Source organism: Adiantum capillus-veneris, chromosome 20 (genome assembly GCF_014529385.1).
Source record: "Adiantum capillus-veneris isolate H3 chromosome 20, ASM1452938v2, whole genome shotgun sequence".
Lineage (NCBI taxonomy): Eukaryota > Viridiplantae > Streptophyta > Polypodiopsida > Polypodiales > Pteridaceae > Adiantum > Adiantum capillus-veneris.
In genome coordinates this window covers 132,672,481-132,816,659 of record NC_140950.1, presented here as the reverse complement: position 1 = coordinate 132,816,659, position 144,179 = coordinate 132,672,481, and the positions used below count along the sequence as shown (strand labels likewise).

The window sequence follows — 144,179 nt, the reverse complement described above, 5'->3', positions numbered from 1 at the left end:
CGTGACCTTGGCAAGTTTCTCTATGCTGGCTATCCATCCTCTGAGCTTGCCTCACGTGACACTTTTTTTATAATCATACTTATGTCATGCCTAGGAGAAATGGGTATGGTATTATTTCTCCGGTTCACTCGCCAACCTTGGAGAGTCTGGAATGGCCTAAGCCAGATAGTGCCTTGATTGCAGCAACCAAAATGAGAATTGAGGTAGATGTGCAAGTAGCAATGCTATAATGGAATTGGCCTATTAACTTGAGAGTAGCGGAAATTAATGAGAATACTTTTAAGAAATTAGTTTGTGAGCATAGCGGGTGAACATAGTTATATATAACAACATAAATATAGCAATTAGTTAACTTGGCATGAACAATACTTTTGCAAGAGAGAGAATTTAGAGAATATGACAACAGTCGAGGACCGGATTTATGTGGAGCCAGCCCCCCCTCCAATAGGCATTTGTATTATGATTTCTCCCATTAAGAGAGACTTGTTACAATACAATCTTTGTATTCCTTATGACCTAGGTGATGCAATGAAGATGGAAAGCTTCATGCATCACAAGCATAACATAAACTTTGAAGAAAGCTTTAACTATCCCAAGCTTAGTCCCAAGACCTTAAACACCTTCAAAGGTGGAGAGAGCTAGCAAGGAATAAGGGTAGGGAAGAGGAAGAAGAAACATTTCATAGGAGAAAGAATTAGTTCCTCACTTATGATAACTCTTCTTGCTAGCATACATAATAGCATAGTAATGAAGATGGAGAAGATGGAAAGCTTAAGCATTGAAGCATGCTCTTGGTTGGATTTGCACTCCAAAGCCAAGAGTGTTGGTGTAGGCTCTCAACCTCTACTTGCTTGGAGAAGAAGAGGGGCTCTTACACTTTGCACAATGCAGAATGACAGTGTGCAGGAGAGTATACCCCCTAGTTTGGTTTGGTCGACCCGCCTTGTAGCTCATGCTTGAATCTCATTGGACCCCTCTAGGCCTAGCCAATCACAAGCAAGAGGCATTACGAGTAATAAGGGTAGTTTTGGAACAAGTGTCCCCCTTTCCCCTTTGAGAGAGAGGACTTGATAAATGCAAATACAATTAGTTAAATCTCCTAAATTATGATGGGACCCCTTGGGTGGCCAACCAAATAGGCTTCAGGCACACCATGAGGGCAACATGAGGAGGAACTTGACAAGTGTCCCTTATGCTTTCTTTGTACCAAGTATGCCTTGTGTGAGTGTGTGGGTGTTCTCGCTCATCCCCCCTCATGTAGGGCTCGTCCCCTCCTTGTAGGGATTGGTTGACACCTCAAGCCCCTCAAGCTTAGGCCCAGTTCCCTTAAGCACTTTAAGTTTGGGTTGGGTTCTCACCTCCAATACAGCCCTAGAATCTCAAGCATGTCAAGCACCTCAAGCATCTCAATAACCTGAGTCATCAAGAACCTCAAGCAACTCAAGCACCTTAAGCTTGGGCCGGGTTCCCACCTCAAGCACCTCACGCTTGGGTCGGGTTCCCACCTCAAGCTCAGCCCTAGCTTACCTAACATCAAAGGATTTTTACACTAACTATTGGAGGTCTTCAATGAAGCTAACCCTAAGGTCTTATGCTCCATTGGTTAGCCTTGCTCTTTGATAGACCATCTCTCATTTTGTCCCCTTTATCATTGGCCCCGTGTTGAGATAGATCTATAAGCACATGTCTATATCTTAACCCTTGTTCCCATTTATTGTCCCACATTAAATGATCAATTTAATATGAGAAAATCATTTGGGTTCATTAGATATTAGATTTTATGACATTACCTCTCTCTTCAAATCATAGTCATCCTTGACTATGAGGTAGAAGAGATAAAGCCTTAGTCATTAGTCAATCTTACTTAGCGGGTAGAGGATCTCTTTTTACCCTACGACATCTTTCTAAGATGGATGACTAATCCATTTGGTGCTTGGAAGACATAGCTACCACATCTTTAGTCCATTTCATTCTCCCAAAGTAGAGTGAAAAATTCTACTTGGTGTTTGAGAGACGTCATCATCACAAACATGAGTCAAAGCATGCATACTATTTAAATTTGTGCACAATTAAAAAGATAACTAGTCTTATAAGACAAAGACATGGGTCATTTAAAAGAAATTTGTACATTTGCTTACTCTAATGTAGCATGGTAAGCATTGACAAGGTTCATACTATCCTTAAGCTGTATTCATTGCATCCTTCTAGCATCTTCAAAAGGATAATTTTTGAACTTAATAAGATACCGTCAGATAATCTTACCATGTCGTATTACCTTGTCTTCATGCCGATGGATAGCTTCGGGTTGTAGCACCTCTTCTTTGTCTTCAACTTTGGGAGGGTCTTCAATAATTGGTTCACTTGGTGGCTCTCCTTTGTAGGGCTTAAGTAGGCTCACATGAAAAGCATTGTGTATGAGCCAATGGTTGGGCAACTTGAGTTGGTAGTCCATCTCATTAATAGGTTTCAAATTTTGAAAAGGACCATAGTATCTTTTTGCTAGCTTAACATAATACTTTTGATGGCCCGTAGGATTTTGCCCGTGGTTTGCCTCAATCAAGCTTTAGGAAACTTAAGCAAGACCCAATAATTTTCTTTGAATGTTAAGGCCTTTTTGTGCTTGTCAGCAGAAGATTTTTGCCTTTGTTGAGATATGGATATAGCCTCCTTAATCTTTTGAAAAGATTCTGTAGGTCACGACTATACTCATCGGCGGTAAAGATCTTTCCATGTACTTTGAGTATCAAGGGACTTTTAGGTCTTCCCTCGATGATCTTAAAAGGTGCTTTTCCCATAGAAATATGTACAGTAGTATTGTAGGCATACTCTACAAGAGGTAAGTACTTTTCCCATCGTGAGCGTCGACCTACTTCGATAATATAAGTCTTCAGTAGATCGAGTATCGTAAGATTGGCTATCTCACTTTGGCCATCCGTTTGTGGATGATAGGTCGAAGAGAGATTCAATCTTATTCCTAGATTTTCAAAGAGACCTTTCTAGAAATTACTAGTCATTCTAGGATCTCTATCTGACATGATGGATGTTGGTAATCCATGGTGTTTGAAAATCTGTGATATGAAGAGAGTTTCCAATTGGTGTGCCTTAATAGTCTTTTTGACAGGAATAAAGTGTGCTTGCTTGCTAAACTGTCAACTATTGTCCATATTCCCGTATTCCCATGGATAGACTTGGGCAATCCAAAGATGAAATCCATGGATATACTCTCCCATGGTGAATTTGGGATAGGCAGGCTAGAGTAATCCAGGTTGCTTCCCTCTATCATATTTGGTCTTTTGGCATACTACACATTTTGAAACATACTCTCATTAGGAGAAAGGTGGACTCACTTTTGGGCCATGTAAGAAGTTCCACGTCGGCTTAGAGAGAGAAAATAAAAATGTTAAATTGTTGTATGTGATACTTCTTTACGCCAAGAAAAACCAAAATGACATTCTTTGGTAGGTAGCCGCCGTCTTTATCATTCTTATCCTTTGTTCTCTTATCAGGAATCCATCTAACCGTATGACTAATGATTTGAAATGAAAACTTACAAGCGTTCCCTCCAGAAACATAAGCCACACGAACTCTATCGACTCTAAACATGAGAATATGGTCTTCCCTCCCAAAACCTGAGATATTTTATGAGTTTCGAGTGTCTGTCTTTTTCTCTATCAACTCTAGGAATGGAGAACGCTTCTTTTTCTGATGAAAACACCAATTTTAACTTGCAATCCTCAGCCCCTTCATCTTTAACACTTACCCAAAGAAAGAACACACATCATCTTCATGCTGATGTATTGCAAGAGTATGCACTGTTGTAGAAATGTAGGAGGGAGTCTTTCTTATCTCAACGGGAGAAAGAACTTAGAAGGACAAACAAGGAACATCTTTTGGATTTGTGGACCGATAGGTCTATTTATCCAAAGGATCCTACGACAAATGCGCCACCTCCCTTTGCTAATATCACTAACCTCTTACATTTCACAGGCGATGGCAAGGATGGGCTATTGGGATACATCGAACATTTGGAAATGAGAGGATTGAATGTGGAAAGGCAAAGAAACTTCCTGGCGATGGAGAACATGCAGTTGAAGAAACTTAATGAACCATGCTCTCAAAAGATTTCATTAAACAAAGAGACAATCCAAGGTCTTGAGAAGAAGATCACAAGTTTGCGAGAGAAAGACGTCGTGCTGGGTAGTCGGAAAAGAAAACAAGATTTGTGCAACATTGAGAACATGAAGATTGGTAGTGGTGATCTGAAAGAACGAATACGAGCTTTAAGGTAACTCGTAGTTTGTTTCTGCTTTTGTATCTTCAATGTGCTTCACTAGTAAATGGATACACCTTCCTATACATGATCATAATGCATTGTCCTTTTTTGGTAGGTCTTTACTGCATCCAAACTCGAACAATGCAGGCTTCAATGTCGGAGTGCATTACAGTCGTCGAGTTCCAAAAGAAGTAGTTGAAGAGATGATAACTCAAAAAAAAAATTGTAAGTTGAAAGGGAGGTCCTTACCTCCTTCATGAACAAGAATGGAAGTGCAAGCAATACTTGATGAGAGTGGCATCTCGCAGATGGGATACAGGGCACTCTTCAAAGCATTAGCTAAAAAGTCTCAAAATAAACTACAGAGAGAATCTTTGCTGCCAAAGCCATCACATGTAAAGGCTGCTTGCCGGTACGTATACGATGAGGTGTTTGAGAAACTTGGGTCACCATTCCATATTGAAGCAACGTTCTTAGGCAAGGGTGGCAGAGAGGTACAGTTTAACGAGCACAATAACCTCTTTTTATGCACTCTGTCGAATAATTGAAAAGGTGGTTCATTTGTACATATGTTTTGCATGGACATTAAAGCTAGATAGTGAGTCGAAAAGAGTGATCGAAGCATTAGAGGGAGTGCTCTCAGACATTGGTTTGCATGGAGGCAATGTCAAAATCAAAGAGGATCCTAAGATGTCTCAAAGTCGTTACAAGGTACCTAGGAAAGCATTGATAGGCGGCGTGAAGGTGGACTTATAGACGACGAATTCATAGAGTAAGGCAGAAGGAGCTTCTTAAGAGTTTAGAAATTACACGGTCTTTACAACACATCCGCAAAGAGAAGAAACAGATGGCTTGGGAAAATTCAAATGCGGGGGAGCACCATGCGAGGTGGCGATAGTCACGAGTCAAGAGCGGGAGAAGATGGACCTGAACCGGTCATTTTTATCCTCTTGGATGCACCTCCTTCTTCCTCACTTTGTACCTCTTTGATGTGTAAGCTCTGTAGACAAGCTTGTTCCTCTGTTGATGGCAGCATCCCCATGGGCATCAGGCGTCTTCTTTCCCTCAAAAAGAGCTGCTTGTTGTATGGATCTAAGTTCTCCAGGTCTTCAACCCCTGCAGCCAGAGCCTGACCTGTGTAGGACATGAAATAGGGGGCTCTGAGTGCTTGGCACCCATACCCGATGCCAAAGACGCATAGAGAAAACTGTTTCTCAATAAGAATTAGTCTTTCTGCATTTAGTGGGAGGGGGTGCCCACCACACAATCTTGTAATAACTTTCATTGAAAACAGTGGGAACTTTGCATTGTCCTCGGAGTATTCCTTGTGGTATATTATGATCTACAAAAAATAGTAAAGAATTTATGGGCCGTAAGTGAGATGAGTACAATTGCTAAGTACTTGAATTGTTTCTACAAACCTTTTTGTGTCTGAGACGCCCGATGTAGTGAGACAACACCGCATCCTTGCCTTGTACTCCAATGACAAGCCCTTGTCATGACCCTCCCACTCTTCTAAGGAAACTATCGTCATATAGTAGTACCTTTCAACAAAAAGATTGATCATGATATTTTATCACTGGGCCATCTCCAATACCATACGAATGCCTTTAAAAAAATTACCATATGATTCTCGTCCATTTCCAGCGTCGACCTTCCCCACAAGTGAATAGACTGACTATTCATTACCTGAGCTCTGGGTGCCACGGGCCTACCCATGTTTTCCAAGACGAGTTGTTTTGTTGTCAATTGAAACTGCTCATCTGTTGGCAAATTGGCCTCTTGGAACTTTGCTTCATTGAATGTATCTTTGATCAGTTGTGCCACCCTGAAATAAACTGTGAGTCGTGGACAGCTATGTCAGCAATAAGATGTTGCTCCACTCCATCATCATCCACAAATCCCATGTCTGCCTCACAAAAATTTGCAATTGCAGCTAGGCAGTACTCCTCTTGTATATTCAGCTCATGCATGATATCTGTGAGCAGAACGTGTGGGTGTCGCCCGCCATAGCAAAGCTGGGGGAGCGCAATTCAAAGGCAAAGTCACTTCCTTATTTGAGCTTTCTTGCTTGCACCCTATTACTGCATCTGCAAGAGAAGCAAGAGTTAAGCCCGCATCAAATGTTTCATTTAATACCTCTACCCGCTCTTCTTCTGGGTCAAACTGCACCTCCACATCCTCTACCTCTTCCTCCGGCGCCAATGGACAACTACCGAACGTTGTTGACTGGGAAGTCTCTGACTCACCAAAAACTGTCTGCAAGTATAAGTAACAGACAAATCCGTGGTAGAATTTCACTAAGCGACACTTTTTGAAGTGCTTCATACACATGTCTTGTACAAGCAATGCATTGGAGGGACGCTTTTCTAAACTGTGATTCAGTCTCCTTGAAGCACTCTTGTCAGGGTCAAGGTCGGTTGGGTGCACAATCTCATGCCATCAACTTTCATGGAATTGTCACAAATGACTGCCTCATACTGCTACAAATGGGTTTGTAGGTACTCAAATAAGAAAACTATAATCCTCTATATAGAAAAATCTGTATTAAACATTCCTGATAGTTCTGGTGCACGGTGATGAGCAGGGGCATTGTATAATAACGTGAATAGTTTTTCTTCACATGTATCCTCGTCCACAACGTCTGTCTCCAAGACTATGATCCCCATGACTGAAAGAAAAAGCAAGCCAAAACTACTATTCAAAATTGGTCTGTATTTGGTGTCATAATCAAGTGAATATTGAGCCTCGAGTATCCCTCAAGGTCTCTATAATAGGTGACGTCACTTGAGTCAGAACCACGCGAATAGGGGCCCAAATAATCTCCGAAGGGCCCTATTCGCTTGGTTCTGACCCAAGTTGAATTTTCGTTGTACCCACAACATTTGTCTCCAGGACTATGATCCCCATGACTAAAATAAAAAGCAAGCCAAAACTACTATTCAAAATTGGTCTATATTTGGTGTCATAACCAAGCGAATATTGAGCTTGGAGTATCCCTCAAGGTCTCTATTCGCTTGGTTCTATCCCGTGCGCTAATGTCATAATAAGTGATGTCACTTGAGTCAGAACCAGGCGAATAGGGCCCCCAAGAATCTCCAAAGGGCCCTATTCGCTTGGTTCTGACCCAAGTTGAATTTCCGTTGTACCCACAACATCTGTCTCCAGGACTATGATCCCCATCACTAAAAGAAAAAGCAAGCCAAAACTACTATTCAAAATTGGTCTATACTTGGTGTCATAACCAAGCAAATATTGAGCCTAGAGTATCCCTCAAGGTCTCTATTCGCTTGGTTCTATCCCGTGCGCTAATGTCATAATAAGTGATGTCACTTGAGTCAAAACCAGGTGAATAGGGGCCCCAAGAATCTCCGAAGGGCCCTATTCGCTTGGTTCAAGTTGAATTTTCATTGTACCCACATTCATTCGGAACAGGTGTATTAGAACAGAGCATTTAATGTTATCAGTAATAGATATATAGGCCTACTCACTCACTATGCCCAAACATAGCATTGAATAACAACTTAGGCACGATTACAAAAGGAGTAATTACTCAAACCATGTGGTGCCAGACTACTAATCTTACCCTAACGACCACTCTTTGGCCCTTGGAGTGTTGTTTCCATTGTGCTCTAACCCCGTAACGCAGTGGCTTCGGTGCACACACGTTAACAGCACACAGGAAGGGGGGGGGGGGGGGGGAGAGAGAGAGAGAGAGAGAGAGAGAGAGAGAGAGAGAGAGGGGAGGGAGAGGGAGAAAGAACCTGTCTCTGCAATATCCAATGGCTGCAAGTTGGATGGTCACATCGCAGGTCGCTGAGAGCAAGAACCAGAAGGTGGCCAGGAGGAAGAGGAACAAAAGGTGAAGGCAAGGGCGATGGTGATGCGGCAGCAAAGGACTCAAACCAGTGGAGGTCGCTCAATGCAGGATCACGAGAGGTGGCCAAGGGAAAGAGCGCAGAAAAGGAAAAGGCAACGACGATCTTCTTGTTCTACTTGGAGATGGAGATGGCGGGGCGATCGATGTCTGACTCTAAACGAAGGATCACAAGAGGTGACCAAGGGGAAGAGCGCAAAAAAGGCAAAGGCAATGGTGATCTGTTTGTTCTACTTGGAGATAGAGATGGCAAATGCAAGGGCGATCGGTGTCTGACTCTAAACGGTCACTCAAAAACGGCACATGGGTTGTGCTCACAAGGACAACTAGTAATAAATGGGCTTAGATTCCCATGCAGTACGATCTACCAACCACAATCTTGGGTGTAATCATGTGCATAAGTGCATTCTAAGTTTAGAGGCAGTACCCCCGCCAAACATTTTAACTATATATACCCTCGCCCCAGATGAGCGCTCTTCTGCCTCTTTTCACATCCTCTACTGCCCATCATTTTAACTCTACCCCCGTCGATGCTACGCGGTAAGCAAACCATCTCTTTTGTGCTCCCAACCCTTTTTGCGCATCTCCTCTTACTCTCTAGTGCTCCTCCTTTTTGTGCATCCTCCTCTTACTCCTGTTCTGCAGTGCTTTAGTGACGCAGAACTCTACACACATTGAAGAGGTATGCTACTACACTTTTGTGCACTTGTATTTTGTGTAGTCAATACCAAGCGAATAAGGGAAGGTAAACCCTATTTGTTGCACTTGTTCGCTTGGTATTGACCATCGTCTTTATTAATGATGTTTGCTATTACACTTTTTTGAGGTCATACCAAGCGAATAAGGGAAGGCAAACTCTGTTTGATGCACCTGTTTGCTTGTTTACTGACCTCGGAAAATATAAATGATGTTTGCTATTACACTTTTCTGAGGTCAGTACTAAGCAAATTAGGGAAGGTAAACCCTATTTGTTGCACTTGTTTTTTTTTTTTTTTGCCAAATATGCGTTTTGAATTTATAAGGGAGAACCAAAATTACAAAACACCCATGGAGGGGGATGAGAGTTAGAAAACACTAGGGACAGGCCCAAAGGCCAAGTTTCAGACTTTACAAAAAGTGGTCTACTAATTTTCAGGGGATACAACTGGCAATAAACAGTAAGAAGTTAATCCTTTTTCTTCACAGCCAGTCTATCTCTTCCTAAAACTTGTTGGCAAAGTTCAGGGCTTCCTCATATTTACTAGCTAGCTCAAGCACTTCATCCTTCATCTCCTGTACCCAATTATAGATAACATCTAGAGAGCCATTCTCGGCGAGCAATCCCTGCAGGTCTTCAGCCCTTCTTGCATCCAAAGAGTCTTTGAGGATTGAAACTCTGTGCGTGTAGATACTCATTTATTCCAGCTTGAGGTTAGCATCCTGCATAGAGCATCTAGTAAATAAGATCTTCAAACTAAGAGCTTGAAAATTGGGAACAAAAAGGAAAGAATTTTTGAGCTTCCAAATAATCCATATGAATTCTTCCCTAAACCTATTCCAAAAGGCAGAGAGGAGGCCACGTGAGTCCCCTAAGAGTAGTTACTTCCACCCTAATTGGTGGCCCAGGAGGTGGAAAGGATGGGGGTTTTGGTTTGGCAGTTGAGGAAAAGGTGTGGAATATCTTCCACTGCTCTTCCGCACATGAGGCAGGCAGAATTACCAACAACTTACCTCGAGGATTGACTCCCGTGTTGACAGCATCCATTCCTGGGCTTTGTAGGTGGAGAACGCTGAGGGTACCATTGGGGGAGGACCAAGGGGGGACCTCATGAGGAGGGCCCGAATGTGGTCCTGCTGGCGCTGTAGGAGTGTCCCTTGAAAAGGCATCACCACTTTTCCAAGCTTTCTGTAGTTGCTCTGCGAAACCTTGAGGGAGGTTCTGAAAAAGATGTTGGTTAAATAGACTAGACGGACATGCTTGAAAAGCAGGGCCTAGGTTCCGGGTGATGAGTGGTCTGTGAGGCGGTGGGTTGGAGTACCACCATGCGTTTTCATGAGAGGTAGACGTGGGAGGGAGAAGCAGTGGTACCACCCCCCTAGATTAGGGGAGGTGATGGGAGGGCATGACATGACAGTTAGGTCAGCATGGACTCATCTTGAGTTCACTGGAGCTCTTGTTTGTCTACTTCACATTTGTATTTTGTTGCACCTGTTCGCTTGGTACTAACCTCAAAAAATATAAATGATGTTTGCTATTACACTTTTCTGAGGTCGGTACCAAGCGAATAAGGGAAGGCAAACTCTGCTCGATGCACCTGTTTGCTTGATACTGACCTCAGAAAATATAAATGTTGCACATGTTCGCTTGGTACTGACCTCAGAAAATATAAATGATGTTTGCTATTACACTTTTCTGAGGTCAGTACCAAGCGAATAAGGGAAGGAAAACTCTGCTCGATGCACCTATTCGCTTGATACTGACCTCAAAAAATATAAATGATGTTTGCTATTACGCTTTTTCAAGGTCAGTACCAAGCAAATAAGGGAAGGCAAACTCTGTTCGATGCACCTGTTGCTTGGTCTGACCTTAGAAAATATAAATGATGTTTACTATTACCCTTTTATGAGGTTAGTACCAAGAAAATAGGGGAAGACAAACTCTGTTCGATGCACCTGTTCTCTTGGTACTGACCTCAGAAAATATAAATGATGTTTGCTATTACACTTTTCTGAGGTCAGTACCAAGCGAATAAGGGAAGGCAAACTCTGTTTGATGCACCTGTTCGCTTGGTACTGACCTCAGAAAATATAAATGATGTTTGCTATTACACTTTTATGAGGTCAGTTTCAAGTGAATAAGGGAAGGCAACCTCTGTTCGCTGCACCTGTTCGCTTGGTACTGACCTCAGAAAATATAAATGATGTTTGCTATTACACTTTTCTGAGATCAGTACCAAGCAAATAAGGGAAGGAAAACTCTGTTCGATGCACCTGTTCGCTTGGTATTGACCTTTTCTGGAATCTTAAGTCCCTTGTACTGACAAATGACATGTCATTTTTTGTTAAGCTATTTGTAGAGATGCCCCGTGCAAAGGCCACGCCTAGAAGGGCAACAGGTGACTCTTTGAATGCTCAAGCAAGAAGACGCCGATATGAGGCACACAGAGGTGTATTGCAAGAGCCGCGAAGGATCGAACATGTGCAACCGGCTATTCCACGTCTTCCTTTCCAGCGAGTAGTGCGAGAGATTTGCAAGCAGTGGAGAGTCCGCATGCGATGGGCCAGCAATGCACTTCTTTGCCTACAAGAAATTGCAGAAGACTACCTCGTTGAATTCTTCAACAATGGATATATATTGGTTGCCCATGCACACCGCGTTACTATCATGCCACAGGATTTTGACACTCTTCAGAGGCTGCACTTCTGCTACAATGGGCTGCTTCAGCCAATACCTATCCGGGATATGAGAACAATGGATATTCTTAACATCCCCCCTCTCCTCCTCGTGCACGACAAACAGAACCTTCTAGGGCTGAATTAAACAACATAAGGACATGATCACGATCGAGAGAAATGAGACAGATGGGCAGGTTGAGCCAGCCACAGGGGGCCATGAGCAAGCCAAGGTGGACCCCGAGGCAGTCATGGCAGAAACAGAGACAGCTATGGAGGAGCCAGCTAGACCCCAAAATGAGCAAGGCATGGAGGATTTGGAGCCAGTAAGGGAGGATAACAAAGGGGCATGAGAAAGCCATGGTGGAACCTGAGGCGGTCATTGAAGAAACTTCTAGGGCTGGATTAAACAGAAGAAGGACACGATCACGGATCGAGAGGAATGACGCAGATGGACAGGCTGATGAGGGGCATGAGCAAGCCAGGGTGGACCCTGAAGCATTAATGGAGGAACTAATATTGAAGGAAAATGAGCAAGGCATGGAGGATCTGGAGCATGTGCCTGTAAGGGAAGATCTTGTGTCTGTTAGGGAGGACCCTGTGCCTGTTAGGGAGGAGCCTGAGGCAGCCACAGATAAAGCTCAAGAAAGGCAAGGGAAAGGCTATGCTTCACAAGGGCCATCCAACGAGGAGCCTTTATCAGATGAGTCAATTATTTTAGAGCAAATCAACGAAGAGAATGAAGAGGAGTTGCAAGTTTTGATCATCACAACGCCTCTACATGCACAGATACTGCTACCTGGAAGGTTAAAGGAAGCCTGCATTTCAACCTTGATTAACAAGACTTCCTGTGCATGTGCAGTTTCACCAACTCCAACGCAACGGATGGGGTCATCAACATTGCTTTGTGGTACTTCTCAAGCTCTTTATAAGTCATGGTTGGTTTATTAAATGGCTCACTGCCAAGACATGGGTCAATACCAAGCGAGTCAATGGCTCCACTTTTAAGGTCAATCCTATTGAAGTAGGTAGAGCCTTGTAGCTTATCAAACAGATCTTCTACCCGAGGCACGGGAAATCTGTTTTTGATCGTGATATGGTTTAGTGTACCATCTTTCTTTTGCACTAAAAGGACTGGAGAACAAAAGGGAGATGAACTAGGCCTCACCATCCCTTTGTCTACTAATTCTTGTACTTGCCTCATGATCTCCTCTTGTTGAGCTTGTGAGACTTGATAAGGAGGCTTGTTAGGCGGTGAGGTTCCTAAAAGGACTAAATGCGATGGTCATCATCCGCTCATTTTGTTGGTAAGTCCATAGGGATATCATCGATGAACACATCTTGGAATCCTTTTAGAAAATTAGACAAGTCTAACTTTCTTGATTCCTACCGTTTACATTTGATGAAACATTAGGATCTTTTAGTGATTCTTTGACAAAAATCATGTACACAAAAACTGAGCCCTTCATTGACTTATCAAAAGAAGGAGGATTTACAAGTGGAATAGTGCAACCACGCTCCCTAGCATCTATATACATGTTCTTTCCCCTGTAGCTGAAGTAGATTCTCCTTTCAAGGAACTTCATATTGACAACCATGCAATCAAACCATGGCACCCCTAGGATAGCATCCTCATGTCGGAGAGGAGAGATGAAAAATTCTTCTTTGTTGACATAGATTTGGACATGAAGCCTCAACTTCCCAATCAAGGGAGTAACGGAGGCTTGTTGTCCCTTGAAAGCTGTGTCATCCATTACAATGTCTCCCATCTCAAAAGCTTGAATGCCGAGCTTGGTGGCCAACTCCATTGATATGAAGTTGTGAGTAGAGCCAGGATCAAACAAGATGAAGGCATCATGCTCTCTTACCTTTTCCCAAGCATAGGAAAGTGATGATACTTTGCAATGAACATCCTCTTTTGGAGCTTCGATGGTGGAAGCCCTAGGAGTCTCATTGTGAGCATTCTTTTTGGGGCAAGAACGATAGCCATGTCCTTGCTCCCCACACTTGAAGCAATTATGGTCCTTGCGAAAAGCTTCAAGCTCTTTAGGAGAGAGTTAGTTTTTGGCTTTGTAAACTCCCTTCTCCTTGGACCGCTTGTTGTTGTTGTTGTTGATGGAAGTGCCTTGGGAAGAATTTTGAGCATTGGTTTTTCCCTTTGCATCATTTTTATCTTTGTTTTCTATGGGCTTGACATTTCATCTAGCCCCTTGATGGAAATTGATGCGTGAAGCAACCATAGTGTGATGGATTACTTCGCTAATAGAACCACGCCGTTGAGAGTTGATGTATTTGGCCATCTCTTCAGGTAATCTCGCACAAAATTACTACCATTGTTTGGCAAAATCTATCTTTTGAAAGACAGTAGCCTTGATATGTAAATCCCAAAACTTGTCCACATACTTGTGGATAGACTCAAGAGAGAGAAGCTTCAAGCTGCACCATTTGGTAAGCACTTTGTCCTTCGCATCGCTTGCAAGGAATTGCTTCTTGATGGAAACTCATAGAGTTTTCCATGTCTTTGGGGCTTTGCCTTTGCTACGAAGGCTAGCCCACCATTGACAAGTTGATTTTTGAAAGTGCATAGATACATGGCGTAGCTTGGAGGACTCCGTGAATCCCTCGTCCCCAAAGGCCGCATCAAATTTTTGGATGAAGGCCAACACTTGGTCGGTAGCACCAAAGGTGCCATCATAGGTGAGAAAAGAGATACTCTTTCCTCCCTCCTTGAACTTCTTTAGCCTTTGGGACCTTCGCCATGCAGGGTATGATTTGCGATGTCCTCCTCTCCTGTGTTTTCTAGGAGAATAGCCATAGCTTTCATCGAAAGATGAGGAAGGTGAAGAATAAGGAGAAGAGGGTGACCTCTTTCTAGCCTTTTTCTTCCTTTGTTTCCTCTCTTCTCTTTTGGAATGATGAGAAGAGGGACCGTGTGTTGATCTTTTCCTCTTGGGAAGAGTGGGCATTCATCTAGACAGCCATCTTCGTGGAGCCACATGTTCAGAGGAACTTAAAGTTGCATTGGTTTCTTGCTCTTTGGATTCCTCCTCTCGAGTGGTAGAGAGTCTTCTTTTGGGGGTCTCTTCAAGAGGCCTCCTAAGCTCTCTCTCCTCTTGGAGAGGAAAGGAAATTCCATAAGCACGAAGTTGTTGAGTAACTTCTGCTTTCAAATCAGAGTTGCCCATAGCTTGTTTCAACCTAGTAACGAGATAATTGACAAACATGGGGGCATCATCATTAGCACCTTCATGTGAAAAATCAAAGCTATCAATGTTCAGTCTACTCTCTTGATTATTGTCAGCCATGTTAACAAAATTTATGTATGTACTTAGTGTATGCTTTGGCAATTCAAAACCTTATTTTCCACTCCTCTTATCCTTTGAAAATTGGATCTTAAGTATCTACACCCACGGCTCGAAGTAGTTAATTATAGAGAGTAGTGGAGTAGGTCTAACATAGTAGAGTTGCCGAGGGCTAGCTCCTTTAGGACTTCTTATGGCTCAATAATGGTAAAGCCGTAGGCAAGTCTAAAAAGACTCCATTATTAAGTCCAAATCTCCCAAGGTGTGCACCATATCCCACATAGTGGCCTCAACAAAATCGATAATAGATCCCAGTTCCACTTAGCCTAATAATTAACAACATCAACCATTTATACGCTACTTAAGGACCTCTCTTCTTGAGCAAGAAAAGAGAAACCAAATGCTCTGATACCATGACGTAATGGAATTGGCCCATTAACTTGAGGATAGCGGAAATTAATGAGAATACTTTTAAGAAATTACTTTGTGAGCATAGCAGGTGAACATAGTTGAAGATAACAACATAAAACATAATTAACTTGGCATAAAAAATACTTTTGCAAGAGAGAATTTAGAGAGTATGACAACAATTGAGGACCGGATTTATGTGGAGCTTGTCCCCCCTCCAATAGGCATTTGTATTATGATTTCTCCCATTAAGAGAGACTTGTGACAATACAATCTTTGTGTTCCTTGTGACCTAGGTGATACAATGAAGATGCAAAGCTTCATGCATCACAAGCATAACATAAACTTTGAAGAAAGATTTAACTATCTCAAGCCTCAGTCCCAAAACCTCAAACACCTTCAAAGGTGGAGAGAGCTAGCAGGGAATGAGGATAGGGAAGAGGAAGAAGAAACATTTCATAGGAGAAAGAATTAGTTCCTCACTTATCATAACTCTTCTTGATAGCATACATAATAGCATAGTAATGAAGATGGAGAAGATGGAAAGCTTAAGTATTGAAGCATGCTCTTGGTTGGATTTGCACTCCAAAGCCAAGAGTGTTGGTGTAGGCTCTCAAGCTCTACTTGCTTGGAGAAGGAGAGGGAGCTCTTACACTTTGCCAATGCAGAATGACAGTGTGTGGGAGAGTATACCCCCTAGCTTGGTTTGATCGACCCGCCTTGTAGCTCATTCTTGAAGCTCATTGGACCCCTCTAGGCCTAGCTAGCCAATCACAAGCAAGAGGTATTACAAGCAACAAGGGTAGTTTTGGAACAAGTGTCCCCCTTTCCCCTTTGAGAGAGAGGACTTGATAAATGAAAATACAATTAGTTAAATCTCCTAAATTATGATTGGACCCCTTGGGTGGCCAACCAAATAGGCTTCGTGCACACCATGAGGGCAACATGAGGAGGAACTTGACAAGTGTCCCTTATGCTTTCTTTGTACCAAGTATGCCTTGTTTGAGTGTGTGGGTGTTCTCTCTCATCCCCCCTCATGTAGGAATCACCCCCTCCTTATAGGGATTGGATCTTTGACTTTTGACACCTCAAGCTCCTCATGCTTAGGCCCAATTCCCACTACAAGCTTGGCCCTTAAGAACTTTAAGCTTGGGCTGGGTTCTCACCTCAAGTACAACCCTAGAATCTCAAGCATGTCAAGCACCTCAAGCATCTCAATCATCAAGCACCTCGATCATCTCAAGCACCTCAGTCATCAAGTACCTCAAGCACCTTAAGCTTGGGTCGAGTTCCCACCTCAAGCTTGGGTCAGGTTCCCACCTCAAGCTCAGCCTTAGCTTACCTAAGGTCAAAGGAATTTTACACTAACTATTGGAGGTCTTCAATGAAGCTAACCTAAGGTCTTATGCTCCATTGATTAGCCTTACTCTTTGATAGACCATCTCTCATTTGTCCCCTTTACCCTTGTTCCCGTTTATTCTCCCACATTAAATATTCAATGTAATATGAGAAAACCATTTGGGTTGGTTAGATATTAGATTTTATGACATTACCTCTCTCTTCAAATAATAGTCGTCCTTGACCATGAGGTAGAAGAGATAAATCCTTAGTCATTAGACAATCTTACTTAGCGGGTAGAGGATCCCTTTTTACCCTACGACATCTTTCCAAGATGGATGACTAATCCATTTGGTGCTTGGGAGACATAGTTGCCGCAAGCATGTGTGCTCTTTAGTCCATTTCATTCTCCCAAAGTAGAGTGACAAATTCTACTTGGTGTTTGAGAGACGTCGTCATCACAAACATGAGTCGAAGCATGCATACTATTTAAATTTGTGCACAATTGAAAAGAGAACTAGTCTTATAAGACAAAAACATGGGTCATTTAAAAGAAATTTGTACATTTGCTTACTCTAATGTAGCATGGTAAGCATTGACAAGGTTCATACTATTCTTAAGCTGTATTCCTTGCATCCATCTAGCATCTTCAAAAGGATAAATTTTTATCTTAATAAGATACGGTCGGATAATCTTACCATGTTGTAGTACCTTGTCTTCATGCCGAAGGATAGCTTCGAGTTGTAGCACCTCTTCTTGGTCTTCAACTTTGGGAGGGTCTTCAATAATTGGTTCACTTGGTGGATCGCCTTTGAAAAGCATTGTGTATGAGCCAATGGTTGGGCAACTTGAGTTGGTAGGCCATCTCATTGATAGGTTTCAAAATTTGGAAAGGACCATAGTAGATACAGTCGGATAATCTTACCATGTTGTAGTACCTTGTCTTCATGCCGAAGGATAGCTTCGAGTTGTAGCACCTCTTCTTGGTCTTCAACTTTGGGAGGGTCTTCAATAATTGGTTCACTTGGTGGCTCTCCTTTGAAAAGAATTGTGTATGAGCCAATGGTTGGGCAACTTGAGTTGGTAGGCCATCTCATTGATAGGTTTCAAAATTTGGAAAGGACCATAGTATCTTTTGGCTAGCTTAACATAACACAAGCAACACCTCCAGGTAATATTTCAAGTTTTAAGAGAGAATAAACTTTATGTTAATCGAAAGAAAAGTGAATTTTTCTTGCAAGAGGTTCAGTATTTAGGTCACATTATCTCTCAAGATGGCATCCAAATGGATCCATCAAAGTTAGAGGTAATAAAAGGATGGCCTAAACCAAGGAATCTTCATGAACTAAGAAGCTTTATAGATATGTGTGCATACTATAGACGCTTCATAGAAAAGTTCTCATAAATTGCGAGACCATTACATGATCTAACAAAGAAAAACGTTAGGTATACATGGTCTACTAAGGAGAAAAATGCTTTCGAAAAGCTTAAAGAAAAGCTTATCTCTCAACCTGTGCTTACACTATCGAATCTATCAAAACCATTTGAGGTCCAATGTGATGCTTGTGGTGATTGCCTTGGAGCTGTTTTGCTACAAGAAGGGCACGCCATAGGCTATGAGAGTCGAAGGCTCAACCCTGTTGAGCAAGCTCTAGGCATATACGAAAAGGAACTCCTTGCAGTTCTACATGCCTTAGACTCATGGAAGCACTATTTATTGGGGACTCCTTTTATTCTGCGAACGGATCACCAAAGTCTTAAGTACTTCATGACGCAGACCAAGCTCTCCGACAAACAAATGAGGTGGGAAAATTTCCTTTCGCAATTTCGTTTTCATATTGTTCACATTGCTGGCAAGCATAATCAAGTAGCTGATGCACTCTCAAGACGGCCGAGAGTGAATGCGGTTTCCATAGCAACTCACAATGATCTATCTTCAATGATAGATGAGTACGCTATTGATCCCGATTTTAGAGATGTGATTTCAGCCCTTGCATTAGAGAAGAAAGAAGAACCATTTACTTTACAAGATGGTTATCTTCTCTATGGCAATAGACTATGCGTTACTAACTCACTACGTGAGAAAGTAATGTATGAATCTCATGCTCCACCGTATGTGGGGCATAGAGGGATTCAGTCTACCTTAAAGGGAATTGAAACATATTTCTATTGACCTACCATGAAAGTGAACATACAAGAGTATGTTTCTAAATGTGTGGTATGCCAAAAGACAAAATTTGATAGAGGGGAGCAACTTGGATTGCTTCAACCCTTGCCAATCCCTAATTCACCATGGGAGAGCCTATCCATGGATTTTATCTTTGGATTGCCTAAGTCTATCCATGGGAATACGGGAATATGGACGATAGTAGACAAGTTCAGTAAACAAGCTCATTTTATACCTGTCAAAAAGACTATCAAAGCCCATCAAATGGCAACCCTCTTCATTTCACAAATTTTCAAGTACCATGGCTTGCCAATGTCCATAGTGTCGGATAGAGATCCTAGAATGACCAGTAATTTCTGGAAGGGTCTCTTTGAGAATTTAGGAACAAGGCTAAACTTCTCTTCGGCCTATCATCCACAAACGGATGGCCAAAGTGAAATAGCTAACCTAACAATTCTCGATCTACTAAAAGCCTATGTAACGGAAGTAGATCAAAGATCCCAATGGGAGAAGTACTTACCCTTAGTGGAGTATGCTTACAATAACACTGTACATACTTCCACGGGAAAAGCACCTTTCGAGGTAATTGAGGGGAGATCAAAAAGTCCCTTGCTACTTAAGGTACATGGGAAGATCTTCGCTGCAGATGAGTATAGCCGAGACCTACAAGAATCTTTTCAAAAGATTAAGGATTCTATCTCCATCTCACTACAAAGGCAAAAGGCTGCTGCTGACAAGCACAGAAGAGCCCAAACCTTTAAAGAAAATGATTGGGTCTTATTAAAGTTTCCCAAGGCTCGATTAAGGCACACAACGGGCAAGAATCCTACGGGACACCAAAAGTACTATGCTAAACTAGCAAAAAGGTACTATGGTCCCTTCCAGATTCTTAGCTCAATCAATGAGATGGCCTATCAACTCAAGTTTCCCAATCATTGTCTCATACACAATGCTTTCCATGTGAGCCTATTAAAGCCTTACAAAGGAGAGCCACCTCAAGAACCAACTATTGAAGACCCACCGGAGATCGAGGACCAAGAAGAGGTGCTGCAGCCCGAGTCCATTCTCCGACATGAAGACAAGGTAATAAGAGGCGGTAAGACTATCTGACGATATCTTATTAAGTTTAAGAATTATCCTTTTGAAGATGCTAGATGGATGCAAGGCATACAATTAAAGGATAACCTAAACCTTTTCAATGCTTACAATGCTTCCCAAGAGTAAGCAAATGTACAAAATGTTAAAAATGAACAAAGTTTTTTTTGTCTTATAAGACTCTCTTTTTCTTTATTGTGCACAAAAATGAAGTAGTATGCATGCTTAGATCAAGTTTGTGGAGACGACGTCTCCCAAACACCAAGTAGAGCTTGTCACTCTACTATGGAAGACTAATAGGACTAATGTGCAAACATGCTTGCGGCAGCCTCAAGCTCTCAAGCGCCAAATGGACTAGTCATCCATTGTGGAATGATGTTGTAGGGTAACATAGGGATCCTCTACCCGCTAAGAAAAGGACTCATGAATATGCTTTATCTTCTCTACACCATAGTCAAGGACGACTATGATTTCAAGAGAGAGGTAATGTCATAATAATCAATATCTAATTATCCTAAATGATTTTCTCATGTTAAATTGATCATTTAATATGGGAAAGTGCCAGGGGAGAAAAAGCTAGAATATTGGTTAAGCTAGCAGACCGGCCACAGTAGGGATTCAAAGGAGGGAAAATAGGGATCCAAAGGGGGGGGGCATCTGCAAAAGAGCCATGTGCAACAATGGGCTAAAAAGACCCTAAGGTTCAACCCATTAAGACTTCCAAAATGCTAAGGTTCCAAAATTCAAAGGTTGTGTCCAAAGGTCAACCCTAGGGGAAATTGGATGCTTTGTGTGTGACCAAAAAGTCTTTTCAAATCCCTACATAGGAGGGGGCGAGCCTTGGGAGTAGGGGATGAGAGAGAAAGTCACACACACACACACACACAGGCTCCCTTTACACAAAGGGAATTAGGGACACATGTTAGCTCCCTAGCCCAGATGCCCACAAGGTGTGCCCAATTCCTATTGGATGGCCTTGGAGGTGGACCAATGAGAATTAGGCTAGAGTAAATCTAGTTTAATTAATTTAAAAACACTTAATAAAAGAACAAATGAGAATTAAGTCTCCTAGAAGACTATTGGACAGTCTCCCAAGGGGTCCAATGAGCATTCAGGAAGGGGTCCAATGAGAGTTTAATTGAATTATTAATTAACCTAAAGCTCTCACAAAAGGGGAAAGGGGGACACATGTCAGAAGGCTATCACTTATGCTGCTTAATAGTCATTGGCTCGACTTGGGGAGGGCCAATGAGGGTTGAGGAAGAGCAAATAGCAAGAGGGCTCGCCCAAGAGAGAGAGGGGGCTGATTTTTGCAAGGCATTATCACACACACACTCACACAATCTCATGTGTGAAGTAAAGAAGACTATCTCTTCCCAAGCTTTAATGGAGAGCTCATCACCTACTCCAAGCTTGTGAGATAGAAGCCTACATCGACACACTCTTGGCATGTGGATGCAAATCCAACCAAGAGCCAAGCTTCAATGCATGCTCATCTCCTCTACCAAGCTAATTACTAAGCTAAGCTATGCTAATATGAGTGATTATGCGAGGAGATGTACATCTTTCTCGTAAGATACTCCTTCTTCCTCTCAATCTACTCTCATACCCTGCTAGCTCTCACCATCTTTTGAAGGTATGTGAGGTCTTGGGTCTGAGACCGGGGATAATTTAAGTTGTGTTTGCTAAGTGTTGTGCTTAGTGCATGAAGCTTTCATCTTCATTGCACTAGCTAGTCTTGAAGGAACACAAAAAATTGTATTGTACAATGTCTCTCTTGATGGGAGAAACCATAATACAAAGCCTTTTGGAGGGGGGGACCGGCTCCATGCAAATCTGGTCCTCAATTGTTGTCAATAGCTTAATTTCTCTCTCTTTTGAAAGTATTGTTCATGCTATCTAACTAGGTGTTATGCTTTTTGTTGCTCTCTCCACCCAAGCACTCTTGTAATTCTCATTAGGAATCTATTCTAATGAAATGCCCACTATGTTCATAATAATTTCCGCTACACATAAGTTACTAGGCCATTAAATGTTACGTGCCCCTATATATTAAGTCATTCTGCAGTAGATTTCTTTTCATTTATCTTAGCATGCACATTTGCTTGATAACGTCGCCTCTTATATCTCTTACTCTTCTTGTCTAATTTTTTATTACGGCCGGTCTCTAGTGAAGAGTCACTAGATGAATCGCTACTTATGTCTTCTGCTCCCTTGGATAGATTATCATCTACGGTACCACTGGGCCTTGAATGGTTTGTCCCCACATTTGCACTAAGATTTAACTCAGACTCTTCGTCCTCAGAGTCAATTCAATTGATGATTCTGACTCCGAATCGTGTGAGCTATAATCTTGTGAGACGCTATTGGTTCCAATGTCAGTCAAGCCTTCATCTTGTAGGTCAAAGAAGCTATATGCATTGCTTCTATCATATTTAAAGGCACGAGTGGTGGCATTTCATCCCCCTCGGGTGTTACCCAGGTCGTCCCCCTATTTCCCCAAATGTCTATGGTTGCTACTAGGTGGACCCAATCTACATTGTCAAACTCAGGCATCCCAAGTAGAACATCCATATAAAGAGAATCTTCCCCAACATTAGTGTCCACTTTACATGTGTAACAATACTGCAATGGGGCTGAGTGAACTGTGGTGTCATATCTATAATCAATTATAAACCTATTTCCTAGAGGATGTGCTCGACCAGTTACAAGATCCACTCGAATGACAAAATCTTGGAACTGCAAGTAGACATGGTTTTTAGACTAGTCATACACCATTTTGATTCCCTCATGAAAGGACGTCCTAAGATCATCTTAGATGTCATAGTGTGCTTGGAGAAATCCATAACAATGAAGGTATTTCTTGTTCTGTGTCTAGAGACCTTGATCTTGAGATCTTCTAGCATCCCAATAGGTTTAACAATAGAGTCATAATGCTAACCCCAGCACCACCATCAAGGATTCCCTTCACAGTCAATCCCTTGGTAGTGATTGATATGGTTTCATTGGATTCATCGCCCTCAAAGTATTGTCCCAACTTGTTAACAGGTATTTCTACAACAGGGTTCTCATCTACGTTGGGTTGTGGATCTAAGTGTTCCTCCTCTATTGGCATCTCCTTTTCAACACAAAAAGGTATGACCACCCTCTAATTTCACCAAATCATGTCAAAACATTTTTAGTGGCATCCTACATATGCAAGGAATGCACCACAACACAAAGAAGTGGAGATTTGGTGTTCCATTTTTGTGTCAAAGTATTGGCCCCTCTACCTTAGTAAGGATACTTGACTAAGAAGCCGTGCATTAATATCATTTCTCCTTGCCATCTCAATTGAAGAAGGCAATTCTTTGCTCTGGCCACCCTTCAATTGCCCAAGTATTTATTTGGAATTGCAAGGGCATATTTGGAAGCTTCATCTAGCTATCGAGGAGGATTCTTCTCCCTTTAGTGGAATGTGAAGGAAGACAATGTTGTAGTAACTCACGAGTCACCCCTCTAACCCTAGTGGGTCCATTGGGTTCTTGGGAGTGTTTCTTTTATTGGTAAATCAATTGCACTCTCGATACGTTCTATGGAATTGATGGAAGTCACTAGTGCCCTTTGCAAGGTAGTGAGCTTGAACTAAGATAATTGGTGGGAGAGAGGTGTAAAGTTATGGCATGATTGGATCAATTGCTTTACCTTGGATACCAAAGCGTGGGCAAGGTGGGTCATGCACTGAGTGTGAATGGCATATCTTGTGGCGGTGTGTTAACCAGAGAAAACAACACAAGACAAGTGTAGCCTATGAGAGTGACTTGAAACAGACCAACCTTACAAAAGGCCGCCGAAGTAGCTAAAGGCCGCTAAATTCTTATATATGTAGCGGCTAGCCCCTCTCTCTATCTCTCTCTCTCCATTTCCTCTCAATTCCCCTGTTACTTTCGCTTCATTCCTCTGTTTCATAAATCCTCTCTCTCTTCCGCAGCTCCTTCCTTCACGTAGCGAATATCAGTCTTGCTTGCACTCGCCGCACAAATTTACCAAAACATTTGATCATTTCTGCTTCGTCTTTCCAGGCAGGCATCGGGGCCACACGCCGTGGTGGCCTTTGTGGGCTGTCATTTGCTTCCACGGTCCACCTGTGGTGCTTTCTCGACACTATTGAAGGGAAGGTAGAGTACGCGAGATTAAGAGAGAGAGAGAGAGAGAGAGAGAGAGAGAGAACTGTTGAAGGTTGTCGGAGGCGGATTGTACTGTTGGGTGCTGCAGGACCGCGCCTTGTCGTCATTGGGCGCGTACCCACATACGCGCGCGCGTTCTCGTCATTCGGCGAGAGTACCCAACAACTTACGCTGCCTTCTTCTCTTTCTTTGTGCAAGCTTCCTCTGATGATCCCTTTGCCCCCTTTTCTTCTGGCTATCTGCTGCGCATCCCCATCCCACACGTGAACTAAGCAAAGTCTGCTATGGACAGGTTTTCTGACCTTCTTTCTTGAGGGTCAGATCTCTCCTTCCTCCCGCGCTACATACACACACGCACACCCCCCAACGCACTGCTCGCACTCCTATGTATTTTGGCCTTTTAGGATCTTCGTGTTCAGCTTTTGTCCACCGCAGCTATGGAGTTCGTAGTCATTGGAGCTCCACATTTGAAGGTTCCTCCTTCGTATCCAGATAATGTTTTCGTACTTTAGGCGTCCTCTGTTCTTCGAGCTCTATGCACAGTATGTCTCGCCTTTCTGCAGAGAATAGCAGCCTCACGACACTCGGTAACCCCGAAGGTGGCGTGTCTTTTGAGGAGGACATGAGCTTGGATGGAAGGAGCCCAACAAGTCCTGCAAGTCCTCACATGTCTTCTGCACAATCTCACGGTGGTGATAAATTGGGATCCAATGTTCAAGCAGGAATGCCCACTATGCAAAATGCAGACATTAGTGATGGAGATCCTGCAACACAGAGTGCAAACCAGGTACTACATGATTCTGCATTGATGTCTTCTGATGGTAATTGCATTGTGTATGAGAACCCCAGTTCTGCTGAAGAGCCTTCCGCGAATGGTGGATCTGAATTTGGATTTAAAGAGGAGGAAGTCCCTCACACCAACGGAGATCTTGAGGACAAGGTTCCTCGATCTCCTGCAGCACGACACAGCAAGCCAATCCCACCTGGCAAAGAAGGTAGTGTTACCCAGGTGTCCTCCCACTCTGCTAAATTGAACCCAAAGAAGAAGCCTGCTTTGTCACCCAGATTGCAGACAAAACCCAAGGAATTGGAGAAGGACAAGCTGCCATCACCAAGACCAGTAGGGAACAAGCCAAAAGAGGCAGGAAAAGAGCGAATCGCCTCTCCTCGAGTGCCATCTCCAACTGTTTCTGCAATGAAGGCTAAAGATATTGACAAAGGAAAAGTAGAATCATTAAATTTGCCAGCCCCTAAGGAAGCTGAGAAGGAGAAGATCTCTTCCAAAACATCCCAAGAGCTTGAAAGAGAGAGGAGCAAAGCTCAGGATTCAGTTAAGGTAAAGGAAAAACCTAAGTCACTGTCGCTGGCAGGTCATAGCAAGCGCCCTTCTTCCTTAACCGTGAAGCCCCTGGAAATCCCCTCTGCTACAGAGAATGCAAAACTCGCAGCTTCTTTCAAGGACAGAGAGAAGGCCTCCCCTAACAGTCCAACAAGTCCTAACAGGTCAAATGCCAAAGGGACCTTTACCAGCCCCCTTAGACCTCTCCGAATTACACCTCCCCCTTCATCGGAGAAGGCCCCTATATCCACAAATAAAATCTCACCTAGACATCCGAATTCACGCCTCATGGGTCCTGAATCCCCTGTCTCAGCGAGTAAGATTGCGGAAAGGCAATTGTCATCTGAAAAGGTTATTTTTGATCAGGAGAAAGTCTCTGCAGATGGTGAGAAAATGAACCAGAAAGTGAAGTCTCTTCTCCCAAAGAGAAAGCCTGGTCTGGGAAGTAGGAAGTTTGGTGACAATGAGAGTGTTGCTTCAAGTGAGCAAGCAAACCTCTTGAGCCGAGAAAACCCCAATTTGGGTCCTTTTCTTCTCAAGCTTGCCAGACAAGCCATTATGTCAGGTGACAATCCTCAAAAGGCTCTTGATTATGCAAGCAGAGCGGCCAAGTCATATGAGAGTGCCGCTGATGGGAAGCCTAGCCTAGACCTTGTCATGAGCTTGCACATCCTTGCGGCCACTCATTGCACAATGGGCCAATTTGAGGAGGCCATACCTGTGCTGCAACACTCTATAGAAGTCACAGACATTGACACGGGAGGGCAAGAACATGCTCTTGCTGCTTTTGCTGGGAACATGCAACTTGGTGACACTTATTCATTACTTGGGAGGGGTGATGATGCTCTTGCTGCCTACCATGTGGGACTGGAGGTTCAAAAAAAGGCACTTGGAGAATTGGATCCCCGTGTTGGAGAGACATGCCGGTACTTGGCAGAAGCTCACACCCAGGTACGGTTTCAAAGTCTTCCCTTAAGATGGTCTTAATGCCTAAATATATATTATCTTTGCACAGGGTTCATATGGGTGCTCCACTCACATGAAGCTGAATTGTGTACCTTTTTTGTCTCTAGCTTAATCTTGCTTTAATCTACTATATAGGCCATGCAATTTGATAAAGCAGAGGAACTTTGCCAGCATGCGCTGAACATACACAAAGAGCATAGTGCTCCAGCCTCTATTGAAGAAGCCACGGATAGGAGGCTCATGGGGTTGATCAGCAATGGGAAAGGTGGACATGAAGCGGCTTTGGAGCATCTTGTGCTTGCAAGCATGGCATTGATTGCAAATGGCAAGGATGTCGATGTAGCGGCTGTGGACACCAGCATTGGAGATACCTATGTCTCCTTGGGCAGATTTGATGAGGCCGTTTTCTCATATCAGAAGGCGCTCACAGTTTTCAAAGCTTCTAAAGGAGAGAACCATGTCACAGTGGCGTCAGTGTATGTAAGCTTGGCAGAGCTTTACTTGAAAACAGGAAAATTTCGCGAATGTAAAACATACTGTGACAGTGCCTTGAGAATCTTCAGCAAGCAAGGTGTCGGTACTCTAGATGAGATTGCAAGTGGCTTAACAGAGCTTGCTGTGGTGTATGAAGCCTTGAATGAACAAGAACAGGCCCTCTTGTTACTGAAGAAAGCGCTTGGCCTTCTAAATACTGCCCCAGGTCAACAAAGTTCTGTTGCTGGCGTTGAGGCGCAGATAGGAGTTTTGAGCTATATGTGTGGAAATTACGCAGATGCACGGAGCTCATTAGGTAAAGCTGTGTCGAAGCTGAGGGGAAGTGCAGAGAAAACGTCGGCATTGTTTGGTATCGTGTTGAACCAGATGGGTCTTTGTTGTTTGCATCTCTCTGAGATCAGAATGGCTGCTCAGCTGTTTGAAGAATCAAGGAGTGTTTTGGAAACTGCATGTGGACCTCATCATCCTGACACACTTACCGTCTGTAGTAATTTGGCAGGAGCATATGATGCCTTGGGCAGGTACTTAAAGTTGTATATGTGTCGGTACTCAAATTTGTATGTGTCTTGGCTTCTTCACCTTTTTCTTTTCATTATTTAAGAAGCTGAGCTACTGATTTGCTAGTAAGCTACATGTTGACATGATGTGTGCAACATTGATTGCAGACTGGATGACGCTATTGGTGCTCTTCAATATGTGGTGGAGGTACGGGAGGAGGAGCTAGGGACGGCGAACTCCGATGTGGAAGATGAAAGAAGTAGGTTGGCTGAGCTGTTGAGAGAAGCTGGCCGCCTCCGTGCCAGGAGGCTTAACAACACTCTCAGCTTACTGATGCACCCGAAGTCGAAACAATCCATGGTGGCTATACCTGGACAGAATGTAGCTTCAGTGTCCGTCTCTGTGAAAGGATAACGTGACAGGCGGTTTAACAGAAAGTGAACAGCTGCTGGAGATGGATTGGGACACCCAAGCCTTGAAGAACGGAAGGGACATGGAACATGGCAGGGCATTACCATAACCAGAAAATGTGTTGTCCACATTTTCTCGACTCTTAGATTTCACTCTGTACATTGGTTTCCTTGCACTGCCTTTGCATACTTATACATGCATGTTTGTCATGCGACATAGTTTTTCATCAAAGTTTCAAAGAAGGGACCCTTCACTTTATGTGCTACATTGCTCTGACAATGATTATGTATTTTACATCACAGCACATGGTTCAGGGTACCTTCTTTGATGGAATAATTGACATTTTCCCATCCACTGACATCGAAGTTGTACATGTTTTTTGTTGATGATTGTTTACTGTTATCCACATTGAATTTTATTTGAAAAAAGCGTTTGGTTGATTGGTCTTCACAAGTGCCGTAGTGCTGCTATGGTTTTGAGTTCGTGTGGATCCCAACCTCCAGGCGAAACCTGAGTTGGTTCTGGTTTAATGGTTTAAAGGACATGTGAATGATATAGTCTCGTGAATTCACATGGCACACTGAAGTGCAAGTGTTTCCTTCAAGAGTTTACTCCAGTGTAGTAAGAATAGAGCAACATTTGACAGTATTGTGCTTGATCATCCATACATGGCTCTCTTATGCTACAGCCTACAATGGCTACACAACTTTTAGCATGTTTGTTGGAAAGCACCACCTAAGCTAGAGTATGCACTCATATTTGTGGCATTGACCAAAACAGAGCAGCAAACGCAAGAAGGGTGGATCTTGATATGGGATCTTTAGTATTCCAATCAGGTCAAACCGTTTTAGAAGCAGAACAAATGGGTACCACCAAACCTTGGCTATGGGCTACGTGATTTTCAAAATCCCATGCACATCATTAAGGTTGGAGGATGGCCTTACCATTTATTGAGGATGTGATAAAACCTATGGCAGACTTACCAATAGACAAAAGTTGCATTCTAATGCAGGGATCAAGAAGCCATTAAACAAACATTGTGCTAGGGATGTTGAGGGAGGTACTTAATTCAAAAATCCTTCAACCAAGGCAACTACCAAGCAAACAACAATATACACAGAAAAACAAGGAAAGCAACTCCCATTTGCCACATAACCTAAATTTAATCCACAAACTAGACAAAAGCACACATGCTTGTGCACCCACTAGGCAATTTTCAGTTCAAATAAACAATTGCAGACAAAAAAAGAGAATCGCTGCAAATCCATGAAGATATGGAACCCAAAATAGGTTTTTATTTATGATGATGGGTCATTAGAGGAGTGATCAAGACAGACACTTTGGTCCAAGGCATTATAACTATTCAACCGGCTACACAAAGTAAGACACTTATGCATTCTCTAGATCTTGCAAACACATATGGCATGTAAACACAAGCTATGTCACAAGATTTAACATTTTTTCTCAATTGCACTAGAGAGATGTGGCTCTTGAGTAGTCTAATGGTGCAATTGATGAAGTGCTTACTCACCTGCACATGTGGATGTCCATTGCTTGCAAGCACCCCCTTATGTATGAACTAGAGGGGCTAAGACTTGAATTGGAGGCACCATAGACCAAGCCCAATTCAATGTTTTCTAATGTAGAAAATACTTCAATCCAAACTTTGAGAAAGGATTTGTTGGGCAAGGTTTTGGCTATACGAGAGCCAAGGCGTGCTCTTGAGTTGGATCGATGATTTGTGCGAGTTTGTGGTGTTGATTTTTTGTGACAAAGAGGAGTGTACGGCTGGTTGCTATTGCTTTTCATCCTCTTGGGACTGATTTGGTAATGTTTGTGGCATGTATGAGAAAAAAGGGATCAAAAGAATATGTGTATCATCGAGCATATTGTCACTAATACAAAACAAAGGTTGAGTCTTAGTTTGGAGGATGCTTGGCCTACAAGATAGAATTACTTGGGAGGGATGCTCTCTTAGGTGTGAAGGGGAGGATGAATACTTCTAGCAAGTCTATGAGCTCTTGTAATCAAGCTATATGGAAGGCATGAAATGAATTTGTCTTCCAAGGGGCGCTATGATCAAAGGACTCTCCAACTCTTAGATCTCCTCATTTCTTAGTTGAAGCATGCCCACTTATGATGGGTATATATCCAAGTCTTCCTTTAAGAGGACATTAGCTTGTAGCATACAAAGGGTCATTGGAGCCTGGGTCCTAAACCATCCTCATGGTGATACAATTAATTTGTTACACTCAATACAACTTTATTCTTTTGCATTTTAAAAAAAAAGCTATTCACTTCACATTGGGCTCGATCTCTATCAATAGTAGAGCTAAGAGATAGATATTGATATTAGCAGTAGTTTCTTCACTTATTAATTATTTACATTGCTCCCCAATTTTCAACGTAATAGATGGCAAGGATGAGAAGAAATCACTGCCAAGCTAGTGAATTGGCATTAGCATTAGGAAGGGAATGGGGTCTAAGGGGACCTCTTTATTTGCCATGGGATTAAAAAGGAGATTATGGAAGGGGCAAATGGGTGGATGCCATGTGGACTGAAATGGTGGGTATGGCAGGGCCTAAAAGTAAGTGGTCAAACTTGTACTCTTTTATGAAATACAAAGAGAAAATCTCTTATAAATTCAAAAAATAAACTTTTCTCTAAATAGTTCAGTAAAAACCAATCCTTTCTCTCTCTAGTGGCTGTCAGTTTCTCCCCCTCTCTCTCCTAAAAAGGGGTCCCTCCAAAAACGTGTTCATCATTTCCTCCCTCTCTCTCTACTGTACCATCTCTCACTTCTCTTCACTTCACCTTGCAAGAGTTGCTTCTCTTTCCTTCCTTTCAGTTTTCCCTCCCAAAAGCTCTGCACAGAAGAAGTTTGAACCCTTTCTCTCCTCAAGCTTATTGCATTCTCCTCAAGCTTGCTGGATTCTCTTCAAGTTGAAGTTCTCCATTTCTCCATGAGCCTCACTAAACACCTCTACCTAAAGCTGAAGATCTACAGCATATCTTTCTGCTAGATCATCCCTCTTTCTTTCCTCAACAGGTTTTCTGCTCCTTTTCCATTGTGCTCTCTAGAGAGGATCTACTTTCCTCTCAAGCTTTGCAACATTATCTTCCCTATTAAGCCAACAAGCAGGTGGAGTAGTATAGGAGTAAGTGCATTAGGAAGAGGATGGGCTCTAGGAGGGCCTCTTTATTTGCCTATGGAGGTGATTAATATTATGACGAATAAGTGAATGCCATGTGTGCAAGAATGGTGGGTGTGTAAGAGAGGTGTAAGAGTGGTCAAAGGATGCACTTTTTCCTTCCAAAAAAGGAGTGGATAATTTTATGATTTTTGGTCCTCCATAACTCTTGCATACAATCTCCGATTTGAGTGAAGATTATAGATTTGTAATCTACATGCCGAGCTCTTTCCATAGATATGTTACATGATATGGTTTTGCCCACTAGATTTTAAATTTCATTTTGGGAAAAATTTTTGAATTCAAATAAACTAGCCGTTTTGCCTATTTGAATTCAAAAGCTGTCCTTTGATTTCTTTCTTAATACTAGAGCTTTGACTCCCTTAAAGTGCCAAATAAAGAGGCCTTCCTAGACCCCATTCTCTTCATAATGGGCATCCTTTGTCTTTGTGTACCATCAAGAATGTTGCTCTATACAACTGAGACCATGGATGTGCAATGTCTAATCATAAGTGTTTGTCTGCAGGTTGTGTCACTATTCCCCATGGCATCATCAGGTACTCGACGACCTAGGAGTTTCATTGACTCCATTTTATGCAGCAATAATGTACAAGACGGTAGTGGATGTTGGGTGATGATGGAGTTCAAACGATTGATGTGGGTGACAATGCAGCCCAGCTCAAGAGGTGCACACAAGGTCTCAAGAGACACATGTGTTCTCGAGCACACCATTGGAAGGAAAGGATCATGGAGTTCAAGCAAACCCATGACGGCAAGCGTCTTGCAAAGGTGCAACATGTGTATGTTGCTTCATAACTGAAGCTAGAGACAACAGTGGTTCCATGTCGAGGTTTCCTGCAAACTGTAATTTCACTCCTCTGTCAAGTTTTTAGATTGTATATTTTGTGTTTCTACTGTATATATTGCTTTGATGTCTATAAGGCTTTCATTGCTTGTTCATGTTCAAATGTATTCCCATCCGATTTTGTAGTGTGGGAGCCAATAGAGTCCTTCACAAGAACTTTTGAGGCCATCCACGTTGACCTTGGCAAGCTGCTCTATGCTGGTTATCCATCCGTGGAGCTTGTCTCATGGGACATTTTTTTAAAATAACCATACTTACGTAACGCCTAGGCAAACTGGGTATGGTAATCTTTCTCCAGTTCATCCACCAACCTTGCAAAGTATGGAATGGCCTAAGCCTAATAGTGCCTTGATCACAACAACCAAAAGGAGAATCGAGGCAGATGTGCATTCAACAATGAAGTGCACCTATGGTTCCCATAAAGCTTCCCTAACTTGGTTTATGTCCCTTCATGTGTTCGTGTTTATCTTTCAACTGCAGAGTGTTCACATGACACCAACAATGTGGACTTGCAAAGGGGGAAGTGTGATCAACGGTTTCCTTGCAGTTGGATGGGAGACTAAGGTGGTCGCTAGGGAGATACAATCAAGTGCTCTGTAGTTGTTGAGAATGTGGCATGCAGATACCATATTGTGAAGCAAATCTTGTCAATTGTCTTTCCCTACAGAAGATGGAAGCTGACGAAGGGAGAATGGGAGGCACTAGACTCTGATGTTGCTCCTAGAGAATCAATTGATCTGCAAATATGCCTCCATGACAATGCAGTGCACGACATCTCGGTGAATAACGACTGGAATCTCAGTCACCTTCGCGAGTATCTTAATCTTAGATATACCTTGCCTAATCAATATTTATTTGTAATCAATGAAAATGTTGTTCGTTCCAGAAAAGAGAAGAGCTTTCTGTGTGAAAACATTGGTTTTCCACGATGTATTAATCTAAAAGCTTGTAACCGAAGCGATTTCGCTCCCATTAATACATATGGCGGTTTGAATTTGTTTTTCATTTTTAATTTGTTCAAGATTTTGTTTGAAATATGCAAGTTTTCTAGTTTGGAGCGTGAATACTTTCAATGTTAGTGTCTTTCAGTGCTTGTCGCGTGATTTTGTTAATAATTATAGTTTTAAATTAATTTGACGTTAATTTTAAGTGATTTTAAAAAGTAACATTGAGTATAAAAGTGACTTTCTAGGTTTTAAACTTCATTTCTCACATTCACAAAACACAAGCTTTCAACTCTCTTCCCATCTTCTTCGCGAATAGACCCATGGCAACATCTTCTGATGCACTTCTCACACAACTATAGAAGACATGAACTAGTCAGTGTGTTTGAGGGGACGATCGACATGCATGCCATTTCTAACCTTAGAGGGATTCCAAAGCTTTCTTGACTACATGATGGAGCACTTGGAAGAATATGCAATAGTCTTTGAGGGATCCAACATGGAGTGGTTGCCAGTAGATTTTCTCAAACACCTCTATGCGACCGAAAAAAACTTTCGTTATCGCTTGTTGAGGTTTATAAAAGGTCTTACTGAGCGGGACTACATGACAGAGGATGAGGATGACCTCATAGACTTGGGCATGGGGTGCATAGGCACCCAATTCATCTCTTGGGACATGGTTCTAGTCTTTCTTGTGATTGAGAACATGGAGAAGGGAAAATCAAAGGAAAAGGCCAACCACGAACCTCCTGTAACCATTGTGGAGGAATCAAATGAATCTATTGAAGAGGTTGATGAGCAGGTTGAAGCATTTATGGCACTCGTCCTCCTGCAAGATCTCAGTTCCACTAGGGAGGAAGATCGGATGATAGAGGGAGACGAGGTGTTGGAGGAAGTTCCTGACCTCCAAATTCTCACTTTGCATGCAATGGTGGTGGATAGTCGTCACTTCTTGTTACTTGATGACATTGCAAAGACACTAGGACTCAAAGATGAGTCGCTCTCAGTGCTCGCTATCTATGCGGGCATGAAAGATCTCAGTGGAAAGCAAGAGAAGGTCAACTTTCAAATTGACTTTGAAGAGCAAGGTCTCCCACCAAGCCTCTCATTCCTCCCTAGTGAGAATGAACAGAATTTGGTACAAACTGTGGCAAATACACTTATGGAAATCAAATCATGTGCCTCAAGTTATGAAAGCATTTCGGAAAGCGCTTTTCTTCCACACAAACCACTGATCATTATGGATGGAGAAAATCGCTCTAGCATCGACCTTACAAGGAAAACTCTTGAAGAGATGGATGAGGAAACTGAGGTAACCACTTATTAACTTTATCGATAGTCTATTGTATCCTATAGCAAGTGTTGAAGTTGTTTAAATGTTTTGCAGACCGCATACAATGTTAATAAGTTTACAATGCGTACTGGAGATTCGTGCAACGTTCCTATGGGTAGAGATAGCTCCCTGTGGCTCTACCTTGGCCATCTGGGCCATCCGTTCTTTGAATTGCACACGCAGAGTTCTCCAAGCATGGTTCTGCGGAGCTGCTCAAGTGCAAGGCATTAAGTGTCATCCTTGCTGAAGATTCCCTTACCCTTAATGCTCACAAGTGTATCTTGGTGGACCGAGAGGCGGCATTGTATGTCTTTATAGGAAAGCACCCTGGTTTACTCCTCTCCCATTGTGCCTTAAGCTTAGGTTAAGGGGTGACAAACCCAGAGGATATTGTCAAAACCTTTGGTGTCAAGTCTGTCATTCGCCCTATACCAAAAGATGTAATTTACAAGAAAACCAACTAGCCATGATGTAATATCCAGAGCAATATACAATAATTTTATCTTTTGTAAATTTTTTGTCACTTCCTGTACTTTCTTTTTCTATTACACATATTGGCCAATAAATCTTTTTCTTCAACGCGTTCACACCTCCTCGGCCATCCAAGCACTCATATGACGTGGGACCCCTACCGATGAATATTTTGCGAAATGGAGCCGTTTGGGATGCATACGGAGGCCGTGGGACCACCAAAATGCAAGCAGATGACCAGCGACGCCGAACGGTCCCAAAAAATGCTCAATGCACGACGGTGCGCATGGGTCAAAACTAGCCCATGTGCGCATGGGCCAGTTTTGACCCATGCGCGTCGTGGTGTACCGGGCATTTTTTGGGCCCGTTCGGCGTCGCTGGTCATCGGTATGCATTTTATGGGTCAAAACTGGCCTGTTGGAATTAGGGTTGTAGTGAAACCTACACAGCTTGGAGAAGATGAAGGAAGCTCAAGGCACACAATAGAGAGTGTGTTACTTAGTGTGCAATGGAAAGATAGATAGCCCTAGAGTGATGGGCGTATATACAATGCACGGGGGAAAAAACCTTCTAAAGAGGGAAAAAATGTCCCGGCGGTCCTAGTGTGTTCACACACATCACTACCACATGTATATGGTAACAAATCCCCCCTAGAGTGATGCGGTGAACGAGAGCTGGTACATGAGTAAAGGGAAGTGCCATGCCCTGAGGACATGATCGGTCCACAAAGGGGAGTAAGCCGAAAGCTTTGCGGAAAGCTTCGAGCTTCTCACGAGACAATGCCTTGTGAAAAGATCTGCAAGCTTGTCCTGTGTTGGCACATAATCCAAGCCGATATCTCCTGTTGAGAGCCTCTCCCTGACATAGTGGTAATGCACCTCAATGTGCTTTGTGCAAGCATGAAAAACTGGGTTCCTCGCAACTGCCAATGCGCCTTGACTATCAGTGTAGATAGTATTTGCAGTGTCCTGTCCAACACCCAAATCATCCATAAAGGCGTCTGAGCCATACACACTCAACCATAGCTATGAAGACTGCCTTGTACTCAGCCTCACAACTAGAAGTGGCCACAGTAGATTGCTTCTTGCTCAACCATGATATAGATGAACTGTCAAGCATGAAACAAAGACCACTTGTGGACACTTGCGTGTCAAAACAACCAGCCCAATCTGAGTCCAAAAAAGCATGTAAGCCTGGCAGCAATGATCCCCCCTTAGATAAAACAAGCCAAGATGTAAAGTGCCACTAAGATAGCGAAAAATCCTCTTGACAGCCTTCCAATGCTTAGACCCTGGGCTATGCATAAATCTGCTAACCTCTGAGACTGCAAACTGAATATCCGGCCTCGTGTTGCATCATAAATGAGGCATCCAACAGTAGATTGGTAAAGAGTGACATCGGCAGGATCACCAGCATCATGAAGACTCAATTTCAAACCTGTTTCCATGGGAGTGGCAATAGGTTTGCAATCCTCAAGTCCAAACTTACATAACAATGTCTCTATGTAACTTTTCTGACACAAGGCAATACCACCATCACACTGCTTAAACTGTATACCCAAGTAATGATGCAACGACCCCAAATCTTTCATCTTGAAAGTAGCATTCAAATCAGCCTTAAATTCAATAATATGTCTCGCATTTGGTCCAGTGATCAGCAAATCATCAACATAAAGAACCACAATGAGAAGTACATCACCTTCACGCTTTACATACAATGTGCTTTCTGTTGGACTGTTACGAAAGCCTTGTTTGACCAAATGAGTGTCAACTTTCTCATACCAAGCACGAGGAGATTGCTTCAACCCATACAAATCCTTCTTACATATGCACACTTTGTCCTCTTGTCCTTTCTTGACAAAACCGCGAGGCTGCGTTACATACACTTCCTCAAACATGTTACCATTCAAGAAAGCAGTAACAATGTCTGATTGATGTACATCCCAACCAAAATGAACTGCCAATGCACATAGCAAACACACAGTAGTCATAAGACAAGTGGGAGCAAAAGTTTCTTCATAATCTATGCCTTTTTGTTGTGCATATCCCTTTGCAACAAGTCGAGCCTTATGGCGATCGATCTCACCATTCGGCTTGCGTTTCAACTTGTAAACCCACTTCATACCAATGGCCTTTTTGCTAGGAGGCAAATCACATAAAGTCCATGTGTCATTTTCTATAAGTGCATCATATTCATATTGCATGGCAAGCATCCAATTTTTTGAATTTTGTGCTTCAACAAAAGACAGAGGTTCCTCAACATCATGTAAGCTAGACACAGCCAAAGAATAACAATCTGATGAATAAGATGCATGGCTAGAGTCTGAACGAGTACGACTACACAAAGGTGCATCCAATCTATTGTTATGCAACGTATGCACCAGCCATTTTGGCATACGTCTAGCCTGCTCATTTTTAGGCCTTTCCTCATCAAGTACATTTGCACAGTAATAGACTGATCTGTAACATTTTTTGAAACCCCCATAGGCTGTACATTTGCCTCATTGGAATTTACATTCGTATTTCCACCACTGAAAAGAGGCAGCAAAGTGTCATAAATGTCCTGTGAGCTTACATTACTGTCTCTAGTACATGACAACAAGGCCTAAACGGAGTCTTCCACAAACACTACATCCCGTGAAACTAGAATACGCTTTGTTTGCGGATGATACAACCTGTAACCTTTTCTTTCAGCACTATAACCAACAAAAATACATTTGACAGCCTTATCATCCAATTTTTTGTGTTGTGTTTGTGGCACCGAAGCATATGCCAAACAACCAAAAACATGAATGTGCTCAATAGAAGGCTTTCTATCATGCCATGCCTCATATGGAGTAATAGACTTCAAAGATTTCGTAGGACACTTGTTTAGTACATAAGTGGCAACATGATGGCCTCAAGCCAAAAAGAATGCAGCAAAGCTTGACTTTTGACCATACATCGTTCCATTTTCATAAGTGACCTGTTTTTCCTCTCGGCAACACCATTTTGTTGAGGTGTATAAGGCATTGTACATTGGTGTTTTATCCTAGGACTAGCCAGAAATGTATTAAATTCATGAGACATATACTCCCCCCCTCAATCGGAACGGAGGGTGCCCATAGTACATTTTGAGACATTTTTAGCCATAGCCAGAAATTGTTTGAAGCACATAAAAACTTTGGACTTCGCTTTAAGAGGAAATACCCGTGCATGCCTGGAGTAATCATCAATGAAAGTCACAAAGTAAAGGTAATTGCCCAAGGACGGAGTTTGCATGGGCCCACAAACATCACTATGCACAAGCTACAACCTACATGTGGCCCTAACTCAACCATCCTTTGGAAACTTAGAACACTGCATTTTACCTCGAATACACCTTTCACAAACATGTTTGACAGGTGCTTTAAGAGGCGGCAAAGAAGCAACCATATCAGATTTCTGCAAACGGAGCAAATTGGCAAAATCCAGATGACCAAAACGTGCATGACAAAGTTTTACATCTGAAATAGTCCTTGAATCTGCGACTGCATTTGCAAAATTTTTTCCACACTTGTTATACAAAGTGAGCTTATACAGCCCACGGCACAAAAGCCCAGATGCAACAATTTTATCACCAAAACTGAGATCATGAACTATACATTTGTCATTCACAAATTTGACTACAAGTCCAAGCCTAGTAAGTGCAAATATAGACAAAAGATTCTTCTTGATCCCAGGTACAGAAAGTGCATCAACAAGTGTGAAATAACTTCCATTTGCAGCAGTAAGCACAATCTTTCCAACTCCCTGAACCGGATAAGAGGCATTGTTGGCACAAGTGACTGAATTCCCATGAGGGACAGACTCAAGAGAGGTGAACAGTTCACAATGTGAGGTAATGTGCTTTGCAGCACCACTGTTGAAATACCACACATGTGAATCTGCAACAACTGACATGCATGCATCATGGACAGCAGGATTGTAAGTACACTCTGCACTAAAAGACCATTCTGCATCAACATCAGCATCACAGTCTCCTTTCACAGAAGACTCAACAATGGCTACATTTGTAGTGGAACCAGCATTTGCAGTGGAACCACACTCTTTCTTATTAGCCTCTTTGGCCTTCAACTTAGGACACTGCGTGATCAAGTGATCATTAGATTTACAATAATGGCAACGTATCTTCTTTTTGCCCTTATCACCAGAATTGCCAGACGAAGTGCTGCCAGCAGAAGCATTAGGAACATAAGTTTTTCCACTTGCAACAGAACCATAAGCAGTGGTTGCATTGTTGTTACCGCCCTTCCTTTGAGAAGCAATAAAAGCCTGTTCAACTGCACGCTACCTAGTCCTGTTTTTTTTGGAAAGTGACTCTTGCAACATGTGCATAATGTATCAAACTTGACAACTTCAAGATTTCCTTGGGTCATAAGTCTCCAAGTACTAGCAAAAGTCTGGTAAGGCATCAAGAACAGTCTGCACAAGGGAATTGTCTGAAATGACTTCACTTGTAGTTATAAGTTGCTCATTGATATCCTAGTCACCAGCAAGGAAAGTGTCCATATCATCTTCCTCATGCATAATCTTCGATTCCAGCTCTTTACGTAGCAAAGCAATTTTCACCTCATTGCGACTTGCATAAAGACCAGCCAAAATATTCCAAGCTTGTTTTGCAGATTTTGTTGAACGAATGTGAGGAACAATGGTGCACTTCACAAACAACACAATCAATGCATGAGCCTGCGCATCCTTTACATCCCAACGAGATTGTTCTGCCGTAGGAAAAACAACTCTAATAGCAGCAATCCTTGCTGAAAAACCTGCCACATCCTCAACATCGCCTACATCCTCAGAACCAGGACGTACATCAATGCCCTGCACAATATTCCAAACGTCCTTTGACACAAGAACATGTTGCATGATGTAAGCCCACATAGGATAATTGTTCCCATCCAATTTGTCCTCAGCAGCAAGCATCTTGAACACATTTGTGTTATTGTCAGCCATGGTAAATGTTACACCTGATGTGAAAACTGCATGAAAAGAGAAGAAACGAAGCGAGAACAACACGTGCTATATAGCACAAACCGTAGAAGATCGTAAGGCACCTATTATGCAAAAAATGGCACTAACAAAAACTCTGCACAAAATGACAAAATAGCATGTGCAGTACTGTTTGTAGTGGAAATGAAGGCCGAAATGAGCCCGAGTCAGAAATCTGAGCAGTCTGAACTCTATGAGCATACCTGAAATTATTGTCGACATGCAAACGCTTGCCAAAGCTCACTGAAATCGGAGAAAATGAGCAAGCGTATACTGGAGTTGCTGGCGACCAAGCCCGGGAGGGCGCAACCTGCTCTGATACCAATTTTTGGAATTAGGGTTGCAGAGAAACGTACACAGCTTGGAGAAGACGAAGGAAGCTCAAGGCACACAATAGAGAGTGTGTTACTTAGTGTGCAATGGAAAGATAGATAGCCCTAGAGTGATGGGAGTATATACAATGCGCGAGGGAAAAAATCTCCTAAAGAGGGAAAAAATGCCCCGACGGTCCTAGTGTGTTCACACACATCACTACCACATGTATATGGTAACATGGCCCATGCACGCATAGGCCAATTTTGACCCATGCACGCTGTGACGCACCAGAGATTTTTTGGGGCCGTTCGGCGTCGTCGGTCATTGGTGTGCATTTTGGTGGTCCCACGATCTCCGTACGCACCCGAAATGGCTCCGTTCTGCAAAATATTCACGGTAGGTATCCCACGTCATACGGGTGCTTGGATGGTCGAGGAGGTGAAATCTAACAACTTGATCAATTCAAATACTTCAACAACAAAAAGTACAAAATTAACTATTAGAGTTACACCGAATGGTAGAAAATCGACTCGTTCATATTATATCAAAAGATTACAACTCTCATAAACAGAGGTTACATGGGGAAACTAATTCTTATGGAGGCACCCTTCATTCCTCACATTGAGCACTAGAGCTAGATTTGTATTTTTTTAGAGTAACTTGCTTTGCATGCACCATACCAGATATGCCATCTTGGAACAACTGTACCAAAATGTCCTCGGCAGCATCCTGTAAAGCCAATAGAGCCGCACGTTGGATACGTGTAACAAAATATGAGTATTGTCCATTATTTCGCTTACCACCCGAGAGAAAGCTGCCTTTGGTATTATTGGCTCGGTGCTCTTTTTGATATTTTCAGATCTCACGTAGAGCAATTGTGCCAGGCTTCCATCGCCGTTTCTTCTGTGTTGTTGGCGGTGGTGGAGGAGCCGCTTGTCTGGCCCATTGAGGAGGATCAGTTTTGTACTTTTTCCTCCTCTCTTCTTGGGCTTGTTGCTCTTCAAGTGTGAGCTTGTCCTTTTTCTTTTTCGCACATTGTTTGGCTCTCTGAGGAATTTTTGAAGGTCTGGAGCTCCCAACCTTTGCTTGTTGGGTGGCCAGAGCTCTATCCTCTTCCGCTCTTTTCTCTACATCTGCTCGTGCTTGTAAACTAGCCAAGTGGGCTCTCTGAGCCTCGACTCTCTGCCTTTCTTCTTGCTCTCTCTCTTCCTTCTTTGTTCTTCATGCAATCTCTGTGTTTTTCTATCTGCTACCTCTTTCTTTTCTAACTCTCTCATTCTCTTCCTCCTTTTGGCATCTATTGCTATTGAAACAGGATCACCTGGTATTACTTTGATCACCCTTTGTTTGATCCGCGGGGGAATTTTTGCGACGTAGTTGCGGTTGCTTGAGCTTCAGGTGCAATCCTTGCTTGAGCTTAAGGTGTTGCCGTTGCTTGATCTCCAGTTGTTGCCGTTGCTTGAGCTCCAGATCCTGTTTCTTGTGTTGGTCAGTTAAGAGCTACAAATGGTCGAGCTCTGGCAGAGGTGTGCGGTTTGCATGCTGTAGGGGCTGGAGATCACCAAAAATCTGCAGCATGGTGTTATGATCCTCTGTAGTCGAAGTTAGGGGGAGCGGTTGGGTGTTTGGAGCTGGTTCTTGTGGTTGAGGATGTGGATTTGAAGCGGTGGATTTTATATGAGGTGCTGGTAGCGGATTTTTCAGTGTTGTCAATGGCAGTGGTGTCATGTTGTGCGTGGTGGTGTGCTCTTGTGTATCGTCCATTTTGTGCAAAATATGAGCATGTACGTTTGGCCTTGAGAGGATCTTCTAAAATGTGCATACAAGAAATGAACTTTAAGTTATGAGTTTTGACTTATATAGTACTTAAACTTTTTTTAAAAATTAAAAACTCAATAAAATCACTCAAAATTAAAAAAGACTCCAAAATAGACGAAACTTGACCCATGGGACTAATAATTGTCACATTTACAAATCACTTTGTATGACAATGCATGTTTACAATAGAAATGGTTAGTGTCAAAAGAAAATTAAATTTTCACCCAACGCCTACCATCACGCCGTCTTGTCTCCAACCAGCATCGGAATCGATATTTTGCACTCGAAGCATGACATGATTGTGATCGTCTCAAGTTAACCACTTTTTCTATTCTACATTTCAAACTTCTATGTACTCTTGTCTTCTTTCTCTCTCTCCCTGCTAAAATTGTGTAGAACCAATTGAACATCTCGTGAAGGACATTGCTCTTTGTTCTTCCACCTCCATGTCGTGTATTTTTAGAATACACTGCTTTTGCTTGATAGTGTGAGTGCTCCATTCCTTGGCTGCTCCAAATGCCTAATGAACCATAAGTGTCGAGAAAAATTGCACTATGTGCAAAAAGAATGTGCTGAAAAAAAAACAAAATTTAGTTTCGCATACATATGTATTTTGATTGAAAATATCAAATGTTCAACACACCATGTAATGTGTTATGTGTGTCTCCCCCCAACATCCACCATTTGTGTTGTAAAACTATTGATTACAAACTTTAGGGTGGATATCTCATCATCGATTAGATTTGCCTTTTTGAGAAGACGAAAAATATCATCAATAGATTGCCACACACGAGCACGCTTAATTCTTAGGGCTACTTCATTACCTTTGTAGGTGGTAATGTCACACACCTTTTTCCACAACTGAAACTCATTAGGACTTTGGGAGTCTGAATAGTTTGCAAGCAAATGTGTAGCTTTACTACCACCGATACATACTTTATTACGGCGATCTTGTGTACTTCTAGACGCCTTTTTCCACAACTGAAACTCATTAGGACTTTAAGATTCTGAATAGTTTGAAAGCAAATGTCTATCTTTACTACCACCCATACATACTTTATTAGGGCGATCTTGTGTACTTCCAGATGCCTTCTTGTCCTTTGATAGCTCAACTGCACCCCCATGTAGACCAACGCTCGATAGAATAGATAATTGTTCTCGTATACACTCTTCTCTTCTTTCTACAGGCTCCATATTCCAAGCGTAATTAATGTGGAGCATAAGCAACTTGTCAAGAATTCGTAGAAGGACATGAAGGGTGCACGCATACACATTTATCAGTGGTATTGAAAAAATAGGATCCCAATTTGGATCATCCATGTTTCGAATAGGGGGTACTTGCTGGTCACAACTGAGGATACCTTGAAACCATTGTTGTAGTGCTTTACCCACTGCTTGTGTAGTGGGTACACCTTTTGCAGAGTTGATTCTAACTTTGCCTCCCTTACCCTCACCACCTTTCGACTTGCTGGCCTTTGCACTCTTGCCCTCAGTTCCCATTGAGACTTTATTGTGGCAACAATAAAATGCATGGAAAGAGGGTCATTGCACCTTGCTTGTACCCTAACATACACTTGAGTGTTTTCAAATCTCCTATCAAATGCCACTCAACTTGGAACGTTCCAAGACCTGAAACATGCAACCTCTGTCCTTCTTGTTGTTGTCAAATGACATCAACGATTGCGGTGTGATTGAAATACCATTTTAGAGTCTTATTGTCTCATGTGGGAGATGAAAAGCTGCCAGCCACCAAATATTTTTCTCTGACTGAACACCTAAACAAGTGTTTCCCTTCTCATTGGAATTTAGCTCCACATCGACACCCACCAAGGCCCTGCTCATCAACGTAACACTTACCCTTTCGAGCCGTTGACCTTTAACAACTTGGCACTCATCAAGCTTCATAACAAATATCATTTTCCCATCACACTCTTCTTGTATCAACCCATAAAATCTTATCATTGACTCTTGGAGCTTCAACAACTCAACATACACATTGTTGAACTCGTTGTAGCCGAAGAATTTGTTGTCTTCTAATGGCATGTCATCCTCTACATACTGAAATCCTCCCAACAAGCTTGCAACATCATTATTGGCGCACTTTTTTGCAACACTGACACTGTAAGGCATTGGCAAAAATCGAAACAAACCTTTTGTCTGATGACTGAGTGTGATACTTTTATACAAAGCTTCATAGGCCTTGAAACTTATTCCTGCAGTGTCACACACCTCCATCATCTCTTGAGGCGACACAATTCTCTTTAGCTCACTGAAATACTTCTGCCGCAAAGCATTAGCAATGCCAGTGTTGGATGGATCATCTAATAGCTCAACCAACTCCTTTGGCTTGATGATATTTTGCAACAGAGCACGTCCGGTTGTTTGAGCATCGGGATCGATTTTCATCATCATTCGACCAAGTTTCTGCATATTGAATTACCATTACACCAACCTACAGAACATGTAGGAAATCAAATCTTGCATTAGTATTCTTACCGAGTTTGATGGACACGTTTCTTTCAAGCTCCACCACTTGAGGATAGCAAGGACATCGCTTGTCTATTGCGCTTACGAATGTGGAATGTGTGTGAGATGATCGATTCGTCGACGCATATTCCGTGAAGTGTGTTGTAGTTGAACATAATTGTTTAGTCAACGCTCTTGCTCTTTTTTTTTGGGTAATTTTTCATTGAGATTCGCCATCTCATCGTTCAGTTGCTTCATCTTCTTGTTGGCTTCCTCTCTAACTTGCTGTAGATCTTTCACAAACTTCTCTTGTAGTGATGAATAGGCATCCAAGAGATGTTTACTTGCTTCCCTTTCATTGACAAAAGTTGAATACAATCTCCAGTAATAGCCAAACAGTCCGTCTCTTCCATTTCCAATAAAACGCAAACGCTCAGTGACATTACGAAAGGGTAGTGGTGCATTAGTCGTTGGATCACCTGGGTAAATATGGCCATCAATCTATAAGTTGATTGCCTTGCACCCAATGCTTCGTAGCTGATCTGCAGCATTGGGATTCAATGTGCCAAGTCGCACAGTAGCGTACTCCTGCTCCAAATCAGAGTTTAATCGATATCATTTTGGCCTATTAGTTGTTGGGGTATAGCCATCTGTGCCTTGCCCGGCCGCCCAGAGTCTGGGCGCCCACTGACTTGTATACCTTATACATAGCATAAGTGTATAGGGGGCTGCTCACTCTTTGGAGTCTCCCCACCCATATCTGTGTTGTGTGTCTCCTTCTCTCTCACACACTCTCCGTCTGTGGTGCTCCCCGATCCCCTTCAATTGGTATCAGAGCTATGGTGACCGCGGAGAGCACGACGGCTTTGAGAGCTTCGAGACGATAGCTCGCTCGCTCTCGACGGTGGAGTTCGATCGTGGAGTTTCACGGAGAGAGATTTTAGCTTGAGGAGCATTGTCTTTGGAGCTTACGATCTTGGTGTGGTCCAGCTTGGTCGAGGAGGCGGTTGCGGCTTCCTTGGTGAGAGGAGCTTTTGAGCTCAGTGGAGCTCGTTAGAGAAGTGCTTGGCGGAGGAGAGCTTGACATTCGAGTGCTTGGATGCTGTTGTGGCAGAGCTCTTGCGTTGGAGCTTGCATTGAGAGGACATTTCATCACGCAGAGTGGAGCAGGAGCAGGTTCAAGACTGTGTGCAGCTCATTTTTGCCATTTTCGGGCTCTAAAACGCAGTTTTTTTGCGTAGCTCCGTCATACAGAGTCAGATCTACATGATCCAGGAGTCTAGGTCAGGGTTTTGGCACGCTCTGGACGCGATGGTGATGTCTATTTGCTGAAATTATGCTTTGAATTACAGCAGGTACAGCAGCAGATTTATTTGTGCACTTTCGGGTCCCAAAAACACTGTTTTTGGTATATCTCACACACACGGAGTATTTTCTGCAGCAACCAGCAAATTCATAGGTGTACACAGGTTTTTGGATATGCATTTGTCCAAAGAGCCACTCATGCGAGAGTGAGCTATGTTGCCATGGTCTTGGCGGTTTATGTATGCCATATATGGATTTGTGTATTTGTTTATGGCTGAGATTATTTGAGATTCGGCTCAATTTATAGAAGAAACTCTGTTGGATTTTATCCAGGTTCTCGCCATAGCTTCTACGTATCCGTAGGTTTCTCTTTGACAGTTTAGTGGTTGAGTTTACTCCCACTTTGACAGGTGATTTTCAGTCATCATTTGGTTGGAGTTTGGAGTCACTTGTGTATGCCCTTGTGTGTCGTATTTCGTATTGCGCATAGCGAAAGATCTTGCAAGGTTTTGCGAAATGTTGCTATAGTTATCTGCAGACATTTGGTCATCGATTGAAAGGTATTTTGGCAGCAATCATCACTCACATGTATGTCATTTGAGGTGCCGTTGAGTGGTACTCCGGCAAGAGTGGGTATACTCATATGTATGACTTTGTGAGGTGATTCCGGTTGAGTTTATTCCCGGATTGGCCATTGTGGTATATATTATTGTCTCTTTGAGGTTTACTGTTGAGATTTTGCTCCAGTTACAAAGGAGACTCTGCCAAAATTTTGTCAGATATTTATGCGCGATTAAGTCATATTGACTTGTGATTTTGTGCAAGGTTTTGCACGGTTATTGGTGCAACTTTGCATCAGATTTTGAGTCATATTTTGCAGACTTTTGTTGATGCGATTCGAGCCAGTTTATGGCTGATTTGGTTGACATTTGCTACTCATTGTTTTGGTTGCTCTTTTGCGAGCATTATGGCTGATTTTTCATTTGACTTCCAGCGTTATGGTCTGACACAGTTTGATGGTGCAGATTTTGTTGCTTGGAAGGAGCATATGCTTGTTGCATTGGCGGATTTGGGGCAGGATAAACCCTTGTGTGGTTTATCGGCGAATCCCAAGTCTATGCGTGATGATGATTGGCAGGATCTTGATGAGTTAGCAATGTCTACGATTTGTTTGCATCTGGTTGAGTCTGTTGACTGGCAGGTCTCGAGGGAGACTACAACTCATGCTTTATGGCAGAGTTTACATGCTATGTACGCGACATCCATGTCTACAGGGAAGTCTAGTCCCACTTCTATGTCCATGGGAGAGATTGATCCCACACGCAAGTCTGGACGGCATAGAGACTTGACATGTTGGCATTGTGGACATAGAGGGCACATTAGGCGTCGATGTTTCAGGCGTTTGAGACAACGGAGGCGACAAATGCGTGATGCAGATTTGGGCATGACAGATGCTAGTGAGATCAGTACGGTGGTTACTGAGTATGCTTGTGATGGCGATGTCACATTTACATCTAGCTTGTCTTCAGACAATCTTATGTCTATGGATTGCATATCGGATTGCACATTTTCTTCACATTGGTTACTAGATTCAGATGCTACATTCCATGTCACGTCGCATCGTGAGTGGTTTAGCACGTTTTCTAGTGGGAGACTTGGTTGTGTGCACATGGCTGATGGTGTTGTGTATGACATTGAGGGTGCAGGAGACGTATGTTTGTCCTTGCCCAGTGGTATGAGATTTACCCTGCGTCATGTGCGTTATGTGCCAGATCTGAGACGGGATTTGATCTCAATCAGACAGTTACGGGATAGTGGATGTCGGGTATCGCTGCTTGAGCGATCTTTTGCGTTGCATTTGGGTTCGCTAGTGATTGCGAGAGGTGCCAGGAGTGGTACAGGTTACCCATTGCATGTGGATCACGTGAGAGACGGTGTTGTCTCTGTGATCATGCAGTCAGGTAGACAGAGAGAGAAGGCGAGTCTCTTTTTCTTGTGGGTTGCAGGATGCTTTGCATGGAGTGCAGAGTAGTGAGCTCGTTGTGCACACAGTTGGGGCACGACTTGAGCAGTCACACAGAGAGGTGACAGAGTCAGACATGCATGCTTTGCTAGTGACTGAGCAAAGCAGAGAGTCAGTTGTGCGAGATACTTCTATGCAGGATAGACAGGTAGAGCGGTCTTGCTCTAGTGAGTCACGACAGGAGGACGTTGTGCAAGAGTCTATGCATACGGAGTTAGAGCATGAGAGCTCTAGTGAGTCACAGCAGATTGAGTGGTCATGTTTGCAGTGGATGATTGCAGAGGAGACTGAGATGTCAGCGATTATGCAGTCATTCCTTTCTATGCTCGACAGTGAGCATGGGGATATAGTTGTGCAGGATATGTCTTCCAGCAGACATCTAGAGCAGTTGGTTTGCTCTGAGGTTGCACGACAGGTTGATGCGTCTTTTGTGGACAGTCAGGAGATGCATGTGGCTGACACGCCTTGTCAGTCAGAGATGCCTATTGCCAGGGATATATATGTTGATGCATGCTCCGTAGAGCTAGCAGGGCACGCTAGCATTGCATCGGCATTCGGTGGTCTCATGTATGAGATGCTGATCTTGAGACCGGATATCGCAGCTACACTGGGAGCATTTGCAGTTGGGGTTGTCAGTCGTTTATTGACTGATGATGGCATAGTGCACGAGGGAGATATGCAGGTATTGCGTACATACTTGCAGTACGTGTGCGGTACGTCTGGTGGTGTATGGACTTACACGGGAGCAGGACAGCCGGATGCACACGATCACAGCCAGCCAGTGGGCATCGGTTGAGAGCGGTTTTCTCTCACCTTTTGTAGTCTTTAGACTAGGTTCCCTTGCTTAAAGGCACAATCGCCTTTAAGTGGGAGGTTGTTGGGGTATAGGCGTCTGTGCCTTGCCCGGCCGCCCAGAGTCTGGGCGCCCACTGACTTGTATAGCTTATACATAGCATAAGTGTATAGGGGACTGCTCACTCTTTGGAGTCTCCCCACCCATATCTGTGTTGTGTGTCTCCTTCTCTCTCTCACACTCTCCGTCTGTGGTGCTCCCCGATCCCCTTCCTTAGTAATGTCTTATAGTGAAGGGCAATTGAATGACATGTTTGTTAGCTAATCAAGAAAAACAAAGAGAGAATGTGTAATGGTGACTGCTGCAGGAAAAGCTGGCTATGGAGGAAAAAAGTGGAAGGTACTCAGAGATAGTAGAAAAGAATTATGTTGTGGAGGGAAGAAAGAGAGGGAGTGTAGCTCAATCTCCTTTGAATTCAAAATGTTGTTCATGAGAGCTTTAGAGAGAGAAATGTAGCTCCACACAGAGGTAATAGAGTTCTCCATTGCTCTCACCTGAAGCTGGAGTGGGAGAAGCATGAGAGAGAGAGAGAGAGAGAGAGAGAGAGAGAGAGAGAGAGAGAAAGACATAAAGGAAGAGAGTGGGAGAGAGAGTAGATCTGCAACCTTGGAGGATCTGCCTTTTCTGTCAGATGTAAGTAGCATAGAATGTCCTCTTGGTGATTGGGAGGTGATAGTGACAAGAGAGAAAAGGGGGGGAAAGAGAAAGAGTTGGCTCACGTTTTAGAGAGAGAATGCAGTGAAAGAATATGGAAAATATTCTTTTTGACAGGGGGAGCTGAAAAGTGCTTCTTTTAATGAGAACTAAGTGAGAGAGAGTGTTTTATATGTTAGAGAGATGGGAAAAAGACATTTTAAAATTCGGTTACTCACTTTTGTGTTAAAATAGCCTATTTTCAAAATACAAAATATACAAATGGTATTTTTTTTAATCTCAACATAGACCTTTTTGCCCTCTCTTTTAAGCTTGGTCAAACTTGGCTTAAGCTTAAAGCATTTCCTTAAACTGCCAAATAAAGAGACCCTCCTATACCCCTTTCCCTTCCTAATGGGCTCGATGTTCATCTATATTAGAACTAAAAGGATTCAAATGATCCTAATTGGTAAAAACACACCCTTAGAGACCATGGGACTGACCCAATCAATTAACTATAGTTGTTGGTAGCCACCCTTGGTGGTGATAATAGATGCCTAATATGGGTGATGTTAGTCTTTAGTAGTTAGTTTCTTCACTTATTATTGTTTTACATTACTAACCATGATTTACAAACTAAAAGGGTGAGCGTATAAGGTTAACTTTGAGTTTTGCACGTGGCCCCATAGAAAGAACCTTTGGATTATTATGTAATATGTCATAAAAACTCATGAATCGGTAGCCTTTTGATGCTATATATATATATATATATATATATATATATATATATATATGGCCACCATTTTATTTTTATTTTTTTTTGGGGGGGGGGGGGGGCGCACTTAGAGTCTACTATTGTGTTGAGGTCTATTCAAAGTATTAGCCTCATCATTGAGGATGTACGATATTGTTTGCTAGTCTCACAATGCTAAGGTAACCCCCACACGGAGGGGGGTAATCGTAAAAGAGGGAGGGATGGGAATGATGTGACCTACTTTGTGTCATGCACAAGTGCGAGTGGGTGGGGGTGAGGGGTGAGACCTTTGTCTTGCAACTACACCTCTTTGAGGTGCAGTTAGTGGGGTGCCCCCCCCCCGTGACGGCAGTTCTTGCCCCGTTTGTGGGCACCCTGACATTTTATCAATTTTCCTAATGTTTGGCCATGGGAATATGAGTCTTGTGGCCCTTTTGTATGTATGATAAAATAAAGGACACCACATTCACCTAGACTTGGGGTGCACACATGCATATTTTATGTATCCTTGTAACCCAAGAGATACTCAAATCCGGAAAAAAAAAATCTATGGGCAAAGGATTCTCAATATGAATAGATATGACAAAGGAATTGCATGCAAGTCGCAAGTTTTAAAAAAAAAATATCCTACACATACATAGAATACAAAATATGTGAAATTGGACACAAAAGGGGACAATCACTAGTATTCCTTGAAGAAGCCATCGATGTGGTACCAATAACCACATCTCAATTGCAAATCCATTGTATGTGAATATATGGATCTTCTTGATGCAAAAGTTGGGACTTATGGAAATTACTAGCCATAGCCCCTAGGTGCTTCTCAAAACTATTCAAACTTTAACGACCACCTTGGCTTGCCTCTTTGTAGTTATCATCTACATGCAAATTATTCGGAAATGTTATGAGGGTTTGGAAATGATTGATGTACAACCTAAAAAATCAATGCATCACCAACCCTCTCCTGGTTATGCTCTAACTTGGTGATTTCTTTGGCATCTCAACTTTCTTAAGGTAGGGTTTTAATTTGCTATCCACCATCAACCCTGATACTTCCACTAGCTAGGGACTTTCATTGGGGAATTCCTTTGTGATGATGTACTGACCTTCGTGTCTAGGAGCTAAATTTGTCTCCCATCTACTAGTAGCCCAAGTGGTGATCACATTGCAAAAAAACGCGCACGTCTCCAATCCCCTATCTTTTGGGCTTTTGGTTGAACTTCTACCTTCAAGATTACAGTCTTGAGATCATTTTCAAACATTGTTATTAGACCCATTTGAAGCAAGTATAATATCCAGCTTTATATGCCTCTCTTCCCACCAACAATAGCATGGTCGTGCGTGTGAAGTATAAAGGCTACACTAGTGTAGTTCGGGCATGCTTTTGCATGCACAAGAACTTCAACAGAGCCAACGCTCGGACATACACTAACTATCAGATTTGAATAGGGTTTTTGCAAACCTCTGCTGATGCTTTGGTCTCAGATTTGAATAGGGTTTTTGCAAACCCCTGCTCATGCTTTGGTCTCCATGAAACATCTCTTGCTAATTTTTTTAATGTTGCAAGAAGCTATGCCAAAAAGACTTCAAATACTCGAGCTTTTGGAGGGAAGTTATCAATCTCTTGGCCCTTATAAGAAAGATTTCTGGATAGCTTCAACCTACGCGAGATCCACTTTGATTGGACAATGTTTTGTGCCATGTGGCACTTACAAGTGTAGAGCCCTTGAATTATAAATGCAACAATTATGAAACAACACCTTGACTAACCTTGCAAAGTACAGTTAAGACACCTTTTTCATGGTTCTTGCATCAGCCAAGGGTGTTATTCTAAACCAAGCGTCACAATGCAATAAGCAAAGCATAGAGATCATCTTCTAGTCCACAAAATTTGATTCAAATTAGGCAAAGCAACTGTACACTTAAGTGTCTATCACGAGGGAGGAAGAGAATGTTTTTGGACGTGAGCAAAAGCACTCAAGAAAAACTGCTTTTAAGAGGGCTCTAGCTCTGCAAAAGAACTGCTTTTAAAGTTAAGCCCACAAATCTATTAAGTTAAAAAAAAACATATCACAAAATAGAACTATAAAGACTCTGGGTTTTCGATTTAGTCAAAATAATCGTCAAAAAAATAATGCCCACCAGACCATACAAGAAAAACAGGTTCCTAAAAAATTGGGAATAGCCTACATCTCTCCTCTTTCCACAGAGACCTTGACGTGCATATTAGCTTTAGTTCTAGTTCCATTGTATGCTTTGGCGAATGCCCCGATATATCAAACCTAAGGACCTACCAATTAAAGTTACAAGAAGAAAAGAAATTCCCTCTCCCAACTTTGTGACTACAGTTCTTAATAAAGGCCCACAAATGTCAGAAAACTCCAAGTATAAACTGAAGTAATACCTCCTGCAAACAACAAGAGCGAGGAGAGTTCTATTAACATGCTGACTTCCATCTACCTTTCAAGTAGTATTTCAAACAGATTTTGCTCTTACCAGCCTGTCAATGCTCGCAGCGCTCGAGCTCTCCTCGCAAACAACTTGTATCGTTCAATTTCTATTGTTGACTCCTGGCTTTCTTGCTCCCTACTATCATCGACTCGCAATTTTGACTTGTGTCTTTTATTCTTAGCAGAGTTTTTGTGGACAGTTTTCAAGATCCACAAATCGTATCGATCTTCAAACATAGCAGTGACAGACTGAAAATTATCGTTCAACCAACCATTAAGAGCAACCTGTAGAAAAACAAGCTTGGTTCTCTCTCTCTCTCTCTCTCTCTCTCTCTCTCTCTCTCTCTCTGCCACCTGCTCCCCTCCCCTCCCCTGCCCCCCTCTCTCTCTCTCTCTCTCTCTCTCTCTCTCTCTCTCTCTCTCTCTCTCTCTCTCTCTGCCACCTGCTCCCCTCCCCTGCCCCCCTCTCTCTCTCTCTCTCTGCCCCCTGCTCCCCTCCCCTGCCCCCCGCGCTCCCCTCCCCCTGCCCTGCTGCCCCTCGCGCTCCCCTCCCCTGCCCCTCGCACTCCCCACACCTCCTCCCGGCTGCCCCTCTGCCGCCTGCACGCTGCCACGCTGGTCCTCTGCTGCGCCCTGCTCCCCCCCCTCCTCTGCCGGGCCTCCCCTCGCGCTGCATTAGCAACCCCGCCCCCCTCCCCCTCGCTCCGCCTGCGCAGCCCTGCCATTAGCTGCTCCCCCGCTGCCCGCGTAAAGTACCCCCCTCTCTCTCTATATACCTTCTACGCGTAGGATGCCCTCCCCCCCCCCCCCCCCCCCCCCCCCTCTTTTTTAACCGTAGCATGTCCGCCCCCTTCTCCTACGCATAGGAAGTCGGTTTTTTTTTTTTTTTTGGACCCCGCCCCTGCCCCCGCCCCCACCACTTTTTAACTTTCGGGCACCATAGGTCATTATGGCCTTTTGAGGACTTTAGTATGACATTTCATTTCATTTCTACCCCCCTCCCCCTCCCTCTCCTTCACTTTTGTTTTCGAGGCGCGCGCGCACACACACAATTGAACATATTGAGGGCACCGGGCCACACCACCTCGCGCTCCGCCGCTCGTAGCGATCGCCACCAGTGTGGGTGCACACGTACATCCAGTGCCGCACCCGCTGCTAGAGTGGGTGCACACACGCATCTAACCCCCTTGCGGACGGCGATCAAACATGAGGAAGACAAACGAAAAAGCCGACCCCCTAGAGGATGCCATTCGAAAATGCAAAGAGGAAATGACAGAGACCATCACCAAGATGAACCGCAACCTCTAGGGCACAATAAAAATTCTCGAAGGACGTGTGCTGATCCAAGAGAGCAAGATAAGCACGCTGAAAGACCGAGTGACGACCCAAGAGGAAGAGATCACGTCACTCAAGAAAGAACTTGCCGAAGCCCGATCAAGAAACACACTGGAAGAGAGCGAACTGCAACCCTCAGTAATTGAAGAAATCAACACGATCAAGGAACAAGTACGGGCCATCAAAGAGGGAGAAGAACAGCACAAAGAAATGACGACTTCTTGGGTGGATGTTCTTACCAAAACCCAACAGAAGGCAGACGAAGCCGAGAAATGGATCAAGGTGGCCAAGAAAGGAAAAGACAAGGAGATAACGCCCACGTCCACACCCAACAACATCATTAACCAGACACTAGAGGAGGAGCAGAGGAGAAGGGTGCGCGCTTTACATGTGAGAATTTGCGGTCTTAAAGACAAAGGCAATGTGGATGAAGAAGTAAAAGAACTCACAGCCTTGATGGGAATCCATGAGCCGACACACACAAGGGCATGGAGAGTGGGCAACATAAAGAAAAATGGAGGCAGTGGAGAAACCTCAAAAGAAAGAGCACTCATCCTCTGTTTTCCCTCCATGGAAGCAAAGAAGTCATTCTTGAAGAAAAGACCACTCTTAAAGAGACTGGCATCTTTCTTGGGGACGATCTCACCCTCTCGCACATCGCTCATATGCAGGAAGTAATGCCGGAGATTAGAGCGGCAAGGGGAAAAGGCAAGATCGCTTTTTACCGAGACGGAAAAGTGGTAATACTTGAGCGACGCTCCACATGACGCTGCGAGACTTATGGGACCACACTCAAAGTAGCTGCCTGGAACTGCAATGGATCTATGCGTCTTGATGTGGGTGCTTTTGAGGATAGCTTTACTGGAAGAGACATCATCTTCTACTCTGAGACACACCAGGCCCCTAGGCAATCCATGCCTCACATCAATGGACATAGGTGGGAGACAGCCTACAGACAGGAGACACGCTCAGAGCACAGAGGGCAGGGCTCGGGAGGAGTGGCAGTGTTATTTAGAGAGGATCTGCAACCACTGATACATATAGCCCACGGGGACGAGCAGGCTAGGTTCACGTGGGTGAGACTGAAAGCAAAGACAGACAGATACCTCTATCTAGCTATTTGTTACTTTCCCCCGAGTACATCGGTGTATGCACCACCCAAAGGACAATCCCCTTTCTCTATTTTGGATGATGACATATGGGAGTTCTCTAGGGACGGTGACATTATCATCCTCGGGGACTTCAATGCTAGGACTGCCCATCACCAGGCAGTGTTTTATGATACTTCAGAGGAGATGCTAAGAGAGATACATGTGGCAGAGACGGGCCTTTCCAGACTATCACACGATATGGAATATACTGAGTATGGGCGACACCTGATAGACATGGGCATTGCACATGAATTGGCCATCTTGAACAGCCTACAGAGATTTCCTGCTGCGAGAGGCTTTACATGCTTCCCACACAGACATGGAGCCAGCACGGTGGACTATGTCATGGCACAACCGAATCTCATCTCTAGTATCGAGGATCTCACAGTTGGGCCCAGACCGGTCGAGGTGGCGGTGGATCATGCTCTGGTGTCAATGACCATCTCCTTCCATTTCAGTGCAGCACACAGGCCACGAGTAGCAGTCCCTACTCGCTACACATTCACAAGGGAGACAGACTCTCTATACATGGACGGAATCTACAGACGCCTATGCATTGAGGACCCGGGGCGACCTCTGGAGGAGCTAACTACTATACTGACACAAACATTACATGAGGCAGCAGCTGAAGCATATCCACACACCCAACCTGAGCAGAGCCGCCGATTTGGGAGCATGCCTCAGAACAGCTGGTACGATGAGGAGTGCCGCCAGACTAGAGCCAAACTTCAGAGGGAGGTGCTGTTGGGGGACGTCACTCACAGACAATCACAGATGGACTTCCGACGCCTGGTGCGGCTGAAGAAGAGGGCTTTTTTGGCTAGACTCGAGCAGGATCTATATCAGCTATTCTTGAGTCAAGACTCGCGTGAGGCGTGGCGGCTCTTTCATGAGCCCCCCCCCCCCCCCCCCCCCCCCCCCCCCCCCCCCCCCCCCCCTCCCTCCCTGCTATTTCCTCCACAGAGACCTGGGGTCAGTACGCATCATCTTTGTACACAGTACCTGGACAGCCGCCCCTCCCCAACCCCCCCGACCCATGCCCACATACATGTGTCTTTTTCACTGCTGAGATGGTGAAGAAAGCCATTGATAGGATGAAGACTGGGAGAGCATATGATCATGAGGGCCTAGTAGCTGAGCATTTCATGCATGCCAAAGACCTACTAGCAGAGCTTCTAGCAGTTATGTTTAACCGTGCCATGTGTGAGGGCCTACCGGACACTTGGAGCCAATCTACAATCGTACCTATCTTCAAATCAGGAGACCCCATGGAGCCTGGGAATTATCGCACTATTATGATTGGACACACACTGGCACGGTTGTATGCATCCATTCTTGAGCAACAGCTGAGTAGATGGGCAGAGAGGGAAGGAATACGTGCAACTGGGCAGGCAGGATTCAGGAGAGGCTTCTCTACTCTTGACCATATCCTAACACTCAGGGCCATCATCGAGGAAGGCAGATCTCATGGGAGACGGATCTATTGTAGCTTTGTGGACTTCCGCAAAGCTTTCGACACGGTACCCAAAGCTAGACTGATGCGCAGATTACAGGAAATCGGAGTACCCACATAACTCATTTGGGGGATCATGGCATTGTACAGATCAGTAGTAGGCATGTACGCACCCCGGAGGGACTTTCTACACAGGTTCACTCCACTATTGGGGTGAAGCAGGGCTGCCCGCTCTCTCCCACTCTTTTCGGTATGTATGTGGATGAGATTTCTGACTACATTGACAGCGATGGGGATAAAGGTGCTCAGTTGGCAGGGACATGGATTCCACTTTTGTTATATGCTGATGACATAGTGTTGATCTCCAAATCCCCAGAGGGAATGCAACGTCAATTGGATGCTCTGCATACGTTTGCCCACGAAAGTGGTTTGTCTGTCAACCTGGGTAAAACCAAGGTTATGGTGTTTAATACCACCACACAGTGGATCAGGAGGTCAGCACCTACACTCACATACGGCCAGGAGACTGTGGAGTACACAGACGCTTACACTTACCTTGGAGTGGTTTTTAGCGGACCTACATTCTCACTCAGAAGAGTAGCAGAAACCAGACTTACTAGAGCCCACACAACATTGGGTAGATTAGAGAGGATGTGTTCGTAGGTTCAGTTTCAGGAGCCCCGGACGAAGCTTTGGCTCTTTGACACCTTGGTGGCTTCAGCATTGCTCTATGGAACCGAGATATGGGGACCTTCACTGGATCACCACGGGAGGACGGGTCGCTCAAACGGATGGGGGAACATGGAGAAACCTCTCGTCTCTATGATCTCGCGGCTCATTAGAGCCAAGGCATCAGTACCACGGGCCATTATCCGAGCAGAGCTAGCGGCCCCCCCACTTGTGGTGGAGGCGCTCACCAGATCAGTCTCCTTCATAAACCGCACATGAGCACTTCCTAGAGACAGATGTGCTCGCATAGCACTTGAAGCCTCTCGACAGTTAGCCATACAAGGAGATACAACATGCTGGTATGGGGAGATGACATCATGGTTTCAGGCACATGGGTTCAGCATAGACCGGTTGCCACCATTCCATTACTCATTGGATGCACCATCTCTCACCCTTACACAGTCAGAGATCACCAAGCTCATACGCCAAGACCTAACCCAGCTAGACACCAGAAGGACACGGATACAACCAACACAGGAATTGGGCACGAAGATGGCTTTTTACAAAGACCACCTTCTCCAGCTTACGGAAGATGGTTTTGTGGCGAGACCCAGATACATGGATACCCACTTGTCTCATGGGATACGATGTGCTATTGGCCAGTTACGCACATCTTCTCACTAGTTGCGGATTGAGACGGGGAGATACAGCGGAGTACCAGCAGAGGACAGGACATGCCCCTTGTGTAACATGGAACCTGAGACAGAGCTACACTATGCATGTCGCTGCCCCGTCTACTACGAGATACGAGGCCGCTTCCATTGCTTGTTCAGAGAAAGTTTTGGACCACTCTCAAGAGCCATGGATACGAAGATCAGAGATGTCTGGGTTTGTTCTTGCTCGAGCTGCGCAGATACAGAGATAGCCTGATGAATGGCAAGGCTAGCCAGTCTCAAAGACGGATCACAGACTTCTTCAGAGCAGACACGGGACAGCCGCAAGAGCCACTCCCACAACAGAGCTCCCCCTCGTCTCATACCAGAGGCACACTGATTGACCGAGCGATTGAACTGGGGAAATCCAGGCGCCCGCGACTGCGAAGAACTACACAGCATCAACGGAGGCTACGACAGAAAATTCGGAGCACGCTGGCCAAGCATGCACGACGCCCGGTCAGACTACTAACCATGGAGGAAATTGATGAGATTCGCCAACGACCGATGCTAGATCTCTTGTGATTCAGCTATCCCAATAAGCCGCCCATTTTTTGCTTGGTTCACATCGATCAACTTAGGACCCCATAGTATATATCTCTGTTTTGTACTGTTGTTAGGTTATTTTGTTACTCTGACTTTGTATCAGATCCACCACTTTGTAACTTTCGGGTCTCATAGGTCATTATGGCCTTTTGAAGACGTTAATATAGCATTTCATTTCTCTCTCTCTCTCTCTCTCTCTCTCTCTCTCTCTCTCTCTCTCTCTCTCTCTCTCTCTCTCTCTCTCTCTCTCCACGCTGCTCCTGCACCCTGCCTGTGCTCGCGTGCTGCCTGCTGCGCTCCTCCTGCGCGCTGCCCTGAACCCCACCTGTGCTCGCACGCTGCCCTTGATCCCCACCTGTGCTCGCACGCTGGGATCAGCCCCGCCTGCACTGCCCTGCGTGCTGCTTTAACAACCCCCCCCCCCCCCCAAAAGGACCGACATGCCGAAGAACACCGTGAAGGAGGAGATAACCAAACCACCGGAGATGACCAAACCAGATAATGCCTACATCGCAGACACCCTCAACGTCCTCGTCAACCGGCTTTAAAAGCTTGAGAAAAAGGTCAAAGGATTGACCAAGGAGAAGGAAGCATGGAAGAAGGAGAAGGAGAAGAGAGAGAAGGAGAAAGAAGAATGGAAGAAAGAAAAGGAAGAGCTTAAGGATCATATCAACCTCCTCCGTGCCTCTATCACATCCCTCATCCCCGAAGAAGGAGAGATCAAAGCGGAAGCCAAGGAAGCCCTCAAGGAGGAAATCGCCAAAGCTCTCACGGCAAGCATCGATGACAAATTGGAGGCCACTAAGGATGGATTGAAGTAGTCAAGAAGAATATCAAAAAGGAAGCAAAAGTGGAAACCCAAATAGATGAGGCACTCATCATACACAACCATTGAGGAAGAGAAGATGCAACAAGCCCGCCCCTCAATGTACGAGTGACTGGCATCAAAGAAAAGGAGGGGTCCACACCCGAGGGCGATGGGAAAGCCCTATCATGAAGCTTGGGTACAAAGAAGAGGAGGAGCTACCCTTCTCCAAAGCTTGGAGAGCCGGCAAAGACCCACTGAAAAGAGCCCTCATCCTCCAATTCACCTCCGAGGAGTCTCGGACATCCTTCATCCCAAAGAGGGTTATGCTATCATTGTCACAAAAAGAGCCACATAAAGAAAGACTCTCGAAAGTGGAAACTGGAGAAAGGTAAAGACAAGAAGCAATAAGAAGGCAAGACTAAAGAAAGCAGTGTGAAGATTGAAGAGATCGACAACGTTTCTGTTGAAGATTCTGATGAAGATATTAAGGTTCTTTAGTGGTAGCACATTGTTCAAAGTCTGGAACTTTGTATTTGCTACACGTACCCAATATTAAAAACCATGTAATCAATGTAACCAAGAAGCCAAGTGTTTATGTGTGGCATCACCGGTTAAGACATATGTCTCAAAAGAGAATGACAATCTTGTCTCGTTCTAGTTATGTTCTTGGCTTTAATTTCTCAAACTTCTCAACTTGTGATCATTATCTTTATGCTAAACAAACACAGTCACCATGCATAAGAGGCAGCACTCGAAAAAGTGAGCTATTAGAGTTAGTGCATAGTGATGTATGTGGGCCTATGCCTAACATATCCATGGGGGGTTCATTGTACTTTGTTACATTCATAGATGACTACTCAAGGAAAGTGTGGGTATATCCTCTCAAGAAGAAGGATGAAGTCCTTTCAAAATTTCAGAATTTTCTGGCATTAGTGGAGAATCAGTCTGGCAAGAAAGTCAAGTGCTTAAGGTCAGGCAATGGTGGTGAGTATGTCAGATGATGGTGGTCGAGATGGGATATCGATTATGGGATCTTGAAGCTAAAAGGATTGTTCACAACAATGATGTATACTTCAATGAAGAGACAATGCATAAGAAGCCTATGCATACATTGGAGGTCATGAGAGTTATCTTCCAAGAAGATGGGGTTGTTTACACTAGGGCTAGAATACCTAATGTTGGACAAAAAAAGCCAAAAATGCTCCTGTAGAACAAGAAGTTGCTGAGGGACAACAGGCTCAACCAGTTATTAGTATGTCACGTGCACATGGCTCTGTGTGCCACATGGACATGCTTCATCGACTTCCAGAGCCAGTTTTCCACCTATCCGTAGATAGGAGTATCTAGAATCCTAGGAGGATTAGTCCCGGCAATTTTGTGAGCCTGTTCGCAGGACCTGCATGTCCAGATGAGTCCATTAGATTAGGCTTTCCAGTTTTGGAACCCTCTTGCATAAATGGTTTGTACATGCGTTTTGACACATGTTATTACACTACCGTGGGCATCTAGCATGATGTGCATATAGTTTTAGGTTAGAGGAATCCAATGAGCCGTTCCCCGTGTTGATCGGATTTGCGGGTGGACAGATGTGCGGCGATTTCACCCAGATACTGAGCTCTCGTCAAACTTATTTATAAAATATTTTTATGATTTTATCACAGAGGTTTTGCCCTACCTCAACCCAAAGGAGTTTATAACATGCAAAAGTGTCCTATAAAGAGAGACCTAGAGCTAGCGCTCTCTCCAGATTGCAATAGCACCCATCTCTCTAGTGTTTTGCTCAGATCAGCCATAGCATTTTCTACAACAGATGAGCTAGCGTTTTCGCGTCCCATCAGCTAGTGTTTTCAAATTTCAGCCCTAGCGCATGCTACACCTGCAGATCAGCCCTAGCGTTTTCAGATTCAACTTTCCCTCGCCGGAACTGGCTCGGGTTTGCAGTTGCTAGCCTCTCCGATGCTATCCGGTACTTCGGCAGCCCATCGAGCCTCTCCTCGGCCATTCCCTCGCCGGCGTCGAGTGGTCCTATCCATCATCAGCATCGTTGAGATCTGCGTTTTCAGCTCTTCATTCCTCTCACATCGAGAGCGTAAATCAGCCCCAAGATCTACCCCTTGGTCATCTGGAATTCCACATCGAGAAGGATCCAAAGATGCATCAAATCGGCCCCGGAGGTGCCTCGTCTCGAGTTACCGCGGCGACATTCTCCATTCGACTCAGTAGAGTCTGCACTTAAGGTATTGCATGTGTGTACATTGCATTTACGCAATTTAAAGCAAATACCACATTGGCAACGGTGTGGGGGCCCTTGAAAGGGTTGGTTGGGTCCTATCGGGTCTCTCTCTCTCTCTCTCTCTCTCTCTCTCTCTCTCTCTCTCTCTCTCTCTCTCTCTCTCTCTCTCTCCACACATCTCTACTACATTCCCTCTCTTCAAGAAAAGTAAAAGGAACCACCATTCAAGCTAAAAGCAATCACTAGCGCAAGGAAAAGAAGTGAAAGATTTGTGGAAGTGTAAAACCTAGATTTGCACCATTTCAATTCCGCTGCACCTGACATTGGTATCAAAGCTTTGAAGATTTTGCACTAATCCGCTCATCCCCAAAAAAAAAAAAATGCTCTCGAGTCTCTTGTGTTTTTGGTTGTGTTGGCAACCCTACGGTGTATACTCCTTTCTCTCTTGGAACAACAGGCCTACCATTACACAGAGGCCCGTGCGCCTTGAGCGTCGAAAAATAGCAACCAATTGTATATCAGGTGTTGCATGAGGGATGCGCCGATGACGGGGAAGATAGTCTCCTAACAATTAGTCTGCGACTTTCCTTGAACCAAGAGCACTATTCCTTGCATGGTCGAGACTCGTAGTGGTATGGAGACCTCCATCAATCAAGAAGGCGAGCATGTTCCACCTATTGATCCTCCCATGATTCCTCCCCCTACCCCTCCATCCTTGCCACCAAATCCCATGGATTTCATAATGCGGATGATGATCGAATGATGATGCGGCAAGACGAAGCGTGACAACAAGAGCATGTGGACACAGAGGAGACACGTTGGACAGAGGGAATGAGGAAACATACCCAGCACGCAACCAACACGCTCAGGTGTAAGGTGCAACGGAAGTGAATGTTGAACTTTGCTCAAGATGAGTGCTCCGAACTGTGCTCAAGGATTCCTTTTACTTACGGAAGGGAGAGCCTTCCGTTCTTTAGTGAGAGAGTGCAATGGACACAAACAAGTGGTGAGCACTATGAATGAAGGTGCTGAGAGAGAGAGAGAGAGAGAGAGAGAGAGAGAGAGAAGAGAATACGACACCAGAATGTTGTCAAACCCTCCTCCGAAGGCCCCACTCTCTATGGCGAGAGCGGTCTACTATTGATTGCACAAATCTCTACAATGCTTGGACTTGCCGACGATGTCGACGACGATGAGGACGACGATGGAACAGGTTGAAATCTGAAAACGCTAATGGCTGAAATCTGCAAATCTTTATCTATTAAATTCTGACTCTATGTCGATGACGATGTCGATGACAATGACGACGCGCTGAAAACACAGATGCTGAAATCTGCATTTTCTGGGCTCAAACTGCAAACTTCGCTGGATCTGACCATGCGGCGAGAATCTACTGCGGGAAGGTGAGATCTGCGAGGTTCGGGGGTTCTACTGCGGTACTGACTGCTGAAAACTGAAAACACTGAGTCTAGGGCTGATTCCCTTGCGAAGATCTACAAAAACGCTGAGGTGTCTTGCAGATGCAAAAACGCTAGGGCTAACAATCTTCTGCTGCGGTGGAAACATGCTAATTGTTGTAGAATCTGCTAACGCTAGTGGATCTGCTGTCTGCTGTGCAAAAACACCAGGGCTGGTCTACGGTGCAAAAACGCCAATGTTGATGTTGTGTTGCAAAAACGCTAGGCCTTGCTTGGGAACGCTTGGGGGGGGGGGGGGGGGGGGGGGGGGGGGGGGGGGTCTTGCTGCCTCTTCTGCCCGAAAGTGCTAGCGCTAGGTTTTCTTATATACAAACTTAGTAAATTTGCCCTACCTAGTTCCCAACAAAAGTCGCTTAAAATAATAAGTGAAAAATGTCAAAAATAGGGAAAATAGGTCTATGCACTGTGAAAATGATCCTGATGGGGTTCTGATGGAAATCTCATGATCATGCTGTGAGCAACCAGAGGATATGCATCTACTCTAACTGCTTGGACATGCACGGTCTGCAAATAGACTCACAAAAGTGTCATATCACTTCCTATTCTAGGCTGACTTGACTGAACTGACCCCTTGTCATGCTGTAGCTTGTCCACGGACACATAGGGTTGGATGTGTCGCGTGACATCCCCTCCTTTTCAAACTGTATGGCGTCGAGGGAGATCGCCAACGGCATCTGGATGAATCCTGGAAAGACTCTTCGCCGGCCCACTCTGATGCATGGGTCATGCGATACTTGAACTTCATAAAGGTCTGCAACACTTGCTTCTCTGGGCCGCGCCAAAAGCGACACAAAGTCATCTGTGGCTCCTTCAATGCTTAAACTTTGTCGATAGTCATGCGTCTACCTTCTTCAAGAATCTCCGAGAATGAAAATTCCCGAAACCACTTCCAACACAAAAACATGAACATACCCATTCCACGTAAAGTGACTGGAAAAATTCTAGTCTTCTTTGAAGACTGTGCATGCAATGTAGATGAACATATAGACGGAGTGTCAAACCGTTCATCAAACACACGCAAACAATAGGATCGAATCTTGACTTTTTGATCTAAATTAATTAACTGTGGCAAATCACACTAGAAATGCCGATGCTTAATGCTCAATCCTTCTTGTGCTCTTTCAGATACTGTGTCATGCCAAGGAAGAGACATGGAATGTGAATTCCGTTAATGCAAACATTTCATCTTTTCTTGAGTAATCCGCATACATCCGTGCTCATTCACGAGCGAATCGTGTTCATCGTACAATATGTCATGCCTATAAAAAGGGATCACATAAGGACAGTGACTAAAATACAGGAAAGCATCACGAATGAAACACTCGAACAATGTGTGCTGACTAATCATTCGAACACATAATACTTCCTGTGGGGGTTCTTTGGACCTAGGCTCGAGAGCCAAGATCGGTTCTTCATGATTGATCGAATCTTTCTCTAGGGATTCTGTGGTCCTCGACTCGAGAGCCAAGATCGGGTCTTCGTGATTGATCGAATCTGCAATGAGGTTAGCTTTACTAGAAAAAGTATCAACTAAACCATCATCCTTGTGAACAATCACATCATCTTCCTACAAATCATCATGCTTGTGAGAAATCACATCTTAATCATGCTTATCATTATCATGCAAATGATGTGTGTCTGGCTTTGGAAAAGAAGAGACTGAGAGAGTCTCCTGCTCATGATTTTGGCCAACCTACACAGGTGTGAGCATACTCTTGAGACCTTTTGTTGTGCATCAGGCGCACTGATCAACTGGAGAAAGATTGTGGCTTTCTCGGTTGGTAGTGCTCTTACGCCTGATTGGATGCCAAGTGAGGATTTCAGGTGGATACCCCCAGGGACTGCAGTTCGTTACTTAGGTTGTCAGGTTGGCTTGAACTCGTCTCCCGAGCAGCAGATTGCTGTTTCCCTCCTCCTGTCCACCAGGAGGAAGTTGTTACATTGGAGCTCCGCACGACTTTCTCTGGCAGGTAGAGTTGTAGTCGCCAACCAAGTGTTGTTGGCTATTATATGGTACATCACTTATTGTTGGATCTTCTCAAGTTCTTGCATCAGCCAAGTAGAGAGGCTGATTAAGAACTTCCTTTCGTCAGGACGTGACACTCAGATAGCCCGGGCCAAAGTGGCATGGCAGGTCATCATCCTTCCTTGTTCTCAGGGAGAGTTAGGGATCATACACCCTGTCATAAAATATAATATCTAACCAACCCAAATGATTTTCTCATATTAAACTGATTATTTAATGTGCGAGAATACATGGGAATAAGGGTTAGAATATAGACATGTGTTTATGGATCTATCTCAACACGGGGCCAAGGTTAAAAGGGGTCCAAATGAGGGATGGTATGTTGAAGAGCAATGCTACCTAATGGAGCTTAAAGACCGTAGCATTAGCTTCATTAAAGACCTCCAAAAGTTAGTATTCAAAAGTCCTTTGACCTTAGGCAAGCTAGGGCTGACCTTGAGGTGGGAATCTTACCCAAGTATGAGGTGCTTGTTGGCTTGCTAAGTGTTAGTGAGAACCTTACCCAAAAGCTTGAGCTGTTTCTCACATGCTTAAATGACTAAAAAGTTCTTGAAGTATTCAATTCAAAGATAACTCTCAAGAGGCATGAACGTCTCCATGCTTGACTAAACTAAGTCCTTGAAGTATTCCATTCAACCAAATGACTTAATAAACATAAAAGATACATGTTCAAATGATCCTCCATATGTGGCCCTCATGATGTGTTTGAATGCTATTGGATAGGTTTTAAAGGGGTCCAATGAGAAGTTAGATACATAAAAATAAATAATTAAGTTCATTCTCTCAAAGAGAAAAAAGAGAACGCGTGTCCAAATGAAATAATAAAATAATACGAGAGAAGAAGAAGAAGAAGAAGAAGAGAGTTTTAACGTCGTAGGAAACTATCCCAAGAGACCTTAAATATCTAGCCTACGAGGAGTTAAACGAGAGAGAGAGAGAGAGAGAGAGAGAGAGAGAGAGAGAGAGAGAGAGAGAGATCTGGACCAAGCATGAGAGGGGAGGTATACTCTCCCACCCACACATACATTCTCTCATTTTGTGGAGTGCAAAGTGCAAGAGCTCCATCTCCTTCTCCAAGCTTGTTGATAAGTGGAGAGCCTACACCAACAATCTTGGCTATGAAATGCAAATCCAACCAAGAACCATGCTTCAATGCTTAAGCTTGCTATCTTCTTCATCTTCATTATTATGCTATTATGCTATGCTAAGCAAGAAGAGTGATGATAAGTGAGGAACTATTTCTTTCTCATATGGATGATTCTTCTTCCTCTTCCCTACCCTCATTCCTCGCTAGCTCTCTCCACCTTCAAAGGTGTTTGAGGCCTTGAGACTGAGGCTTGGGATAGTTAATGTTTTTTGCAAATTTTATGTTAAGCTCGTGATGCTTGAAGCTTTCCATCTTCATAGCATCACCAAGGTCACAAGGAACACAAAGATTGTATTGTAACAAGACTCTCTTGATGGGAGAATCTATAATAAAAACGCCTTTTGGAGGGAGGACCGGCTCCAAGTAAATCCAATCCTCAACTACTATCATGTTCTCTAATACTCTCTCTCTTGCAAAAGTATTGTTCATGCCCAAGCTAATTACGTACTATGTTTATGTTGCTACCATCAATTAAGTTCACCCTTCATGTCGTCAAAGTAATCTCACAAAAATGCTCACTCTAATCCTCTTAATTCCGCTATTCTCAAAGTTCATAGGCCATTTCCATTACATTGGTATCAAAGCATTTGATTTCTCTTTTCTTGCTTAAGAAGAGAGGTTCTTAAGTAGCCTACTAATGGTTGATTTTGTTAATTATATTAGGGTAAGTGGGACTGGGATCTATTATCGGTTTTGTTGAGCCCACTATGTGGGATATGGTGCACACCTCGAGAGCTTTGGTCTTAATAATGAGGTCTTTTTAAACTTGCCTACGGCTTAACCATTATTGAGCCATAAGAAGTCCGAAAGGAGCTATCCCTCGGCAATTCTGCTATGTTAAACCCACCTCACTACCCTCTATAATTAACCAATTCGAGCCCGTGGATGTAGATACTTATGTGCTTATTTTCAAAGGCTAAGAGGAGTAGCAACTAAGGCTTTGAGTTGCCAAAGAATACACTAAGTAAACACATAAGTATAATTAGCATGGCTAACAATAACCAAGAGAGTAGAATGAACATTAATAACTTTGATTTTACACATGAAGGTGCTAATGATGATGTCCCCATGTTTATCAATTATCTTGTTACTAGGTTGCATCAAGCTATGGGCAACCCTACTTTGCAAGCCGAAGTTACTCAACAACTTCGTGCTTATGGGATCTCCCTTCCTCTCCAAGAGGAGAGAGAGCTTAGGAGCAGGGCTTGGGAAAAGATAGATTCGCTTTATTCAAAGCCTGTTCAAAATGAAAAATCGCTGGCTCAAATTTGGACAAGAAGGTTCTCAAACCGGTTTAAATTATACAATTTTTAGTTCTAATATGAGATTTGTAATGTTATAATGTGATTTTCGCTCTCAAATTTAATGTTAACTTGCTCATATGCGTATGAAAAGGTTCCCAAGCTGGGTCCACAAAAAATGTTTCCCGAGCCCTGCTTAGGAGGCCTCTCGATGAGAACCCCAAAAGAAGACTCTCTCCCATACAAGAGGAGGAATCCAAAGAACAAGAAAGTAATGAATCCCTAAGTTCCTCTGAAGATGTGGCTCCACGAAGACGGCGGTCTAAACGATCGCCGACTCCTCCCAAGAGGAAACGGTCAACACACAGTCCTTCTCCTCGTCACTCCGAAAGGGAAGAGAGGAAACAAAGGAAGAAAAAATCAAGAAAGAGGTCACCCTCTTCTCCTTCTTCTTCACCTTCCTCCTCTCCCGACGAAAGCTATGGCTATTCTCCTAGAGAATACAAGAGGGGAGGACATCGCAAATCATACCCTGCATGGTGAAGATCACAAAATCTCAAGAAGTTCAAAGGAGAAGGAAAGTGTATCTCTTTTCTCACCTATGATGACACCTTTGGTGCCACCGACAAAGTATTGACCTTCATCCAACAATTTGATGCGGCCTTCGGAGACGAGGGCTTCACGGAGTCCTTCAAGCTACGCCATGTAGCTATGCACTTCCAAAAATCGGCTTGTCAACGGTGGGCTAGCCTTCGTGGCAACGGTGAAGCCCCAAAGACATGGAAAACTCTACGAGTTTCCATCATGAAGCAATTCCTTGCAAGCGATGCAAAGAACAAAGTACTTACCGAATGGCGCAGTTTGAAGCTTCTCTCACATGGGTCTATTCACAAATATGTGGACAAGTTTTGGGATTTACATCTCAAGGCTACTGTCTTTCAAAAGATAGACTTCGCCGAGAAAAGCAACAATTTTGTGCGGGATTACCTGAAGAAATGGCCGAGTATGTCAACTCCCAACGGTCTAGTTCCATCAACGAAGTAATCCACCACACCATGGTTGCTTCCCACATCAATTTCCAACAAGGGGCTAGACGGAACGTCAAACCCATGGAAAACAAAGACAAAAATGATGCAAAGGGAAAAACCAATGCCCAAAATTCTTCCCAAGGCACTTCCTACAACAACAACAATAGGTCCAAGGAGAAGGGAGTTTACAAAGGCAAAAACAAACTCTCTCGTGAAGAGCTTGAAGCTTTTTGCAAGGACCATAAGTGTTTTAAGTGTGGGGAGCAAAGACATGGCTATCGTTCTTGCCCCAAGAAAAATGCTCGCAATGACACTCCTAGGGCTTCCACCATCGAAGCTCCAAAAGAGGATGCTCATTGCAAAGGATCGTCACTCTCCTATGCTTGGGGAAAGGTAAGGGAGCATGATGCCTTCATCTTGTTTGACCTTAGCTCTACTCACAACTTCATATCAACAGAGTTGGCCACCAAGTTGGGCATTCAAGCTTTCAAGATGGGAGATATTGTAACGGCTGACACAGCTTGCAAGGGACAGCAAGCCTCTGTTACTCCCTTGATTGGGAAGTTGAGGCTTCATGTCCAAAGCTATGTCGACAAAGAAGACTTTTTCATCTCTCCTCTCCAACATGAGGATGCTATCCTAGGGGCACCATGGTTTGATAGCATGGCTGCCAACATGAAGTTCCCTAAAAGGAGAATCTTCTTCACTTACAGGGGAAAGAACATGTATATAGATGCTAATGAGTCTGGTCATACTATACCACTTGTAAATTCACCAGCTTTTGATAAGTCAATGAAAAGCTCGATTTCTGCGTACATGATTTTTGTCAAAGAATCCAATAATTACACTAATGGCTTACCAAATGAAAATAGTAGGAATCAAGAAGAGTTAGACTTGTCTAACTTTCTAAAAGGATTCCAAGATGTGTTCATCGATGATATCCCTATGGACTTACCTCCAAAACAAGGGGATGATGACCATCGAATTGAGCTTCTATCAGGAAGCTACCGCGTAACAAGCCTCCTTATCGAGTTTCCCAAGCTCAACAAGAGGAGATTATGAGGCAAGTACAAGAATTGGTAGACAAAGGGATGGTGAGGCCTAGCTCCTCTCCCTTCTGTTCTCCAGTCTTTTTAGTGCAAAAGAAAGATGGTACATACCACATGTGTGTGGACTATCGCGCACTAAACCATATCACTATCAAAAACAGATTTCCCGTACCTCGGATAGAAGATCTATTTGATAAGCTACAAGACTCTACCTACTTCAGTAGAATTGACCTTAAAAGTGGCTATCACCAAAGGATAGTGGAGGAAGATATCCTAAAGACCGCATTTCATACAACGTTTGGTCTTTATGAATATCTAGTCATGCCTTTTGGCTTGACCAATGCACCTGCCACATTCAATCGTTTGATGGAGAAAATATTTAGACCCTACCACAAGTTCACTAGAGTGTTCTTTAATGATATCATCATCTACTCCAAGTCCTTGGAGAAACACAAGCAACATCTCCAAGTGATTTTTCAAGCATTGAGGGAGAACAAGCTTTTTCTCAACCAAAAGAAAAGCGAATTTTTCCTTCAAGAGATTCAATACTTAGGTCATATTATCTCTCAAGATGGTATCAGCATGTATCCATCGAAGTTAGAGGTAATAAAAGCATGGTCTAATCCAAGGAATCTACATGAGCTAAGAAGCTTTATTGGTATGTGTGCATACTATAGATGCTTCATAGCAAAATTTTCTCAAATAGTAGGACCATTACATGACTTAACAAAGAAGAACGTTAAGTATTTATGGACTGCTAAGGAGCAAAAAACTTTTGACAAGCTCAAAGAGAAGCTTACCTCTCAACCAGTCCTCATGCTTCCGGATCTCTCAAAGCCATTTGAGGTCCAATGTGATGCTTGTGGTGATTGCCTTGGAGTAGTCTTGCTTCAAGAAGGGCATGCCATAGAATATGAGAGCCGAAGGCTCAATACGGATGAACAGGTCTTTAACATTTATGAGAAAGAGCTTTTAGTTGTTCTACATGCCCTAGACACATGGAAGCACTACTTATTGGGGACTCCATTCATTTTACGAACAGACCATCAAAGTCTCAAGTATTTCATGACGCAAACAAAGCTTTCCGACAAACAAATGAAGTGGGCAAATTTTCTTTCGCAATTTAATTTTCATATTGCTCACATTGTAGGTGCACAATCAAGTGGCCAATGCACTATCACGACAACCAAAAGTTAATGTTGTGTCTATAGCAACTCACAATGATCTATCTTTTATGATAGATGAGTATGCTATTGACCCTGAATTTAAAGACATAATGTCAGCCCTTGCTATGGGGAAGAAAGAGGAACCATTCACCTTGCAGGACGGTTATCTTTTCCATGGCAATAGGCTATGTGTTACCCACTCCCTTCGTGAGAAAGTCACGTATGAATCCCATGCTCCTCCCTATGCGGGGCATAGAGGCATTCAACCTACTCTTCGAGGAGTAGAGACGTATTTCTATTGGCCTACCATGAAAGTGGACATACAAGAGTATGTTTCAAAATGTGTGGTATACCAAAAGACTTAAGTATGATAGAGGGAAGAAACCTGGATTACTCCAACCATTGCCCATCCCTAATTCACCATGGGAGAGTATATCCATGGATTTTATCTCTGGATTACCCAAGTCTATCCATGGGAATACGGGAATATGGACAATAGTCGACAGGTTTAGCAAGCAAGCACACTTTATTCCTGTCAAAAAGACTATTAAGGCACACCAAATGGCAATCATCTTCATATCTCAGATTTTCAAACACCATGGATTACCAACATCCATCGTGTCATATAGAGATCCTAGAATGACCAGTAATTTCTGGAAAGGTCTCTTTGAAAATCTAGGTACAAGATTGAATCTCTTTGGCCTACCACTGTCACAAAGTGATGATGTGGCGGACAGCAGAAACCCTAATTTCTGCCAGAAACCCTAAAATTCCTGCAAACCCTAATTTCCGAAAATCGCAGAGGCTTTTTTAAAATTTTTTTAATGAGCGACGCGAATCTTGCTTTTTGGAGATTACCACTTGAGAAAGAGAGAGAACTTGCTTTTTTTTTTTTTAAAGACTCTCTAAGAGAGAGAGAGAGAGAGAGCAGTTGCTTTTGATTTGAAGCTTTTGGAGCTCTGCTTTTGGGCATCCCTTGTAACCTTTAAATTAGTGGTGAGGGCCTCACTTCTCAGAGCATCTGGACGTAGAGTCTGAGAGTGAATCCCGACCCACTCTCTTGTACTTTGAACTGATTAATATGAAAAGAAATACCGAAAGGGGCGCCAGTCTTTGGGGCCAATATCTCTAGGCACGGAACTCCGCCGGGCCAGTGCAAATCTATTGTGAACTGTGAATTGTTTTGAAGTGGTTATTTGGTGTTGTCGCGGTTGATTCTTGACTTGGAGTGTCCAAGTCTATTACAGTGGTATCAGAGCACGGCGGATTTCTCTTCTATGGGAAATCCGATCCCCAAATATTTTTTTTTCCGCGGCACCTATGGCTTCAAGCAATGATCAGTCGACTCCCTCTGCATCTGGAGATGCGGGCAAGGATCACAACGAAGATTCCGGCACGGAGTATGGCCCGCCTAGGACTACTCAGGCGGAGCAGCAAGAGATGGAGTGTCGTCAATTGATTGACGATGCAACAAAGATGATGCTCAATTTTTCCAACGACCCGAAGATGGCCAAATATATGAACCAGACCTCTTTGGAAGAGGTACAGACGGAGTGGCAGAGAACCACAACACCACTCTCGAAACCCGCTCTCAAGAAACCTTCTGCCTCCAAGAAATATACGGAGAAGGAACTGGAGGACGTGGTTGATCCAAGGATTGCTCAGCTTTTCGACGTGCAAAAGAAAGACAAAAACCACGGCAAAAAGCAAAAGAAAGGCACTGACTTCCCGGGATATTTGGGTCGTCGGTCGACATTTGACAAGGCAAAGAAACTGAAGAAGCGTGTCAAGTTTGAAGGCTTACCCAGTTCTTCTTCTTCTTCTTCTGACAGATCTTCTAGCTCTTCAGACTCGAGCGAAGAAGATAGGAAAAGCAAAAAGCGAAGTAGGAAACAACGCTTCGGAAAGGGCAAGAAAAAGGCAAAGAAGTCTAAGTCTCGCCCAGTGAGTGACACTTCTACAGAGGACTCGTCTACGGACAGTTCAGACTCTGACAACGGAAACTTTTATGCGAACAAGAAGAATTTTTACAAAGCCAACCAGTATAACTTTCTCGAAGATAAAAGCAAGAAAGTCCAAGAGTATAAGGAAGGTGGCCAAGCACTTAAGTTTGATACTTTTTCGGGATACTCCAATGCTTCGAAGGCTTTGTCTTTTATACAGCAGTTTGACATCGCTTTCGCGGGAGGACGCTATTCAGAGCACTCCAAGATTCGGAGAGCTGCCTCGTATTTTAAGGGGAATACTCGCACTTGGTGGTCCACGCTTCTATTAAGCAAGACTGTGTCAGTTGCATGGCTGAAATTCAAGAGGCTTTTTATTTCTTCTTGGTTGACTCGAGAGTTTGAGCGAGATATACGAGCTGCTTGGAACCATCTCCGGATGACCAAGAGCGATACAGTGAATTCTTACTGTGAAAGATTCTGGAGCTCTTTTCTACCCGCCTCTTCATTCAAGAAGATCTCGTTCAGAGAACAGATTGAGCGGTTTACCTTGGGCCTACCTACAAAGATCCGAGATCACTGCTTGGAAAAGAAGTCAGCTTCTATTCAGGAGTTGATGAGTCATGCGAAGCGGGGCTTTGTCATTCACTCTGGCAGTCTGACCTACCCCACAGATGAGCCCATGACACAACGATCCGAACAAACTTCTGGGAATGAAAGTAGAAAGAAAAAGAGCAACCCAGAGAAAAAGGATGCACGACCCAAGCTTACTCCTGAGGAGAGAGCTCCCTTCATCAGAGAGGGGAAGTGCTTTGGATGTGGGGAACATGGACATATCTCCACGAAGTGCCCTAAAAAGGCATAAAAAGAACAAAATGATAAAGACGACGACAGGCCAGAGAGTTCGAGAGCAGCTGAGGAACGTGGCAGAAAAGGCAGATAGAAAAACAAAACTGATACCACATGGCATGGAACCTGCACCGAATCTAATGAATGAAAGTACAAACTTTGCCGCTTTTGGGGCAAAGTGAAGGATCAGGAAGCTCTTTTGAAGGAGCCAAGGCCAACTTCTTTTCACTTGGAATTGGCGGCTCGATTTGGAAATTACACCCGACAGACTGACGCCACAGGCGGAGGTAGTTCGGCTGGCACCCGGATGGGATGTTGCCATTACACTGAGCATTGGCAAACTTCGTTTGCAATGACAGGGGTGTTCAGGGAACGCGAGTGACGTTCTACTCAGGATCCCTTCGTACCACAAGAACTACGCCGTGGTTGACTACCGGGCCAAGAAAGCGACTTTGATAAATGAAGGGCTATGAGATTGTACTAGATGAACTTCAGCTTCTTACTCATTCTTTTGCGAGACTGAACGATGGATAAAGGTTGAATATGTTTTGACCTGATCAAAAGAACGCCAAGATTTTTCTCCACACTCATGCCGATTGCTTTTTAGAGGGCCTGAAGATCAAACCATTGATCTGATACCCGGAAGCACGCAACCGAACCGGCCACCTTACTGTGTGAGTGTCACAAAACGGGAGCGTACACGAGCACTTAGAAATCTGAAAAATAATATACTTTGCAAAAGGGAGAGAAGGGAGAAGATCGACACAGTATTGGGGACCAGAAGATGAGCTGGTCCCCCCCCCCCGTTAAGAGTATTCTTTTATTCAGGGAGAATTCTTATACAAGCACGAGAACCCGAGGAAACCCCTCCGTTCTGTAATCTTAGACCCGAGGGTCGTGCTTTCCCGTAAAGGGCTTGGGCACAAGGCCGTCCTTCTCGTAAGGGACTTAGGCGCGAAGCCGTACTTTCCCGTCAGTGACTTAGGCGTGAAGCCGTACTTCCCGTGAAGGGCCTTCCCGTAAGACGGGAGATTCCTGCAAAACAAACCACACAAACACGTGACAACAATTCGTATGGCGAATCCACAATAGATACCTGTCGCTCTTGCGCGGGAAAAGCGACTTTCGTGCTTCGTAGTCTCGCGATCTCTTGCGGCAGAGTCTTCTCTTGCTGACGTTGGTACCCCCTTTGAGTGAGGGCATGTGGTGCTTTTATAGCTCCCTGGCCACGGCACGATTAGCTGCTCGCGTAGAGATCGCGGCCGGGTTTTTTTTTTTTTTTTTTTTTTTTTTGCGTTGTTCTACCCGAAATAGGGAGAGAGAATTCGCTGGCTCGTTTTGTTGCTTTATCTTCTAAGTGGCTGCCCACTTATTAAGTGGGCAGCCCCAGCCGGCATATTTTAAAATTGGTCTGAACCTGCCCAAAAACTCAATAAAACCTTATAAGTTAAAACCAATGCATTTCACAACACTTCCCAGGCATCCCTGGATGCAACCACATGCACGAATGCAATGCAAACATAGATTCCTCGCGGGAAAGCGTCTGCCTTCCCGCGATTGTTCCTGCTTTTCGTAAAAAGCTTCATTGAACCCATCTTTATTCTTGTGCTTGCGTTCTTACGCGTATTTTCTTACTCAGTTCGGATTTCCTCCTTAGCCTACGGGATGCCCCCTTACTGATGCACCCGTCACCCATCATGTGACGCATCAGGGGCACTCGTAACCCGGCCCTTTCCACCGAACTTACGGAAACTCCTTCGCGATGTTTACCGTCACCCATCAAATGACACATCAGAGTTTGTCCGTTCTTGATGGCAGTTCCTGTAGCTACAATCTTTTAACAGTTCTTAGTGCACATAATAAAATATCCTAAAAAAAGAGATTAATCATTAAAAATAAGAAAATAGTCCAATTAGCAACATCCCTCTGGCTTCTAAACAGTTGACCTCAACTGTAGTCCTTGGACATATACCTCCAGTATCTCGGGATAAGCTGCTAATTCTTCCTGCGTCATCCACTGAGCATCTAAGTTCGAATAATTCTTGAACTTAACCAAATACTTCCGTGTTATCTTTCCGGACTTAAGGGGCCGCTCCTGATGACTTACAATCTGCTCCAGTTGGAATATTTCTTCTCTTTCCTCAACCTCAAGAGGTTCCTCAGCACTTGGCTGACTCAGAGGCGGTCTCACATACGGCCGGAGTAAATTGACATGGAAAGCATTGTGGATCCTCCAATTAGGCAGTAGCTCTAATCGAAATGTAACATCATTCACTTGCTCAGTGATCTTAAACGGCCCATAATAACATGTAGAAAGTTTTACCACCTTCCCCTTATGAGACGCTTGTTTCTTAAGTCTTGCTTTCTCAAACTTGAGTAAGACTAACTGCCCAACCGTTAAGTCGAGATTCCTCATGTGCTTGTCTGCAGCTTTCTTATGCTTTTCTTGAGAGCGTAGAATAGCTCTCCTCACTTGCCCGTAGGCTGTGTCCAAATCCCGGACAAATTCGTCAGCTGCGAAAATCTTATCCTTAGTTAAAAGGATCGGTGGAAGCAAAGGCTTACCATAAAGTATCTCAAAAGGAGCTTTCCCCGTCGATGAGTGTATGGTATTGTTATACGCATACTCGACCAGAGGCAAATATTTCTCCCAGTCAGATTGCCGATCAGACACATAAGCTTTTAACATATCCAATACTGTGGAATTGGCTACCTCACTTTGCCCGTCCGTTTGAGGATGGTAGGCAGATGAAAAATTCAGCTTTGTACCAAGATTATCCATCAAGGCACGCCAAAAAATTCCTGTCATGCGAGGATCTCGATCACTCACAATAGACTTAGGCATTCCATGATGCTTAAAGATCTGTGCCAGGAAGACCCTAGCCATATGATCTGCTTTGATCGTTTTCTTGACTCGTATGAAGTGTGCTTGCTTGCTAAACCTGTCCACAATGGTCCAGATCGCATCATTTCCAGTCTGAGTTCTAGGGAGGTCCATGATGAAGTCCATGGTAATACTTTCCCAAGGTTCATTAGGCACAGGCAATGGTTGTAGCAACCCAGGCGTCTTATGCCGATCATACTTCACTTTTTGGCAAACCAAGCATTCCCTGACATACTTATCAATGTCTACTTTAAGGCTAGGCCAAAAGAAATATCTTTCCATTGCTAAGGTCGTAGAGAGAATACCCCGATGACCCGCATAAGGCGAAGCGTGTGCTTCATCCATGATCTTCTTTCTTAATGGTTCTGCCACACATATGGCCTGATGGTGGTAGAGATAACCGTCCCGAATGGAATAGGGAAACTCATTCTCTCCACGATGTAGCTTCTCCCAAATGGTGGAGAAGTCTGGATCATTCGGATACAAATCCAGTAGTGCTTCTAATTCTTGGTGATACACCGAAGTGATAGCGTTCACCCTTGGCCGCCTACACAATGCGTCTGCGACCACATTCTTACTCCCAGCCGTGTGAAGGATCTGGAAGTGAAACATAGACAAAAAGTTTGCCCATCTCATCTGCTTCTCAGATAGTTTCCTTTGCGTAAGAAAATACCGCAAACTCTGGTGATCAGTCTTGATCACAAAATCCGCTCCTAGAAGATAGTGCTTCCAGTTGGATAAGGCGTGAATCACAACCGTGAGTTCCTTTTCGTAGATTGATGCATGCAACTCTGCATCCTTAAGCCGTCTGCTTTCGGAGGCCACTGCATGGCCTTCTTGGTTTAACACTGCTCCGATGCAATCGCCTGAAGCATCGCAGTGAACCTCAAATGGTTTTCTTAAGTCAGGCACTATCAAAATAGTGCCCATGGCTTAGCAAGTACTTGAGCCGATCAAAAGCTCCTTGTTGTCTCGATCCCCATCTGAAAGGAATCTTCTTCTTTGTCAAGTCATGAAGTGGTCTTGCTACATGAGCAAATCCTCGGACAAACCTTCGATAATATGAACATAATCCCAGGAAACTACGTGCATCATGTACCGTAGTGGGAATAGGCCAATCTTCTACCACTCGGATCTTGGCAGGATCCATACTCACTTGATTGTGAGAGACTATATGGCCGAGATAGTGTATCTCTGAGAGAAAGAACTCGCTCTTCTTTGCATTCACATGCAGCTCATACTTTCGCAATTCTTGAAACACTAAGTCCAAGTGCTTTCGATGTTCCTCTTCTGACTTAGAGAAGATGAGTATGTCGTCAAAGAATACTCCCGTAAAAGCTCGATACGGGCTGAAAATGAGGTCCATCAAGCGATTGAACGTCGCAGGAGCATTGGTCAAGCCGAAAGGCATTACCAAAAATTCATATAGCCCAAAGGTTGTGCGGAAAGCAGTCTTATGGACATCCTCAGGGGCGATCCGTATCTAATGATACCCACTCTCTAAGTCTATGCGACAAAAGACACTTGCACCCTGCAACTTATCAAGTCTATCATCAATCCGAGGGATCGGAAAGCGATTCTTGATTGTGATCTTGTTTAAAGACCGATAGTCTATGCACATTCGAAACGTGCCATCTTTCTTCTGCACCAGTAGAACTGGAGAGCAGTAGGGTGAAGCACTTGGCCGTACTAACCCTTTCTCTAGAAGCTCGTTGACTTGCTTCAAAATTTCCTCTTGCTGAGCAAGACTTACCCGATAAGGGGGTTGATTGGGAGGTGAGCTACCCGGTATGAGATCTATGCAGTGATCTTCCGGGCGTACCGGAGGGAGTTCATCAGGAAGTGTTTCCGTGAAACAATCCTTGTACTTTTCAATAAATTGAAGACGCTTGATTTCCAGACTAGAGAGAGAGTCTCTACTAGTTTTATCCTTTGCAAAAATCAAGTAAGTGGAAACACATTGTTTCTTCATTTCTTTCTTAATGGAGATATGGCTTACAATTGGGAACTGCGAATCTCCTGCATCAGTTTGAATCTTTATTTTCTTACCCCCATGATCAAAAGAGAGGGTCTTTTCCACATAATCGGGAATAGGTGTCATGTGAAAGTGCCATGGCATACCCAAGATGATATCACATCCCTCGATGGGTGCCATCAAAAATGATTCACGGTCCTTGTACTCGCCGATCCGAAGATTGAGCTGTCCTTGCACGGGAGTTGCATTGCTTGTCAACCCCTCGAATGCCGATCCGGATGTAACCGGTGTGCCAAGCTGAGCCGGTGTGAGACACAATCGTTCCGCAGTATCCAGGGAGATGAAGTTATCCGTGGATCTGGATCATAAAGAATCAGTACTCGCTGGTTGTTCAAAGACCCCCAGCCCTTCAGAAGTTGACGCTTCCCTTTCTCCGTTTCTGTGTTTCCTTGAACATCTGGAATTGAGTTCGAGCTTGGCGGTGCGGGTTCCTTCCTTCCTTTCTCTTGCCTCGTAGAGGCTTGTTCTTGCCGTTGCTGCTTTAGCGGGCAATCCGGTTTCATATGTCCTTTCTCGCCACAGTAGAAGCATCTTCCTTCCTCTCTGAAAGTTTGAAGTTGAGTAGGAGAAAGATACTTAGTTCGCTTGCCAGTGCCCTCTGGCTTCTTAGAATGATCATCGTCTCTAGATGGAGGACGTTTTCTTGCTTGGCTCCCATGGTCATCGTAGACCCCTCTTTGTCTCGCACAGTAAGTGCTATGCTCCATCTTTCTGGGCGTCCCAGTTGAGTGCAAATCCTCAGCAATGATTGCTGACTCCATCATCCTTTGAAGAGTATCATGTGGATACACCTTCATACTCTTTCGAAGCTGCGGTTGGAGACCCGCTTCGAACTTTCTTTTCTTTTCCTCGTCAGCAATCTTCATGAAGGGAGTGACCTTCAGAAGAACCGACCAATACTTGTCCACATAGGTCGTTACTTTTTCATGTTCCTTCTGGGCAAGCCAATCCCATTCCTTCCGTATGTCCTGCTCGAAGTCAGGCGGAAGAAATTGTTCATAAAATTCAGATTTGAAGCTCTCCCAAGTTCTGGCCTGAGAACCTTCCAGAATCTTGGCTAACCACCAATTACTTGCCGTTTCCTTGAGGTGCATCCCCACATGGCGTAATTTGGATCTTTCTGTGAAGTGCCCATTGGTAAAGGCGACTTCAAACTGTCTGATGAAGGACAGTGCTTTGGAGATTTCTCTCCGTCCATTGTAGGTTTCGAACTTGATGTCCTTGTCGCCCGATTTGAAGACTCTCATGCGATGTTGAGACTTGCGACCATGCTTCTTGAATCGAGGCTTATCTTTAGGTTGATGAAGAGTAGTAGTAGTAGCGGCTTCCTCCTTCTGACGAGATGATCGAGAAGTAGAAGTATAATCAGGAGAGTAAGGTGGTGATGAGATTGAGATGTCCTTGCTCTCGTCTAGCAGACAGAGCCCTTTTTCCTGGCCTTTCCTTGAAGTAGGCCGTTCATTCCGATCCGAAGATCCTTTGTGCACCTCGGCACGTTCTTCTTCTCTTGCCTCCTGTGGTCTCACGCCAGCAATGTTGTCTGGATGCTTGGCTGCATCAGTTCCATTCGTTTTCTTCATTCCGCCCAAAAGCTTTTGGACGTCTGGCAACAATAAGATTTGTTGCAACTCCGCAAGCTGAGCTTGCACTTGTTGAAGCTCCTCTTCAACGCTTCTCCCTTGGCTCGACATGGTTCTTCCCGTTCTTCCCGGAATCGTCCTTCTTTGCAGAGAAAGAGAGGAGTTCGAGCTCTGATACCACTGTCACAAAACGGGAGCGTACACGAGCACTTAGAAATCTGAAAAATAATATACTTTGCAAAAGGGAGAGAAGGGAGAAGATCGACACAGTATTGGGGACCAGAAGATGAGCTGGTCCCCCCCCCCCCGTTAAGAGTATTCTTTTATTCAGGGAGAATTCTTATACAAGCACGAGAACCCGAGGAAACCCCTCCGTTCTGTAATCTTAGAGCCGAGGGTCGTGCTTTCCAGTAAAGGGCTTGGGCACAAGGCCGTCCTTCCCGTAAGGGACTTAGGCGCGAAGCCGTACTTTCCCGTCAGTGACTTAGGCGTGAAGCCGTACTTCCCGTGAAGGGCCTTCCCGTAAGACGGGAGATTCCTGCAAAACAAACCACACAAACACGTGACAACAATTCGTATGGCGAATCCACAATAGATACCTGTCGCTCTTGCGCGGGAAAAGCGACTTCCGTGCTTCGTAGTCTCGCGATCTCTTGCGGCAGAGTCTTCTCTTGCTGACGTTGGTACCCCCTTTGAGTGAGGGCATGTGGTGCTTTTATAGCTCCCTGGCCACGGCACGAATAGCTGCTCGCGTAGAGATCGCGGCCGGGTTTTTTTTTTTTTTTTTTTTTTTGCACTGTTCTACCCGAAATAGGGAGAGAATTCGCTGGCTCGTTTTGTTGCTTTATCTTCTAAGTGGCTGCCCACTTATTAAGTGGGCGGCCGGCATATTTTAAAATTGGTCTGAACCTGCCCAAAAACTCAATAAAACCTTATAAGTTAAAACCAATGCATTTCACAACACTTCCCAGGCGTCCCTGGATGCAACCACATGCACGAATGCAATGCAAACATAGATTCCTCGCGGGAAAGCGTCTGCCTTCCCGCAATTGTTCCTGCTTTTCGTAAAAAGCTTCATTGAACCCATCTTTATTCTTGTGCTTGCGTTCTTACGCGTATTTTCTTACTCAGTTCGGATTTCCTCCTTGGCCTACGGGATGCCCCGTTACTGATGCACCCGTCACCCATCATGTGACGCATCAGGGGCACTCGTAACCTGGCCCTTTCCGCCGAACTTACAGAAACTCCTTCACGATGTTTACCGTCACCCATCAAATGACACATCAGAGTTTGTTCGTTCTTGATGGCAGTTCCTGTAGCTACAATCTTTTAACAGTTCTTAGTGCACATAATAAAATATCCTAAAAAAAGAGATTAATCATTAAAAATAAGAAAATAGTCCAATTAGCAACAGTAAGCCGAGTACAGAATGAAAAGATTATGAACCCAGTGAAAGACCTCTTGGAAAAGGGTCTTGTCCAGCCTGGTACTTCACCGTACTACTCTCCACTCTTGTTGGTTTTGAAGAAAGACAGATCTTGGAGAATGTGCATCGATTATAGAGCTCTCAACAAAATCACCATCCAGAACAGATTTCCGATTCCTAGGATCGATGATATACTCGACAGGTTACAGGGATCCTTATGCTTTAGCAGGATTGACTTGAAGAGTGGATATCATCAGATCAGGATAGCGCCGGGAGACGTCTACAAGACAGCTTTTCGGACGACTTTTGGGTTATTTGAGTTTTTGGTGATGCCTTTTGGCTTAAACAATGCTCCTGCGACATTTAACCGGATGATGGACAGGATTTATCGAGAGTACAGGCTATTTGTTGGCACTTTCTTTGACGACATCATTGTTTTCTCCAAGAATGAGGCAGAACACAAAGATCATCTGCTTCAGGTCTTTCAGGCATTACGAGATCACAAGCTAGTGATTAATGCAAAGAAAAGTGAATTTTTCCTACCAGAGATACACTTTTTGGGACACATTGTGTCAGCAACAGGAGTGCAAATGGACCCGGCAAAGATAGAGACTATCCGTGATTGGCCCGATTTGAGGAATGTCCATGAAGTTAGAAGCTTCTTGGGACTGTGTTCGTACTACAGGCGGTTCATACGAAAGTTTGCAGAGGTTGCTTCCCCTTTGCATATCTTGACACAGAAAGGAGTACCTTTCTCGTGGGGACCCACAGAGGTGACTGCCTTTCAGACATTGAAAGAGAAATTGACTACAGGACCTATTTTGACTTTGCCGGACTTGCAGAAGTCATTTAACGTATATTGTGATGCTTGTGGTCGTAGTTTGCGTGCGGTCTTGATGCAAGAAGGCCGTGTCATAGCTTACGAGAGCCGTTTTTTCTCTACGCCAGAGATGACAGCACAGATTTATGAGAAAGAGCTTTTTGGCGGTTATCCATGCTCTTACTCAGTGGCGGCATTACCTACTCGAAGCGGATTTTACTGTCTTTACAGACCATCAGAGTTTGTGCTACTTCTTGTCACAGAAGCAGCTTTCGGAACAGCAGATGCGGTGGGCGAACATCTTGTCACAGTTCCACTTCCAAATTGTCCATGTGTAGGGACAGAAGAATGTGGTGGAAGATGCTTTGTCTCGGAAACCGTTGGTTCTGGCTAGTTCCGCGATACATCATAAGAGCTTCGAGGATATGGTCGATCAGTATGCCACAGATACAGATTTTGTAGATATTTTCACACGGATACGGGATGGGGAGACAGTAACTGGATAATCCCTTCTGGAAGGCTACTTGATGAAAAAGACTATGTTGTGCGTTACACAACCGTTGAGGGAAAAGGTTATGATTGAATGCCACTGTCCACCTTTTACGAGTCACCGCGGCATTGCTACCACCATGAACGGGGTAGAGAGATACTTCTGTTGGCCGAGACTCAAAAAGGATGTGGAAGAGTTTGTGCGCAGTATGCCAGAAGGTCAAGTTTGACAGGCATAAGGCACAGGGATTGTTACAGCCTTTACCCATACCCACCCACCCCTGGGAAAATATTGCAATGGATTTCATTTTTGATCTATAACGATCACGATGATTTTCCGATTACATGGCACGTCTGAGACGATTGTCTCCGACAGAGACCCCAGATTTATGAGTTTGTTTTGGAAGGCAATTTAGGAGAACTTTGGCATGTGGTTGCAATTCTCATCATCGTTCCACTTGCAGACTAACGGGCAATCTGAGATTGCAAATTCAGTGGTTTTAGATTTATTGAAGTCTTGTATCTCGGATCAGAAGACTCAATGGGAAAAGAACTTACCTTTGGTGGAATTTGCCTACAATAACACGATACACTCTTCGACAGGGAAGACGCCATTTCAGATTGTTGAAAGTGCTGCGAAGGTTCCATCCTTCCTGAGCACGAAAGATTAGATATTTGAAGTGGATGAATATTCGCCAGATTTGGATACAGCTTTTGCCAAGGTTCGCGAGACTTTGAAGAAGTCTCAAGAACGACAAAAAAAGGCAGCGAATCGCAGATCGTCATCGTCGCGACTTGAAACTGAAGGAGGATGATTGGGTGCTCTTACTCTTGAGAAGGCACGCCTACGTAAGAAAAAGGGAGAGGAGAGGATTTTTCCAAAGCTTAGTATGCAATACTACGGACCTTTCCAGATTACTGAAAAGATAAATGATGTCTCCTTCCGACTGAAACTGCCAGACACTTGGAGGATTCACAATGCATTGCATGTGAGTCTCTTGAAACCTGTTAAGGGTGAATGTGTCTGATGATGGGGAGCCCGATGAGCAACCCGAAGTGGAAGAAAACGAGGAGATCCTTGTTCCTGAACAGATTTTGGCACATAACGATACGAAGAAAGGTAATGTCCACAGGCAGTTCTTGGTTAAGTTCAAGAACTTTCCTACATTTGATGCAAAGTGGACGGAGGAGGACCTAGCAGATATTCCTCGGATTGTGAAACTTTACCTCGATGTTTGGTTTAGCATAGTCTACTCCAAACGGAACCCAGAAATTCAGCTTGGCCGAAGATCTGGTGCAGTGGGATGCACAATAGGGGAGTTACTCCGCTCCTTTGTCAACAGATGCCTTGATTTTGATACTAAAGTCACTGATGTCTCTTTGAGCTTCAGGGATACTGAGAGCTGACAGTATTTTGCTGGATGACTTTATGAAATGGAATTCCTGATAATGATACTAATTTGTTCTTGACTTCTTTTGAGTGCAGGAACTCATAGCCGAAATGACTGCAGCATTTTGGTCTGATTGATCTCGAATAGACATGGTTGCAATAGGGGTTAGTCAATCGGACATCGATGAGGTCCCAACTAGACCTAGATGTGATTGCTAGCTACATTGCCGGTAAATCATGGTCTAAGATCCGAATGAATGTTGAATGTCATGTGATGTCCTGTGATGTCTGGTGATGTCCTGTGATGTCGTGTGATGTGACTGTCGATTTTGTACATGTGCTAGATGTGTGTTCCTAGTACGTAGGTACTAACAGTCAATGTCTGCTAAGACGGTTTATGGCTTTTCTCAGTTTTGCAGGCGTAATCGCGGTCGATTACAATGCTTTCAAGAAGGGGGTATGTCACAAAGTGATGATGTGGCGGACAACAAAAACCCTAATTTCTGCCAAAAACCCTAAAATTCCTACAAACCCTAATTTCTGCCAGAAACCCTAATTCCCGGGAATCGCGAAGGCTTTTTTTTTTTTAATGATGAGCGACGCGAATCTTGCTTTTTGGAGATTACGTTATGAGAAAGAGAGAGAACTTGCTTTTTTCTTTTTTTAAAGACTCTCTAAGAGAGAGAGAGAGAGAGTAGTTGCTTTTGATTTGAGGCTTTTGGGGCTCTGCTTTTGGGCATCCCTTGTAACCTTTAAATTAGTGGTGAGGGCCTCACTTCTCAGAGCATCTGGACGCGGAGTCTGAGAGAGAATCCCGACCCGCTCTCTTGTACTTTGAACTGATTAATATAAAAAGAAATACCGAAAGGGACGCCAGTCTTTGGGGCCAATATCTCTAGGCACGGAACTCCGCCCGGCCAATGCAAATCTATTGTGATCTGTGAATTGTTTTGAAGTGGTTATTTGGTGCTGTCGCGGTTGATTCTTGTCACGTGACACATCCCAACCCTATGTGTCCGTGGACAAGCTACACCACAGCAGGGTTCAGTCAGTCCAGTCAGTTTAGATTAGCAGTGATCTGGCACTTTTGTGAGTCTATTCGCAGACCGTGCATGACCAGTCACTTAGCATAGATGCATATCCTCCAGTTGCACACAGCATGATCATCGGAATTCCCATCAGAATCCATTAGCATCAGTTAGGGGAATTTTCCAGTGCATTTCCTATTTATTGGTATTTTCACTTATTATTTTTAAGTGACTTTCCAACAAAAGTAGGTAGGGCAATTTTGCTAAGTTAATATATAAGCAAACCCAAGTTAGCACTTTCTGGCAGAAGAGGCAGCAGGAGCTTCCCGCTCAACGGGCAACTTCTCAACAGTACCCCCCCTCAGCATCAGATCCATCGCCATCACCACCCCTCCCTTGGCGTTTTTCACAGCATTACCCATCGCCTTGAAGTTCCCCCCCCCCCCCCCCCCCCCCCCCTTCCTTCTGGCGACAGTTCACTGCAGATCAGCCCCAAAGGCTTAGCGTTTTGGGATATCAGCCCCTCAACAAAAACGCCAGCAACATATCAACCTTTTAGTGTTTTTCCATTGCTGCCCTTCAGCGTTTTGCTTTGCAGAGTCAGATCAGCCTCGCATGTAGCAAGTACATCAGCGTTTTGGAATTGCAGATACAAATCAGCCTAGCGTTCTAGTGATGAGACATATCCAGCCAGCGTTTTTGGTTTCAGCATCTAACCGCCACAGATGCACACAGTTTCAGCCCTAAGACACAGTAGCAGAACTCCCCCAAGTTGGTTGCAGATGTTCCCCCATTTTCAGCCATAAAAACGCAGCCAAAACAGTCATTTTCAGCCACCTAAACAGTCCCGAAAATCAGCAGATAGAAGACCTCAGATTTCAGCCACGAAATCGTCGTCATCATCATCGTCGTCGTCATCGGCATAGTCCAAGTTGCATCAGTCCATTGCATTCGCATTGTACACCTTTGTGCAATCAAAGTAGACCACTCTCGCCGACGAGAGTGGGGCCTTCGGAGGAGGGTTTTACAACCTCACAGTGTCGTATCTCTTCTCTCTCCTTCTCTCAGTCTCATTCACTTGCACACACAATATCCACTCACTTTGTTCGTGACCACAGCACTCTACAAGACGGAAAGCTCTCTCTTTGCCTAAGAACTAAAAGGAACCTTGAGCAATAAAGATCACTAATCTTGAGAAAATACAACATTCATTCCGCTGCACCTTACATTGGTATCAGAGCTTTGGAAGTGTTCTGCATTACTCAAGGAAAGAACCACAAGAACCAAAAGAATTTTTTTTGCTTGTTGAGGTCGCACGAACCCAAGTTTACTTGGGCGTGGCGATTCCTAATCGTGTTTTGTTGAAGAGTGACAGGAATCCCAAGAAAGAAGGGCTTGTCCAGCCTCCCCTTGTGTCTCTTTTCACTCATTGAGAGCGGACCGTGCACTTAGCGGCCGACCAATCGACGTGAGGTGGGAAAAAGCAACCTTGGTGTGAGCGCAAGGCCGCCAAGGGGTGCGCCCGCAGAAAAGGGTAAAACTCGGGTGAAGAGAAGATCCTTCTCCAACGCGATTTGCAAGCGAAAGAAAACCTCAAGAACCCAAGACCCTCAAGACTCAAGAACCTCAAGAACCCAAGATTCTCACGAATCAAGGACCTCAAGACCCTCAAGAACCCAAGTTCCTCGCGAGCTTAAGACCCCAAGATCATAGTGCATGGTCGTCACCCGAAGCAGAATGGATACTTCGCATACAGGTGATGAGCATGAGAGAGGCGACGAAGACTCGTCCCCACCCGGAGATGATTTCTTTAACCCTCCCCCTTCGCCATCTACGCCACCAAACCCTATGGAGGAAATGTTCAAGCAGATGATGGCCATGATGGATAGACAAGGAGCAATTCGCATTGCTCAGGACCTTGAGCGCCTTGCTCAGGAACGTGAGCGCATTGCTCTTGCCGCAAAACAAGAAGAAAATCGACTTGCTCAGAAACGTGAGCGCCTTGCTCAATAACGTGAGCACATTGCTCTTGCCGCAAAACAAGAAGAACATCTACTTGCTTTCGAACGCGAGCGCGATGAACGAGAGGCTCAAAGGGAGATTCGTCATCAAGAATTTATTTCCCACATCCTAGCCTCGAAGACCGAACCACCCAAAGATCGTGGGAGTTCGTCAAGTGGCGCAAGCCACGACGCGGATTCCAATCATCCAGTCACAAAAAAGTTGACTTTCAGTAAGTATGACGGTAAGATGGATGCTACAGTTATTCATTCTTGGTTGCATCAATTTAATGCTTATTTTGCGACAACTAAGAAGACAGGAAATAGCAAAGTTTTGACGGCAGCTATGTACCTTGCTGGTGATGCCATTAATTGGTACCACGCATGGCAAGAGGCACATCTAGCCGCGCACCTAGAGGCAGCCGACGATTTCACGCCCCTTTCCTTCGATTGGGTTGATTTCCAAGACAAGCTCAAGGCGCAGTTTATGCCACCTCAGTACCTTGCACGATTGAAGGACGATTGGCGTGCTCTCAAGCAAAATGGTATGACAGTTATGTCTTTTTCTAATCGTGTTTTGCAGTTAGGTACCCAATTACGCATGTCAGATGATGAGCGCAAAGAGGCTTTTCTCTTTGGATTGGACGAGTATATCAAGTACAATGTCGAGGTATTCGATCCAATCGATCTCAACAAGGCGGTAGCGATTGCTCTCGCACAGGAGATGAAGCACAACAAGGGAAAGCCTAAGGAGAACAAGACTTCCACAAGTACCTCGCAGACTTCTCAGAACCCGCAGAACGGTAAGAACGGTAAGAACGGTAAGAATGGTAAGAATGATCACTCTTCTAACCAATCTTCCAACAGTATCTCATCAAAGAATTCTTCCAATGAATCTAAGGGTAAGGCTAACACAACTGCTAAACCTAAGCTTACTCCAGATGAAAAGGTAGCACAAGGAATTGTAGGAGGTTACATCACTTCGGAAGAACAAAGCACGTATTCTAAAGAAGGTCGTTGTTTTCATTGTCACATTAAAGGTCACATAAAACGAACATGTCCTAAGCTTGAATCGAATGAATCTAAAGAACCCGTAGCACCCACAACATCTGTCAATGCAATGAATGATAACACGATTGTGTCCACAGTTTCTCAAGACCCTCCCATGATTCTCTCATTAAATGTTATGGTCGTACGTCGGGGCACCGTTTTGTCATAATGTTTGACCCAGGTAGTATACATGATGTGATCAGTTCCTCTCTTGTTGAGAGAGCCCGCCTCGAAGTTAGTCCGACATCTCCTATCGAGGTCTCTGGCTTTCGTCCTGGTATGGACGCTCTCATCACCGAGGAATGCCTTGATGTGTTATTTGCAATTTAACAGACTGCCTTCACTAGGAGATTTGTTGTTTCTCCTCTCTCAAGATGTGATATGATTTTGGGCATTCGATGGTTTCGTGATAATGACGCTCTCATGGACTTTCTGACTAACATTGTAACTCTCAATGCCAAAAGTGATTCTCCTACTGTCATTCATGGAGAGGACATTGCTCATTCTCCATCTCTCATTGCTAATATGCAGGACAAGATTGACAAGATTCAGAAGAAGGAGACTCTCTCAGTCTCTTTTTCTCCACAGCATGACACAGAGGATTTGCATGATTATGAGAAGCATGATGATTCGAATGATAATGATTTGCATGATGATTTGGATGACAAAGACAAGCATGATGACTTGCACAAAGATGATGTGATTGATGATGTGTTAGTTGATGTTGTTCCTAGCGAAGCTAACCTCGTTGTAGATTCGATCACTCACCAAGAATCGATCTTGGCTTTTGAGTCGAGGTCCACAGATCCCCCACAAGAAGATCCGATAGTTCCGAAGAAGCGATCTTGGCTCTCGAACCTTGGTCCAAAGAGCCATCACCGGAAGTATTATGTGTTCGCATAATTGATACGCACGCATTGTTGGAGTGTTTCATTCGTGACGGTTTCCTGTATTTTAGTCAGCATCGTTATGTGATCCCTTTTCCTAGGCATGACATATTGCATGTTGAGCACGTTTCTCTCATGGATGAGCACAAATGTATGCAGATTGTTCATGAAAAGTTGAAAAGTTTGTATGTAAGGAAGTCATATTCCATGTCGCTTCCTTGGCATGACACAGTTTCCGAAAGAGCACATGATTGTATGAGCACCAAGCATGGGCATTTCCATTGTGATTTGCCACAGTTGATTGATTTTGATCAAACAGAAAAGATTAGACCTCATTGTTTGCATGTGTTTGATGAACGGGTTGTCACTCCGTCTCTATGTTCATCTACATTGCATACACAATCTTTAGAGAAAACAAGATTTTTTTCCTTCACTTTACATGGAATAGGTATGTTCATGGTTTTGTGTTGGAGATTGTTTCAGGAATTTTTAGCCATGGAGATTCTTGAAGATAGAAGAAGCACGACTCTACACGAAGTTGAAGCAAGAAAGGAGCTTCATAAGACTTTGTGTCGCTTTCAGCGAGTCCCAAAGAAGCAAGCATTGCAGACCTTTATGAAGTTCAAGTACCGCACGACCCACAGAGCAAAGTGGGCCAGCGAAGAGTCCCTTCCAAGATTCCGGATGCTGTTGGCGATCTCCCTCGACGCCATACAGTTCGGTACCAGTACCTCACTTTGAAAAGCAAGGGATGTCACGTGACACATCCCAACCCTATGAGTCCGTGGACAAGCTACACCACAGCAGGGTTCAATCAGTCCAGTCAGTTTAGATTAGCAGTGACCTGGCACTTTTGTGAGTCTATTCGTAGACCATGCATGCCCAGTCACTCAGCATAGATGCATATCCTCCGGTTGCACACAGCATGATCATCAGAATTCCCATCAGAATCCATTAGCATCAGTTAGGGGAATTTTCCAGTGCATTTCCTATTTATTGGTATTTTCACTTATTATTTTTAAGTGACTTTCCAACAAAAGTAGGTAGGGCAATTTTACTAAGTTAATATATAAGCAAACCCAAGTTAGCACTTTCTCGCAGAAGAGGCAGCAGGAGCTTCCCGCTCAACGGGCAACTTCTCAACAGTACCCCCCCTCAGCACCAGATCCATCGCCATCACCACCCCTCCCTTGGCGTTTTTCACAGCATTACCCATCGCCTTGAAGTCAGCAACATATCAACCTTTTAGTGTTTTTCCATTGCTGCCCTTCAGCGTTTTGCTTTGCAGAGTCAGATCAGCCTCGCATGTAGCAAGTACATCAGCGTTTTGGAATTGCAGATACAAATCAGCCTAGCGTTCTAGTGATGAGACATATCCAGCCAGCGTTTTTGGTTTCAGCATCTAACCGCCACAGATGCACACAGTTTCAGCCCTAAGACACAGTAGCAGAACTCCCCCAAGTTGGTTGCAGATGTTCCCCCATTTTCAGCCATAAAAACGCAGCCAAAACAGTCATTTTCAGCCACCTAAACAGTCCCGAAAATCAGCAGATAGAAGACCTCAGATTTCAGCCACGAAATCGTCGTCATCATCATCGTCGTCGTCATCGGCATAGTCCAAGTTGCATCAGTCCATTGCATTCGCATTGTACACCTTTGTGCAATCAAAGTAGACCACTCTCGCCGACGAGAGTGGGGCCTTCGGAGGAGGGTTTTACAACCTCACAGTGTCGTATCTCTTCTCTCTCCTTCTCTCAGTCTCATTCACTTGCACACACAATATCCACTCACTTTGTTCGTGACCACAGCACTCTACAAGACGGAAAGCTCTCTCTTTGCCTAAGAACTAAAAGGAACCTTGAGCAATAAAGATCACTAATCTTGAGAAAATACAACATTCATTCCGCTGCACCTTACATTGGTATCAGAGCTTTGGAAGTGTTCTGCATTACTCAAGGAAAGAACCACAAGAACCAAAAGAATTTTTTTTGCTTGTTGAGGTCGCACGAACCCAAGTTTACTTGGGCGTGGCGATTCCTAATCGTGTTTTGTTGAAGAGTGACAGGAATCCCAAGAAAGAAGGGCTTGTCCAGCCTCCCCTTGTGTCTCTTTTCACTCATTGAGAGCGGACCGTGCACTTAGCGGCCGACCAATCGACGTGAGGTGGGAAAAAGCAACCTTGGTGTGAGCGCAAGGCCGCCAAGGGGTGCGCCCGCAGAAAAGGGTAAAACTCGGGTGAAGAGAAGATCCTTCTCCAACGCGATTTGCAAGCGAAAGAAAACCTCAAGAACCCAAGACCCTCAAGACTCAAGAACCTCAAGAACCCAAGATTCTCACGAATCAAGGACCTCAAGACCCTCAAGAACCCAAGTTCCTCGCGAGCTTAAGACCCCAAGATCATAGTGCATGGTCGTCACCCGAAGCAGAATGGATACTTCGCATACAGGTGATGAGCATGAGAGAGGCGACGAAGACTCGTCCCCACCCGGAGATGATTTCTTTAACCCTCCCCCTTCGCCATCTACGCCACCAAACCCTATGGAGGAAATGTTCAAGCAGATGATGGCCATGATGGATAGACAAGGAGCAATTCGCATTGCTCAGGACCTTGAGCGCCTTGCTCAGGAACGTGAGCGCATTGCTCTTGCCGCAAAACAAGAAGAAAATCGACTTGCTCAGAAACGTGAGCGCCTTGCTCAATAACGTGAGCACATTGCTCTTGCCGCAAAACAAGAAGAACATCTACTTGCTTTCGAACGCGAGCGCGATGAACGAGAGGCTCAAAGGGAGATTCGTCATCAAGAATTTATTTCCCACATCCTAGCCTCGAAGACCGAACCACCCAAAGATCGTGGGAGTTCGTCAAGTGGCGCAAGCCACGACGCGGATTCCAATCATCCAGTCACAAAAAAGTTGACTTTCAGTAAGTATGACGGTAAGATGGATGCTACAGTTATTCATTCTTGGTTGCATCAATTTAATGCTTATTTTGCGACAACTAAGAAGACAGGAAATAGCAAAGTTTTGACGGCAGCTATGTACCTTGCTGGTGATGCCATTAATTGGTACCACGCATGGCAAGAGGCACATCTAGCCGCGCACCTAGAGGCAGCCGACGATTTCACGCCCCTTTCCTTCGATTGGGTTGATTTCCAAGACAAGCTCAAGGCGCAGTTTATGCCACCTCAGTACCTTGCACGATTGAAGGACGATTGGCGTGCTCTCAAGCAAAATGGTATGACAGTTATGTCTTTTTCTAATCGTGTTTTGCAGTTAGGTACCCAATTACGCATGTCAGATGATGAGCGCAAAGAGGCTTTTCTCTTTGGATTGGACGAGTATATCAAGTACAATGTCGAGGTATTCGATCCAATCGATCTCAACAAGGCGGTAGCGATTGCTCTCGCACAGGAGATGAAGCACAACAAGGGAAAGCCTAAGGAGAACAAGACTTCCACAAGTACCTCGCAGACTTCTCAGAACCCGCAGAACGGTAAGAACGGTAAGAACGGTAAGAATGGTAAGAATGATCACTCTTCTAACCAATCTTCCAACAGTATCTCATCAAAGAATTCTTCCAATGAATCTAAGGGTAAGGCTAACACAACTGCTAAACCTAAGCTTACTCCAGATGAAAAGGTAGCACAAGGAATTGTAGGAGGTTACATCACTTCGGAAGAACAAAGCACGTATTCTAAAGAAGGTCGTTGTTTTCATTGTCACATTAAAGGTCACATAAAACGAACATGTCCTAAGCTTGAATCGAATGAATCTAAAGAACCCGTAGCACCCACAACATCTGTCAATGCAATGAATGATAACACGATTGTGTCCACAGTTTCTCAAGACCCTCCCATGATTCTCTCATTAAATGTTATGGTCGTACGTCGGGGCACCGTTTTGTCATAATGTTTGACCCAGGTAGTATACATGATGTGATCAGTTCCTCTCTTGTTGAGAGAGCCCGCCTCGAAGTTAGTCCGACATCTCCTATCGAGGTCTCTGGCTTTCGTCCTGGTATGGACGCTCTCATCACCGAGGAATGCCTTGATGTGTTATTTGCAATTTAACAGACTGCCTTCACTAGGAGATTTGTTGTTTCTCCTCTCTCAGGATGTGATATGATTTTGGGCATTCGATGGTTTCGTGATAATGACGCTCTCATGGACTTTCTGACTAACATTGTAACTCTCAATGCCAAAAGTGATTCTCCTACTGTCATTCATGGAGAGGACATTGCTCATTCTCCATCTCTCATTGCTAATATGCAGGACAAGATTGACAAGATTCAGAAGAAGGAGACTCTCTCAGTCTCTTTTTCTCCACAGCATGACACAGAGGATTTGCATGATTATGAGAAGCATGATGATTCGAATGATAATGATTTGCATGATGATTTGGATGACAAAGACAAGCATGATGACTTGCACAAAGATAATGTGATTGATGATGTGTTAGTTGATGTTGTTCCTAGCGAAGCTAACCTCGTTGTAGATTCGATCACTCACCAAGAATCGATCTTGGCTTTTGAGTCGAGGTCCACAGATCCCCCACAAGAAGATCCGATAGTTCCGAAGAAGCGATCTTGGCTCTCGAACCTTGGTCCAAAGAGCCATCACCGGAAGTATTATGTGTTCGCATAATTGATACGCACGCATTGTTGGAGTGTTTCATTCGTGACGGTTTCCTGTATTTTAGTCAGCATCGTTATGTGATCCCTTTTCCTAGGCATGACATATTGCATGTTGAGCACGTTTCTCTCATGGATGAGCACAAATGTATGCAGATTGTTCATGAAAAGTTGAAAAGTTTGTATGTAAGGAAGTCATATTCCATGTCGCTTCCTTGGCATGACACAGTTTCCGAAAGAGCACATGATTGTATGAGCACCAAGCATGGGCATTTCCATTGTGATTTGCCACAGTTGATTGATTTTGATCAAACAGAAAAGATTAGACCTCATTGTTTGCATGTGTTTGATGAACGGGTTGTCACTCCGTCTCTATGTTCATCTACATTGCATACACAATCTTTAGAGAAAACAAGATTTTTTTCCTTCACTTTACATGGAATAGGTATGTTCATGGTTTTGTGTTGGAGATTGTTTCAGGAATTTTTAGCCATGGAGATTCTTGAAGATAGAAGAAGCACGACTCTACACGAAGTTGAAGCAAGAAAGGAGCTTCATAAGACTTTGTGTCGCTTTCAGCGAGTCCCAAAGAAGCAAGCATTGCAGACCTTTATGAAGTTCAAGTACCGCACGACCCACAGAGCAAAGTGGGCCAGCGAAGAGTCCCTTCCAAGATTCCGGATGCTGTTGGCGATCTCCCTCGACGCCATACAGTTCGGTACCAGTACCTCACTTTGAAAAGCAAGGGATGTCACGTGACACATCCCAACCCTATGAGTCCGTGGACAAGCTACACCACAGCAGGGTTCAATCAGTCCAGTCAGTTTAGATTAGCAGTGACCTGGCACTTTTGTGAGTCTATTCGTAGACCATGCATGCCCAGTCACTCAGCATAGATGCATATCCTCCGGTTGCACACAGCATGATCATCAAAATTCCCATCAGAATCCATTAGCATCAGTTAGGGGAATTTTCCAGTGCATTTCCTATTTATTGGTATTTTCACTTATTATTTTTAAGTGACTTTCCAACAAAAGTAGGTAGGGCAATTTTACTAAGTTAATATATAAGCAAACCCAAGTTAGCACTTTCTGGCAGAAGAGGCAGCAGGAGCTTCCCGCTCAACGGGCAACTTCTCAACAGTACCCCCCCTCAGCACCAGATCCATCGCCATCACCACCCCTCCCTTGGCGTTTTTCACAGCATTACCCATCGCCTTGAAGTCAGCAACATATCAACCTTTTAGTGTTTTTCCATTGCTGCCCTTCAGCGTTTTGCTTTGCAGAGTCAGATCAGCCTCGCATGTAGCAAGTACATCAGCGTTTTGGAATTGCAGATACAAATCAGCCTAGCGTTCTAGTGATGAGACATATCCAGCCAGCGTTTTTGGTTTCAGCATCTAACCGCCACAGATGCACACAGTTTCAGCCCTAAGACACAGTAGCAGAACTCCCCCAAGTTGGTTGCAGATGTTCCCCCATTTTCAGCCATAAAAACGCAGCCAAAACAGTCATTTTCAGCCACCTAAACAGTCCCGAAAATCAGCAGATAGAAGACCTCAGATTTCAGCCACGAAATCGTCGTCATCATCATCGTCGTCGTCATCGGCATAGTCCAAGTTGCATCAGTCCATTGCATTCGCATTGTACACCTTTGTGCAATCAAAGTAGACCACTCTCGCCGACGAGAGTGGGGCCTTCGGAGGAGGGTTTTACAACCTCACAGTGTCGTATCTCTTCTCTCTCCTTCTCTCAGTCTCATTCACTTGCACACACAATATCCACTCACTTTGTTCGTGACCACAGCACTCTACAAGACGGAAAGCTCTCTCTTTCCCTAAGAACTAAAAGGAACCTTGAGCAATAAAGATCACTGCTCTTGAGAAAATACAACATTCATTCCGCTGCACCTTACAATTCTTAACTTGAGTGTCCAAGTCTGTTACAACCACCCACAAACGGATGGCCAAAGTGAGATAGCCAATCTTATGATACTCAATCTACTAAAGACTTATGTTACAGAAGTAGATCAATGATCACAATGGGAGAAGTACTTACCCCTTGTAGAGTATGCGTACAATAATACTGTCCATACTACTACAAAAAAAGCACCTTTTGAGATCATAGAGGAAAGACCTAAAAGTCCCTTGCTACTTAAAGTACATGGGAAGATCTTCGCTACTGATCAGTATAGCCATGACCTACAAGAATCTTTTCAGGTTAAGGAGGCTATATCCATCTCTCAACAAAGGCAAAAAACTGCTGCTGACACGCACAGAAGGGCCTTAACATTCAAAGAAAATGATTGGATCTTACTTAAGTTTCCCAAGGCTCAATTGAGGCAAACGACGGGCAAAAATCCTACGGGCCATCAAAAGTATTATGCTGAATTAGCAAAAAGATACTATGGTCCTTTTCAAATCTTGAAGCCAATCAATGACATGGCTTGTCAACTCAAGTTGCCCAACCATTGGCTCATACACAATGCTTTTCAAATGAGCTTACTTAAGCCTACAAAGGAGAGCCGCCAATAGAACCAATTATTGAAGACCCTCCAGAAATCAAAGACCAAGAAGAGGTGCTACAACCCGAAGCTATCCTTCGGCATGAAGACAAGGTACTACGGCATGGTAAGATTATCCAATGGTATCTTATTAAGTTCAAAAATTATCCACTTGAAGATGGTAGATGGATGCAAGGAATACAACTTAAGGATAGTATGAACCTTGTCAATGCTTACAATACTGCACTAGAGTAAGCAAATGTAAATGCTTTCTTAATGAACAATGATTTTGTCTTATAAGACTAATCCTCTTTTGTGCACAAATTTAAATAGTATGCATGCTTAGAATCATGTTTGTGATAACGACATCACTCAAACACCAAGTAGAATTTGTCACTCTACTTTGGAAGTATGATATGGACTAAAGAGCAGACATGCTTGCGGCAGCTACGTCTTCCAAGCACCAAATGGACTAGTCATCCATTCTGGAATGATGTCGCAGGGTAAAAAGGGATCCTCTACCGCTAAGAAACGTAGACTAATGACTAAGACTTTATCTCTTCTACCTCATAGTCGAGAACGACTATGATTTCAAGAGAGAGGTAATGTCATAAAATTTAATATCTAACCAACCCAAATGATTTTCTCATATTAAACTGATCATTTAATGTGGGAGAATAAATGGGAATAAAGGTAGAGTATAGACATGTGTTTATGAATCTGTCTCAACATGGAGCCAAGGTTAAAAGGGGTCCAAATGAGAGATGGTATATTGAAGAGCAATGCTACCTAATGGAGCTTAAAGACCGTAGCGTTAGCTTCATTAAAAACCTCCAAAAGTTAGTGTTCAAAAGTCCTTTGATCTTAGGCAAGCTAGGGCTAACCTTGAGGTGCGAATCCTACCCAAGTATGAGGTGCTTGTTGGCTTGCTAAGTGTTAGTGGGAACCTTACCCAAAAGCTTGAGGTGTTTCTCACATGCTTAAATGATTAAAGTTCTTAAAGTATTCAATTCAAAGATAACTCTCAAGAGGCATGAACGTTTCCATGCTTGACTAAACTAAGTCCTTGAAGTATTCCATTCAACCAAATGACTTAATAAGCATGAAAAGCACATGTTCAAATGATCCTCCACATGTGGCTCTCGTGATGTATTTGAATGCTATTGGATAGAGGTTTTAAAGGGCTCCAATGAGAATTTAGATACATAAAAACAAATAACTAAGTTCTTTCTCTCAAAGAGAAAAAAGAGGATACATGTCCAAATAAAATAATGAGAGAGAGAGAGAGAGAGAGAGAGAGAGGTGGACCAAGCATGAGAGGGAGGGTATACTCTCCCACACACACACACACATTCTCTCATTGTGTGGAGTGCAAATTGTAAGAGCTCCATCTCCTTCTCCAAGCTTGTTGAGAAGTGGAGAGCCTACACCAACAATCTTGGCTATGGAATGCAAATCCAACCAAGAACCATGCTTCAATGCTTAAGCTTGCCATCTTCTTCATCTTCATTACTATGCTATTATTCTATACTAAGCAAGAAGAGTGATGATAAGTGAGGAACTATTTCTTTCTCCTATGGATGATTCTTCTTCCTCTTCCCTACCCTCATTCCCCACTAGCTCTCTCCACCTTCGAAGGTGTTTGAGGCCTTGGTAACACTCTCTCCAGATTGATGTAGTGCCCATCTCTCTAGCGTTTTTCTCAGATCAGCCATAGCGTTTTCTGCAACAGATGAGCTAGCATTTTCGAGCCCATCAGCTAGTGTTTTCAGATGTCAACCCTAGTGCTTGCTACACTTGCAGATCAGCCCTAGCGTTTTCAGATCCAGCTGAAGTACCGGAACTGGCCGGCGTTAGCAGTCGCTAGCCTCTCCGTTGCAGTCCGGTACTTCAGCAACCCATCGAGCCTCTCCTCGGTCATTCCCTCGCCAACATCGTTGAGATCTGCGTTTTCAGCTCTTCATTCCTCTCACATCAAGAGCGCAATTCACTCCGAGATCTACCTCTTCGTGGGCATCCGGAATTCCACATCCAGAAGGACCCAAAGGTGCATCAAATCGGCCCTGGAGGTGCCTCGTCTTGAGGAGTTACTGTGGCAACATTCTCCATTAGAGTCAATAAAGTTTGCACTTAAGGTATTGCATGTGTGTGCATTCGATTTACGCAATCTAAAGCAAATACCACATCCACAACCGTGTGGGGGGCCCTTGAGAGGGTTGGTTGGGACCGGGTGTCATTCTCCTCTCTCTCTCTCTCTCTCTCTCTCGGAAAAATCAGGGCTATATATTACTGAGTACAATATAATCCCCAGCGGATGCCAAAATAGCCTATCACGTGGGGTATACAATCTGAATGGAAGGGTGAGAGCCACTATAGTGACAACTCGACTAGAACAATCTCATGGTGGTCTGTGTGATGAGTGAAGGAGAAGCCACTGAGGGGGGGCATAATGCCATGTAATCTGGCCACCTGTAAGTGCGAAGAAGAGTGGTGATCTAGCCCAACGCCGAAGGAAGGCAAATCGACGAGCCTCGACTGCTCTAGAGATACCTGAGGAAGAATCCCACTGCCAAATGAGGGTGTGAATGATGTCCAGCCAAATAGCCGTGAGGGTATCCTGAAGGAGCTGTGGTGCTGCACTAAGAATGTGAAGACAACGAGCTCTCCGAATATTCCATAGTGTAATGCTAGTGATGACTGAAAAAACTTCATCACGGGTCTGAGGATCCCCCTGCCAAGCGATCTGTGGTAACATAGCCAAAGTCTCTCGCCGATAACCAGTCGAGGTAAGCATAAGAGCTGGATCTGTGTCTGAGCCCTCGTAGAAAAGATGCGGCCTGGGCATCGGCATCAACCATGAAACAGATCCCCAAGTGAGAAATCCATGCTGAACACCGGCTCTGCTAAGTAAAAAGCAAACTGCTAGCCACACGATATGGGAAAAGGAGCATGACCAAAGACAGTGTGCAAGGGACTCGGGTAGTCGCAGAGGACATCGAGTACATAACAGATCATGACCCATAGTAGCTAGCCAAGTCCCAACTGGAAGTCCTGCATGTGCAATCATCCACATGAAAAAAGAAATACGACAAGCTGCATGTAAATCCCAGATGGCTGACCAAAACTGCTGTAGATAGGCATGGGAAAGACCTCTCTCTCTCTCTCTCTCTCTCTCTCTCTCTCTCTCTCTCTCTCTCTCTCTCTCTCTCTCTCTCTCTCTCTCTCTCTCTCTCTCTCTCTCTCTCTCTCTCTCTCTCTCTCTCTCTCTCTCTCTCTCTCTCTCTCTCAAGGATTTAGGGTTCGGAGGATTCGGATCACTTTGGCCCGACGTGCACGACGCCTGGTCAGACTATTGACCATGGAAGAGATTGATGAGATCCACCAGGGATCGATGATGGATCTCCTATGATTTAGCTCTTTTGAGGATCGTACATCTTGCTCATTCTGTATCAGCTATCACCCAATATATTCCTATAACGCACACCCACATTGTGTTGTATTAGCCCCCAGTCACTACTTTCACCCCCCCCTACTCATATCCTACACAGTACCACCTAGCTGCTTAGTTCACATCTAGCAGTTAAGACTTTAATTTTTCACTTTATTTCATTTTATTTTTGTACCTAAGACATTGTATTAGATCCACCAAGATTGTATCAATTTGGTCTCATAGGTCATTTTGGCCTTTTGAAGACGTTTAATATAACATTTCATTTCATTTCATCTCTCTCTCTCTCTCTCTCTCTCTCTCTCTCTCTCTCTCTCTCTCTCTCTCTCTCTCTCTCCACATCTCTACTGCTCTCTGTCATTCCCTCTCTTCAGGAAAAGTAAAAGAAACCATCATTCAAGCTAAAAGCAATCACTAACGCAAGGGAAAGAAGTAAAAGATTTGCGAAAGTGTAAAACCTAGATTTTCACCATTTCAATTCCGCTGCACCTGACATAGAAGGTCTGCAAGACTTTCAAACTTTCAAGGCCTCTTGATAGATATACTCCCTCATTGGACTACATTATGTTGATAGATTGCGGAGAGCCCTCTGCTATAAGGAAGCCATGCTAATGGAAGACAAGGTCACTCTATATCTGTGTGTGTGTGTCTGTGTGTCGGGAGCTTTAGAGAGGGCAGAAGGAGTAAAGAGTGCTCGCAATGCCATTAACAGCTCAATTTTGTGAATAAAGCCCATAGTGGCTATGTATTATCAAGTTTAAGTATTTCAAATATCATTTTTAAGCTTTCAAAGCGTCTCATAATCCCATTGCTTGGTGTTATGCATCTTTCTCTAACACTTTTCCCACAACAAGCAGCCCGGTGCTGACCCGCCGGCTCACCGATCGCACGTAAACACCCCGACAAGGGCTATGTAAGTCAAGGTAGCCTATACAATGAGTGTAAAATGAACCATTGGGGAGGTGCACAATGCCATGTCATGTGGGTATGGTCCCGATTGAAAAGAAACGACGATCTCGCCCATGTGTGAAGAAAGGCGCATCTACGCTGCTCTGCTACCCTAGAAGAGCTTGTTGAAGTATCCCACTGATTGTCAAGAGTATGCAGCAATTCCTTCCAAATGGCTATCAAATTTGTGGACGTAGGGGGAAGATTGTGAGCCCGAAATGTGAGCACATCCAGCCTTTTATATAGTCCAAAGAGTGATGTTGCATATTGTAGTGAAAACTGTATCTCGCTAATAGAAGTTCAATTGGTGAGCTGCATTTGGAATCATCTCTAGAGTGCCCGGTCTATAGCCTAAGAAAGTAAGCATGAAGACTAGATCTGTCGGCAAGCCCTAAAAAAAGGGGTGTGATCCCAGAAATTCCAAAAGCCATGCAACCCCCCCCCCATGTATGCCTACTCTAATCAGCAAGCAACAAACTATCATCCACACTGGCTGCGCATACGGACAAACCCAAAAACAGTGCCCTAAAGACTTAGACTCTAAAGTGCATCTCCGACAAGTTGGATCATGACCAATGGTTGCAGCCTAAGTGCCAACAAACAATCCTGTGTGCGCTGTCATCCACATGAAATAAATTATAGCATATCCTGCGGCATATCTTGAGGGTCCATATGGATACCCAAAACTGTCACTGGAAAGCGGGTAGTGTGCATTGATCCTGCCATACATCTGACTGATGTAGACGGTGAAGTGGGTGTCAAGCACAATAGAAGCCTCCTCCCAAGATATACAGTGTACTCAAAAAAAGGAAGAGGAGCTCCATCATCGGGCAATGAAGCCCACTACCACTCACCAGGATCCCAGACTAACAAAACAAGGGGCTTCCCTAGCCAAACCACAATCTCCAAAGTGGTGTCTCCTCAGAAGTGAAAATAAGGTCAACACAAGATCTCCTCTCAAAAGAGCCTACCAATCTAACAAGCTACCAATTAGCACTCAATTGCTGATCAGGTGGTATCTCACCCTGAAACTCCAGTATGGTGTGACGTCCCTGATGGCCAGTCTCGATAATGCTAAATACTAGAGTCCCTTGCTGTGCAACAATTGGGACTCCCAATGAGGGTCAAAAAACACCCATCCAGCAACCCCTTTGCGGATCTCGTAGGTAGCACCAATAACCTATGCACCAACCAAGATAGCATCTAACCAACAGTGTAAACAGCCAGCCGGCGGCCCGTCATCCCATCTAGCCCGGTCAATGTAAGTCCTCTCGCCTAGCTAACGCCCTTTTGAATCTATCACATATACATTCCATACAAGTGGCTGCCTCGCTACCTCTTCTACCCAAGAAGGCGGATGTCAAATCAAAGCAAGACGCAATTCCTTCCAAATCTGCAATAAGGAGCACATAAATGGTGACAAATGAGACATATTAAAAGGTGCATTTGTGAAAATGAATCAAATGGTCGAGCACCAAGCACCGGCAATATGCATAGATCCAAAACGAGGAGAGGTATGTGACAAAGCATGGTGCAGAAACAGTTTCCAACCCAGGAAACATTCCGCATACTATGAGCTTGGCAAACAATCCCTTGCTGTGCATCTCTGGATCAATAATCCACAAGCCTCCCTCCTCTCTAGGCAAAATAATTGTGTCCCAATGGACTTGTGGCCTGTGTCACGAGATCCATCTAGGCCACCCCACACAAAGTTGCGCACAAGGCGCTTCAATCACGCCATGATACACCATACCAAAGTGAAGAATCATGTAGGATGTGGTGAACCAAGCCATCGTAAGAAGAACGTGATTCAACATAAGGAGCCAAAGACAAATGCAAAGATGACTGATGGTAAAGTTTCTTCCTGATAGACTGCAAAACGGGCACAAATTGTCTCTCTCTCTCTCTCTCTCTCTCTCTCTCTCTCTCTCTCTCTCTCTCTCTCTCATCGTAACCCTAGCCTCTGTCGCACTCGTCGTCGTCCTCTCCCCCTCAGCCTCCCCCAGGGCGAGGGGCTGCCCTATGGAGAGACGTTAATCCATAGCCCCATCCCCCCCCAAATCAAGCAACTGCCTGATGCGACCTGGTGCGACAATTGTGCGACCTGGCATGACAACAATGCAACGAATTTTCGACCTGCTGCCCTGCGACGACATCTGCAACGACAGCAACCTCCCAAGCAAGGCGACGACCTACATGATAGCAGCCTGCACGACAGCAGCCTCCCAAGAAGGGCGTTTGCTATTCAACCTCAAGAAGGGTGTTTTCCTTAAGATGGGAGTCCCATGGCTACCCGGGCCTCGTCGCGCGGTAAACTCAGCTTCGTCGGAGTCGTGGCAACATCTCCAAAGGGGGATAGTATCACCCGCCCTGTAACCGAAGTCGAAATACTCCGCAAGGAGAATGCTGAACTGAAACAGAGGCTTGCAACCCTCGAGGATCGGCTTGCCAGTGCAAAATTACAAAGAGGAAATGAAACAAATGGAAGTCAATTTCACTAAGGTAAAGGAGAAAGTCAAGACCACCCTCACAAAGGAGGTAAAAAACCAAGTACAGGAGGAATCTCTTGCAAGGTCAAAGACCGGGTGGCATTCACACTACGCAAATGACAACGACAAGAGCATATCGCCCTCAATGTTCGCATTGGCGGGCTCCCAAGCGACTGGAAAGGGGAAGGAGACCTCAAGTTTCACGAGTCCTCTGCTTGCATCCAATCCATAATCCACATGGTACAATGGGATCCAGCAACAATCAGTTCTCTTGTACACGAGCATCGTACCAATCATGCAATCCTTACTTTCAAAAACAAGGCAGACCGAATCAAACTCCTTGAGCAATCGAGGCTTCTCAAGGACACCAAAATGTGGTTTGTAGAAGATCTCACACCCGCTAACTCAAGCAGAAGAAGGCAGAACTCCAAAAGATGTGAGAAGAGCGCGCAGCAAGAAAATGGGCAGTCTATCGCAGAGGTAAAGCCATTATTCAAGAGTTCCGAACTCCCAAACCGGCTTCCTCCTCACCCCTCTCTCCATAGGTTTTGTTCATCCTATCGTACCCCCCCACCCCTCTTTTTTTGGACCCTCAGTCCTTAACTGAAATGTATCCCGCAACCCCTCTCATTTTGCAGAACCTATTGTAATGTTTTCTGTTTTCGGTCCCATAGGTCATATCTGACCTCCGTGGACAATAATTCAATCTATCTATCTATCTATCTCTCTCCCCCCGGCAGCCAAAACCAAAAACCAAAAAGAAAAAGGAATGTGAAACATAAAGACTGCAGCATACCTCATTCCTGAATTTTTCAAGTAATCTCGTTGAAGGTATCGACTGAGCCATCATATTGAACCATTGGCTGTCACAAATTGTACTTCCAGTAGAGATAAGATCAAGATACAAGGCTGATGCTTTATCTGCAACAAAAATAATCAAGTCCTCTAAAACCAGGTTTTTATGGCTTCTTAGAGTTTCTGCACCACAATAACCATTCTGCCTGCAAATTTCAAAGAGAAGGTTGGATATACAAAACTGGATTGCAAATACAAAGGCACAACAGATTCCATGCACATCAAAACATGACAGAGCCACCATGGAGTCAAGATCAACAGAATCTATGCACATCAAAACATGAGAGCACCCAATGGAGTCAGCAGAAGCGAGTGAACATGAAAACTGCACCCCCCCATATAAGAGAGTATCAAACACCTACTGCAGTACCTCTACAATGAGAAGCTGCCTTTTATTTTGAGGAGTCTATACTAACTACTTCATGCAGTAGGAAGTTTACCAACCTGATTTCATTAAGATATAGCTTGTAGGGTGCTTTTACATAACAGATCTTAAGGTCATGCCCTTGAAAGCTGACAAAATATACCTACACACAAAGCACCTGGTCGAACCTATTGACAATGCACTTAACCTGCACTTCCCCTAAAGGTCATATTAAAAGAAGTATGGCCTGAAAACGACTCTTATGATTTACCTGTCCATGGAGAAGGGAGTTTCATAACAAGCAATGCTTAAAATTCAAAATCTGTTTCAAAGTCAATCAGGTTTGTTTTTAAAAGTCTATACCTGACACACCCTGAGCACAGATTATATAGGAAGTCTGCATAAAATTCAGCTTTCCCAGTTGCAAGCAGACTACTTTTCATCGATTTGCGTTCACCATAATTTTGTGAGTAGGAATCAAAAAGCAAATTCCATTCTCCTATAAGACTTTTGTCTAAGGATTCTGGTAAAACACAATCCTCTGTCATGGAGGGTTGACCTTTGGTATTCCGTGTATGTTCTCTACACATCCATAGTCTACAAATTGGTACAATGACTTCGCAAAGCCTCTGCATTGACAATCCTGACCAATCTGGGCGCAGAAAATTTTCATTTTGTTGCCAATTCCCGACCTGCTAGGACCACTGTACAAACACTTAATCAAAAAACAGCAATTTTCAAAATCGTAATTGTATATGAAACATTCATCTGCAGCCCTACAGTTATCTTTACAAAAAGTATAGACAAAATTGTTAACATTGAAGACCATATAGACATCTGCGCACCAAATGTGTTTGCAAGGAAAAACGCATGCCATAAAATTGAGCCAAAAAGTTATCCTTGGTACTTGCACTTTTTTTTTGTCTGAGAAGAGACAGAGGCACAGAGAACAAAGGGTGTTGAATTTCTCTATATAGTGGTGCTAGGAAATTTTTTATATCTCAGAGATAAAGGCATTATTTTCCCGTGGTGTTGGTTGGGTTTTCTATGACAAGAAAGCCTTGAATAGAGCTCACCAAAGCAATAAAACTCCCTCCTCCTGACATTCCATAGGCACTCTGCATAAATCATTTACATTGAATGTTTCAATGTCTCTTCATTGCAAAAACGCCAGCTCATACAATAACCCTAGATACTTTCATCTTTAGCTTTTCCAATGACTTCTAGTTTGCAAACTCTCTTTCGACAAACTCTTTGACTGCAACCTACATCACTACCTAATCCCGACAGTTCCTAAAAGTAGCCAAGGAATTTTACAACCACATGAAAAGAAAAGCAGTGCTGTTCATATGCATCAATTCACACAAACTATCAACAAGGTGCACTTTATATACAAATTTTCTTGAACTTCAGGTTCTCCCATGCAAATAGTGCACAGCTGCATCTGAGAAAGTACTAGTTCCCTTGTGTAAGCATTATCCCAATGAAGGATACGGAGTACAGTACATAAGCTAGTTGATCTTCGAGCAATATCTCTATCGATGCTTATAAAGTCATATATATAAAAGTACACAACTGCAACCCATATAGCATCTAAGCCGAGAATTTAGTACATGCTTGAAAGGTCTTTGTGATGCATTCAGTTGATATTGAAATGGTAAGTTATGTCAAATTACTATACCCTTGCAACAACATGCAGAAATAGGCTGCTTACTGCTAAAAGACGTCCCCCCCCCCCCCCCCCCCAACCCAAAGCAGGAATGCTTATTTGCACGTTCCAATACAAAACTGCTTTTTGAAGATGAATTAGTAAGAGTCGATGCCTGCCTCTTTGTTGAGTTCTTCCAAGGTAATTAGCAGCAAGCGCAATCTTGGGCCTCTTGCTACTCCCTGCAGACTAAGTTGGAGACTGTGACCAGTCTTTTGGACAACTGTATCATCCTCCATGTCACCTCCCACATCAGTGCTGTTAGAAAGTTTCAAGCGAGCTGAGTTCCAAAGATCCTCTTCCCCTGAGAAGCTTGCTTCATAAGCTGGTTTTTGTACAGTTTGTATTTCTTGAGATCTGAACAATCAAAAGGCCTCTCTCTCTCTCTCTCTCTCTCTCTCTCTCTCTCTCTCTCTCTCTCTCTCTCTCTCTCTCTCTCTCTCTCTCTCTCTCTCTCTCTCTCTCTCTCTCTCTCTCTCTCTCTGTGTGTGTGTGTGTGTGCGCGCGCGCGCGCACGGCGCTCTCACGAGAAAAGGGGTGGTATTCTGTGTACATAAGGGACCTCGGGAGATGCTCAATGGCCTATCACCCAGAGGAAGTACAAAAGAAGAGTGACAATGTGTAAGCTATATAAACATCACGGTAGTCTGTACGATGAATGTAGAATGAACCACTGCGGGGGTGCACAACGCCATGTGATGTGACCCTCATCCAGACAGAAAAGAACTGATGCATCGAAGAAAGGCGCATCGACGCTGCTCCGAAGCCCTAGAGGAGCTGAAGAATCCCATTGATTACAAAGAGTATGCAGCAACTCTATCTAAATGGCTGTCAGAATGGTGGACGTAGGGGAGGACTATGAGCCTAGAATGTGGGCACATCGAACCTTCCACATTGTCCAAAGCATGATGCTGCATATCGTGGTAAAAACTCTCGCTGGCAGAAATTCAGCTGGTGACCTATATCTCAGATCGTCTCCAGAGTGCCCAATTTATAACCCAAGGGAGTAAGTAGGAAGACGAGATTTCGTCGTTCTATCACATCATCAAGTTCATCCTGAGTGTACACCAAACAGGGCAGGTGGTTTCTTCAATGTTGCCTTTAAAGGTGAGTTGATGGTTGTACACTACCGAGTATGCATTTCGTCGATCGGATGCTTGGTCAAAAATTTTGCATACTAGAGCATCTGCTTAGCACAAGCATCAACTTGTTGTTGATGCTGCATCTCCATTCGTTCATACTCCGTGGCCGTGGTGGCCCATACTCTTCTTCTGAATCGTCAAGAGCCGGTCGTCATCCATTTGAATTTTCCATGCTCTCACCTGGCCCTGAATTGTCAGGTGGATTGCTATGGTCTTTGCGAGATTCGTCGACTGAATCCATGAGTGTCGCGACCAAAGGGATTGGATTCTCCTTAGGAGGAAAATTGACAAAGCTTAGATACCACTGTAACAAACTTGGACACCCCAAGTCGGGAATTTGGCACACGAGAGGATCACTCAAAAACACTTCACAACTTTATCACAATTCAACAGAGACGACACGGCCCGGCGTAGTTGTGTGCCCAAAGGTATTGGCCCCAAAGTCTGGCACCCTTTTCGGTATTTATTTTTATATTAATGAGAAAAGTACAAAGTCCGCGGGCCCTCTCTGCTCAATGCTCGTCGGTAATCTGAGTGGAAGAAAGGCCCTAGGTACATATATAAAGGCCCATGGCCTCTCAAAGCAGTACATGAAAAGCTTCAAGTCCCAAAAGCTTGCACAAAAACCAACCTTTGTAATTTGCGGAAATCCGTACAAACGCCACGTCAACAGTCGGCGTGAAACGCGGGGCTGTCCGTACAGCCTTCCACGTCAACCAGTCTACGTGTTGTCCTTATTTTTTTAATTTGACTTTATGTCCCCAAGGGCCCCATCGGACACGACCCTACAAACTGGAACAACTTATAAACTTTAAATCTTTCATTTTCCAATTGGACATGCTATGTCACTTGAAAGAATTGTAATCGCCCTCGATTACGCCTGCAAAAAAATTAGACACAAGCGACAAAACTAGTTCAATAGACACTGACTCTAAGTATCGATGCACTAGACGACACAAATCCAACACTTGCACAAAGACGACAGTCACTGTACAGCCACATCACATTCAAATCAAATCACATAATATCCATCGAGATCTAGGACCATGATCTCCCGGCAACGTGTTTACCAATCGCATCTAGATCCACACCGGACCTCACTGATGTCAGATTGAATTATTCTTATTGCTATCATGTCCATAGAATCTCAAGACCGAAATGCTACACTCATTTCGTCTTTCAAACCTGCACTCAAACACCATCACACGAGAGCGCACACATAAATCAGATTCATTTTCGAGAATACCCATTTCCAACTTCATTCATAAAGTCATAAAACTGACTCTCAGCACATCAATATCCCTAAAATCCAAAGGAAAATCAGTGACTGTATTCCACTTGGGTAATCTGTGATAAAGGAGCGGAGTAACTCCCCTCTTGTGCACTCTCGTCTACACCAGATTCACCCCTGCTACCCTGCTGATACGTGGGATCTCTCAGAATAGACACAGTTAGACCGAAAGCCTCAAGGTAAAGTTCCAATATCTGAGGAGTATCTGCTAGGTCCTCCTCCATCCACTTCGCATCCGATGCCGGATAGTTCTTGAATTTCACTAAGAATCGCCGTATCACTTTACCTTTCACTTTCCTTTCCTTGTGAACCAGCATTTGTTCAAGAACAAGTATCTCCTCGCTCTCTTCTACTTCAGCTTGCTCCTCAAGCGACTAGCACCTCACCCTTAAAAGGTTTCAAGAGACTCACATGAAAATCATTGTGAATCTTCCAAGTCCTAGCAACTTCAGTCTAAAGGATACATCATTTATCTTTTCTTGAATCTGGAAAGGGCCATAATATCACATACTTAGCTTTGGAAAAAGCCGCTCCTTTCCCTTTCTTTTTCTGAGGCATGCCTTCTCAAATCGTAAAAGCACCCAATCATCTTCTTTCAACTGCAAGTCGTGTCGATGTTTATCAGTTGCCTTCTTATGCCGTGCTTGAGACTTCTCAAGAGCCTTCGAACCTTGGCAAAAGCGGTGTCCAAATCTCTCGTGTATTGATCCGCTTCAAAAATCTTGTCTTTGGTGCTTAGAAACGGAGGAACCTTCTTAGCACCCTCCATTATTTCAAATGCGCCTTCCCCATCGATGAATGAACCGTGTTGTTCTAGGCAAATTCCACCAAGGGTAAGTACTTTTCCCATTGATTCTTCTGATCCGAAATGCAAGACTTCAATAAATCCAAAACCACTGAATTTGCTATTTCAGACTTCCCGACTGTCTGCGGGTGGAATGAGGACGTGAATTGTAACCACGTGCCAATGTTCTCCCAGATTGCCCTCCAAAACAAAATGGTGAATCGAAGGTCTCTGTCTGAGACTATGGACTCAAGCATGCCATGTAACCGAAAAATTTCTGAGATAAATAGTCTCGCCAAATGGTCGGGCTTAATTGTCTTCTTTATCGGAATGAATTGGGCCTGCTTGCTAAATCTGTCAATGACTATCCAAATGCCATCATGCCCACTTTGGGTCTTGGGAAGATCAAAAATGAAATCCATAGCAATACTTTCCCAAGGGCGGGAGGGTATGGGTAAAGGTTGTAGAAGTCTTGGTGACTTATGCTTGTCAAACTTGACCTTTCGGCATACTAAACAACTGCGAACAAACTCGTCCACATCCTTTTTGAGCCTCGACAAGTAAAAGTAACCCTCAACACCCTTCAAGGTATGCCACGGTGGCCTCAAAAAGGTGGAAAGTGGCACTTTGTCAAAACCTTTTCCCACAAAGATTGTGTAACACACAACATCGTTTTCCGCATCAAATAGCCGTCTCGTATGGAATAAATAGCCTACAACTACCTCCCCACTCTGTATCCGGTGAAAGATGTCTGCAAAGTCAAGATCTGTGGCGTATTGATCTACCATACCTCGAAGCTTCAATGATGTATCGCGGAAATAGCCAAAACCAAGGGCTTTCGAGACAACGCATCTGCCACTAAGTCCTTTTGTCCCTGAACATGGACTATTTGGAAGTGGAACTGCGACAAGATGTTAGCCCACCGCTTCTGCATTTCCGAAGCTTCTTCTACGACAAGAAGTAGCGTAAAATCTAATGACCTCTAAAGACGGTAAAGTCAGCTCGGAGTGGGTAGTGTCGCCACTTCACAAGAGCATGGATAGATGCCAACAACTCTTTTTCGTAAATCTGTGCAACCAACTCAAGACGTGAAAACATCCTACTCTTGTAAGCAATTACATGACCTTCTTGCATCAAAACTGCTCCCAGACTACAACCGCAAGCATCACAGTAATCTTCGAATGGCTTTTGCAAGTCTGGCAAGGTCAACACTAGTCCAATAGTCAACTTTTCTTTGAGAGTCTGAAAAGCAGTAATCTTTGTCGGTCCCCAAGTGAAAGGAACCCCGTGAGTATATGCAAAGAAGAAGCTATCTCTGCTAATTTTCAAATGAACCACCGGTAATATGAACACAAGCCCAGAAAGCTTCGAACTTCATGAACATTCTTTAAATTGAGCCAATCACGAATAGTCTCAATTTTAATCGGGTCCATCTTTACCCCTTTTGCTAAGACGATGTGTCCCAAGAAGTACATCTCAAGCAAAAAAAATCGCTCTTATTCGCATTTATAACCAATTTATGCTTCCGCAGTGCTTGGAAGACCTACAATAGGTGGTGTCGGTGTTCTGCTTCATTCTTGGAGAAGACAATGATGTCGTCAAAGAAAGTGCCCACAAACGATCGTTACTCTCTGAAAATCCTATCCATCATTCGATTGAATGTCGCTGGAGCATTCGTAAGGCCAAATGGAATAACCAAATATTCATATAAACCAAAAGTTGTCCTAAAAGCTCTCTTGTAGACGTCTCCAAGAGCAATTCGGATCTGATGATATCCACTCTTCATATCAATTCTATTGAAACAAGAGGACCCCTGAAGTCTCTCGAGAATATCATCATCCTTGGAATAGGGAATCTGTTCTTGATGGTGATTTTATTGAGAGCTCTATAGTCAATGCACAATCTCCACAATCCATCTTTCTTTAGTACTAGCAATACCGGTGAACAAAAAGGCGAAGTGTCACATCCAACCCTATGTGTTCGTGGACAAGCTACATCACGGACAAGGGTTCAACCAATCCAGTCAGTCTAGCTTAGGAACTGTTCTGGCACTTTTGTGAGTCTGTTCGCAAGCCGTGCATGCCCAGGCACCTAGAATAGATGCATATCCTCTGGTTGCACACAGCATGATCATCAGCATTACCATCAGAATCCAACAGAATCCATCAAGAGCATTTTTACAGTGCATAGACCTATTTTCCCTATTTTTCACATTTTTCACTTATTATTTTTAAGTGACTTTTGTTGGAAAGTAGGTAGGGCAATTTTACTAAGTTTGTATATAAACAAACCTAGCGCTAGCACTTTCTGGCAGAAGAGGCAGCAGGAGCACACGCTCAACAGGCAACTTCTCAGCAGAACCCCCAAGAGGCCTAGCGTTTTTGCATCACAGCAGAGGGCTGGCGTTTTTAGACTAGATCAGCCAACGTTTTTGTTCTTGCAGATTCCTGGCGATAGCAGACCAAGCAGACTCCCGAGCGTTAGCAGATTCTCCATAGCCTGACCATTTTCAGCCCTAGCGTTTTTGCATCTGCAAGACACTTTAGCATTTTTGCAGATCTTCGCGACGGAATCCCCACAAGCAATCAGCGTTTTCAGTTTTCAGCAGTCAAACTCCACAGCAGAACCCCCGAAACCTCGCAGATCTCACCTTCCCGCAGCAGTTCCTCGCTGCACGGTCAGATTCAGCCCAGAAAACGCAGATTTCAGCATCTGCGTTTTCAGCACGTCGCCGTCGCCGTCGCATCGACATAGAGTCAGAATTCAGCAGATAAAGATTTGCAGATTTCAGCCCTTAGCATTTTCAGAATTCAGCCCGTCTCGTCGTCGTCCTCATCGTCGTCGACATCGTCGGCAAGTCCAAGCATTGTAGAGATTTGTGCAATCATAAGTAGACCGCCCTCGCCATAGAGAGTGGGGCCTTCGGAGGAGGGTTTGACAACATTCTGGTGTTGTATTCTCTTCTTTCTCTCTCTGTCTCATGCACCTTCATTCACAGTGTTCATCCACTTTGTTTGTGTCCATTGCACTCTCTCACTAAAGGAACGGAAGGCTCTACCTTCCGTAAGTAAAAGGAACCTTGAGCACAATTCGGAGCACTCATCTTGAACAAAGTTCAACATCACTTCCGCTACACCTTACACAAAGTGCTAGGTTGGATGAGACCTTTTTCAAGTTCTTTTACCTGGATCATTATTTCCTCATTTTGGGCTCGGCTAACTCGATACGGTAGCCGGTTTGGTGGCAATCGTGTGCTCCTCAGGACGAGAAAGAGGTAGCTCGCTTGCTAGGCCTTCAGAGAAAGAATCAGCATGTGCGTGTAGAAATTCTTGTCGTTCCTTTTCTAAATCAGACAAAGTCCATCATTCAGTTTCTTCAAGAAGATCGAGTAACAAATTTCATTAATTTGGAAATGGTCGAAGCCGATACAAGACGGACTCACCCTTCAGCTTTACATCAAGTACAATTTATCTGCCCCTCTCTATCACGTGACACATCAAACCCTATGTGTCCGTGGACAAGCTACAGCATGACCAGGGTTCAGTCGAGTCAAGTCAGTCTAGAATAGGAAGTGATCTTGCACTTTTGTGAGTCTGTCGCAGACCGTGCATGTCCAGACACTTAGATTAGATGCATATCATCTAGTTGCACACAACATGATCAACAGATTACAGTCAAAACCCATCAGGAGCATTTTTACAGTGCATAGACCTATTTTCCCTATTTTGACATTTTTCACTTATTATTTTTAAGTGACTTTTGTTGGGAACTAGATAGGGCAATTTTGTGAAGTTTGTATATATAGAAACCTAGCGCTAGCACTTTCTGGCAGAAGAGGCAGCAGGAGCTTCGGTTCAACGGGCACCTTCTCAACAAGGACCCCTCCCCAAGCAGTTGATCTAGCGTTTTCTGCAAGGAGATCCAAATTCAACCTTGTCGTTTTTGCATGAAATTCAGTCCTTGGCGTTTTTGCATCCAGATCAGTAGATCCTGTCACAAAGTGATGACATGGCGGACAGCAAAAACCCTAATTTCTGCCAAAAACCCTAAAATTCCTACAAACCCTAATTTTTGCCAGAAACCCTAATTTTTGGAAATCGCGGAGGCTGTTTTATTTATTAAAAAAAAAGATTAATGATGAGCCACGCAAATTGTGCTTTTTTCTCTACGCAATGAGAAAGAGAGAGAATGCTTTTGCTTTCAAGTTTTGACTCTCTGTGTGAGAGAGAGAGAGCAATTGCTTTTAATTTGAAGCTTTTGGGGCTCTGCTTTTGGGCATTCCTTGTAACCTTTAAATTAGTGGTGAGGGCCTCACTTCTCAGTGCATCTGGACGCAGAGTCTGAGAGTGAATCCCGATCCACTCTCTTGTACTTTGAAATGATTAATATAAAAAGAATACTGAAAGGGGCGCCAGTCTTTGGGGCCAATATCTCTAGGCACGGAACTCCGTCGGGCCAGTGCAAATCTATTGTGATCTGTGAATTGTTTTGAACTGGTTATTTGGTGCTATCGCGGTTGATTTTTGACTTGGAGTGTCCAAGTCTGTTACAGTGGTATCAGAGCACGGCCGATTTCTCTTCTACGGGAAATCCGATCCCCAATTTTTTTTTCCGCGGCACCTATGGCTTCATGCAAGGATCAGTTGACTCCCTCTGCATCTGGAGATGTGGGCTGCGATCGCAACGAAGATTCAGACAGAGAGTATGGGCCGCCTCGGCCTCCTCAGGCGGAGCGGCGAGAGATAGAGCGTCGCCAGTTGATCGGCGATGCAATGAAGATGATGCTCAATTTTGCGAAGGACCCAAGATTTGCAAAATATATGAGCAAGACTTCTCTTCAAGAAGTGTGTGAGCAGTGGCAGAAAACCACTACACCCACTCTCAAGAAACATTCTACACACAAGAAATATTCAGAGAAGGAATTAGAAGAGGTGGTTGATGCACGGATTGCTCAGCTTTTTGACGCGCAAAAGAAAGTCAAAAAGCACAGCAAAAAAAAGCAGAAGAAAAGCGCCGACTTCCCCGGATATTTGGGTCGTTTGTCAACTTTTGACAAGGCAAAGAAACAGAAGAAGCGTGTTCAATTTGAAGGAGTACCCAGTTGTTGTTGTTCTTCTTCTTCTTCTTCTTCTTCTTCTGACAGTTCTTCTAGCTCTTCAGATTCGAGCGAAGAAGACAGAAAAGGTAAAAAGCGAAGCAAGAAACAAAGCTTCGGAAAGGGGAAGAAAAAGGCAAAGAAGACTAAATCTCGCCCAGAGACTGACAGTTCTACTGAGGACTCGTCTACAGATAGCTCAGATTCTGATGATAGAAACTTCTATGCGAACAAGAAGAATTTTTACAAAGCCAACCAGTATGACTTTCTCGAAGATAAAAGCAAGAAAGTCCGAGAGTTCAAGGAAGGTGGCCACTCGATCAAGTTTGATGCTTTTTCAGGATACTCAGATGCTTCGAAGGCTTTTGTCTTTTATACAGCAGTTTGACATTGCTTTCACGGGAGGATGCTATTCAGCGCACTCCAAGATTCGGAGAGCTACCTCTTACCTTAAGGGGAATGCTCATACTTGGTGGTCCACGCTTCTTTTAAACAAGACTGTCCCAGTTAAATGGCTGAAATTTAAAAAGCTTTTTATTTCTTCTTGGTTGACGCAAGAATATGAACGAGATATACGAGCTGCTTGGAACCATCTTCGGATGACCAAGAAAGATACAATCAATGCTAATTGTGAAAGATTCTAGAGCTCTTTTCTACCCGCCTCTTCATTCAAGAAGATCTCGTTCAGAGAACAGATTGAGCGGTTTACCTTGGGTCTACCTACAGAGATCCGAGATCACTTCTTGGAACAGAAGCCAGCTTCTATTCAGGAGTTGATGAGCCATGCGAAGCGGGGCTTTGCCATTCACTCTGGCAGTCTGACCTACCCCACAGATGAGGCCATGACACAACGAGCCGAACAAACTTCTGGGAATGAAAGTAGAAAGAAAAAGAGCAACCCAGAGAAAAAAGATGCACGACCCAAGCTTACTCCTGAGGAGAGAGCTCGCTTCATCAAAGAGGGGAAGTGCTTTGGATGTGGGGAACATGGACATATCTCCGCGAAGTGCCCTAAAAAGGCACAGAAAGAACAGAATGATAAGAACGATGACAGGCCTGAGAGTTCGAGAGCGGCTGAGGAACGTGGCAGAAAAGGCAGATAGAAAAGCAGAACTGGTACCACATGGCGTGGGACCTGCATCGAATCTAATGAATGAAAGTACAAACTTTGCCGCTTTTGGGGCAAAGTGAAGGATCAAGAAGCTCTTTTGAAGGAGCCAAGGCCAACTTCTTTTCACTTGGAATTGGCGGCTCGATTTGGAGTTACGCTTGACAGACTGACGCCACAGGCGGAGGTAGTTCGACTGGCACCCGGATGGGATGTTGCCATTACACCGAGCATTGGCAAACTTCGTTTGCAATGACAGGGGTGTTCAGGGCACGCGAGTGACGTTCTACTCAGGATCCCTTGGTACCACAGGAACTACGCCGTGGTTGACTACCGGGTCGAGAAAGCGACTTTGATAAATGAAGGGCTTAGAGATTGTACTTGATGAACTTTAGTTTCTTACTCATTCTTTTGGGAGAGAACTGAACGATGGATAAAGGTCAAATATGTTTTGACTGATCAAAAGAACGCCAAGATTTTTCTCGACACTCATGCCGATTGCTTTTCAGAGGGCCTAAAGATCAAACCATTGATCTGATACCTGGAAGCACGCCACCGAACCGGCCACCTTAGCCGAGTACAGAATGAAAAGATTATGAACCCGGTGAAAGGCCTCTTGGAAAAGGGTCTTGTTCAGCATAGTACTTCACCGTATTGCTCTCCACTGTTGTTAGATTTGAACATAGACGGATCTTGGAGAATGTGCATCGATTATAGAACTATCAACAAAATCACCATCGAGAACAGATTTCCGATTCCTAGGATCGATGATATACTCGACAGGTTACAGGGATCCTCGTGCTTTAGAAGGATTGACTTGAAGAGTGGATATCATCAGATCCGAATCGCGCTAGGAGACGTCTACAAGACAGCCTTTCAGTCGACTTTTGGGTTATTTGAGTTTTGGTGATGCCTTTTGGCTTAACCAATGCTCCTGCGACATTTAACCGGATGACGACAGGATTTTTTTTCGAGAGTACAGGCTATTTGTTGGCACTTTCTTTGATGATATCATTGTTTTCTCCAAGAATGAAGCAGACGACAGAGATCATATGGTTCAATCAAAAGTTTGCAGAGGTTGCTTCCCCTTTGCATATCTTGACACAGAAAGGAGCCCCTTTCTCGTGGGGATCCACAGAGGTGACTGCCTTTCAGACATTGAAAGAGAAATTGACTACAGGACATGTTTAGACTTTGCCGGACTTGCAGAAGTCATTTGAAGTATATTGTGATGCTTGTGATCGTAGTCTAGGTGCGGGCTTGATGCAAGAAGGCCATGTCATAGCTTACGAGAGCCGATTGTTCTCTAGGCCGGATATGACTGCATAGATATATGAGAGGCGGTTATCCATGCTCTTACTCAGTGGCGGCATTACCTACTCGGAGCGGATTTTACTGTCTTTACAGACCATCAGAGTTTACGCTACTTCTTGTCACAGAAGCAACTTTCGGAAAAGCAGATGCAGTGGGCGAACATCTTGTCACAGTTTCACTTCCACGTGCAGGGACAGAAGAATGTGGTGGTAGATGGTTTGTCTCGGAAGCCGTTGGTTCTGGCTAGTTCCGCGATACATCATAGGAGCTTCGAGGATATGGTCGATCAGTATGCCACAAACACAAATTTTGTAGATATTTTCACACGGATACGGGATGGGGAGACAGTAGCTCGATACTCCCTTCGGGAAGGCTACTTAATGAGAAAGACTATGTTGTGCGTTACAAAGCCGTTGAGGGAAATAGTTATAACTGAATGCCATTGTCCACCTTTTATGGGTCACCGCGTCATTGCTACCACCATGAAGGGGGTAGAGAGATACTTCTTTTGGCCGAGACTCAAAAAGGATGTGGAAGAGTTGTGCGCAGCATGCCAGAAGGTCACGTTTGACAGGCATAAGGCACAAGGATTGTTACAACCTTCACCATGCCCACCCGCCCCTGGGAAAATATTGAAATGGATTTCATTTTTGATCTCCCGAGAACACAGAATGATCACGATGATTTTCCGATTACATGGCACGTCTGAGACGATTGTCTCCGACAGAGACCCCACATTTTTGAGTTTGTTTTGGAAGGCAATTTGGGAGAACATTGGGAGAACATTGGCACGTGGTTGCAGTTCTCGTCATCGTTCCACTTGCAAATTGACGGGCAATTTGAGATTGCCAATTCAGTGATTTTAGATTTATTGAAGTCTTGTATCTCGGATCAGAAGACTCAATGGGAAAAGAACTTACCTTTGGTGGAATTTGCCTACAATAACATGATACACTCTTCGACGGGGAAGACACCATTTGGGATTGTGGAAAGTGTTGCGAAGGTTCCATCCTTCCTGAGCACGAAAGATAAGATCTTTGAAGCGGATCAATATACGCGAGATCTGCATACGGCTTTTGCCAAGGTTCGTGAGACTTTGCAGAAGTCTCAAGAACGACAGAAAAAGGCAGCGGATCGCCATCGTCGCGATTTGAAATTGAAGGAGGATGATTGGGTGCTCTTACGTTTTGAGAAGGCACGCCTAAGAAAGAAAAAGGGAAAAGAGAGGCTTTTTCCAAAGCTTAGTATGCGATACTACGGCCCTTTCCAGATCACCGAAAAGATAAATGATGTCTCCTTCCGATTGAAACTGCCAGATACTTGGAGGATTCACAATGCATTGCATGTGAGTCTCTTGAAACCTTTTAGGGGTGATGTGCCTGATGATGGGGAGCCCGATGAGCAACCCGAAGTGGAAGAAAACGAGGAGACCCTTGTTTCTGAACAGATTTTGGCACAAAGGGATACGAATAAAGGTAAAGTCCGAAGGCGGTTCTTGGTTAAGTTCAAGAACTATTCTGCATTTGATGCGAAGTGGATGGCGGAGGAGGACCTCGCAGATACTCCTCAGATTGTGAAACTTTACCTCGATGCTTTTGGTTTAGCATAGTCTACTCCAAATGGAACCCAGAATTCAGCTTGGCCGGAGATTTGGTGCAATGGGATGCACAAGAGGGGAGTCACTCCACTCCTTTGTCAACAGATGCCTTGATTTTGATCCTAAAGTCACTGATGTCTCTTTGAGCTTCAGGGATACTGAGAGCGGACAGTATTCTGCTGGATGACTTTATGAAATGGAATTCCTGATAATGATACTGATTTGTTCTTGACTTCTTTTGAGTGCAGGAACTGATAACCGAAATGACTGCAACATTTTGGTCTGATTGATCTCGAATAGACATGGTTGCAATAGGGGTTAGTCAATCGGACATCGATGAGGTCCCGATTGGACCTAGATGTGATTGCTAGCTACATTGCCGATAAATCATGGTCTAAGATCCGAATGAATGTTGAACGTCATGTGATGTCGTGTGATGTGACTGTCGATTTTATACATGTGCTAGATGTGTGTTCCTAATACGTAGGTACTAACAGTCAGTGTCTGCTAAGACGGTTTATGGCTTTTGTCGGTTTTGCAGGCGTAATCGCAGTCGATTACAATGCTTTCAAGAGGGGGGTATGTCACAAAGTGATGACGTGGCGAGCAGCAGGAACCCTAATTTCTGCCAAAAACCCTAAAATTCCTGCAAACCCTAATTTTTGCCAAAAACCCTAATTTCCGAAAATCGCGGAGACTTTTTTTTTAAAAAAAAATTTAATGATGAGCAGCGCAAATTGTGCTTTTTCTCTACGCAATGAGAAAGAGAGAGAGAAAGCTTTTGCTTTCAAGTTGACTCTGTGTGTGAGAGAGAGAGCAATTGCTTTTGATTTGAAGCTTTTGGGGCTCTGCTTTTGGGCATTCCTTGTAACCTTCAAGAGGGGGGTATGTCACAAAGTGATGACGTGGCGAGCAGCAGGAACCCTAATTTCTGCCAAAAACCCTAAAATTCCTGCAAACCCTAATTTTTGCCAAAAACCCTAATTTCTGAAAATCGCGGAGACTTTTTTTTTTAAAAAAAATTTAATGATGAGCAGCGCAAATTGTGCTTTTTCTCTACGCAATGAGAAAGAGAGAGAGAAAGCTTTTGCTTTCAAGTTGACTCTGTGTGTGAGAGAGAGAGCAATTGCTTTTGATTTGAAGCTTTTGGGGCTCTGCTTTTGGGCATTCCTTGTAACCTTTAAATTAGTGGTGAGGGTCTCACTTCTCAGAGCATCTGGACGCAGAGTCTGAGAGTGAATCCCAACCCACTCTCTTGTACTTTGAACTGATTAATATAAAAAGAAATACCGAAAGGGGCGCCAATCTTTGGGGCCAATATCTCTAGGCACGGAACTCCATCGCGCCAGTGCAAATCTATTGTGATCTGTGAATTGTTTTGAAGTGGTTATTTGGTGTTGTCGCGGTTGATTTTTGACTTGGAGTGTCCAAGTCTGTTACAGATCCACAGCAAGGCACAGTAAGACACAGCAGAAGCCCCAGCGGAGCGTTAGCAGTTTTCCACAACAGAGCCCAAATCAGCCCTAGCGTTTTTGGGTTGCAGATCCACCTCAGCGTTTTTGCAGATCTTCGCGATGGAATCAACCCTAGACTCAGCGTTTTCAGTTTTCAACAGTCAGTTTCGGTTATAGAACCCCCAAACCTCCCAGATCTCACCTTCCCGCAGCAGTTCCTCGCCGCACGGTCAAATCCATCGAAGTTTGCAGATTCAGCCCGAAAAACACAGATTTCAGCATCTGCGTTTTCAACGCATCATCGTTGCATCGTCATCGTCCACATCGTCACCGACATAGAGTCAGAATTCAGCAGATAAAGATTTGCAGATTTCAACCCTTGGCATTCTTAGATTTCAACCCGTCTCGTCGTAGTCCTCATCGTCGTCAAAGTCGTCGGCAAGTCCAAGCATAGTAGAGATTTGTGCAATCAATAGTAGACCGCTCTCGCCATAGAAAGTGGGGCCTTCCGAGGAGGGTTTGACAACATTATGGTGTCGTATTCTTCTCTCTATATCTCAATCTCAGCACCTTCACTCACAGTGTTATCCACTTTGTTTGTGATCATTTGCACTCTCTCGTTAAAGAACGGAAGCTCTCCCTTCCCTAAGTAAAAGGAACCTTGAGCACAGTTCGAAGCACTCATCTTGAGCAAAGTTCAACATTCACTTCCGTTGCACCTTACATTGGTATCAGAGCTTTGGCAGTGTTCTGTATCGCTCAAGGAAAGAACCCCAAGAATTTTTTTTGCTTGTTGCGGTCGCGCGAAACCCAAGTCGTCTTGGGCGTGTCGATTCTTAATCGTGTTTTTGAAAAGTGACAGGAAACCCAAGAAAGAAGGGCTTGTCCAGCCTCCCCTTGTGTCTATTTTCACTCATTGTGTAAGGTGCAGCGGAATGAATGTTGAACTTTGCTCAAGATGAGTGCTCCGAACTGTGCTCAAGGGTTCCTTTTACTTACGAAAGGGAGAGCCTTCCATTCCTTTAGTGAGAGAGTGCAATGGACACAAACAAAGTGAATGGACACCGTGAATGGAAGTGCATAAGACTGAGAGATAAAGAGAGAAGAGAACACGACACCAAAGATGTTGTCAAACCCTCCTCCGAAGGCCCCACTCTCTATGGCGAGAGCGGTCTACTTATGATTGCACAAATCTCTACAATGCTTTGGACTTGCGGACGATGTCGACGACGATGAGGACGACGACGAGACGGGCTGAAATCTAAAACTGCTAAAATCTTTATCTGTTGAATTCTGACTCTATGTCGGTGACGATGTCGATGACGACGATGCAACGACGACGCGCTGAAAATGCAGATGCTGAAATCTGCGTTTTCCGGGCTGAATCTGCAAACTACGCTGGATCTGACCGTGCGGCGAGGATCTGCTGCGGGAAGGTGAGATCTGCGAGGTTTGGGGGTTCTTCTGCGGGTACTGATTGCTGAAAACTGAAAACGCTGAGTTTAATGGAGGTTCTGTCGCGAAGGTTTGCAAAAACGCTGATGGCTTTAGGTTGAGGCAAAAACGCTAGGCTGAAAATGGTCTTGCTACAGTGAATCTGCTAACGCTGGGGCTTTTGCTTCTTGCTATCGCCAGGAATCTGCAAGATCCAAAAACACTGGCTAATCTGGTCCAAAAACGCTAGGTGTTGCAGTCTCTTGCAAAACGCTAGCCTTTGTGGAATTCTGCTGAGAAGTTGCCTATTGAGCAAGATGCTCCTGCTGCCTCTTCTGCCAGAAAGTGCTAGCTCTGGTTTCCTTATATATTTCATTAGCAAAATTGCCCTACCTACTTTCCAATAAAAGTCACTTAAAAATAATAAGTGAAAAATGTCAAAAATAGGAAAAATAGGTCTATGCACTGTAAAAATGCTAATGATGGTTTCTGACTGGAATCTGATGGTCATGTTGTGTGCAACCAGAGGATATGCATATATTCTAAGTGTCTGGACATGCATGGTCTACGAACAGACTCAGAAAAGTGCCAAATCACGTCCTATTCTAGACTGACTTGACTGAACTGAACATTGGTCATGCTGTAGCTTGTCCACGGACACATAGGTTTGGATGTGTCACGTAACATCTTGCTGATCTAAATCAATCAACTGTGGCAATTCACAATGGAAATGCCAATGCTTGGTGCTCATTTTCTTGTGCTCGTTCTACGACTGTGTCGTGCCAAGGAAGAGACATGGAATGTGACATCCGTGAATGCATACTCTTCAGCTTTTCATGAATAAACCGCATACATCCGTGCTCATTCATGATCAAACGCGCTCAACGTACAATATGTCATACTTGTGAAAAGAAAAAGGGGTCACATAAGGACAGTGACTAAAATACAGGAAACGATCACGAATGAAACACTCAAACAATGCGTGCTGACTAATCATGCGAACACATAGTACTTCCTGTGAGGGTTCTTTGGACCTAGGCTCGAGAGCAAAGATCGGTTCTTCGTGTTTGATCGAATCTTCTTGTGGGGGTTCTGTGGACCTCGACTCGAGAGCCAAAATCGATTCTTCGTGATCGATTGAATCTGCAACGAGGTTAGCTTCGCTAGAAAAAGCATCAACTAAACCATCATCCTTGTGAACAATCACATCATCTTTATGCAAATCATCATGCTTGTGAGAAATCACATCTGGATCATCATGCAAACCATAATGCTTGTCATTGTCATTCAAATCATCATGCTTATCATTGTCATTCAAATCATCGTGCTCATCATCATGCAAATCATGTGTCATGCTTGGGAGAAGAAGAGACTGAGAGAGTCTCCTTTTCCCGTTCCTGTTGCATCTGTGCCTGCACTTGAGAAAAGAGACGCAACATCTCTTTCACTTGTTAGCACTCTGCGCTTCATACGCTAACCGTCTTTCTTCGCACTAGCGATCGAATTCGGCTTGTCTTTCTTTGGCTTCCAAGCGTTCTTGCTCGTACTCACGCTCTATGGTTGCCACTCTTTCTTCGTAGTCACGATCTATGGCTGCCCTTCTTTCTTCGTGTTCTAACTTCCTGTCCATAAACAATTGCGGCAACTCCTTCGTAGGAATTAGTGCAATCCTTGGCGTAGATGGGAAAGGGGGAGGGTCGGAAAAACCTCCTGGTGGGGAAAATTCTTCTTCGCCTCTCTCATGCTCATCACCTCCAAGCGAAGTATCCATTCCGCTTATTGGCGACCATGCCATTGCATATGCGAGGTGATAACCTTCCAGTCAACAATGACAGAAGAAGCAAAGGGGCATCTTGGAAAGTGTCCTTCAAGATGCCCAAAAATAACCTCCCAATATGTCGGCTGCCAATGACCAAAGGATTGCATAACAATATGCTCACATATGTGTGACACCAGAAGTGTCCAGGGTTGTTGTGTTGCACCAAGATTGGTAACAATGTAGCTTTCTGAGCCAAAACATGAGTGCACAAATCCAAAATATTCAAGCCGACAAGGTGCTTGGGAGAACACTTGTCCAGAGACAAAAGTCGGAGACCTTTCTTGTGAAATGAAGTGCGCAAGAAGTGCTCCAAAAAAAGCAGACATAAGGTCTTGACCATGCAAGGATTACTCCTCTTCGCTCAAGGAAGGTCGCAGACTAATCTTCGGGAGACTATCTACCCCCTCGTCGGCGCACCCCGCATGCAACACCCGGTATACAATTGGTTGCTATTTTCTGACTCTCAAGGCGCACAGCTCTACGTGCAATGGCAGGCCTACGGTTCCAAGAGTGGGAGGAGTATACACCAAAGGGCTCCCAACACAACCAAAAACACGAGAAAAAAATAAAACTTTTTGGGGATTCGCAGATTAGTGCAAAATATTCAAACCTCTGATACCAATGTCCACTGCAGCGGAATTAAATATGGTGAAGATCTAGTTTTACACTTCCACAATCCTTCTACTTCTTTCCTTGCATTAGTAAATGTTTTGTGCTTCGATGAATGTTCCTTTTATGTTCCCCTAAAGAGAGGGGTTAAGAGAATGCAATACAGATGTGTAGAGGGAGAGAGAATGTCACAAATTGCTAACGTGTCAAGTCAGTGAAGAACAGAGACAACCTTCAAATCATGGCCAAGGGGCCTAAACCCTAAGAAGAACAAGTAACAGCAGAAGAAGAAGTCCTACCAGCTTATGGAACCCCGTCCAATGGGGCCCCAGTGACATAAAGGCATAAAAATACAGAAAGCCCACACACGCGCGCGCAAAGGAATGACCTGGCAGCCGTACGGATTCCCGGAATTCACGCTGTCAGGCTGTACGGAAAACCCGGATCTCCCCGTTTTGTGCTGGCTACTAACGTGGCAGCCGTACGGATTTCCTTGATTTACACTGGCAACTTTTGGGCATCGCTTTTGGACCAGATGCTTTTGAGTTTGAAGGCTTTTCATGTAAATTGCTTTTGGGCCTAGGGCCTTTAAATGTGAGGCCATGGGCTCATTCTTTGGCATGCTTCTGGACGAAGGTGCAGAGGATGGAGTACCGGCTTGTACTTTGATGATGCAATATAAAGAAATATCGAAAGGGGCGCCAAGGTTTGGGGCCAATACTCTCTGGGGTTGAATTCCGCCACTCCGTGTCGCATGTCGTCTCTCTCTTTCAGTTCACTTGTTATTGAAGTGCTAAAAGTCTGTTCAGTCTATTCTTTTCTATTGGCATGTGGTACCCGTCTTGTGACAGTGGTATCAGAGCATCAAGCGTGTGCTTTCCTGAAAGCATACGGGTCCTACAAAAGAGCAGACAGGACTACTAGAATTTTATTTTGAGTAGCTTCGTGCTTCGAGTGACTCCGGACTTATTAGCCACTCCCACCCTTACTTCATCGTGCATCGGACGCGCTCCCGTCTTCACCGCTCATGTCTTACGGGGCATAAGCCATAAAGATCACTTACAAGAGGGATCCAAGATTTGTTTCGAGCTGCTGGTTTTCTCAGAGGCAGTGTCATGTAGTGGTGGAAGTCTATAACTACCAAGCCGCACACTCCAAGGACTTGGCAAGCTTTCAAGTAAACAAAAAATTGCCCGAAGTTATATGGTTTCAGACATCTTCCTTCGGAGTGCAACTTCTGGCAGAGAGGGGTATCCTAAAATGCTTGCCATGGAAACCCTAGCAGATTATAACTTGAAATTTCTCGACATCTCTCAGTAGATGTCTCTTCACGAGCTGATGACCTTGGAGGTCCGATGTAATTTCTAGGTCTTGGGACTACCATCACCGCCACAGGAACTGTCTGTCCAAGAGCTGATGGACCATGCTGTGGTCGGCTACGACCTTATGGAAGGACCCTAACCCTAATTTTTGGTGCAAGTTTCAGGATGGAAAGTCGGTCAACTTTTCGAGCTCGATTGATGTCGAGATTGCTTTTTAAGTTTAAAATCTGTTTGAGAACTTGTTTGGTGATCGTGTTTGAAATTTGTTTGAAATGGATGGTATTTGTTTTGAACTTGTCTTGATGCCGATTTGAATTGTTTGACTCTGATTTTCATACTAGTTTCAATGATTGGTGATTTTACTCCCGGGTGGAGTACTGAGAAATGATGTTTGAGAATGCTTGTTCATATTCATGGCCCGCACCCTTAAGTTATTTGCGGGGGGAGTATTGAAATGTTTGAAAAGTGTTGTTTTTGCTCATGGCCCAGACCCTTCTGGTTATTTACAGAGGGAGTATTGTTGTTGTTACTCATGGCCCAGACCCTTGTGGTTATTTACAGGGGGAGTATTGTTGTTGTGACTCGTGGCCCGGACCTGGATGGTTATTTACGGGGGGAGTATTAAGAAGTCTGAGCAGTGGTTACTCTCAACATCTCCAAACGACACAAGCTGCGACCGGGGGGGCGTTTGGTTGTAAAAGGCCTCTATATCTCATGGCCCGGAGTGAGCGCGAGCAAGCGCGCTTGGCGGCCGAAGAAAGAAGGGTAGCCTTGGAGCGTAAGCATAGCAAGCGCGCTTGGCGGCCGAAGAAAGAAGGGCGGCCTTGGAGTTAGAGCGTGAGGCGCAGAGAGACCAACGCATGCAAGAGTTGGTCCTACAGGTACTTAGCTCAAAACCCGAGCCGGTCAAAGATGTTGGTAGTTCATCAAGTAGCTCAAGCAGAGATCCGGACTCCAAAAATCCCGTCACTGAGAAGTTGACATTTCAGTAAGTATGGCGGTAAGATGGATGCTACTTTTATTCATTCTTGGTTGCATCAATTTAATGCTTACTTTGCGACAACTAAGAAGACAGGAAATAGCAAGGTTTTGACGACAACCATGTACCTTGCCGGTGAATCGGTGATGCCATTAATTGGTACCACGCATGGCAAGAGGCACAGTTAACCGCACACCTAGAGGAAGCCGAAGAAGACGCACCCCTTTCCACATCTAACCCTATGTGCATGTGGACAAGCTACATCAAGTCTAGGGTTCAGGTCAGCTTAGGAAGTGTTTGGACACCTTCATGATCCTGTGCGCAGGCCGTGCATGTCCAAGCACTTATAGAGTAGTTGCATATCCTCTGGTTGCACACAGCATGATCATCAGCATTACAGTCAGTAGCCATCATGAGCATTTTACAGTGCACAGAACCCTTTTTCCCTTAGCCATTTTCACTTATTACTTATTATTAATAAGTGACTTTGTTGGAAAACCGGGTAGGGCAAATTGGCTAAGTTAATATATAAGGAAACTAGCACTAGCACTTTCTGAGAAGAGGCAGCAGAAGTCCACCAACTTACAATGCACCGTCTCGGCAAGACCGACAAGATCACCTAGCGTTTTCCAACCATCAAGACCCTTGGCGTTTTTCACCAGCACATCGGCTCTTGCATTTTGCAGATTGCAGATCAGCCCTAGCGTTAGCAGATTCCCAAGATCAGCATAGCGTTTTTGCATATCAAGACCAATCTGGTGTTTTGCCACTTCCAGATTCTCATCAGCGTTTGCAGATTCCCAGCAACATGATCAGCCATTGCATCAGTGTTTTCTGTTTTCAACCTAGACTCTGCAATAGCAGCCCCAAACCTTGCAGATATCACCAACCGCATAGATCCTCGCCGCGCGGTCAGATCAGCCAACGTTTTCAATTTCAGCCTGCTGACCGCAGATTTCAACATCTGCGGTTTCAGTGCATCATCGTCGCGTCGTGACCATCGCCGTCCCCACCGACACAGTGTCAGAATTTAGCAATTAGCAGATTTGCAAATTTCAGTCCCTAGCGTTTTCAGTTTTCAATCCGTCTCGTCGTCATCATCATTGTCGTCGACATCATCAGCAAGTCCATTGCATCTAGACCATTGTACCAGATTTGTACAACCAATAGCATAGACCTCTCTTGCCATAGAGAGTGGGGTCCTTGGAGGAGGGTTTGACAACCGTCTGGTGTTCCCTCTCTCTCTCTCTCTCTCTCTCTCTCTCTCTCTCTGGAAAAAGTCATAGGGCTGTATATTACTGAGTACAATATAATCCCCAACGGATGCCAAAATAGCCTATCACGTGGGGTGTACAAGCTGAATGTAAGGAGGAGAGCCACTATAGTGACAACTCGACTAAAACAATCTCATGGTGGTCGGTGTGACGACGGGAGGAGAAACCACCCAGGAGGGGCATAATGCCACGTAATCTGTCCACCTATAAGTGTGAAAAAGAGTGGGGATCGTGCCCAATGCCGAAGGAAGGCAAAACGGCGAGCCTCGGCTGCTCGAGATGCACCTGAGGAAGAATCCCACTACCAAATCAGGGTGTGAATGATATCCAGCCAAATGGCAGTGAGGGTATTCTGAAGGAGCTGTGGAGCCGCACTGAGAATGTGGAGACAACGAGCTCTCCAAACATTCTATAGTGTAATACTAGTGATGACTCAAAAAACCTCATCACATGTCTGAGAATCCCCTGCCAAGCAATCTGTGGTAGCATAGCCAAAGTCCCTCGCTGATAACCAGCCGAGGAAGGCATAAAGGCTTGATCTGTGTCTGAGCCCTCGTAAAAAAGATGGGGCCGGGCATCGGCATCAACCATGAGACAGATCCCCAAGTAAGAAATCCATGTTGAACACCTGCTCTGCTAAGTAGAAAGCAAACTGCAAGCCACACTACATGGGAAGCTGAGCATGACCAAAGACAGTGTGCAGGTCTCTCTCTCTCTCTCTCTCTCTCTCTCTCTCTCTCTCTCTCTCTCTCTCTCTCTCTCTCTCTCTCTCAACACCTTCATCATAATGTCATTCACTTTGTTTGTGATCATTTGCACTCTCTCACTTAAGGAACGGACGGCTCTCCCTTCCGTAAGTAAAAAGAACCCTTGAGCACAGTTCGGAGCACTCATCTTGAGCAAAGTTCAACATTCATTTCCACTGCACCTCTCTCTCTCTCTCTCTCTCTCTCTCTCTCTCTCTCTCTCATGGAGAGATATCTCTATAAAATCTGAGTACAATAGAACCCTCGAGATGCTAGAAATAGCCTATCTTGCAAGCTATATAGGGCTAAAAAAAACCAAGGGTCGATATGGAAGAATCCACCAAATACAACTTCTCAAGATGGGATATGAGAGGAGTGCAAGATGAACCAATGCGGTGGGGAGCAACGCCACTGAATTGGACCTTTGAAAAAACTGAAAAACGTCTGAGAGTGAGCCCATAGTCTGAGAAAAACAAGCCTACACTTTCCCCCTGCCCTTGAGGAACCTGGTATTGAATCCCACTAGCTACGTAGAGTGTGGATAATATCCACCCAAATGTTTGCAACGATGTCCACAGTAGAGAACAGTGCAACACTAAGAACGTGACAGCAACGAGCTCGCCAAACATTCCATGATGTAATGGCAACTAGCATACAGAACACCTCATCTTGGAATTGAGGAGCATCATGTTGCACATCCCCTCTGGGTATCATACTCAAGGTCCCCATTAGATACCTTGAGGCTGTCAGCATAAAGATTGGATCCGTGGCAGCACCCTCAAAAAACAGATGACTGCCAAGACAATGCCTCAACCATGAGACTGCTCTCCACGAGAGAAAGCCAAACTGGAACCTGCTCTCGAAAGAACTAATGCAAGAGCTCTATAAACAAGGCTTGATAGATCATAGTCCATGACACCCTGAGCTGCCGTTAAAGTATGATCAATCAAAGCATCCATGATAGGTGAGGATTTCCAACTTTGACCATGCAGTGTTTAGGATCTATAATGTAGCATGCACGACCCTCTCAGCCAAGAAAGACAGGACCCCATTTCCAACTTGAATTAAATTTGAGAACCGGATATACTTACATTTCAAGACGAGCAGAAGGGGGTTGCTTCTCAGAGAGCCTCAGCGGGGCAGGAGATGAGGGAGTCACAATGCCAGCAATGTATGCAAGTGCAATGCTCAAAACTAAGAGGAGGTTGTCGACGGCCGGCTCCCACTCCAGAGTATTTGCAGCCCTACTGAGCTCAGTCAGCAAGCCGCCATAGTTGCAGATCATCCGCCTCCTAATTTCGCGGGGGAAACGAGGTGACTCCACAAATCTACATTCTACACCACCTCTCTGCAGAAGAGAGCCACCACAAAGGCCTGCGCACACGCGCGTTGGAGTGCCCCATGGAAGCTTGTTGGTCGAGCTGCGTCCCCGCCACGCTGCCCTTTGAACCCTGACAGTGGAGCACGCTTGCTGTGAGCAGGATCCCTGGTGCATGCGGAGCGCCATGCCACCTCTGCTCTTGCACATTTGCCAGAATCGACGCGAAGACACTTAAATCGGCCGGCACAGCTTTGAGCGTTGTCCGGCCTTAATGTGGGTCCTTTTATCTTATCGTGAAACCGGCTCGTAAGGCCAGTCCGGTTCCAATTGCCTCCATCTTGTATGTTGGCTAGGCAAGGGGTTCGTAGCTTAAGTGGGAGTGCACGTCCCTCTGAGGCCGTCCAATTGTGTTCAAGTTTTGCTGCCTGCACATCACGCTGAAAAACAGGATTTGTGGTGGGGGGGGTGGGGGGGCCTCGTTAGAGTTGTGGCAGGCCCGAAAATGTGGTGCTTTCTCTTGCTCCAGTTTTTGCTCCATTAGAAACATGCCAACTTGGACACATGTCCCTTTCCTTTTCTCTGTCTCCGTGTCCTCTAAACCCATCCTAATAAACTCATGGAGAGAGAAACAATATCCAAGCTTTACACATTTAACACCAGCACAATCTAATCTATCATATCATATAATGGCTAATGGCGGAGAGAGACAGCTGTCATGTGTCACCATATGCTCTCTTCGGCTGGGAAGGTGGGAGGAGAGTCCAAATTCCTTCTTTCTTCTGTGAAAAAAATATATTCTATCAAACAATGGCAGAGTGAGGCACCTGCCTCACTTCGATTGGGAAAGGTGGGGGGAGAGTCAAGACTGCTTCTTTCTTCTGTGAAAGAAATTCAATTTTTTGGGACTTGGACGATTGGATCTCTAATGGGTAAATAAATTCTAGACAGAGACTAACACTTGTAGAGTTCCATCCCATGGCATTGAAATCCCTCTCTATCCCGAAGCTTGAAATAATAAAGTTGAGAACCTTTTTCATAGAGTGGTGTGGAAGACTCGTAGTGGGTAATTGCTTTGGACGGGAGCTCTTCTGCTTTGTATTCATGAATTCAAATGGTGTTCCATCAAAAGCTTAGAGGTTCTTGAAGCTTTCCACTGCACCTATTAGCCCATGAGCTTGCACTCTTTAAGGTTCTTTCCATAGTCGTACTGCTACAAGCTCCGTGCATAACACATGCAAACCACAACTTATCTCAAATTTCCTCTCTCTCTCTCTCTCTCTCTCTCTCTCTCTCTCTCTCTCTCTCTCTCTCTCTCTCTCGTAAACTGTCTATCTGTCTCTAGATTAGTGGCAGTACTGATATTGAGTTGTTTCTCCCCCGTTATTTACAGACAGTCTTCAACAATGCCCAATATTTTGGAGTGATTCATATAATCAATACAAATTATAAACAACCAACTTGGCTAACTTCACTGAGGAATATTGGATTGAATAAAGTGTACAAAGTTTAGTCAACCCATCTACAAGCACCCAAATCAAGCCATGACCTCTAATGGTGATTGGTAGACCCACAATTAATCTCATAGAAGTACTACACATATCGTGCAGAATGCTTTATAAGCTTTCAATTTCATGAATTTGCATGCCACTCCAAATCTACCTTTGCTAAACACTAGGACCCATAACACCTAGTGTGTATGCATTTATCAAAAACGGATCCAAACTTGCATTTTCATGACCATAATTGCCAATGCTTATGGCGAATGTTATGCTCACCGCACACAGGGAAAGAACTAAATACTTTCTTTTGCAATCATGTGAAAGTTGGCTAACATATTTGGACCATAATAGAATGTGAAAATTAATCACATCTAGGTACCAATGAGGAAACATTTTCATAATCAAATCAGAGCTTTGTTATAGGTATAAACAACCATTCGTTAATTATACGATGTGCTAGAAATGGTCAAATAAACGATGTGACTAGCACCTAGGGACTCTGTCGACACATAATTTGAGTAACAAGTGCCAATGTCAGTCCCGGAGAATCATATTCTCCACATGTGGAATATGTCTCATATAATGATGTCAAAAAATAAGACATCCCTCAAGTACTAGATGTACTTGTATGTGGAGATAACTATAAACACTCAGCAACATGATTGAGAGGAATCCTCATAACTCCTGCTCCACACTGGCTAAACCAAGCCCCATGAGTTCCTAGACTATATTTCACCCTTGTGACTAACAACATGTACCAAATGAAACCCTACCATGTAGGTCTATAAATGTTGGGTGTAGAAATGTATTTGGTACAGTATTGTCCCAAAAATCTTTGCTCCTACATGACCTTATCATGTGTCTGAAGAGCAAAATGGATGAAAGAAATCTAGCTTACACATCCTACTTGGAAACTCAATCAAAGAAAATTCAAAAATGAAATGAAACCAAATCATATGCTTAACTAGAGAAAATAGTGTTAATGTACATGGAGTCAAGTGCATTATCCAAACCTGAAGGGTACAATCTGAAAGGTACATTACCAAAAAGTCAACCTCAAAAGACCTAGTATGTCTTTGATATGTAAATCACTAAATGAAAGATTAGTGAAAATAAACGAATATTTAACTAGTCACCCTAGGTGTTGCTTGGTAATCCAAACCCTAGGTGAGATCCTGCAATAATAATAAAATATTTAAGTAGTAACCCTAGGTGTTGCCTTGGTAATCCAAACCCTTTGGTGAGATTCTGCAATTTCAAACTTGTTGGTTAGAATCTGCATGGAAACTGCTTAGACTAGAAGTTAATGGTGATCAACACAATCTGTCGTGTCCAATAATGATTGTAATCAACTTGTGAAGTTGAACTTATCCACTATCCCTTGGCACATTGCGGACTTCTTCCTTGAAAATACAATTGTGAAGAGGCCAATCAATGACCATCAACACTCATGGAGTGATTTGGCATTAGTTGGGTCATACCCACAGAAATATTACTCCTATAGGCACAATCAATGCTATAAATTAAACAACAAATCCGCCTCCTCCCATGAATTAGTTACTTGAAAGTGAGGTCATGCCTACTTGCTACCCATATAAAGCATCATCAGTAGTGGTTGCACCTTGTGCATAGAGCCATTGATATAAAGTGCATGTCGTTGTAGTTATATACAATGATCATGAGCAAATATACCAACCATCACAACAAGTGAAATCCACCATGACGATGAGGCGGATAAGGATGTCCTTGATTGTACAAGTCTAGCGCATGCGAACATCACAAGAAGTGAAATCCACCATGACGATGAGGTGGATAAGGACGTCCTTGATAGACTAGTTGATGTCATAACAAAAGCATAAACAATGATTCAGTGGAATGAATCCCATGTATTGGCACGCCATGCATGCATATCAAAAAAATAGAGCGATAAGCCCTTAGCTTCAATGACGGTCTCAACAATGTGAGTCGATGCCATATGTGCCATGCATAATTTGTACTGGCATGGATAGATACATCATATTTTGTGCAAAAATTCTATCAGTGTCATTTTTTGCATAGCAGGTCCCTTACAGTCTCTACGGTTTGTGCTATATAGCACGTGTTGTTCCCGCTTTCTTTCTCCTCTTTTTGGGCATTTTTCACATCAGGTGCATCATTTACCATGGCTGACAACAACACAAATGTGTTCAAGATGTTTGCTGTTGAGGATAGATTGGATGGGGACAATTACCCTATGTGGGCTTATATGATGCAGCATGTTCTTGCGTTGAAGGGCTTTTGGAACATTGTGCAAGGCATTGATGTATGTCCTGGTTCTGAGGATGCAGGCGATGTTGAGGATGTTGTAGGTCTTGCTGCAACATCCAAGAATTGCTTTTGTTAGAGCTGTTTTGTTTACGGCTGAGCAAGCTCGTTGGGATGGAAAAGATGCACTAGCTCATTCATTGATTGCGTTGTCTATGAAGCTCACTATTACTCCCCACATTTGTTCAGTGAAATCTGCAAGACATGCTTGGTTTATTCTGGCTGGTCTTTATGCAAGTCGCAATGAGGCAAAAATTGTGTTGCTACGTAAAGAGTTGGAGTAAAAAATAATGCATGAGGAAGATGACATGGAACTTTCCTTGGTAGTGTCAAGGGATATCAATGAGCAACTTATTTTTGCAGGTAAAGTCATTTCTGATAGTTCCCTTGTGCAGATTGTTCTTGATGATTTGCCAGATTCTTACCAGACTTTTGCTAGTACTTGGAGACTTATGACCCAAGGAAATCATGAAGTTGTCAAGGTTGATGCATTACAACGTGCAATTAAACATGCCTTTATTGTTGCTCAAAGAAAAGGTGGTAACAACAATGTAGCCACTTCTCATGGCTCTTCTGTGAGTGGTAAATTGCATGTTCTTAATGCTTCTGTTGGCAACAATTTGTCTCGAAATTCTGGTGATAAAGGAAAAAAGAAGATGCATTGCCATTATTGTAAAGCTAATGATCATTTGATCAAGTAGTGTCCCAAGTTGAAGGCCAAAGAGGCCAAGAAGAAAGAGGCTGGTTCCACTACAAATGTAGCTATTGTTGAGTCTTCTGTGAAAGGAGATTGTGATGCTGATCTTAATGTAGAATGGGCTTTTAGTGCAGAGTGTACCTATAATCCTGTTGTCCATGATGCATACACGTTAGTTGCTACAGTTTCACATGTGTGGTATTTTGATAGTGGTGCTACAAATCACATTACCTCACATCGTGATTTGTTCACCTCTCTTGAGTCTGTCCCTCATGGGAATTCAGTTACTTGTGACAACAATGCCTCTTATCCGGTTCAGGGAGTTGGAAAGATTGTGCTTATTGCTGCAAATGGCAGTTTTTTCACACTTGTTGATGCATTGTATGTACCTGGGATCAAGAATAATCTTTTGTCTGTATCTGCACTTGCTAGACTTGGACTTGTAGTCAAATTTGTTGATGAGAGATGTACAGTACATGATCTCACTTTCGGTGATGAAATTGTTGCATCTGGCATTTTATGTTGTGGGCTGTATAAGCTCACTTTGTATGACAAGTGTGGGCAGAATTTTTCAAATGCAATTGTGGATTCAAATGCTATTTCAGATGCAAAACTTTGGAATGCATGTTTTGGACATATGAATTTTGCCAGTTTGCTGCCTTTGCAAAAATCTAATATGGTTGCTTCTTTGCCACTTCTTGAAGCACTTGTCAAACATGTTTGTGAAGGTTGTATTTTGGGTAAGATGTAGCATTTGAAGTTTCCAAAGGATGATTCAATTAGGGCCGCATGCAGGTTGCAGCTTGTGCATAGTGATGTTTGTGGGCCCATGCAAACTCCATCCTTAGGCAATTACCTTTACTTCGTGACTTTCATTGATGATTACTCCAAGCATGCATGGGTGTTTCCACTTAGGCAAAGTCCGAAGTATTTATGTGCTTCAAACAATTTTTGGCTATGACTGAAAATGTCTTGAAATGTACTATGGGCACCCTCCGTTCCGATTGAGGGGGGGAGTATATGTCTCATGAATTTAATGCATTTCTAACTAGTCTTGGGATAAAACACCAATGTACAGTGCCTTATACCCCTCAAAAAAATGGTGTTGCTAAGAGGAAAAACAGCTCACTTACGAAAATGGCACGATGTATGGTCAAAAATCAAGCTTTGCCTCATTCGTTTTGCCTCATTCGTTTTGCCATTTATGTACTTAACAGGTGTCCTACAAAAGCTTTGCAGTCTATGACTCCATATGAAGCATGGGATGATAGAAAGCCTTCTATTGTGCACATGAGTGTTTTTGGCTATCTGGCATATGCGTTGGTACCACAAACACAGAGAAGAAAAATGGATGATAAGGCTGTCAAATGTATTTTTGTTGGTTATAGTGCTGAAAGCAAAGTTTACATGTTGTATCATCCACAAACAAAGCGTATCTTGGTCTCACAGGATGTGTTTGTGGAATATTCTGTTCATCCCTTGTTGTCATGTACTAGAGACAATAACGTAAGCTCACAACACATTTATGACACTTTGTTGCCTCTTTTTAGTGGTGGAAGTTCGAATGTAAATTGCAATGAAGAAAATATACAACCTATGGGGGTTTCTGAAAACATTACAGATCATCCTATTATTGATGCAAATGTACATGATGTACTTGATGAGGAAAGGGTTGAGAATGAGCAGGCTAGAGGTATGCCTAAATGGTTGGTGCATACTTTGCATGACAGTAAAATTGGATGCACCTTCGTCTAGTCGTACTCGTTCAGGTTCTTGCCATGCATCTTATGCATCAAATTGTTATGCTTTGGCTATGCCTAGCTTACATGATGTTGAGGAACCTCTATCTTTTGATGAAGCTCAGAATTCACAAAATTGAATAGTTGCCATGCAATCAGAATATGATGCACTTATAGAAAATGACACATGGACTTTATAAGATTTGCCTCCTAGTAAAAAGGCCAAGTGGGTTTACAAGTTAAAACGCAAGCGGGATGGTGAGATTGATCGCTATAAGGCTTGACTTGTTGCAAAAGGTTATGCCCAACAAAACGGCATAGATCATGAAGAGACTTTTACTCCCACTTTTCATATGACTACTGTGCGTTTTCTATCTGCATTGGCAGCTCGTTTTGGTTGGGATGTATATCAATCAGACATTGTTACTGCTTTCTTGAATGGTGACTTATTTGATGAAGTTTATGTAACGCAACCTCGCGGTCTTGTCAAGAAAAGACAAGAGGATAATGTGTGCAGATGTAAGAAAGCTTTGTATGGGTTGAAGCAATCTTACTCGTGCTTGGTATGAGAAAGCTGATACTCATTTGGTTAAACAAGGCTTTTGTAATAGTCCCACAGAAAGCACATTGTATGTAAAGCATAAGGGTGATGTACTTATCATTGTGGTTCTCTATGTAGATGATTTCTGATCACTGGACCAAATGAGAGACATATTGCTGAATTTAGGACTGATTTGAATGCTACTCTCAAGATGAAAGATTTGGGGCTGTTGCATCATTACTTGGGTATACAGTTTAAGCAGTGTGATGGGGGCATTGCCTTGTCTCAGAAAAGTTACATAGAGACATTGCTATGTAAGTTTGGACTTGAGAATTGCAAACCTATTGCCACTCCCATGGAAACAGGTTTGAAGTTGAGTATTCATGATGCTGGTGATCCTACCGATGTCACTCTTTACCCAAATGTTGTTGGCTGCCTCATTTATGTACACAACACGAGGTCAGATATTCAATTTGCAGTCTCACAGGTCAACAAATTCATGCATAGCCCAGGGTCTAAGCATTGGCACACTGTCAAGAGGTTTTTTTGCTACTTGAGTGGCACTTTACATCTTGGCTTGTTTTATCCCAAGGGGGATCACTGCCACCAGATTCACATACTTTTTTTGACTCAGATGGGCTAGTTGTTTTGACACACGTGTTCACAAGTGATTTTTGTTTCATGCTTGGCAAATCATGCATATCATGATTGGGAAAGAAACAACCTACTGTGGCCACTTCCAGTTGTGAGGATGAGTATAGGGCAGTCTTCACAGCTACGGTTGAGCGTGTATGGCTCAAATGCCTTATGGCTGATTTGGGTGTTGGACAGGACACTACCAATACTATCTACAGTAGGAGATTTTTTCCCCCGTGCATTGTATATATGCCCATCAGTAGGAGGTTTTTCCCCCCGTGCATTGTATATACGCCCATCACTCTAGGGCTAACTCATCTTTCCATTGCACACTAAGTGTGCCTTGAGCTTCCTTTGTCTTCTCCAAGATGTTTGTGTTTTCCTGCAACCCTAATTCCAACACTAGTTTCATGTGTACATTTCTGATCGGCTTTTTATTGTAGTCACAATGGTTGCCTTGGCTTGCAGCCAACTCTCGCAGAGCCCGTAACTTCTTAATGGTGCTTGGTGCCATTTGTCAATTATCCTTGACTACCCCAGAGCAAGGTCTCGCTCCTTAATATTTTGAAGCATCGCTTGTTGCCCCGGCTGTGTTGGGACTTGACTTTGAATCCATCATTGCCGCTTGTTATGTGGGATAGATCTTAGCCAAACTAGTCGTTGGAATCCATCATTGGAATTTGTTGTTTTCTATAGGTTTTTCCCTCCTTGGTAGTTATACCAACGGTGGTCGGAAGCACCACCTGTTGCCCTCGTGCAAGCACCTGATGGGATGGGTCCCTGGTAATCATGCAGCCACTCCAACAAGGAATGGTCCTCTTGGGTTGTTGTTAACCCTCACGGCTCACGGACACCCCATCACCTACGATGGACGCGTATTATGTATTTGGTAGAGTCAGGTACCGGGCTTGTCGGACCAATAGGAAAAGGGTAAGAGTGATCGTCGATGAGAGGCGCACTCTAACTGGGACATTCAAGGGATTAGTTGGCTAAGCATGGGCGCCCAAGTGTGAATGGGGTGAGCTCATATAAAAGCCAACTAAACCTAATTTTTACTCATTCTCTCATTTGTGCAATAGAAGAGTGCTCTTGCTCCATCTCCATCTCCATCTTCTTCTTCTTCACCTCCTTGTGTGTCTGTGTGTGTGTGTGTGTGTGTGTGTGTGTGTGTGAGAGAGAGAAAGAGAGAGAGGGAGAGTGTGTGTGCGATCGAGCATTACGAAGGCACGACGGTGGCGAAGCGGTTGAGCGCGGCACGACTGCAGCTTCTTCTTCATCGCGGCGAGGAATCCACCACGAAGGCGAGCGTAGAGCGGTGAGTGACACATCCTTTGCTCTCTTGAGCTTGCTAGTTTAGGCTTGTTGTGTGCTTGGAGCCATTTGTGGCTCGCACACGGTGTATTGGCAAGTCCCTTGCTTCGACAGTGCGGCAAGGAGCGCACAGTTGCCCCATTGGGCACCCTAAGGTGCCCAAATTTTTCTTAAAAAATATGAAACCATAAGCTTCTGGTTGGCGATGGCAAATGAATAACGGTGGGCAGCAAAGGAGAGCAAATGGTGCAACATGCTACAATACCAAACATTGCCTGCTTCAGAAGCATAAGCTCTTCTCTTGGTCGCTAGTGCTAGTACAACGAGCCAACCCCCATGGGTTTTTGTGAAGGTTGTCCTACAATCGATGCCATAATAGGGCACCGTCCCACGGTTCCCTCCCTTCCCCGACTACCTCTTGTAAACGATAGGAGCGGTTTCCTGCATGTAGGTAGGGCTTCAATGAGAGAGAGAGAGAGAGAAGAAGAAGAAGAAGAACAGAATTTCAATGTCGTAGGAAACTATCCCTACACACACACACACACACATATACACACACATACACACACACACATATATACATATATATATATATATACACACACATATATACACACATATACACACACACACAGATATATATATATATATATATATATATATATATATATATATATATATATATATATATATATATATATATATATATATATATATATAGAGAGAGAGAGAGAGAGAGAGAGAGAGAGAGAGAGAGAGAGAGAGAAGGCTGATCATGCAGCATATCTTTAGAATTCCACACCATGTAACTTCCCTTGCTATGCTTTGCACCCACTGTAAGCTTGGCCTTCTCACCAAGCTCATGAGTATGGCCTAGAGAGCTATGGTGCAAAAGGTATTTGTAGCTGTTTGCAAGAGAAATAGGACTCTTGGTTACTCAATTCATTATGCGGATGCCAAGTATTTTGCAGATGGTGAAGGTGCATTTGACATGTACAAGCAGTTGAAGCCCAAGGCTGTCAAAGGAAATTCTCATCAATATTTTGGACAAATGGTTGTTGAGCACACAAGGGGATCATGTTCATTAAGGGATGAGGATAAGCAAGGGGCTTTCATGCAAAAGGAAGTAAGATGGATGCTTAAAGTCTGTGATGATTGTGTTGACAAGCAAAGAGAAATGTTCATACGCATAGAGAGAGAGAGAGAGAGAGAGACTTGCTTGAACATGCAGATAAAGAGACCAGGTTGAACAAGTAGAGCAACATACTACATATGGATAAGGGGCATTGGCATTATATAACCCAACCCTTTATCCTCAATAGGTCAATCAGCCATGGGCACTATCATAAAAATAATTTTCTTAACCATACACAATTTTTAAAAAAAAAAACTTTTTGCAACAAGAAAATTTAAAAATTTGAGCTAAATTTACTATTTTTGCACAAATTTTCTACAACTTAGCTAGGGTAGTATCCAAAATTGCATAGCAAACAAGCAACCATAGTAAGTAACTCACAATGATACGACACACTCTTCTCGAACATCGGCTATGGAAATTTAGCTTAGGGTGGTCTCAAGAATTGCATAGTCAACGCCTTTGTCTTTACAAGACTGTGTTGCAAGCAGACGCGCAACCATAGTGAGCCAATGGGAGCTTGTGAGCTTAGCTAAGAGTGATGTATACTCTTGTGGAAGCTCAGAAGAGAGTGTGGAAGATAGTATGTAGGTGACGGTGTTGCCCTAAAAATTGTGTGCATAGCAGCAATGTTTTGCATATCATTTTTCTCATAGGAGAAGTCAGATCCGAAAATTTTGCTTGCAAGGCCCGTCTATTTTGACGTGGTCCACAACTTTGCATAATAAATTTTTTGCAAATTCCTCACCTTTTTACTGATATTCAGCTTAGACCGACTGTATACAAAAATTTCAGGCTTTTTAATTTCGAGCAGTGTGCAAGTTTCATGCACTTTTGGAAGCATAGAAAGTGCTCAAAGTTGAGTGCATAAATTGTGAGTTGAGGATGCAATTTCATCTTGTGCAGAGGTTCTGGCTTGAGTGTTTTTTGGTAGATTTGGGCAAAGAATCACGGAGAAGTTTACACACCATCAAAGCGGTCTCTTGAGAGACGTGGTTTTTCGAGCACACAGATGGAGCTTCTTTCACATGTTTTCATAGGAAAATTTGGCAACAATTTTGTGCTTTAGTTCATGGCCTTTGCGAATAGATTTGCATATGGTGATGGTGCATGCTTGATGCCCACTGTACATGCATTTTGATGAGCACTTTTGAGTACCGGTGAGCTCCTTTGAGAGCATCTTTTTCGCATTGAACAGTTTTCTAGATTGCAACTCTTTTGGTGCTTTTTATGCACAGTCACTCCGTGGATGTACATTGAGTGGGGATTGCCATTGTATGTGAAATTGTGGGCCATTTTGGTATTTCTACTCATTGGCATTGAGTAGTGTTATGGTTTATGGTTTAGAGTCCTCTTTTGGACACTATAGTGGTTGAGGTTTACCCCTAATTTGCCATACTTTTGGTTGACAGATTTTGGTTAATTTATAGTGGTCAATATCTTCTTCCACTTTGGCATCTTGGATGCGCTTTATGGTTAAGATTTGCATTGATATTTTTCTCTAGTTACAGAGGCGTCTCTGTCGATTGTTTGCTAGGTTTTATGCACATTGTGACAGGTGCTAGCGATTTGTTTTAGCCACGTGTGGCTTTGTGCTTATGCAAATGGTCATTTTTCTTGCGCTCTCATTGCATATGGTCACGATTTATGCATAATTGGTTCTTGGTTTTGGCAGAGGGTTATGCGCTTTATGCAATATTTCCATAGTTTCGGTGGCAGGTATTTGACTAGTTGGTTTTCTTTTGCATTGTGTTGAGCAGTTATGCTCTTGTGGATAATGCATTTACACTTTGTGTGGACTGATCTATAGACTCGTTTTGCACTCAGCTATGGCATCTTGTAGTGACAATTTGTCATTGGATACAAAGGTTGTTGTAACAGACATATCTCAGAGACACAGACATATGGTTTGTTGGCATTGTGGCAGACTTAGTCAAACAAGGAGATGCTATTTCAGGCATTGGAGACAGTAGAGGATTCCATTGGTTATTGTTGAGAGTATTGTTGAGAGTATAAGTGTGGTACACTCCTACTTTCATAGGTTCACCTAGACATGCGTGGAATTTGTCTCACAATTGGCAGATAGATAGCAATGCTTTACGCCATGTTACTCCTCGTAGAGTGTGTTTTAGCACGTTTTTTACTATGAGCAAGATGATGTTCATGGTATGGGTGACATTCATTTACACTTTTCTAGTGGGAGTATGCTTCTGTTCTATGATGTTCAATATGTGCCTGATGCTTGTCGGAGTTTGATCTCCATCTCGTAGCTCAAAGATCATGGGTGTCATTTTCAATTGATGAAAGAGTCTTACTTGATGAGGAAAGGTCTGCTTGTGATTGCGCGAGGCTATCGTGGTGCTTGTTTGACTCTTCTCTACGTTCTTGGTGTCATAGATGCCGCAGTATCTATGAGTTCATTGCCATACAGTCGTTCACAGTCCAGGCGAGTACACTTTGTTGATGAGCATCATGACACTTTGCTCATTGTGCATGCAAGGTCTGAGGACAGACATATAGAGTAGGATAGCTCTTTGAGTGCATGACTAGAGTAGTCACCAGTGGTGGTGACAAATTTTGATGCTTGTTAGTCAAGGAGTTGAGTAGTGACTCACATAAGTAAGACGGTGTAGTCTCAGTAACTTTCCAGACATGTACCCAACGAGAGACTAGACACATATCTTTCATGGATGGGCTCTAGAGTGTTGTGCATGAAATGTCTATAGATGCAGAGTTAGAGCTACCATGCTCTAGCCAGACATAACAGATTGATCTTCTTAGAGGACAGAGATGCCTCTTATCATGGAGATGGGTGTTATGGAGTTCTTTGACACGCTCATGATAGAGGCTAATATGGTGATGCCAGGACATGTGGATACAGTCCCTATGGATGATGAAGGAGTGATGACTACCCCGGAGTCAGGCTTGACACGTCCATACATGACTAGTTTTGGTGGTGATGTAGTGAGGGTTGAGATACCTACTGTGGATAGATTGGTAGAGGTCACTACACATGGCATTGATGCGGTATGCATGGATATGCTGGCAGAGATTACACATTTATCATCAACCTTTGAGACTCTCCTATATGACCTCTTAGTCTTGAGACCCGATTTAGCAGCTACAATTGTGACTAACACTAGCATGATGCATCACGGAGTAGTGCAAGTCATTACATGATACTTATAGGGTATGCATGATGAGTCTAGCAGGGATATACACTTGTGTACATCGCTAGACTCTATATGATGGCATGGCTCAACTTCGAGAGAGCCAATGGGCATAAGTTGAGACGAGTTTCCTCTCAATACCTCTTGTACATACTACTAAGTCCTATAGTACTATCACTTATCCGCACAATTGCCTTTAAGTGGGAGATTGTTCGGGTAAAGGCGGTGTGCCTCTTACCCTGGTTGGACACGCTGGACATGTTTGATCGCCCATCACTTGTGCACACCTTATTCTTTCTGGATAGAAGAATAAGGGGCTCTCTCTCACATATTTTGGTGAGCTGCTCCACCCACTTCCTCTGTTCTCGCTCTCTCTCTCTCTCTCTCTCTTTGCACATGCATCACATTTGTGCACTCACACATGCTTGGTTTCTTATGCTGCCAAAATCAAAATTTTGATACAATTAATAGCTCATCATTTTTCCATCAAGAGGCCATGAAATAAAGCATGCTCACTATCACTTAATAGTCATCAAAGAGAGAGAGAGAGAGAGAGAGAGAGAGAGAGAGAGAGAGAGAAGGGGGGGAGAAGCTTCTACTAGCATAGGAACAATCCCAAGAGACAAAGATCTATTCGATCAATCTTCAAGTCCTATTACTCAAGAGAAAACCGAGATACCAATCTAGCACACTTGAGTGATTGAAAAGTTTATTCTAAATTCCTCATGTTAATCTCTCTCTCTCTCTCTCTCTCTCTCTCTCTCTCACACACACACACACACACACACACACACACATGTGCGCATGCGTGCACACACACACATACAAGAGGAGAAGTTTTTAAAGTCATAAGAACAATCCCAAGAGACCTCAAAGATATATCGGAACTCAAGAACTATTAGTTAAGAGGGAATTGAGACAACCATTATAGCAAGGTGGTTGGGTGGCCAACATACAAAGTGGCTAGGTGCCTAGGAAGTTTAGGTTGCCACAAAGCACTATAGCAAGGAAAAAAAACTTATCCGCATTGTAGGAGCGACCAAAGTAGTCAATCCACTAGCTACTTTGAAAGACAGGCTCAAAAAGTGTGGTGTCTTTTTGGAAGCAAGATAACTTCTTGGTCTTCCTATTCACATGTCATCTCTTACATGATATGCATTATAGAAGAAGGGTGAGGGATCTCTTTAGTTTTTCTCTTGAGATGTGGTATGTGGTCAAATATGCTTTAATAACATGAGAGAAAATGTGACATTGAACCAAACATAGAAAGTACATGAACACTTGCATGAATGATCTTTTTATGGTGCAAAATGTTGTCAAGAAGTGTAGATGTTTCATCATCATCCGTATCTAAGATTGTAGACATATGCACAACCAACCCAAATCTTTATATCTCCTGATAATGTTGAGTGGCGATTATTATTCAAGTAAAGCCTCTTGAAGTCCATGTCTAAGTGGGTATTCTTAGCAGGAGCTAGCCAAGGAAGAGATTTTTAGTTGGGTCTTAGAGAAGACATTGTGCTGGAAAATGTTACGGTTGACATGTTCAACAAGTATGGTGTGTTCATAGAGGCATGCTAAATTGTTGATGGTCTTCCTGCTCAGGATGTCATCTCTTGTAATGCACTTGTCACACACTATGCACAACAAAGGAAGGGTAAGGAATCCCTCAAGAAGCCTTTTTTAGAGGAGGGGATGCAAGGTCTGTTTGTAAAATAGAATGTATTGTGTGAGGCCAGGGAGTCTGAATCCTACCTCACCTTCTAGCCTCTTGCTCTTATATAGACAAAACCCTGATCTTGGTTTAGACAGCCCGCGGCCTCTAGACCCTTGGCCTAACATTACTCCACTCTTGGGAGAAGTGTTTTTGTGCATGAAAAAAAAAGTGGGAAACTTCTTCTTAAGAACACTAATGTTTTTTCAAGTGGCACCTTCCGCAAATTTGTCTTCCCACTTGACTAATGCTTGATGCAAATCATGATAGTCAAGAATGCACACAGGTTCATGCGGTTAGACTAGAGGCTCAATGAAATCAACCAAAATCTGTTGGTCAATAACATTGTTGTCCCTATGCAAGCATTTATGTAAATGACTTACATGAAAAACCGGATGAATATGAGAGTGCATTGTTAGGAATGGAATCGTGCTAGCTAGTGTGTGTGTGTGTGTAAGCAAGATTATCACTCAAGTGAATTAGGTTCCAAGATAGAATTAGCTTGGACTCATATACAAAATCTTGAGTATTGACTTAGCTTAGCATAGGCTCACCATAGACAAGCATGTAATGCAAAATAGAGTTGTGTTTGTTCATTCATGAAATGATCTTTAAGTAGCTCTATAGCCTTGCTCCAC

General features: G+C 43.9%; 2 protein-coding genes across 3 annotated transcripts; one reads left to right on the top strand and one right to left on the bottom strand.

Moving 5' to 3' along the window:
- The first annotated feature begins 24,260 nt into the window (after nt 1–24,260).
- LOC147433260 (protein KINESIN LIGHT CHAIN-RELATED 1-like) lies at nt 24,261–28,145 on the top strand. The gene is made up of 3 exons (XM_086492878.1): nt 24,261–26,288; nt 26,439–27,319; nt 27,464–28,145. Exons 1-3 carry the CDS (start codon nt 24,534–24,536, stop codon nt 27,708–27,710), a joined length of 2,883 nt encoding a protein of 960 aa, XP_086349004.1. The 5' UTR covers nt 24,261–24,533; the 3' UTR covers nt 27,711–28,145.
- Nucleotides 28,146–51,768: 23,623 nt separating this feature from the next.
- LOC147433259 (phosphoglycolate phosphatase) lies at nt 51,769–129,056 on the bottom strand. Of its 2 annotated transcripts, XM_086492876.1 has the most exons (7): nt 128,566–129,056; nt 105,626–105,863; nt 104,875–104,916; nt 104,162–104,490; nt 103,376–103,580; nt 52,185–52,423; nt 51,769–52,095 (listed from the first exon to the last, which is right to left on the bottom strand). In XM_086492876.1, exons 1-7 carry the CDS (start codon nt 129,000–129,002, stop codon nt 51,927–51,929), a joined length of 1,659 nt encoding a protein of 552 aa, XP_086349002.1. In that variant the 5' UTR covers nt 129,003–129,056; the 3' UTR covers nt 51,769–51,926. The 2 variants fall into 2 exon arrangements, with proteins under 2 accessions (XP_086349002.1, XP_086349003.1); XM_086492877.1 differs by lacking the exon at nt 104,875–104,916 and having other exon boundaries at nt 128,566–129,055.
- Nucleotides 129,057–144,179: the final 15,123 nt, after the last annotated feature.

What these genes read in the sequence shown, in the direction of transcription:
- LOC147433260 (XM_086492878.1), top strand. Translation starts at nt 24,534, where the DNA reads ATGCACAGTATGTCTCGCCTTTCTGCAGAGAATAGCAGCCTCACGACA. An exon ending in TGGCAGAAGCTCACACCCAG is followed by an intron (nt 26,289 to 26,438) that starts GTACGGTTTCAA and finishes TCTACTATATAG; the next exon opens with GCCATGCAATTTGATAAAGC. An exon ending in GCATATGATGCCTTGGGCAG is followed by an intron (nt 27,320 to 27,463) that starts GTACTTAAAGTT and finishes CATTGATTGCAG; the next exon opens with ACTGGATGACGCTATTGGTG.
- LOC147433259 (XM_086492876.1), bottom strand. Translation starts at nt 129,002, where the DNA reads ATGTGCAAGAGCAGAGGTGGCATGGCGCTCCGCATGCACCAGGGATCC. An exon ending in CCTTCTGCTCGTCTTGAAAT is followed by an intron (nt 105,864 to 128,565) that starts GTAAGTATATCC and finishes TTGATTGTTCAG; the next exon opens with ATCTCAAGAAATACAAACTG. An exon ending in CTGCGAGCATTGACAGGCTG is followed by an intron (nt 52,096 to 52,184) that starts GTAAGAGCAAAA and finishes TGTTGTTTGCAG; the next exon opens with GAGGTATTACTTCAGTTTAT.